This window comes from Lissotriton helveticus, chromosome 7 (genome assembly GCF_964261635.1).
Source record: "Lissotriton helveticus chromosome 7, aLisHel1.1, whole genome shotgun sequence".
NCBI classification, from domain to species: Eukaryota; Metazoa; Chordata; class Amphibia; order Caudata; family Salamandridae; genus Lissotriton; species Lissotriton helveticus.
In genome coordinates this window covers 335243815-335387993 of record NC_136068.1, presented here as the reverse complement: position 1 = coordinate 335387993, position 144179 = coordinate 335243815, and the positions used below count along the sequence as shown (strand labels likewise).

At 46.0% G+C, this 144179-nt stretch overlaps 1 protein-coding gene across 1 annotated transcript; it reads left to right on the top strand.

Moving 5' to 3' along the window:
* The first annotated feature begins 45766 nt into the window (after nucleotides 1-45766).
* On the top strand, nucleotides 45767-119667 carry LOC144766757 (maestro heat-like repeat-containing protein family member 1). Its single transcript, XM_078650505.1, has 17 exons — nucleotides 45767-45881; nucleotides 46639-46785; nucleotides 53420-53512; nucleotides 55033-55111; nucleotides 55529-55642; nucleotides 56287-56348; nucleotides 58148-58267; nucleotides 60628-60735; nucleotides 64662-64782; nucleotides 66911-66951; nucleotides 67269-67410; nucleotides 70301-70353; nucleotides 71503-71610; nucleotides 90692-90811; nucleotides 92161-92259; nucleotides 116280-116346; nucleotides 119003-119667. Exons 1-16 carry the CDS (start codon nucleotides 45768-45770, stop codon nucleotides 116343-116345), a joined length of 1587 nt encoding a protein of 528 aa, XP_078506631.1. The 5' UTR covers nucleotide 45767; the 3' UTR covers nucleotide 116346; nucleotides 119003-119667.
* The last annotated feature ends 24512 nt before the right edge of the window (nucleotides 119668-144179 follow it).

Sequence of the window (144179 nt, the reverse complement as noted above, 5' to 3'; positions counted from 1 at the left end):
AGCTTTCCCGCGCTAATCAGGAATCTTGGGGATCAACCAGGTACTGATCAGCCTGCCAAGCGCTCTCCCCTCTCTGCGCCAACCCCCCCCTGACTGAACTGCGAGCCTTAACCTGAAGTGACTTGGGCCACCTGAGAAGCGCTCTCCCCCCCCCTCAGCGCTAGAACGCTGACCTGCCTGATAGCTGCGACGGCTATTTTGCCTGCATTATCTATCCAGCGCTCGTCAACTGTGCCCCCACTGGAAAGCGCTGTGAGGCCAGAACCCCTGTCTGTCACGAAGCGCTGTGAGGCCAGAGCCCCTTTATTTCACGAGGTGCTGTGAGGCCAGAGCCCCTTTCTGTCACAAAGCGCTAGAGTTGAGACTGCCCCCTCAGCGCTGAAAAGACTGAGCGCACTGCGGAACTCACCATCGCAGCCTGGCACTCCCTGGGCCGGTGCTGCCTTCATCACCCCCTCGGTGGCCCCCGGGACCAGGAGAGGGCCGCCGCCACATTCCACAAGGCCGCTCCAGGCCCGAAACCGTTGCCTCCTCTGTCACATCAATCAATCAATCAATCAATCAAGCATTTGTATAGCGCGCTACTCACCAGGAGGGTCTCAAGGCGATTGGGGAAGGTGGTCCGCTACTGCTCGAACAGCCAGGTCTTGAGTTGTTTCCAGAAGGAGAGGTGGTCTTGGGTCAGGCGGAGGTGGATGGGGAGGGAGTTCCACGTCTTGGCAGCCAGGTAGGAGAAGGATCTTCCTCCCGTGGTGGTTCTTGGGATGCGGAGAATGGTGGCGAGGGCGTGGTTAGTCGAACGTAGCTGGCGGGTGGGAGTGTAGAAGGTCAGGCGGTCGTTGAGGTATCTGGGGCCTTGGTCGTGGAGAGCTTTGTGTGCGTGGGTGAGGATTCGGAACGTGATTCTCTTGCTGACGGGGAGCGAGTGCAGGTCTCTCAGATGTCTGGAGATGTGGCCGTGTCGGGGGATGTCCAGGATGAGTCTTGCTGAGGCGTTCTGAATGCGCTGGAGTCTTTTCTGAAGTTTGGCTGTGGTTCCGGCATAGAGGGAGTTACTGTAGTCCAGTCGGCTGGTGACGAGGGCCTGGGTGACCGTCTTCCTGGTTTCGATGGGGATCCACCGGAAGATCTTACGTAGCATGCGAAGGATGTTGAAGCATGACGAGGAGATGGCGTTGACTTGTCTGGTCATCGAGAGGGAGTAGTCCAGGATGAAGCCCAGGTTGCGTGCGTGGTCTGTTGGTTTGGGTGCGTTGCCCAGGGCAGGGGGCCACCAGGAGTCGTCCCAGGGGGAGGGTGATGATCCCAGGATGAGGACTTCCGTCTTATCTGAGTTCAGTTTTAGGCGGCTGTTCATCATCTACTCGGCTACGTCTTTCATCCCTTCTTGTAAGTTGGTTCTGGAGGTGGCGGGGTCGTTGGTGAGGGAGAGGATCAACTGGGTGTCGTCGGCGTAGGAGATGATGTTGAGGTTGTGTTGGCGTGCGATGGCCGCGAGGGGGCTCATGTAGATGTTGAACAGCGTGGGGCTGAGCGATGATCCTTGTGGTACGCCGCAGATGACTTCGGTGGCCTCGGATCTGAACGGGGGGAGGCGGACTCTCTGTGTTCTTCCAGCGAGGAAGGAGATGATCCAATCCAGTGCCTTCTCCTGGATTCCGATGTTGTTGAGGCGCTGCACTAGGGTGCGGTGGCAGACCGTGTCGAACGCTGCGGAGAGGTCCAGGAGGATGAGGGCCGCTGTTTCCCCATTGTCGATCAGGGCTCGGATGTCGTCGGTGGCTGCGATGAAGGCGGTCTCGGTGCTGTGGTTGGCCCGGAAGCCGGACTGCGAGTGGTCAAGGGATCCATTCGTCTCGAGGTAGGCGGCCAGCTGTCTGTTGACGGTCTTCTCGATGACTTTGGCAAGAAAAGGAAGGAGCGAGATGGGGCGGTAGTTTTTTAGGTCGGTGGGGTCCGCTGATGGTTTCTTCAGTAGGGCGCTGAGTTCGGCGTGCTTCCAGCTCTCTGGGAAGGTGGCGGTGTCGAAGGAGGCGTTACTGATGTCCCGAAGATGGGGTGCGATGACGGAGTCGGCCTTGTTGAAGATGTGGTGAGGGCAGGGGTCGGTTGGTGATCCGGAGTGGATGGAGTTCATCGTGCGGATGGTGTCTTCGGTGTTGACCGGGGTCCCGGCGCAGAGGGTGGTGGTGGGGGACGTAGGTACGGTCGTAGGGTGCGTCGGCTGTGTGCTGAAACTGTTGTGTATGTCTGCGATCTTTCTGTGGAAGAACGAGGCGAGCGAGTTGCAGAGGTCTTGAGAGGGGGTGATGTCGTTGCTTCCGGCGCTAGGGTTCGAGAGCTCTTTGACGATGTTGAAGAGTTCCTTGCTGTTGTGGGCGTTGTCTAGTCGTTCCTTGAATGCGGTTTTCTTGGAGGTGTGGATCAGCTGGTGGTGTTTTCGGGTGGCGTGCTTGAGGGTGGTCATGTTGTCTGTAGTCGGGCTTCTGCGCCATGCTTTCTCGAGGGCCCGGCAGTTCTTCTGGGAGCTCTTGAGTTCGTCGGTGAACCAGGATGCTTTCTTGCTGCCGGGTCTGATGGGGGGGTCTTCAGTGGAGCTAGGTCATCTGCGCAGTTGGTGATCCACCTTGTGAGGTTGTTGGCGGCTTGGTTGGGGTTCGCTGAGCTGGCGGGAGGGTTCTGGCTCAAGGATGTGGTGAGCTGGTCGGTGGTGATCTTGTTCCAGCTTCTGCGGGGAACCTGTAGCCGGTGGTGGTGGGTTGTGGTCCTTCTGAAGCTGAAGTGGACGCAGCTGTGGTCTGTCCAGTGAAGTCCTGTGGTGTGGCTGAAGGAGATGTCCTTGCTGGAGGAGAAGACGGGGTCAAGCGTGTGGCCGGCGTAGTGGGTGGGGGTGGTCACCAGTTGCTTGAGTCCGAGGTTGGCGAGGTTGTCCAGCAGGGTGGTGGTGTTGCTGTCGTTGTTGTTCTCTAGGTGGAAGTTGAGGTCCCCTAGGAGGATGTAGTCAGCTGAGGGGAGGGCGTGCGGGCTGATGAAGTCGGCGATGTCTTCACTGAATTGTGTGCGAGGTCCCGGGGGTCTGTAGATTAGGGTGCCTCTGAGGGTGGTCTTGGGGTCGGTGTTTATCTGGAAGTGCAGGTGTTCGGTGGTTGTGAGGGTGTCATCGGAGTTGGTCGTGATGCGGATGGTGTTCTTGTGGATGATGGCGTTGCCTCCTCCGGTCTGGTTGACGCGGTCCCTCCGGGTGATCTTGTATCCGTCTGGGATGGCAATGGCGATGTCGGGCGCTGAGGAGGCGTTCATCCATGTTTCCGTGAGGAAGGCGACATCTGGGGCTGTGGAGTCGAGGAGGTTCCAGAGTTCGACGGCGTGTCTGTGGACGGAGCGGGTGTTGAGCAGGATGCACTTCAGGTGGTTGCTGCTGGTGCTTGGCTTGGCGGGTGCGGTGCAGGTCTGGAAGCAGGAGAACTTGCAGGATTGGCAGGTGAAGGGTCCGTGGGTGCGTCCTGGGGTGGCTCAGTGGCAGCTCGGGATCCGGCCGGTGTTGAGTGCGTTGAGGGTGGCTGCGTCGTAGGTCCGGCGGATGGTCTGGCATCTGTGGGGGCCAGGGGTTCTGGCGCTGGGCGCGGTCCAGGCGCGGACGGGCGCAGACGGGCTTGCCTTTGGCGCGCCTTCGGCGCACCATCGGCGCGTCAACGCTGCGCGTACGCATGCACTCTGCCATAAATGGAGAGTTGGGGGGGTGGCGAGTGGGGAGGGGAACGGTGATGCTGGAGGGAGCGGGGGTGGGGCCACGGGGGAGCAGCGGCAGGGAGCGGGGAGCAGGGTGGCAGAAACGGTGGTGGAGGCAGAGAAACAATCAGGGGCACAACAGTGGACGATGCAAACAATGAAAATACAATCGCAGGCACAATACTGAGATCACTGGAAGCCAGAGCAGGGGCACAACAGTTGACGCAGTAAACGATAAAAATTCAATCACAGGCACAATACTGAGATCAGGGAGCAGGGGGCAGATACAATATTGGCAGCGGCAGCGGCGGCAGCAAGCGGGTCCCAGGCACACTCAGGATGGGCCACGCAGCGGGAGGAGCGACCGGCACTGACCAGGTCAGGTCAGGTCACAGCTTCCCGCCTCGCGGACACCACCCTTTGTATTCAGTGGGAGGGAGGAGCAGCCGGGAGGCGGGAGCGGGGTGGCGAGTGGGGAGGGGAGCGGTGATGCTGGAGGGAACGGGGGTGGGGCCGCGGGGGAGCAGCGGCAGGGAGCGGGGAGCGGGGTGGCAGAAACGGCGGTGGAGGCAGAGAAACAATCAGGGGCACAACAGTGGACGATGCAAACGATGAAAATACAATCACAGGCACAATACTGAGATCACTGGGAGCGAGAGCAGGGGAACAACAGTTGACGCAGTAAATGATAAAAATACAATCACAGGCACAATACTGAGATCAGGGGGCAGGGGGCAGATACAATACTGGCAGCGTGACCCGTCACATGGTGAAGGGACGTCTGCCGCGTCACCAGCCGCGCCCCATCCACCACTTCCTGCTGTCGAGCGTGAGGCCTACACACCCCCGCAGGCTGCTCTGCAACCGGCAGCTGCGGGTGCGCCTCCTCCCTGTCCCTTACGATTGGTCCTGGGCCCAGTGAGACTCGGTAGGCCTGGGACCCGGGGCAGATCCCGTTGCAGCGCTCGACGAGAGCGAGAGATCCCCTCCTGCTTGCTGCACCCGCGGGGCCATGTGAGCCCGGCTGCACCTCGCGACTGCCACCCACAGTGCCAGACCACCGGAGAGCTCCCGAAGGAGCCCGAGCCTTCCTACACCAGTTGACCCGATGCAAGGGCCCCGGAGGGCTGAAGATAGAAGGTAACCCCCAGGGGAGGAGGGCAGAAGGCCGGAGAAGGCCCCGAATTCGCCCCTCCTCCGGGGAACATCGTGGTTGGGCCCTGTTGGCCTTAGATGACTCTGGGTGGGGGAGTGGTTACTGCGAGACTGCCAGGCCTCTGAACTGGGCCAAGACATTGGTTAACCCCTGCCTGGGGTCCAGACGAATGCCAGCTGGTGTAGGCCCTGATGCTTGGGTAATGGTGGTATAAGGAAGTGCTTTTGCTGAATACAGGGGTATCTGTGCCTTAATGAATGCCCAGTTCTCTCGCCTAATGAGCAGATGTCCAATCTTCACTGTGATGTCCATTAATACAGAATGAAATGTTTTACTCCTACTTAATGGACGGTTTACTCTTGTCCAAAGCAAAGTTTCCTGGATGCTTTTAGTCACTAAATGAGATGGTTACTTACATGAAGAAATGGTTATTGATGCTTGATGCAATGTTATTTGAATGTCTTTATAAAGATTGCCTTGCAGGTGCTGATTAGGAGCAAGGTTGTTGCCAAGCCCACGGTTATCTAATATTTAATATTTATTCATTTAAGTATTTATTGCCGAGTGATGAGACACATGTGCTTTTAAGGGAAACTAATAAGTTATTGCTACTGTGAATTTTTGATTGCCCTGATTCTAATCTTATATAAAAGCTTATTAATTTGAATCAAACTTAACTGGTGTGGTCTATGTCCTTGCGTGCACTTATTGTCTCAGTGGATGCGTGTGATGTGTAGTCACTTAACACCTGAGCTTTCAGGTGCCTACCTGCTCATGCCAGGCTACCCCCGGGGAGCTGGTGACTTCAGTTCCTACATTTGGTGGCGAGCGGTGGGATCCAGGACCTGTGACTATACAGCACCCTCCAGTGGGACAGAGTGCGCTGCAATTAGACTGGACACCTATCGTGCCTACAACCTTTCTCAATTAACCCCCCCACTGTCTAGCCGGAAGATTGTGTAGAGACCTGTGTTGACCCAGTATTGTACCCACGTCCTAATATCTTTCCTTGATTTTATCTGGGTCCCCACCTGGCAAAATGGAGGTCCAGCTAGCCGATCTGGAGGAGTACACAGTGGTGCAGCTTAGGGAATTTTGTCAGGGGATGGGGGTGCCGGTTGGGCGGAGAGCCGCAAAGGAAGAACTCCGTACCGCCTTGAGGGCATGGATAAGGGCCCACCCAGAGGAGAGAGGGGATAGGGAACAGGAGGGACAGGTCACGCAAGGGGAGGCGGGCACTCCAGAAGACCCAGGCTTGCTCAACATTGTTATGTCCGACAATGTGTTGCCAGGAAGGCGTTCCGGGGCAGGGAGTAGTGTATCTGGGGGGAGTGCGTCATCGCAGGAGTATGAGGACAGGAGGGAGGAGAGGTGATTGAAGTGGGAGCTTGCCCAACTAGAGCACGAGAGGGAAAGAGAAAGGGAAGATAAGAAGCTTGCTTTGGAGGAAAAAAAGTTAGCTATGGAAGAAAGGAAGTTGGGGCACGAGCTCCAGCTTAAAGAAATGGAGCTGCGAGCATTGCAATTGGGTGCGCCAGGAAGTCCCAATGGTGGCAGCGTACAAGGGGTTCAACAGGAGCCCAGATTTTGCTTAACCAGGGAGGTGATCACGAGCTACACACAGGGGGATGACATTGCTAGGTGGTTGGAGGCATATGAAGTGGCCTTGACCGCCCATGGGGTGCATGAGAAACACTGGGGAGGTGGCCTGTATCGTTATATACCTCCCAACATCAGGGACACCCTCCTGTACTTGGATAAGGCAGACCAGTTCAGGTATTCCCCCATGAAGGGGGCGCTCATTAAAAAGTTCGGCCTCAACCCTGAAAGGTATCGCCAAAAGTTCTGTGGCAGCCATAAGCTGTCCACTCAGAATTGGGTGGATTTCTTTGACTAAGGCTCTGGATGGTTGGGTGCGTGGCAGCGAGGTGCATGATTATGAGGACCTGTACAATATTCTTTTGAGAGAGCACCTCTTGGATAAATGTTTTCCGGAGCTGCACCAACATCTGGTGGACCGCAAGCTGACTGATCCCTGTGAGCTTGCGGAGGAGGCGGATACTTGGGTCAGCACCCGGGTGTCACACAAGGCCCCCGGGGGAGATGGCCCAAAAGGCGGACAGGGCGGCCCCCAGAAGAAAGAGGGGGGAGATAAAAAGAAGGAGTTCTCACAAGGCCCACAAACTAGACAGTTTGGGAGAGGAGTAGGTGCCCCACATCAGTCCAGTTCCCCAAAGCCCACTTACCTTGACAAGAGTCAGCAGCCAAAAGTTGTCCGGTGCAATGAATACGGGGAGGTTGGACACTACAAGGGAGATGCCCAGTGTCGCAAACAACCCCCAGCCCCCACAGGTGGCAAGAGTCCTGGGGTGGCTAGTGTAGTGCTTGGGATGGAGCTGCCCCTAGATAGGGAGGGGGAGTAGACAGGCCTGACCCTGGTTTCACTTGGGGATAGAGAGATGGTCCCAGTGACGCCCTTACCATGGAATACTGCTAAGTACCAGCAGAGGGTGAAGGTCAATGGGGAGGAGGTGGACGCTCTGAGGAACACAGGTGCCAGCATGACCACCGTAGTGAGGCGGCTGGTGTCCCCTGAACAAGTAGTACCTGATGTGTTCCATCCGGCCGTGTTGGCTGACGGCAGTCTGAACTTCTATCCTGTGGCTCAGGTTTCCTTTGAGTGGGGAGGAGTTCAAGGCCGGTTGAGAGTTGCGATAAGCCCTGCCTTGCCTGTGGACTGTCTGCTAGGAAACGACCTGGAACATACCGCCTGGAAGGAAGTGGAGTTTAAGGCCCACACTGAGATGTTGGGGTTACCAGGGTGGACTTGCGTGGTCACGCGGACCATGGCTGCCCGTCAAGAAACTCAACTCGGGTTGGAGCCTGAGACAATGGCCCAACCCAATGCTGGTCCTGAAGGGGAGAATGGAGTGGAGCACACACCCCGTGTGATGGATGGGGAGCCTGTGGAGGTACCCCCGGAGTCCGTGGAGGTGGATGTTGTTCCCGTGGGGGACTTGCCGACCCTTGCCGAGTGGCATGTGGAAGGAGGGCCTACCCGGGAGGAATTCTGTCGGGCGCAAAAGGAGTGCCCCACGCTTGAAGGCATGCGGCGACAGGCCGAAGCCCAAGCGATTCATCAGGAGACCGGCAGTTTTCACGTGTACTGGGAGAATGGCCTCCTTTACAGTGAGCCTAAGGTTCCGGTGCATGGATCCTCGAGGGCCTTAGTGGTCCCCCAATGCTACCAGGCCTTCTTATTGGAGTTGGCGCATGAGATTCCTTTAGCTGGACACCTGGGCCAGGACAAGACCTTTGCGAGGCTAGTCCCACATTTTTATTGGCCCAGGATGAGAGTTGCCTCTGACACCTACTACAAGACCTGCAAGACTTGCCAGGCAAGTGGCAAGACGGGGACCAAAGTGAAGGCACCTTTGGAACCGCTCCCGGTGGTCGGGACCCCTTTTGAGGGGGCCGGTATCGACATCGTTGGGCCGTTAGACCCTCCGACCTCTGCGGGACACCGGTTCATCTTGGTGTTAGTGGAACACGCCACTCGGTACCCCGAGGCTATTCCTCTGAGGACCATCACTGCACCTGTCGTGGCGCAGGCCCTGATGGGGATATTTACCAGAGTGGGATTCCCCAAGGTCGTGGTGTCAGACAGGGGCACAAACTTCATGTCGGCCTACATGCAGGCCATGTGGAAGGAGTGCGGAGTGACCTATCGGTTCTCTACTCCTTACCACCCCCAGACTAACGGGCTCGTAGAGCGCTTCAACAAGACCTTGAAGGGTATGATCCGGAGCCTGCCAGAGGAATTGAGGACGAAATGGGACATCCTCCTCCCTTGCCTGCTGTTTTCATACCGCGAGGTACCACAGAAGGGAGTCGGGTTCAGCCCCTTCGAACTGCTCTATGGCCACCCTGTTCGGGGGGCCCTCAGCCTTGTTAAGGAGGGGTGGGAGAAGACTTCGAAGAAGCTTCCCAGTGATGTCATCAGCTACATGCTGGCATTCCGCAGCCAGATGGCCAAGCTGTGGAAGGAAGCATCAGACAACTTGGAGGCTAGCCAAGCCGTCATGAAGGAGTGGTATGACCGCAACACTCGGACGGTGGAGTTGGACGCTGGACAGAAGGTGTGGGTCATGGAGCCTGGGGAGCTTAGTGCCCTCAAGGACCGGTGGACTGGTCCGTACGAGATTGTTGAGCGTCGAGACCAGACCACCTATGTCGTGGATTTGAAGACGCCCCGTCAGCCCCATCAGGTGCTCCACGTCAACCGCCTGAAGCCTCACCATGAGCGATCAGAGCATGCTCTCCTCATAGTGACGGATGGGAGCGAGGAGGAGGAGAGTGAGCCTCTTCCTGACCTTCTGGCGGCCCAGGAGAAGGATGGTTCAGTGGAGGGAGTTGTCCTCTCCCCATCCTTGACCCCAGAGCAACAGAGGGACTGCCGCCAGGTATTGGCGCAGCACGCCTCGTTGTTCTCCCTCACGCCTGGAATTACACATATGTGTACCCATGATGTGGACACAGGGGACAGTCCACCAGAAAAAAACAAGTCTTACCGGCTGTCCGAGAAAGTGAAGAACAGCATCCAGGGTGAGGTGGCCAAAATGTTGGAGCTGGGGGTGATCGAACCCTCCAGCAGCCCGTGGGCTAGTCCGGTCGTGTTGGTGCCGAAAGCGGCCCCACCGGACACCACACCAGAACTTCGGTTCTGTGTGGACTATCGGGGATTGAACTCTGTCACCAAGACAGATGCTCACCCGATCCCACGGGCGGATGAGCTGATTGACCGGCTGGGAGCAGCCAAGTACCTCAGCACCATCAAGTTGACATCAGGGTACTGGCAGATTGCCATGGCCGATGGAGCGAAGGAGAAGACAGCGTTCTCCACCCCCGAGGGCCACTTCCAATTCAGAGTGATGCCCTTCGGGCTCAAGAATGCTCCGGCCACCTTCCAGCGGTTGGTGAACCAGGTGGTGTCTGGCCTGGAGTCCTTCTCAGCGGCGTACCTGGATGACATAGCTGTCTTCAGTAGCACCTGGGAAGACCATCTGCAGCATCTCCAGGAGGTGCTGCAGGCTCTGCAACGCGCTGGCCTCACCATCAAGGCTAGCAAGTGCCAGATTGGACAGGGATCTGTCGTGTACCTGGGACACCTGGTGGGTGGGGGTAAGGTGCAACCCCTCCAGGCCAAAATTGAGACCATCATGTCCTGGGAGCCCCCCAAAACCGAAACTGAGGTCAGAGCTTTCCTCTGCCTCACGGGATACTACCGCAGGTTCGTCAAGGGATATGGTACCATCATAGCCCCCTTGACTGAGCTAAAGTCCAAGAAGCAGCCCCGCAAGGTGATCTGGACGGCTGCTTGCCAGGAGGCATTCGAAACACTGAAGCGCGCGATGTGCACAGCTCCGGTGCTGGCCACTCCTGACTTCCAGAAAGAATTCATCTTGCAGACGGATGCCTCGGAGCATCTGTGGCCGAATCAAAAAAAATAAATAAACAAGTACAGTCTGCTGTGCTTGTTTTCTTTAATTCCCTGGGCGGGTAAGTTCCCTTGTTTTTTTTTTTACAGAGTTTTATATAGCGCGAACTTGACCCGAATCGGGTATCAAAGCGCTTTACATAGCACCAGTTGTATTACTTGAGGGAACATTAATTTTTGTATATGTATATAGGTCAGAGGTGTACGTGGCCCACTTCCCAAGGATGAGCCAACCCTGATGTCCCCATTTCCCGGGGCCCAGCTTTATAAAATATTGAGAGGGCAGCACATAGGCCCCTTATCGTTTTCAGCCTCGGACTCCATCTTCTGGGGTACAGATAAAGGTAAGAAGGGTGAGGGGGCACGCAGACCCCCTCCCCGGGCTGATTCAAGCCCTAGGGACCTCGTTCCCAATGGCCCGGCACTGTTACTAATGGGGAGTAACTATACCTTGTGCCCTAAGGCAACTATAACTCGCAAGGTCACCATGCACCTCACATTTTACTTCACTCGTGACATCTTCTCTGATATTATTGATAATATCAGTGCAAATTTTGCTGTCAAATTGTTGATGAGATAACAGTTCATGGCGGGGTTGAGTTATAATTACCTAAGGCACAAGTTATAGTTACTTGAGATAACTCTAGCTATAACTGCTGAATTTCTATGGTTTTGAGTGTGGAAAATCTGAACCTAACTGTAACCTCCCTATAACCTTTGGTTTTTAATGAATATATATACCCAATCTACCTTTACCTAAAGCTCTCCCATTTAGTAATAACTATTACCTGTTTTCCAGCCACTCACTCCCATCCCTCCCACGGGTAGTACAAAATTATAGTTGTATGTGTAGGGCAAAGATCTCGTAGTAAAGAAAAGAAAGGTGGAGGCAGAGGTCTTCAGACAAAGGTTTTGGGATAAGCATTTTGCAGTATGTTGCAGTTTGTGAATAAGTTCCTGATTGACTCTGTTAATCACATGTATGAAATGTACTTTTTCTTCCAGTTAACACTCCAGCAGGAACTAGCCATTGTACATTGTATGTATACTACCATCACTCAAAGGGAGGTGACAATGAGCAACATGTTGGCGACAGCTGACACTCTGGATAGCATCTTGACGGACTCGGTAAGCAACAGGTTCTCACCGACAGATGGTGATCATTCATTCAGGCTTGGAAAACCTCAGAACCTTCAGGGCAAAGCAGAATTACTTCTGATCATTCAGTCAGAACTTTGGTATTCCAGATAGTTCCATCATAGTCTGCAGCAGGTATGGAAACTAGCAGTGTTGCGATTGAATGGTTAACAGGGTTATACAGATGGCTCTCTCAAAGTATCTGAAAAATTTTGCACAGGATGATTAACTTGTCGCCACAATGGATGTGAGTAGAGAGCCTGGCAGAAGTAGTGCATGGGAGACACAATGGGGCACAAAAAAAACCAAGATATTACTGACATGAAAAAGTCTAATCAGTTACCCAAAGGAAATAGAAGGGATTTTGTTGGATTGGGGATATCATGGGAGTGACAAGAAATATAGCAGCTCTTATAATGAGAACACTGTCTTAGTTTTACAGTGGCTGGGAATGTAGAAATCAACAGAACTATATATCAGAATATTACATTTAGAATAGCATTTGACAGAGGCAAGATGGCGGCTGCCAGCTCAGTCGTGTGAGCTGGTAGCTCCTGTCCTCTTACACCAGTGAAGAAGATGTACTGTGGATAGTGAGAGGAAGAGAGGGTGAAAGTGGGTCTGAGCACTTACCGAGGTATGCGAAGCTCAGTCCTGGTACTATTGGCATGTTCAGGTTATCTCAGCAAAATCCGATTTGGATACATTGTAGCCGCAAGGGGCAGGGGGTTGACGCCGAGCCGAGAAGCAGCAACTGTTGCAGGCAAAACTACTAGAGAGTCGAGAACAGGATATCGCAGAACACCGATAATGCCTCCTAAAGGAGCTAGAGGGAAAGCCCAGGCCCTGGCTGATGGTGCTACCGCTGCTGCTACAGTGGCAGCCGTTGGAACTGTCTCCGGAACGGTAGGAAAAACCGCGGAGCCGCTGAGCCGTAAGAAAGCCTCTAATCTCAATGGTAAAACAAATAAAGGCAAGAGCTGTGCCCGTGGTAACTCTACGGGCATGGTCAGTCCCGCAAAATGCACTATCCCGCAAATGTTCTCACAAGGCAAAGGTGGGAAGAGTGGGAAAACGGGGATCCAGGGTGTTCCAAATCCCCAAACAGACAAGCTCCTAGGAACATTGGGTGTTGAAGCTGTTGTTGGTTCCCCCGGTCATCATGAAGGAGAGTTCAGGTGCTCAGCAGATTTCTCTGTATGACGCTGTTGCCGTGGACAATTTAATATCTGGCAGCAATATGGATCTGGCTAACGGCGCTGGTAAAAAGGATGGGCGCAATCCTGCAGGAGTGAACAACAGTGGGGTGAACCCCTGGAACTGGGTTGCCAAGATACTGAACCAGTTGTACCACAGAAGCTTTGGAATGATAATAACATTGTGGTTAGAAGCGAAAATGGCTCGGTTGGCTTGGCTGGGGCTCTTAATGGGGTAACTGCAAACACAACAATGATGGACAGAATGTGGATCAATGTCACACATTCACCCCAGTCCAAAGATCTGGGCCCAAATCCATCGTTTTTCCACTCCACACCACCCTGGGTTAGACAATGGCGATATGCAAATCAGCGCTGACCCTGTGCCCCATGGGAACAGTCCAGTCCGAACTACAAAAGCCATGTCCTTCCCAGAACGGAAACAAGCATCCGAGGACCGGCCCGGTTTCGAGGTAACACCTCTCTTCAGCCCGGCTAGCTTGATTCCAGTGGTGTGGAGTGCCTGGGACTCACGTCTGAGCATCCCCAGTACACTTAGAGCGGTAACTGCAAACACAACAATGATGGACAGAATGTGGATCAATGTCACACATTCACCCCAGTCCAAAGATCTGGGCCCAAATCCATCGTTTTTCCACTCCACACCACCCTGGGTTAGACAATGGCGATATGCAAATCAGCGCTGACCCTGTGCCCCATGGGAACAGTCCAGTCCGAACTACAAAAGCCATGTCCTTCCCAGAACGGAAACAAGCATCCGAGGACCGGCCCGGTTTCGAGGTAACACCTCTCTTCAGCCCGGCTAGCTTGATTCCAGTGGTGTGGAGTGCCTGGGACTCACGTCTGAGCATCCCCAGTACACTTAGAGCGGTAACTGCAAACACAACAATGATGGACAGAATGTGGATCAATGTCACACATTCACCCCAGTCCAAAGATCTGGGCCCAAATCCATCGTTTTTCCACTCCACACCACCCTGGGTTAGACAATGGCGATATGCAAATCAGCGCTGACCCTGTGCCCCATGGGAACAGTCCAGTCCGAACTACAAAAGCCATGTCCTTCCCAGAACGGAAACAAGCATCCGAGGACCGGCCCGGTTTCGAGGTAACACCTCTCTTCAGCCCGGCTAGCTTGATTCCAGTGGTGTGGAGTGCCTGGGACTCACGTCTGAGCATCCCCAGTACACTTAGAGCGGTAACTGCAAACACAACAATGATGGACAGAATGTGGATCAATGTCACACATTCACCCCAGTCCAAAGATCTGGGCCCAAATCCATCGTTTTTCCACTCCACACCACCCTGGGTTAGACAATGGCGATATGCAAATCAGCGCTGACCCTGTGCCCCATGGGAACAGTCCAGTCCGAACTACAAAAGCCATGTCCTTCCCAGAACGGAAACAAGCATCCGAGGACAGGCCCGGTTTCGAGGTAACACCTCTCTTCAGCCCGGCTAGCTTGATTCCAGTGGTGTGGAGTGCCTGGGACTCACGTCTGAGCATCCCCAGTACACTTAGAGCGGTAACTGCAAACACAACAATGATGGACAGAATGTGGATCAATGTCACACATTCACCCCAGTCCAAAGATCTGGGCCCAAATCCATCGTTTTTCCACTCCACACCACCCTGGGTTAGACAATGGCGATATGCAAATCAGCGCTGACCCTGTGCCCCATGGGAACAGTCCAGTCCGAACTACAAAAGCCATGTCCTTCCCAGAACGGAAACAAGCATCCGAGGACCGGCCCGGTTTCGAGGTAACACCTCTCTTCAGCCCGGCTAGCTTGATTCCAGTGGTGTGGAGTGCCTGGGACTCACGTCTGAGCATCCCCAGTACACTTAGAGCGGTAACTGCAAACACAACAATGATGGACAGAATGTGGATCAATGTCACACATTCACCCCAGTCCAAAGATCTGGGCCCAAATCCATCGTTTTTCCACTCCACACCACCCTGGGTTAGACAATGGCGATATGCAAATCAGCGCTGACCCTGTGCCCCATGGGAACAGTCCAGTCCGAACTACAAAAGCCATGTCCTTCCCAGAACGGAAACAAGCATCCGAGGACCGGCCCGGTTTCGAGGTAACACCTCTCTTCAGCCCGGCTAGCTTGATTCCAGTGGTGTGGAGTGCCTGGGACTCACGTCTGAGCATCCCCAGTACACTTAGAGCGGTAACTGCAAACACAACAATGATGGACAGAATGTGGATCAATGTCACACATTCACCCCAGTCCAAAGATCTGGGCCCAAATCCATCGTTTTTCCACTCCACACCACCCTGGGTTAGACAATGGCGATATGCAAATCAGCGCTGACCCTGTGCCCCATGGGAACAGTCCAGTCCGAACTACAAAAGCCATGTCCTTCCCAGAACGGAAACAAGCATCCGAGGACCGGCCCGGTTTCGAGGTAACACCTCTCTTCAGCCCGGCTAGCTTGATTCCAGTGGTGTGGAGTGCCTGGGACTCACGTCTGAGCATCCCCAGTACACTTAGAGCGGTAACTGCAAACACAACAATGATGGACAGAATGTGGATCAATGTCACACATTCACCCCAGTCCAAAGATCTGGGCCCAAATCCATCGTTTTTCCACTCCACACCACCCTGGGTTAGACAATGGCGATATGCAAATCAGCGCTGACCCTGTGCCCCATGGGAACAGTCCAGTCCGAACTACAAAAGCCATGTCCTTCCCAGAACGGAAACAAGCATCCGAGGACCGGCCCGGTTTCGAGGTAACACCTCTCTTCAGCCCGGCTAGCTTGATTCCAGTGGTGTGGAGTGCCTGGGACTCACGTCTGAGCATCCCCAGTACACTTAGAGCGGTAACTGCAAACACAACAATGATGGACAGAATGTGGATCAATGTCACACATTCACCCCAGTCCAAAGATCTGGGCCCAAATCCATCGTTTTTCCACTCCACACCACCCTGGGTTAGACAATGGCGATATGCAAATCAGCGCTGACCCTGTGCCCCATGGGAACAGTCCAGTCCGAACTACAAAAGCCATGTCCTTCCCAGAACGGAAACAAGCATCCGAGGACCGGCCCGGTTTCGAGGTAACACCTCTCTTCAGCCCGGCTAGCTTGATTCCAGTGGTGTGGAGTGCCTGGGACTCACGTCTGAGCATCCCCAGTACACTTAGAGCGGTAACTGCAAACACAACAATGATGGACAGAATGTGGATCAATGTCACACATTCACCCCAGTCCAAAGATCTGGGCCCAAATCCATCGTTTTTCCACTCCACACCACCCTGGGTTAGACAATGGCGATATGCAAATCAGCGCTGACCCTGTGCCCCATGGGAACAGTCCAGTCCGAACTACAAAAGCCATGTCCTTCCCAGAACGGAAACAAGCATCCGAGGACCGGCCCGGTTTCGAGGTAACACCTCTCTTCAGCCCGGCTAGCTTGATTCCAGTGGTGTGGAGTGCCTGGGACTCACGTCTGAGCATCCCCAGTACACTTAGAGCGGTAACTGCAAACACAACAATGATGGACAGAATGTGGATCAATGTCACACATTCACCCCAGTCCAAAGATCTGGGCCCAAATCCATCGTTTTTCCACTCCACACCACCCTGGGTTAGACAATGGCGATATGCAAATCAGCGCTGACCCTGTGCCCCATGGGAACAGTCCAGTCCGAACTACAAAAGCCATGTCCTTCCCAGAACGGAAACAAGCATCCGAGGACCGGCCCGGTTTCGAGGTAACACCTCTCTTCAGCCCGGCTAGCTTGATTCCAGTGGTGTGGAGTGCCTGGGACTCACGTCTGAGCATCCCCAGTACACTTAGAGCGGTAACTGCAAACACAACAATGATGGACAGAATGTGGATCAATGTCACACATTCACCCCAGTCCAAAGATCTGGGCCCAAATCCATCGTTTTTCCATCGGATTCAAGATAGCCTGGCTGATGAGGATTATGAATCCGAAACCGGTCCCAGGATGCTTGTTTCCGGTCCAGGGAAGACATGGCTTGGCAGTTCGGGCTGCACTGTTCCCATGAGGCACAGGGTCAGACTGATTTGCATATAGCCATGTCTGAACTGGGGTGGCTGAGTGAACTAAAGAATGGTGATGGATTAAACCCAGATCTGTTGACTGGGGGTGAGTGCTTGATTTGTTCAAACGCTCCGTCCATCATCCCCTTTTGTATCGCTTTGTTCGCCCTAAGTGTGGCAGGGTATACTCAGACGTGAGTCCCTTGTTCACTTGGCCACTGGATTCAAGATAGCCTGGCTGATGAGGATTATGAATCCGAAACCGGTCCCAGGATGCTTGTTTCCGGTCCAGGGAAGACATGGCTTGGCAGTTCGGGCTGCACTGTTCCCATGAGGCACAGGGTCAGACTGATTTGCATATAGCCATGTCTGAACTGGGGTGGCTGAGTGAACTAAAGAATGGTGATGGATTAAACCCAGATCTGTTGACTGGGGGTGAGTGCTTGATTTGTTCAATCGCTCCGTCCATCATCCCCTTTTGTATCGCTTTGTTCGCCCTAAGTGTGGCAGGGTATACTCAGACGTGAGTCCCTTGTTCACTTGGCCACTGGATTCAAGATAGCCTGGCTGATGAGGATTATGAATCCGAAACCGGTCCCAGGATGCTTGTTTCTGGTCCAGGGAAGACATGGCTTGGCAGTTCGGGCTGCACTGTTCCCATGAGGCACAGGGTCAGACTGATTTGCATATAGCCATGTCTGAACTGGGGTGGCTGAGTGAACTAAAGAATGGTGATGGATTAAACCCAGATCTGTTGACTGGGGGTGAGTGCTTGATTTGTTCAAACGCTCCGTCCATCATCCCCTTTTGTATCGCTTTGTTCGCCCTAAGTGTGGCAGGGTATACTCAGACGTGAGTCCCTTGTTCACTTGGCCACTGGATTCAAGATAGCCTGGCTGATGAGGATTATGAATCCGAAACCGGTCCCAGGATGCTTGTTTCCGGTCCAGGGAAGACATGGCTTGGCAGTTCGGGCTGCACTGTTCCCATGAGGCACAGGGTCAGACTGATTTGCATATAGCCATGTCTGAACTGGGGTGGCTGAGTGAACTAAAGAATGGTGATGGATTAAACCCAGATCTGTTGACTGGGGGTGAGTGCTTGATTTGTTCAATCGCTCCGTCCATCATCCCCTTTTGTATCGCTTTGTTCGCCCTAAGTGTGGCAGGGTATACTCAGACGTGAGTCCCTTGTTCACTTGGCCACTGGATTCAAGATAGCCTGGCTGATGAGGATTATGAATCCGAAACCGGTCCCAGGATGCTTGTTTCCGGTCCAGGGAAGACATGGCTTGGCAGTTCGGGCTGCACTGTTCCCATGAGGCACAGGGTCAGACTGATTTGCATATAGCCATGTCTGAACTGGGGTGGCTGAGTGAACTAAAGAATGGTGATCGATTAAACCCAGATCTGTTGACTGGGGGTGAGTGCTTGATTTGTTCAAACGCTCCGTCCATCATCCCCTTTTGTATCGCTTTGTTCGCCCTAAGTGTGGCAGGGTATACTCAGACGTGAGTCCCTTGTTCACTTGGCCACTGGATTCAAGATAGCCTGGCTGATGAGGATTATGAATCCGAAACCGGTCCCAGGATGCTTGTTTCCGGTCCAGGGAAGACATGGCTTGGCAGTTCGGGCTGCACTGTTCCCATGAGGCACAGGGTCAGACTGATTTGCATATAGCCATGTCTGAACTGGGGTGGCTGAGTGAACTAAAGAATGGTGATGGATTAAACCCAGATCTGTTGACTGGGGGTGAGTGCTTGATTTGTTCAAACGCTCCGTCCATCATCCCCTTTTGTATCGCTTTGTTCGCCCTAAGTGTGGCAGGGTATACTCAGACGTGAGTCCCTTGTTCACTTGGCCACTGGATTCAAGATAGCCTGGCTGATGAGGATTATGAATCCGAAACCGGTCCCAGGATGCTTGTTTCCGGTCCAGGGAAGACATGGCTTGGCAGTTCGGGCTGCACTGTTCCCATGAGGCACAGGGTCAGACTGATTTGCATATAGCCATGTCTGAACTGGGGTGGCTGAGTGAACTAAAGAATGGTGATGGATTAAACCCAGATCTGTTGACTGGGGGTGAGTGCTTGATTTGTTCAAACGCTCCGTCCATCATCCCCTTTTGTATCGCTTTGTTCGCCCTAAGTGTGGCAGGGTATACTCAGACGTGAGTCCCTTGTTCACTTGGCCACTGGATTCAAGATAGCCTGGCTGATGAGGATTATGAATCCGAAACCGGTCCCAGGATGCTTGTTTCCGGTCCAGGGAAGACATGGCTTGGCAGTTCGGGCTGCACTGTTCCCATGAGGCACAGGGTCAGACTGATTTGCATATAGCCATGTCTGAACTGGGGTGGCTGAGTGAACTAAAGAATGGTGATGGATTAAACCCAGATCTGTTGACTGGGGGTGAGTGCTTGATTTGTTCAATCGCTCCGTCCATCATCCCCTTTTGTATCGCTTTGTTCGCCCTAAGTGTGGCAGGGTATACTCAGACGTGAGTCCCTTGTTCACTTGGCCACTGGATTCAAGATAGCCTGGCTGATGAGGATTATGAATCCGAAACCGGTCCCAGGATGCTTGTTTCTGGTCCAGGGAAGACATGGCTTGGCAGTTCGGGCTGCACTGTTCCCATGAGGCACAGGGTCAGACTGATTTGCATATAGCCATGTCTGAACTGGGGTGGCTGAGTGAACTAAAGAATGGTGATGGATTAAACCCAGATCTGTTGACTGGGGGTGAGTGCTTGATTTGTTCAAACGCTCCGTCCATCATCCCCTTTTGTATCGCTTTGTTCGCCCTAAGTGTGGCAGGGTATACTCAGACGTGAGTCCCTTGTTCACTTGGCCACTGGATTCAAGATAGCCTGGCTGATGAGGATTATGAATCCGAAACCGGTCCCAGGATGCTTGTTTCCGGTCCAGGGAAGACATGGCTTGGCAGTTCGGGCTGCACTGTTCCCATGAGGCACAGGGTCAGACTGATTTGCATATAGCCATGTCTGAACTGGGGTGGCTGAGTGAACTAAAGAATGGTGATGGATTAAACCCAGATCTGTTGACTGGGGGTGAGTGCTTGATTTGTTCAAACGCTCCGTCCATCATCCCCTTTTGTATCGCTTTGTTCGCCCTAAGTGTGGCAGGGTATACTCAGACGTGAGTCCCTTGTTCACTTGGCCACTGGATTCAAGATAGCCTGGCTGATGAGGATTATGAATCCGAAACCGGTCCCAGGATGCTTGTTTCCGGTCCAGGGAAGACATGGCTTGGCAGTTCGGGCTGCACTGTTCCCATGAGGCACAGGGTCAGACTGATTTGCATATAGCCATGTCTGAACTGGGGTGGCTGAGTGAACTAAAGAATGGTGATCGATTAAACCCAGATCTGTTGACTGGGGGTGAGTGCTTGATTTGTTCAAACGCTCCGTCCATCATCCCCTTTTGTATCGCTTTGTTCGCCCTAAGTGTGGCAGGGTATACTCAGACGTGAGTCCCTTGTTCACTTGGCCACTGGATTCAAGATAGCCTGGCTGATGAGGATTATGAATCCGAAACCGGTCCCAGGATGCTTGTTTCCGGTCCAGGGAAGACATGGCTTGGCAGTTCGGGCTGCACTGTTCCCATGAGGCACAGGGTCAGACTGATTTGCATATAGCCATGTCTGAACTGGGGTGGCTGAGTGAACTAAAGAATGGTGATGGATTAAACCCAGATCTGTTGACTGGGGGTGAGTGCTTGATTTGTTCAAACGCTCCGTCCATCATCCCCTTTTGTATCGCTTTGTTCGCCCTAAGTGTGGCAGGGTATACTCAGACGTGAGTCCCTTGTTCACTTGGCCACTGGATTCAAGATAGCCTGGCTGATGAGGATTATGAATCCGAAACCGGTCCCAGGATGCTTGTTTCCGGTCCAGGGAAGACATGGCTTGGCAGTTCGGGCTGCACTGTTCCCATGAGGCACAGGGTCAGACTGATTTGCATATAGCCATGTCTGAACTGGGGTGGCTGAGTGAACTAAAGAATGGTGATGGATTAAACCCAGATCTGTTGACTGGGGGTGAGTGCTTGATTTGTTCAAACGCTCCGTCCATCATCCCCTTTTGTATCGCTTTGTTCGCCCTAAGTGTGGCAGGGTATACTCAGACGTGAGTCCCTTGTTCACTTGGCCACTGGATTCAAGATAGCCTGGCTGATGAGGATTATGAATCCGAAACCGGTCCCAGGATGCTTGTTTCCGGTCCAGGGAAGACATGGCTTGGCAGTTCGGGCTGCACTGTTCCCATGAGGCACAGGGTCAGACTGATTTGCATATAGCCATGTCTGAACTGGGGTGGCTGAGTGAACTAAAGAATGGTGATGGATTAAACCCAGATCTGTTGACTGGGGGTGAGTGCTTGATTTGTTCAAACGCTCCGTCCATCATCCCCTTTTGTATCGCTTTGTTCGCCCTAAGTGTGGCAGGGTATACTCAGACGTGAGTCCCTTGTTCACTTGGCCACTGGATTCAAGATAGCCTGGCTGATGAGGATTATGAATCCGAAACCGGTCCCAGGATGCTTGTTTCCGGTCCAGGGAAGACATGGCTTGGCAGTTCGGGCTGCACTGTTCCCATGAGGCACAGGGTCAGACTGATTTGCATATAGCCATGTCTGAACTGGGGTGGCTGAGTGAACTAAAGAATGGTGATGGATTAAACCCAGATCTGTTGACTGGGGGTGAGTGCTTGATTTGTTCAAACGCTCCGTCCATCATCCCCTTTTGTATCGCGGGGCTCTTAATGGGACAAAGTCACTCAGTATAGATTCACTAACGAGGGAGGCGGAGTTGGTGGATCTTGTGGCTAAGTTCTTGTCATTATCAGATCATTCGGATATATCCAGTGAGGAGATGATGAGAAATGGGAAAACGCATATGGCTCAACATTGGGATGAACTGAGTGAGCATAGTACTACACCTCCTGAGGATACGGAAAGGGATTCATCAGAGGGGAGCCCCCCGACAATGCGGAATAAAAGGGCTTTGACATAGGAGTCTTGCTACTTTGTCAATTCCTCTTTACCGGTGCAAAAGTCAATGGTTAGAACCCCGGATAAATCTGATCCCCTCTGTGGTGCGAAGAACACTAGAGCCATCAGAAGAGGTATCCTTGAGTCTTATATATCGAACAGTGATTACTCACAGGGAGGAAACGCGATTAGAAAGCCAAAGGACACAGAATGTCTGTCGTAAATTACAAAATTCAGTACGGCGTATCGCCTAGACTTGCTCAGAGTTTACTGCAAGAATTACCAAGGCAGAAGCCTGTATTTCGTATTTGGAGTATAAACTAGCTTCACAAAAGATGATGAATGAGACTTTACGTGCAGTGAAGGATGATATGCTATAGAAACTTATTAAGTTGGAGAACAAAGCTCGGCGGAACAATCTGCGAGTCTTTCAAATTCCTGAGGGGGTTGAAGGACAGGACCCTCGTAAATGTATTATTGAATTGTTTACTGAGGTGTTTCGAGAATGAACTCAATGGGACTGGCAGACAGAGGATTCAGAGGGCTCACCGTTTTCCCTTTTCTGTCCGGGACCGGCCAGGTCAGTCGTCAGAAGTGGCTAAACCAAGGGCCATACTGATTTAATTTAACAACTTTTTGGCACGAGAAGCAGTTTCCGATCTGGCCCATCCCGATAGGAAAAGAGTTGGCAAGGGGGTTGAATTTTTTGTTAGGCCAGATTACGGCCATCAGACGGTAGCGAAACGCTGGCAATTACCTCAGCTTATTCTACCATTTCAAACTAAGGGGGCCCAAGCTTTCTTACTACAGCCAGCCAAACTTAAAATCATCCAGAAAGGGAATACTAGGTTTTTCACCTCTGAAATTTTGGCGAAAGAGTTTCTGCAAACCCTCAAAGAAGGATAAGGAGGGTTTAGGCTAATGGAATTATTATCAAATTTGCAGCTTCCTTTTGTGCTCTTATGCCTAATTATTTGCATAACTCTTGTTTATGAAGTTGTATACCCCCCAGCTGTTGCAACAGGTTATGTCATGGGGGAAGAGAATGAGTATGCATACTGTGGCCTATTGATCTGTAGGTTAATGTTTTTTTTGTTAGGTTAAATTGTTGGGGGACTTCACGGGTGTGGGAGGGACTTTTGGGTGTAGGGAGCATGTCGCCGCTAGGACTAACAGTCCTAAAGCCTCGAGGTAGTGGGGTTGTGGGGTGTGCTGTTGGGGTGGTGTTGGGGGGAGGGTGGTGGAGAGGGTAAGGAGGAGGGCAAAAGTAAAAGAAAAAGGAAGATTCATAGCAGCAAAGAAAAGTACATAGCGTTAAAAAGATTTGCGTATAGGCCTACAGGTATGGCAACCTTGAATTTATGGCAAATTTAGGCCTTCGAATATGCACACTGAATGTGTGCGGGTTAAATAATTATAATAAAAGGCATAGGGTCTCCAGAGAGCTTCGGGTGATTCAGCCCGATGTGGTGTATCCACATCGGGCAGATTTTGGGCCATTGTGGAATGTAGGACAGGGGGGTTATATTTACCCTCTGTACAATATACGGCTCTAACCTTGATGAAGCCCCAATACTGGAATATTTGAATGGGGAGCTTGCTACATGGCCCATTCTGTTATTCTTGTGTGGGGATCTTAATATAAATTTGACCTCTGAAGCTTTTCAAAATTGGAGGCGAAACTATAAAGGTAGGAAACCCCGGATCATCAAGGCTCTATTTCAATTACTAACTGATCATGGGCTATTGGATGTGTGGAACAGCTTGCATAGGCAAGACCCAGAATATACATTTTATTCACAGCCCCACAACAGGCTTGTACATCTTGATTATTGTTTTGTACCTACATCAGTGTTTACTGGGCTGAAAATCTGTGTATACCCAAGGGTGACCTTGGACCATGCACTTGTGGTAGTTGAAATCCCGGCACTTGCTCGGTGTGTAGCCCCGAGAACGTTTACATTTGACAGGAAGCATTTGATGGATAAAACATTTATTGAACACATGATGGTGTGGATAAAGGAATTTTTGCAAATTAATAGACACTCCGCGTCCTGGGGGACTGTATGGGATACATCCAAAGCTGGATTTAGAGGGGAAACACAGAGCCTTGGGTATTTAAAATGTAAATTAGTGAAACAGGCATTGCAGGTTTTTTATGATGAGCTTAAGATTGCCGAAGAGGAATTAGTTAACGGGTTAGCTGCAGGATATAACACCACACCACTTCAGAATAATCTAGCGAGATGTAAGGCCAAAATTAATCTAGAATGGAGCAAGGAGAGCGCCATAAAATATCAAACATATAGAAAAGAGTGTCATGAGTATGGCGAGGCCACGGGCCGATGTTTAGCCTAGAAATTGCAAATATAAGAGGACGAATAAAGAATGGATGGGGTTATTGTGTCTGATCCCTAGGAAATTCTTATAGTGTTTCATGATTTTTATACAGAATTATATACAGAGAACGATACTGGGGGCCTTTCTCTGACAGATATGGGACTTCCAGCCACTTTATGGGGCCAATTGGCTCAAACGGATGTTGAACCTATTAGGGTGGGGGAATTAGAGCAGGCCATAAATTCTCTTGCAGTTGGGAAAGCTGCGGGACCAGACAGACCCCCCTTGGAAGTATTTAAGATCTTTTTTCAGGAGATAAAAAATGATATGCTTAAAGTTTATCAAACTTCACAAAAAGGGGAGATTCCACGAACCTGGTCCGAGGCCAATATTTGTGTGTTGAAGAAAAAGTGGAAACCATCTGAATTACCGGGGTCTTATCATCCAATCTCTCTTCTTAATGCCAACGGTAAAATCTATGCAAAAATCTTGGCCACACGGTTGGCAAAAATTATACCATCAATAGTATTGTTAAAACAACACAGCTTTATACCTGGGAGAGGGACCGTAGACCATGTGCGTAGAGTAATTACTCTCCAAGATATCGTACAGGTAGAATCTCGAGAACTTGGCCTGATTTTACTCAATGCCGAAAAGGCGCTCGACCGGGTTTTGTGGCATTTCCTCTCATGGGGACTGCAACACATGGGTTTCGGGCAGGGCTATATACGTGCCTTAAACGCCCTTTATCATCTCCCCTCAGTGAAAATTTGCTCAATGGGATATCACTCACAGACCATCACGATTTCTAGAGGCACACGACAAGGCTGTCCTTGTTCACCACTTTTATCTGCGCTGTATATTAACCCTTTTATTCTTAGGCTAGAACAAAGTAGAAAGATTTTGCCTTGTAAAGTACACCAAGAACAGTATTCTGTAATGGTTTATGCCAATGATATAGCGATTGTTACTTGTAATCCCTGTCTCGCTATACCTGGAATAGAATCCCTGGTGGCGACTTTTGGGGCACTTTCTGGGAATAAACTCAATACTGCTAAAACCCAAATTTTATGTACAAGTAAAGCAATGGATGGGGATGCTAGGTGTGTTAATGAAGCTATCTATCTGGGTATTAAAATCCGTACCTCCGTTAAAGAGATCGTTGAGGTTAATTGGGGCGATATTATTTGAGGAGTAAAATGCTCACTTGAAAGGTAGGAGAATCTCCATCTGTCATTAGTGGCAGAGCTAACGTTTTGAAAATGAATGTCTTACCGCGAGTTATGTATTTTTTTAGGGCTGTGCCCCTGGAGGTATCCTATAAGCAAATTCAATATTTACATATATACAACCTCTCTGTACTAAGTTTATGTGGGCCCCTTGGAAACCTCGTAGGGCTGCTCGATATATGACTCCTTCTTGAGAAAGAGGAGGATGGTCTATCCCTGACTTTGCTTTGTATTACTATTCCTGTATTTTGGTTAATGCACGTATTTTACGTACTGGAGAAAAGATTAGTAATCTGGCCAAAGCCCCCTCAATTTACCAGATGATTCTAGGGTCAAAGGTCAAGCATTGCCTATTCAAAAGAGTGGACAGCAGTTATTTTAAAAGAACGCACTTCAAGGTATTAAATGCTGTGTTTAAAGTCTGGAAGACTGTACGGAAAAGCTTCGAGATTCCAGTACTTTCCATGTATACCCCCACTAATGCTACAGGAGGGCTGCCCCCGATCTTCTGGGACCAGGTGGCCTTAGGCTTGAGAAGGAAGGGGATTACCTGACTTGGCGACTTATATCATGATGATGGGAGATTACACTTATTTGCGGAGTTGGCAGATAAATTCCATCTACCCACAACTCAATTTTTTAAATACTTACAAGTAAGGGACTTTCTGGGAAAACCCCCTATTTGCATTATGAAGTTTAAAATTGTAGAATCTATTAGACAGCAGGGAAACATCGAGCTAATTTATAAAACACTGTTAGAGGGCAGAACGGATGATCTAGAAAAATATAATATGAGATGGAGAACATGGTTGGGGAACCCTGAAATCTCATTGGAAAAATCCATTGATTTGACAGGGAGGATCTTCCTGCAGCCAGCCTTAAAAGTCATCATTATAAAATGTTATTCAATTTGTATCATACCCCTCTTAAAATGATGAAGTGGGGGGGGGGGTCAGCATGATGGGAAGTGTTGCCGCTGTGGAAAGGATAGTGCAGACATTGTGCATGTGTTTTTTGCATGTGCGGTATTGGACACTCTGATAGAATCTATAGAGAGGTTTTTGTCAGAAATAACCGGGGACTGTGTTAACATTTCTCAGTCTATGATGTTGCTTGGTATTGGGGAAGATTTCCGCCAGGGGCAGCTACTATATGAACACAGTTATCATGTTTTTATGGCCACGGTGGTTGCTCAGTTGGCAATTGCCTCACTTTAGCTACAGCAAGAGGCTCCGCCCTTTGAGATGTGGCGGGCCAAGTTTCTCAATGAGTACCACATGGAATACAGTTTATATCCTGTTAAAGGATATAGAAAAAGGAGATTAGGGTTAATGATTTGGGGGGTGGTGAGGGAGGGGGAACATCCTTTACGTACGCGGATGTTACCCCGCAGTACCGTTACAACGCGTATTTTAGAACGCAAGTCGTAACCACGACTTGCGCTGGAGGGCTCTAAAGGACAAGGAATAGTAGATTTACTATTCCAACACCTTCCCTACTGTACATAGGCTGGTGTTAGAATAGTAAATTAAACTATTCCTAAGTCCGCACCCCTACAGCGCAAGTCGTGGTAACGACTTGCGTTGTGAAATACGCGTTGTAACGGTACGCGTGGTAATACCACGCGTCGTAACACGTACATCCGTGAGGGAGTATATGACTGGGTAATTAAGTCTATTATGTATCATATAGTTTGTACCTCACGTTAACTTGATGTCGAGGGCATTGGTTAGGATTGGGGCTTAAAATGGGCAATGATGGAAGTCTTGATGTATTTGTTCAGTTATGTATTATTTACTTTGCTGCTATGGAATTCTAATAAAATTAAAAAATAGTCTATCATTTTACATAAAAATCATGTCCTAAATGTGGCAATAATGTTTATGAACAATGTTTAGTACAGAGTATTATGTCAGTCAATATTCTGACCATGCTATTCAGGTACAACACCTTCAATAGAATTTGACAAAGGATGACAGATTTAATAAAATAAGGGCTGTTAGCAGGAAAATGAGCAGCGCTCAGACAGGCTGATGTACCGTATGAAAATCCAGTATGTATGGCCACATGTTGACCTTGCACTTGGGGCCGTTCATTGAAGGCAGAGCAGAAAAACTCTATGTGCAGTACTGCATTGACACCAGCTGCAACTGTGTCATAACATTATGTCAGATGGACCTATATGATAGATTAGGTGCTAGTTCAGCTGTGTCTGCAGCAAGAAGTTATATTTGATTTCACAGAGTTTGAAATTCAGCCATAGTATTTCTATTTCAATTAAACTGCAAACACTTAACGTAACACTGTATCCATACACATTATTTTTACAATGGCCTTATTAACTAAGTAAGTTTAAGTAAGTCCGTTTTATTTGTAAAGTGCATAGTTAATTAAAACCATTGCACAGATAAAAAAGTAATTAACTATAACATATGGCATGTTCCAAACAGTTTTGTTAGGTACCCACCGGTTTCTCATGTATTTCCATTAAGAATTCTTTAGGAAGGAGTAAAATGCAATGTGCTGATCTTTTTAACTACCATCTCTGATACTATTGTGGGTGCAATATTCAATTATTCTCTTTTAAAAGTTTTAGTAAGGAGTTTCTCTGCTATTAGCACTCAAAAGACAACAGTTCATTTTTTGTTATCTAGTGTTTGAATGTTATGTTTTCTATCATTCCAGGTCCTTTAGTTTGGTGTACTAGTACTTTAGAGTTGATAGTGATGAATTATTATATTGATATTAGGGTGTGTCCTGAGGAAGAAAGAAATAGTGTGCCTTAAATGGTCTGCCTGTAGAAAATTAGTGTACTGAACATCATTATGCAATGCACATTAGGGTAAGCATGACACTCATACTTTTGTAGGGAAATCTGACACCACCAGCTAAACTATAACCTGCATCTACACTGCACTTCCATACCACACCTTCACTACCTACATCGTACATGAAACCTACATCCCAATGTTTGCTGTTCTACACTCCTGCATCACAAAAGACATCTGTTATAATTAGCTAGCATATACTTCTTTCCCCATCACATGCAGCCAAGAGTTCAATTACACTCTTTAAATCAGGAGTCTAAAACCTTTCCTGAGCTACTGTCTAATATAGGAATTTTATAAATGCACACAGAGACCAAATAACTTAAACACTGCCCCTAGAGTACCCTTAAGTTCTTCATTCCAGATACAGGGAGCATAAAGTATTAATAGAACAGGTGCTGTAACGCAAAGGTTTACAATTGGGGTCCCTGAGGATCAGTGTTGTCCCTTTGCTCTTGAAACACCTAAATAGAGAGAAAGAGAGATGAGTATAAGAGAGGAAGATAAATAAAACAAAAAGAAAGAATGACAAAATAAAGAAAGAAATCAGGAAAGAAAAACAGAAAGAAAGGAAGAAAGAAAGAAAGAAAGAAAGGAAGAAAGAAAGAAAGAAAGAAAGAGAAATATAGGAAAAGAAATAACAAAATAAAGGAAAAAAACAACGAGGACAAAATACCCAGAGAAAAGAGTCAAATGCAGGAAATGAAGGAAGAAAGCAATTAAGAAGACAGGAAAGACGAAGAAACAAACTAGGAAAAGAATGAATGAAAATACAGGAAGAAAGAAGGCATGGTAAAAAAGAAGTACGCGAAAGAATGAAGAGCACAACAGAGAAAGAATAAAGGAAGAAGGTGAGAGAAAGAAAAAGACAACGAGAAAACAATGGAAGGAAAGAAAGAAAAAAAATAAGAGAAAAAAGTAGAAGAAAAAAGAAGGGAGAAGATCAGGTCAGAGGTGGAATTAAGAAAAGATCCTTGTGGATGAAGAAAGGAGAAAAAGAAAGAAACAGAACAATAAGTAATAACACCAAAAAGAGAAATACAGAAAAAGAATAACAGAGGAGGGAAGATGAAGGCAGAGAAAACAGATAAGACTGAAAAAAAGAAGGGAGAGAAGGAAACAACCAGAGAAAGAATAACATTGAGAAAGATGGAGATAAGACAAAAGAAAAAAGAAGGAGAGAAGGAGGAAAATTAAGTAAGAGTAGAAAAAAAGAATAATAAACGAAGAAAAGAGAAAAACAGAAATTGGAGAAAAAAGAAAAAATGAAAGAAGAAAGGAAAGAATTACTGAGAGACACAAGATTGAAAAAGAGAAGAAAGAAATAGTAAGAAAGATACAAAGAACTGGAAAATGGAGAAAAAATTGAAAAAAAGGTGAAATGAGAAAAAAAGAAAGAAAAATATCAATTAGAATACTAAGCCAATAAGAAAAAAAGAAAGAGAACTGAAAAAGAATGCACAACAAAGGAGGGAAGGAAAGAGATAGTGTAAACAAATAGGGGGGAAGCGGGAAAGAGGGAAAAATAACAAAAGAGGACAGCAAGAAAGAGAGAATAAAATACATTGAGAAATGAAGAGAGACATAAAAGCAAGGAAAACAGAAAGACATGTAAAAAGAGGCTAGAAAGAAGTAGAAAAAGAAGAAATTATTTTCAGAAAAGGGTAGTCTGCATCCTCAAGCACTGTCAGCGTTTGAGTAAATCATAGGAACGGGAGCTGTGTTTTAAATAGCTGTGTTATCAGGTGGGCACCTGTATATTCTCAAGCTTGTTGACAGGCAATTATCATATGTGAGCTACTCAATGGCAGTCTCCGAGCTACTAGTAACATGTGATTGATTAGTTGGAGACCATTGCTTTTAATCCACCAATAGGAAACACGCCACTGCCTACTCATTAAGTCTCTCTTACTTCTGTACCTACATTCCTCCTCCTTCGGTGCCCTACATTAACACCTGCACCAGACATCCTATACGTTTTTTATTTTTTTAAAACATATTTTATTAGGTTTTCATGCAATGCACAAACAATTCACCGATACATGCAACTTCATTACCTTAGTCTCGCAACACTTGACCAATAATTGTATCCCCATCCAGATTTTGTCTCGCCCCGCCAAGTCTATTAGTCCATCCATTTGTTCCACATATAGAATGAGGCCTTTCTAATAGCAAGAGTTATTTCCCAGTGAACCCGAGACACAGTTCTACAGGGCTAAACTGTGTTGCTCTTAGCCTATTCAGGAACTGTCAGCCTCTATGTTTCAGCATGGATAAAAACGAACAAAATCCCCCCCCTTCAACTCAAACTCCCTGCCCTCTACCCCCCGAACCCTACCACCTACCTCCCCTCAGACAAGTCGCTTTCCCTACCCGCGCATGTAATGCTCATAATGTGTTCTGCATACTCCACCCTAGTCCTATGTCAGTAGCCCACCTCTCCGCCGGAGGGACACTCCCACTTCCACGCTCGCTCCTCCCATTCTCTCAACTCACTACCTGTTGTTGCAGTCTCATATAATAAAGAGGGCACCCATAGCCGGCGAGGTCAGTCACATCCTCAGTCGGATTCTTGAGCAAATCCACCAAAGCCACCCAGGCTCTCGCCGACTCCCAGAATTTGTCGTTGTCAGTCCTCCGAGCTAATTGGAGGCGGAGCGTCCCCTCGCAATCCGCACACTTAGTAAAGTCACTTAGCCAGCGCGCAACGCTAGGGGCCGTGGCCGCCTTCCAATGGCTAGTGATTTCACGCTTGGCTAGAACTAACCCCAGGTCTAGGAACTTACTGGTGGTTTTGTTGCGGGAAGTGTGGGGAAACCAGTGCAACAGGCACACCCCTGGAGTATTCTGCAGGTCCCCCTCCGTCACCTCCGTCAGTTTGGCCAGTACCTCTCCCCAGAATCCCCGAAGCAGCGGACAATTCCAGAACATGTGTATGCATACCGCACCCTCCAGTCTGCATCGTGGGCAGGTAGTGTGGGAGCCAAAAAACTCATTAATTTTGTGAGGCGTAAGATATGCCCGATGAAACACATAAAATTGAATAAGTTGGAATCTCGCGTTTCAGGAACATTTCCAGGCCCGTTCCATTAACAATTCCCAAGGTTTCTCCTCTATAGGCGTTCCCAGGTCAGTTTCCCACTTAATATGCAGTCCCTCCAGAGGTGTCCTCAAGCCCTGCGTCAACCTCCAATACAAGCACGTCACCACCTTGATCCTACCTACAGAGGGGACCACATACTGGCAGGGAAGGAAGACCCGTGGTTTCTCTAACCCTTTTTTCCAGTGCTTGCGCACAGCAGCTGTTAATCCCGCGTGCAAGAGAAAGTCCTGAGCAGGAAGTTTGTGCCTCTGCATGAGGTCTTGAAATGGTAAAAGTGCACCATCTTCATACAGATCTTCAATGGAGGAGATCCCCGATTCCTCCCAGTCATGTAGCCGCTGTCAATCTCCTCCATGGGTGAGCTCCTCACAGAACCACACCGGGATCTCAGGGGCATATGCCGAGCTCCCTTTATTGCGTCATATAGCCCTATACCAACATTGCCTCAGGACCCATAGATCCCTGGATACCTCACGTTCCCGCATCGGGAACGGTAGCAAAATCCGACTCAAGTGACGAAGCTCTAGGTCCCTTCTTCTCTGGTTTGTCTCCATTCCCAGCTTCCCTGCCAGCCGTTGTGTGAGCCATTGGAACTAGGCTGCATTGTAGTAAGCCTCAAATCCGGCACTGCAAAGCCTCCCTCCCGACGCGGGCGCATCATGGTCGGCAGAGACACTCTTCTTCGTCCCGTTCCCCACAGGAAGCTCGAAACCATGGAGTTGAATTGGGCAAAGCACTTTCCTATCCAAATCGGCAGGGTAACAAAGTAATAGAGTAAACGGGGGAGGGTTATCATTTTTAATAATGCCTCACGCCCCGCAACCGACAAAGGCATGGAGGCCCAGAAGTCAAGGTTACTTCTGGTTGAGCGCAGAGCCCTCCCTATGTTACCCTCAAATAAATCAACTGCCTCGTTGTAAATTCTAACCCCCAGACCAGACATCCTATAATTTATACCTACATACTGACCAACAAATCCTGCACCACCACTGTCACTCTCAATACCCGGCAAATCATAAGTCTCACAAACTTTACTCTATACAGCTTATCTCAAACATAAACACAACATCCCACACCAATACCCATAAAAAATGCAACAATAAAACTGTTCTGCTTTATCTCTGATTCTATTGCAAAATAATGGTATACTTGGTTGTGATTTTTGTAACTAGTAAATACATTTTTTGCATATTGTGTTCAGAGGTTTTGAATTATGAATACATCTAACACACCTTATACAATAGAAAAACATTAATCTGGTCAAATGGAAAAAGTCATAACATCTCAAATGTTATCCACTCTATTTTTTCTGCACATTGACAGTAAAAGAAAGGGAGGTTTATTTCACAACTAACGACAAAAGAAAGCTGTAAATACATAGATCAATTAAAAAGTAAATGAGCATTCATCAAAGTAAATATTTCTTTGTAACAATATGATGCTCAATATATATCTAGGAGAGAAACTGGTGGATTTCAACGCAGGTCTATGATTGTTTCACCTCTTTATATATTTTGCAGAGCCTTTAATAAGACTATAACAAACATTAGGCCCTTGATTTAGAGGTTGGCGTACAGGTTATGCCATTGCAAATGTGATGGAGTACCCTGCCCTCCAAGCTTTTGTCCACCTGCCTTATTTACAGGTGGGCAGACTACAACTTTTCAATCAGTGGATTTCTTGATGGCTCAGTCGACCAAAGCCTGGAATCATTTTCTTTTGCCAATCACTGCAAAAAAACTTGCCTGTGAGGGACAGGAAAAAACAATAATGATCTCCACACCTTGGGAGAAAACTCCCAGAGTGTGGAAGTCATGAATCTTTTGTTTTTCAGAAACTGCCGCTTCATGGGTTTCTGAAAAAAAAAGTTAAATAGTTGGTGAACGGCTGTCAAACAGAGGATGGCCATCCACCAAACCTTTTGTACCTTGATGGAAACCGCTGTGACAGTGGTTCCTTTCAAAGTACAGAGATGATTGCTGGGCAAGAGTCCAGCTTGAAACATAACAACTCAAATACCATTGGGGTGGCAGACGCAATGTCCTCTGACACCCTGGAGGACACTGCTTTGCCTGTCAAATACAAAACCAGGCCCCAAATTCCATATTTTCACTCCTAAAGAACTTCTGAAATATCTTAACAAAGGTAGCAATATTGTAACACCGAGAATCGGATTCTTCTTTACATTCCACAGGTAGGCAAGGGCTGAGAACACAAAATAGAGTCAATCTGTATATAGCAAACTAATAGATTCAAAGGTAAAGCTCTCTCATAGATCTTGATTTGTATTTTGTAGAATGAATTGCCTATTTTAGTACCAGATTTGCACACAGAAATGTGTGTGCAAATCTGTACTGGTTTGTGTGTGTAGTTGTTTATGTGTGTGAGAAACTGAGAGAAGAGAGAGTAAGAATGGGGATGAGAGTTCGGGGCTGCACTCATTTAAAATCATGGACTAGATTGGCAAAAACCACAGGAGGTAGGTGGTGTTTGTTTTGCAGCAGATTCTGCCAAGGCATGTGCTGGGCCTTTTGTAACAAGCATTGTACTTGCACCCATTTCACCCCCACACTGTGTCAAGATGCATTACACCATTTGCTAGGAGGCTAGGGCCCATATAAACGAGGGAAGACTTTTGTCCAGGTGTTTCTGTCAAATTACTAAGCACTGGCAAAGGCAAACTGGATCGCAGAAGATGTCTAACTCTAAGGGAAGCGGTGCAAAGGTAGCACACCTACCGAGGCACACTTTGGGAGGTGCTACGGAGAGTCTCAGAAACCCAGTCATCCCCATGAAGATGAAGTTAAGTAATAAACCCACCTCCAAATGTGTTCCGATATGCTGGCAGTACAAAACAGAACAGCAGCTTGGAAGTGCCACACATCTTTCACTGTTGCATCCTCTCTGGCCTCTGAGACTTCAGGACTTCACTAGCAAGGTCATGTTTTTATCAAGATATACAAGGAGATGAAACAACTGTAGACCTATTTTGTAACACACCACATTGTTATTAGCATGTAGTTCATGTATTATACCATTACAGTACTGTTGATTTATTGATATTGTGCTTTATCATGTATTTCCATGTATTTTTATCTAAGACAGTCCTTCCTAATTAGAGTGTTTAAAATACATTTGTGTTAGTCTTAAAATAGGTAAAATATTTGTAAATATAATCATTCAGTGTTTTTAAAGCCAGTTTACCTTTTGTTCCGCTCAAAAAGATATTGCAGTCTCTAAGGCCAGTATTGTGTTGAAAAGAGGTTAAATATTTCACAAACTCATACCCCTAGTACAGATATTTTATAAGTAGAAAACACTAAGGTAATCCAGGTCTAGAGAATAGCCAAATAGAATTAATTATTTCTGATGATATATGCCTCATGCCAATAGAGAAAGTGACTAGGTCGAATAGCTCGCACCTCTCAGCCTGTACCAAGCAATACATTTGGTGCACATCCTAAATGGTATCAGTCACTTTTGGATACCTCTGCAGTGCAGAAAGACATTCATTTATAAAAAAGAAAAGCCTTTTTGATGTGAAATTAAGAAAAGACAAGAATTTCTGATATTTTGATGGACTTATTTATTCATTCATTGGGGGTACCAATATATTTATAGTTTTATTATGACCTATTTTTATCCTGTAAACTTTCTTGCTGCTAGGGGTCAAGAAATCTCAGGCTACAGCCTTATTTTCAATCTGTTTTGGCAACTGCTGGTTCTACTTGGTCTATTTCAAGGAGTGATTACATTGTTGTTATTTGCTCCGCTTCTATCTTATTGATAATTGAGTCTTAGGGCCTGATTAGGAGTTTGGAGGACAGGTTTACTCCATAACAAACGTGAGGGATATCCCGACCTCCGTATTACAATTCCATTATATCCTATGGTTGGAACATGTAATATGGCGGACGGGATATCCGTCACGTTTGTGGCGGCGTATCCCATCCGCCAAACTCATAATCAAGCCGTTATTGATTTGTTCAAGAATCTCCTGTTTCACAATATTCCCTCTATACCTGATCCATGGTACTTAATGCTTGTTTTGGATTTGTTTTTCTCCTCTTGTTCGTCACAAATGTTTCAAATTACCAATATTTCCTATTTCTGCATATTTAGGAGAATGCGCCTGAACTTGAAAGGATGGCTTTAATGTGTCAAATTAATCTTACCAAGTGGATACCGCAGTCAATATCTTCTAAGATTGTAAATCTGTTTACGGTGCCTTCTATTCCAGAGGAGATTGTGTTTTGGGCCATTCATCAAATGACAATTCAATACGGTAATTTGAAAAAATGCTATGTTGTTGTCAAACACTGTGCTCTGTGGCAGTCTACCGGATTCTACATTCATTTTAGGTCTGTCTGCAAATAGTTTTATCTGTCTATGGCTCATGTCATCATAACACTCAAATACACAGAGTGGGCTCTGAAGCATGCGGCAACATGTTCTTTCAGTTCCCTTACTCCATTGTTCTTTCAGTTCCCTTACTCCATTGCTTGTTTAAAGTATTTCTACATTTTGTACAAAACCCATAACAGTATGGTGAATTTATGCATTTTACAGTGGTGATTGAGAATGGATCATTCACTAGCATTGCATATACAATGCAAATTGAAAGTGGAAAGAAGCCACAGGGTATATTTAAGTTATTTTCTACATATATTTCAAACTGATTGTGGCATTCAGAATAGAGTCCCAAGCCCGCATAGTTAAAACAATTAATTTTTTAAGGAAGTGACAATTAGTTGGAAGGAAATACAACAGCACCACTATGTGTTGCAACCCCATGTCATAATGGTAATTCAAATAAGCTCTAAAGCGATTACTTTCTGCACAGTGCTAATTAAAGAAACAAGCATCTCCGTGCTTATGCCATCAGAAGGCTTCAAAATATGGAACTCCAGCAAGAGGCCTTAGAAGTGAATGGTTGCATCTTAAATACAGGTCCACTGACAGCCACTTTTGAAAGATGCAAATGTATTGCTGCTATTTTGGTTATTATGTTCAAATGATACATACTGTTTTACATTTGTTTAAATTTTGTAATTTCACATTTTAGATTCACATTTTAGCACCTCATACCAGCACCAGATGTCCCTTACAGGTTTTGTTTCATTATGTCTCTTGAGGAAAAACTGTTAAAAACTGAAACAGCTCTACACCAACCAGCTACTTAACTATTAAGCCTTTATTTGTACAAGTATTTAGAATTTCTGTAAATGCAGCAACTCTGCTATAATGCCGAACTCCTTCATCACCGTCATAAAAAGGTGCGAGTGAATCCTGGGAAAAGACAATGTGAAACGTTCTTTTCCGCTTATTGCATTACGCTTTATGTTCTGCTGGGTGGAAAATATACAAAGCCATGCATCAAGATTTTTTTACAATATGTTTCATGACCAACACACTCATCATCTTAAGTTGGTATTAGTGTTTAGTTTGATTAATATTGTTTATCCTATTTTCTCTTACAGGACCGGAAATGGAACCATATCTAGATCTGATTCTCAGAACGTTCTTTCCTATAATGAAGACTGCTACTACAATCAACCAGAAATATTGGTTTAGCCTTGGTGTGCACCTGCGCTGGTGGAGCGGTCGGGTTCGGTTTGATGGTTGGGAGAGGGTTGGGAGAGGACACCTTTATTAAGTACACTTTTGTAACATTTCCTGAGAGCACCCTTCATGCAAAGAGATGCAATTTCTTATGTCTGATTGGTGCAGAGAATAACAGTCCCTATACATCCCATTGTTTTCAACAACTGATTACTTATCTGCATTAAACTTTCATTTGTGGCACAAATCAGAACTCAACTGCAACAATGGTCTAATGTGTAACTCCACTACTTTCTAGTACATTTGCCAATTGAACTGGCATGCTGAGCTGCTCTGTCAAGTTTGCCATGTAATGACTGGAACACATCTCTAGTCTGTATAGTGCACCTCCGGGAAAAACCCTATTCTTTTAAGTAATAAAAAACGAAGGGCTTGATTTAGAGGTTGGTGGACAAGTTGTATCCTATTGTATGTGTAATAAGAGGGACGGGCTATCCCATCACGTTTGTGATGGGATACCCATCTGCCACAGCCTGAATCAGGCCTTATGTTGTGAACTTACCTCCCTAGGAAGTGGAGCATTAAAACCTGTAGAAATTGTACATCATTTCCCAGGGTAATTGTTCACTTCAATGGCACAGACATCTTGTTGCAACCTAGAGCTCGCACAATTGCAAACTAGTCACCATGTTTTTTTTTTAAAACATATTTTTATTGTAGCGAAAAAAATAAAAAAAGGCACAAAGCATACAGTCATCATTACTGTTAATATGCATCCCATAAAAATATGCAGTTCCAATGACAATACACAGCCATAAATGGCCCACACCCCGGAGGCTGGGCGGCACATGAGTAAAGCATGTATAATAAAAAGGAAATTTGCATTTGTGCTCCAAGGATATAAAGCGTATCAATGCCTTCGCTAACTTTAACCTTTCGGTCTCTTATATTGCGTAACATTTTAACAACAACTAATTACCCCATGAATGGCCTCGCTAGTACTGATCCGAATAAAGTAGGACATGTGTGTGAGGGCCAGCTAAGGCATATTCATTATAATGCATCATGGCCCTATAGGAATCACAGCCATAAATATACATACATGTTAAGGGATATCAGCGTGGCCACGAGGGGCCTCTACACCGTCTCTAGGCATTTCCACACTTATCCCCTCCCCCCCACAGTCAGAGTCCGAGGCGGCAGAAGAAAACAATTCTGCGCTGGTGGCATCCGAATCATCCTCCGTTAGCCCCTCCATGCACAATGTCCTCCAGGCAAGCAAATCATCTTGCAACTTCCCATCTTTACGAGTGCGTTGCATGTGAGTCTCCTCCGCTAAGGCCCATTCCCTTGCGTCCCTCAGCCAAAGAGAAATCTCAGGTGCCCTCTGACCCATCCAAGTAATAGCCACTCGTCTCCTCGCCAAAACTAGTAAGAGTTGCAGGAATTTATAAGATAGTCTTTTTTTTTTAGGTTTGGGCACCAACACAAGCAGACACTGGAGTGGGTCTAAAGGAAGCCTAATTCGCTTGGCTCGAGCAATGTACCCCACCACCCTGCGCCAAAATTCCTGAACTAAAGGACATTCCCACGCTAAATGCAGAAAGCCCGCTTTCCGTACCCCGCACCTAGGACAATTATGGCGTCTATCTGCTGATATACGATGGAGGGCGATAGGTGTCATATAGGTGCGGTGGAAAAAATTAAAGTGGATAAGTTTAAAACGTGCATTGCAGAAGACCCTATGGGTCAACAGCCCAATCCGCTTCCGCTGTGCAGGCTCCAGTTCCATCCCCAGGTCTATCTCCCAAGCCCCCCAGGCTGGTGCTATCGGGGGGGTCGAGTCTCGGCGCATGGCCGTGTAGAGGAGGGAGATCAGGTGCTTACCTCTCCCACCAGACATAATAATATCAAGGGTATTGGTGAGTGGAGGCGCGTCTGGGAATTGGGGCCACGTTGTCCTGCCCACATCTTGAAGACTACCATAGTGGAGGTATTGTCCCTCACCGAGCTCAAAGGACTCCATAGCATTTTCGAAGGACACGAAGGAGTCGTTCGGGTATAAGTCCGCGAGAGTCTCACAACCACCAATTCGCCACTCACGAAAGGACATATTTTCCTCCAGCCTGAGTATCGGGGCCAGGATCCAAACTGGGAGCTCCCTGTGGAACGGCGTGCGTTGTAGCACCTTTTCGACAAACCGCTACCAAATATTAGCTGCATGTCGCACCACATAAGGTAGAGTGTCGTCAGCCCCACGACCTTGCATCAGGGCCTCCTGCAGGGCCTTACCATCTGCCGTACCGTCCAGCAGTGTCAGTTCTCCATTATCATCCTCAGCAAACCACCTGGCGGCCGGGAGGAGCTGCGCCGCGGAATAATACAGATCAAACCTCGGGGCCTCGAGGCCGCCTTCATCCCAGCATCTCGTAACCGTGCGTAAAGCGACTCTACTGCGCCCACCCGCCCAAAGCAGGGAGGTGAGGAGAGAGTTCAACGTGCGGAACACTCGGGGAGGTAGCGGACACAGGGAGTTCTGCAAAACATAGAGGACCCTAGGAAGCATCACCATTTTGGCAATCGCTAATCGCCCCATGAGAGAGAGAGGAAGTGTGTTCCAATAGGCAATAGATTTGCAGAGGGCTGCGAGTATTCTGTCGACATTGTGAGTCAGGAGAGTCTCATCAGATGTGGCCACCTGGATGCCCAAATACCGGAATGCCGTTCGTTCATATCGTAGGCCCAAATGTTGAAGATCCGTGACCGGATCTGGGACCATATTGGTTAGCGGGAAAACCAGAGACTTGGTAAGATTTATACGCAACCCGGAAGCTGCGCCAAATTGGTCTAGGAGCCGCAACAAGGCGGGGAGGGCCTCAACCGGGGAGGTCAGGTAAAAAAGCGCGTAGAGGGAGATCACATTGGTAGTGTCACCCACCACTATCCCCCAGGCCTGTAGCTCCACACGGGCGGAAACGTCGAGGGGCTCAATTGCAAGAGCAAATAGGACAGGGGAGAGAGGACAACCCTGTCGGGTGCCTCTCCCCAGTGACCATTCGGGTGAGCGGGCTGATCCCAGGCGCACCCTGGCTCGGGGCGCCTCATAAAGCACCCGGATCCAATTGCAAAACCTAGGTCCGAACCCCATCTTCTGAAGCACCTGCATTAGATATCCCTAGTGCACTGTATCAAAGGCTTTAGCTAAGTCAACCAAGACCAATACGTGAGGACCCTCTAGTCCTTGCACCTCATGTAGTATGTGATTCAGGCGACGCAAATTCATCGCCGTGTTGTGACCCGGAATAAAGCCGCATTGGTCAGGGTGGACCAGTCGGGTCATGAGCGGGGCAAGGCGAGTGGCCAACAGTTTAGTGAGGATTTTTGCGTCCGTATTTATCAACGTAATAGGACGATATGCCGCGGGATCAGTACTGTCACCGCCTGGCTTCAGGATCATGCATACCTCTCCCTGATTCATGGTGGGCGGAAGGGTGCCAACGCGCAAAGCCTCATTGTAGACCTGCAAAAGGAGGGGGGCTAGGATATGGCCGAAGGTATGATAGAACTCAGCCGGATATCCATCTGCACCAGGGGTCTTAGCACGAGGGAGGGCGGCTATCGCCGCAGTAATCTCACCCAGTGCCAATTTTGAGTCAAGCTCCTTTACCGCAGCCTCCGGGAGGGTCTGGAGATGGAGGCCCTCAAGATACGATTGACCGATATCCTCCAAGACCAATGGGTCCGCCTCATATACAGCCTGCAGATGGCCTCGAAGAACCTCGAGAACATCAGACTCAGAATGGACCATAACTCCATTAGAGTTCCGTAGTGCTACTATCCTCTCAGGTGCGAACTCACGTCGGAGTATCCAGGCCAACAAGCGGCCGGACTTATCCCCTTCGCAGTGGAGACGTTGTCTGTATTGGCCCAGCATAAATTTATCAAGCCGTGTGAGTATGTCATGTATCGACACCAGGGCATCCCTCTCCGTCTGGTGATCTGACTCGTCCGGATCAGCTCGAGATTGGGTGCGGTGAAGCGCCACCTCCGCATCTCGTAGTTCAGACAGTAATTGTTTCCGGACCCCTTACGAGAGGCCCATACATGCTCCACGCACTACTGCCTTTAACGCTTCCCACTTGGTGGAGTAGGATAGTTCATCCCCCCCCAGTTGAGTTCCAAATAATTTGATATTGACGCCGCCACATGTTCTCTGGCCACCTGATCCTGAAGCAGGTAAGCCGGTAGCCTCCACGTGCGCGGACGCGCAGTACGATCAGACCATTGCGCTACACATGTTACTGGGGCGTGGTCCGACAGGTATCGAGCTTGGTGGGTAACTGTCAAAGTAAGAGAGGAGGAGAGGTGAGCCGCTAGAAAGCGATCCAGTCTACTATGCGTACCGTGTGTTGGAGTGTAGCACGTGTAAATCTTCTGGGTGGGGTGGCAAGTACGCCACACATCTATCGCCCCAAGATTGTGCATCACGTCTCGCAGGCGCGCCGTCATACAGGGCTTAGTGCCCGCTCTGGGTGGATGACGGTCCAGCTCATGGTGCAGTATGCAATTGAAATCCCCAAACCAGAGAAGGGGCGCGTCCAGATTTGGAGCTAAAAGATCCTGGATCTGAGAGAAGAAGATCGGGTCATCAGTGTTCGGGGCATATGTATTAAGGAGCAGGAGTTCCTTGTCGTCTAATCTAAGCTTCACTAATAGGTACCTGCATTCTACATCCGCATCAATATACTGAACAGTACAAGGAATCCCCGGGGCCACCCAGATGAGGACCCCCCTAGCATACGTGGAGAAGGAGGAGTGGAAAATCTGACCTCTCCATTTCTTGGACAACCTCTGTGCGCCGTCGTCGTCCAGATGGGTCTCCTGTAGACAAGCAACCGAGACCCCATGACGTTTGAGGAAGGCGAGGACTCTGTGTCTTTTGGTGCAAGTGCCTAGGCCACGCACATTCCATGTTAAAAACTTGAAACCCATGGCCAATGATTACGCCCATGCGGGCAACAGTGGATGTGCAACATGAACCGGTTCCCCTCGGCCCCTACTGTATGTAAATCTGGGGGTGCAGCCCACGGAATGAGCTCCCCATAAATCGGAATCAATGTGTACATGATGTCAGTGCCATTTCCTTCATAAACACCACCCCACCCCCCAACAACCCCAGAACACTGAACTTTAGCAAAATCACCCCTCCCACCCCCACCCACGAGCAATAGGATAGCAACAACCAGAAACGCCACCCCGCCCTTCCCCCGCCAGTGCCAGGACGTGCACAGCCACCCCATACAACACACTCAACACCCTCTCACTCACTCCAAACCAACCCCACCCACCCTTCCTTCCAGCTCCCTGAAAGACCTAATAGTCCCAAGAAGATACCCCGGCATGTCTTTGTAACTCTGTCAGCAGTCTGGCCATAGAATTATTCATAACTATGATCGGTTCCAATCTCCCCCCCACCCACCGGGCCACTAGGCCTCCAGTCTTCCGGCACGGGCCATTGTTCAAGAAAGCCCCATCAACCAGGAGGGGGTGCGGTAGTCCATCAGATTGTTAGTATAGGGTCACCCAAACGGAGGACATCCTTCCAGTAAGGCATAGTCAAGGCAATACAGGAGAACAAAAAGAAAAATCATTCCGACCTTGATTCAGGTAGGGCCGTCTCCGGGACCACCGGTGCCGTAGAGTCTGCGCCCGGCGGCGTCTCCTGGAAGGTGTCCGGTACCAAGATCTCATCAGGAGCGGGAACCCCGGGAGACCCCGAACTCGCTCTCGTCGGGGAGGTTTCCATACGAATAGCTCCATCCGCCCCCACCGTGGGCCGAGTATCCGGAGGTCCACGGGACCCAGAACGGCGCACGCTTCTACCACGGCGCCTCCTCTGCGGTCTGGTCCCCCAAGTTTCACGTGAGCCACCTCGCTCACCCGGGGGCAGGTCATCTCCCCTGATCTCAAGCTACTCCCACACCTCCGCCGGTGTCTCAAAGAAGTGCGCACGGCCTTGAGAGAGTACCTTAAGTTTTGCAGGATATAGAAGCATATACTGAAGCTGCATTTCACTGAGTTTTTGTTTAACTCCTAAGTAGGATTTCCTTTGTTCCTGTACTTGTTGGGTATAGTCAGGGTAGATAGACACGCGACTGTTCTCAATCATGAGGGACTCCGCTTCTCTCGCAGCTCTGAGGATACAGTTGCGGTCTTTGTCATTCAGGATCTTTGCAATGAGGGCTCTGGGAGGCTCACCCGGTCTCGGAGGGGGCACAAGGGCTCTATGCGCCCGCTCCACCACGAAGACGCTGGACAATCCAGTTGGACACAGTTCTGTACGGATCCACGTTTCCAGGAAGCGTTCAGGGTTCCCCGCCTCCAGTCGCTCCGGCACTCCCAGGAACCTTATGTTGCTCCGACGCGCCCTCCCCTCTGCGTCCTCGGCACGTCTTTCCAATGCACAGGTGGTAGAGGTAAGTTGGGCAAGCGATTTCTGCAAAGATGCCACCTTTCCTTGTAACTGAGTGATGTTGCCCTCTGCGTCCGATACCTTGTCTGCCACCTTGCGGAGATCTGTGCGTAGAAGGTTGACATCTAGAGAGACCGTCTCTATCTGGCGCTCCAGGGCTGAATGGGACCCCTGAATAGCCTTTAGGATTTCAGCTCTAGATGGTTCCGCAGACCCCTCACCACCATCATCATCGGGCCCTGTCTGCCGCGTGATCCTCTGTGGCTGCAGGCGCGGGGTAGTGTACTGCACAATTGTGTTCAGCTTGGAGGCCTTCGAGGAACGGCCTGAGCGGCCTGCCATATCGACTATTACAGCGCAAAGACAGCGCGTCCCAGGCCGCCCGCCTCAGGGTCCACCGGGCTGAGAGGAACCACTCGACCAAGCCCGGGTCAGGGACAATAGGTGCCACGTGGACACACCCGGTCTCACAGGTATCGCAGTGCAGGTCTCGCCCGGGGCAGTCCAGCTGACTCAGCAAGCAAGGCAGAATGGAAACGGAGCGTATCCATTTCCCCACACCACTGGGAGCACAGCGGGGGTCCCGGGACCAGCAGCTCCCTGCAGGAGTAAGGATCCGGGCTGGCAGTAGCGCGGGCACATTCACTCCCTCATTGCATGACTCTCCTCACCTGCAGGCAATGGCAGAGGGGCTGTCAGGCCTCGAGGATCGCCTCCCCGGAGGGGCACACAGCCGCAGATTAGGCAGCGAGAGAGGTGCACCCCGCCACGCGCCTCCACAACCCCACTGAGAAGCCGCCTGATGAAACGGCGAAAATGGCGGGTGAGTGGGGGAGGGGGGGGGCGCAGAGCCACCGCTGCTTCAGAGGTGTCGCTCCCTGTGGCCCCCCGAAGGCTGCAAGGTGACCCAGTCCACGAGCGGAATGCAACCTGTAGCCTGGGGGGGGGGGGGGGGTGGAGGGAATCAGGTGCGCAGCTCCTGTGGGGCGCAGTGCAGGGGCCAGGTCGGGCACCCAATAAGTAGGGCCTCTACAGCAAGCACCCGCTTCAGATAAGTATCAGGGCTTTAGTACTCACGCCCTCCGCCATTGGTCGCAAGCTCTCCGGCGGTCATCCAGGCAATCCCCGGCAATGTCAGTGCCTGGGACGGAGCTCCGCCACCGGAGCGCGGTCAAAATGGACGGCACCTCTCTTGCGTCACCGCCACCACCTCCGATCACCGGGGCTCCAAGTCGCTGCCCCGCTACCACAGTCCGTCTCCGGGGGTCGCTGAGAAACACGCCAGAGCCCATCAAGGATTTGCCCAGCCCGAGAGTCTCGGGCGGTCCGCCTGCAGCCCGGCTCCGCAGTGTAGGCCCAGACCGCGGTGTCGCGTGAGCCAGCGCGGCGCCACCAGCTCAGGCAGTGTCTCCACCTCCGCTCACGGGCAATTTCAAGAGCGCTTCTTCGGTTCGGGGGTCTCGATCAGTTGAGGGCAACTTCCGACACACTTTTCAGCTAGTGTGACAGCCCGGGCAGGATTTGATCACAGGAGTTTGTCGGTCCTCGGGACGGAGCTGGTGGAGCTCACGTCCTGTCGGCCATGCTGCTTGCCCACGCCCCCAACTAGTCACCATGTTGCCTGGCCACGCCCCCAACTAGTCACCATGTTAAGTAAAGATTTAGACTGGTGCAAATCATGGAGTAAATATATTTTTACCATTTTTGCCTCTTGAAAAATAAAGAATGCAGGAAGCAAGATTTGCTCCCAACTAAACATTTTCAATATTAGGACAGAAAAAGGGGCAATGTGATTTCACACGTTTTGCTATGCTTAATATAGGAAATTGAATGAATCCTGCCTGATTAGCAGAAGAGTGCAAAATCATTACACCACTTTTTTACTCTGGTGATATCTGAACCAGCACTTCTTTGTTAACCACATAAAATGATTTACAAAATTACTGATAATGAATGCTCGGATGCATCATCTTTTAGATTTTTACATACATTTTTTTATTTTGCCAAGAGGGCAAATATCGTCATACAGTAATAACTTGTGCAAAATCTGATTTCTCCACTCTTATTTCATAAACAACAAAACTGTACAAACTAAATTGCTTTGTTGCTAATTGAATGTAAAAACTACTCTGGTGACACATATTCTGCCTTTCCTTCATTTTAGTTCTATACAATGAGTTGCAGTAATGTGGAATTATTACCATATATTGTCTAGAATGCTTCAAAAGTGCAATAGGAAGCATGATCGAAATGTATACCATTACAGTATCTATGAGAGTCAGAGAATACCTATTTGAATTGAGTCTAATACCAGCTAAAAATCATTTCCTATCACCAGACGCATTGCACTGTTTTTGCTCAGTATGTCCAATGCACTACCAGACAAGGTGGTACATGTGTAGATTAATGCAACACTTAAGCCTTTGAACTTAACTGTAATTTTTTTATTTTTGTGCAGTCATTGAGATGTTATCAGGCCAATTTGCTTCCAGTGTAGACACTCCTCTAGTCACACTTTTCTTTGAAGCCTACTCAACCTGTAAGGTATTTCTTCTTGAAACCATCCCCAGTCTCCAGGAGGTGAGTTGGTAAAGTGGGGAAAGAATAGAGTGCAGTGGATGAAGGTTTAGAGCTGTTACGTTTTGCGAGATAACTGATGCATACACATTGACTGCCCCTTCCTCTGCCTTTGCATATATACTTCATTTGATGAAATACAAAAAAATATGAAATTCATTCTCTTGACCCAGACTTGTGATCTCTATTTATGTAGCTGAATAACATGTGTAAAAACCTTTATTGTACCTGACCAAGTATCAAATTCCTATCAGGTCAGATACATAAAACAAAATCAAAGCTAAACCATGCTATAATACTTAAGTATTAGTGAACAGTAAGTGTAATAAGTATTTTTGAAAAAGAAAGTGACAGAATTAGATTCTAGGGCAATTTAATAAAATCGCAGCTGCAGTAGTGTATTTTCTATGTCTACCACAACCTGTCCATGAATAGGAGGCAGGGGAAATATATTTTTTAAAAGAGCTGGGGAGAGGGAGAAAATAGAGAGAGTGGGTGGGGAACCCTCATCCAAATAAGACAAGAGCGAAACAAATTCATGGATAACATTTCTATTTTAGAGAATCAATTTTGTCTATTGGAATATTCTGCCAGTGACAGAAACCACTACCTTTGCATGACAGAATCACTTCCTAGTGAACAGATGTCAAGTGCAGCTGCCTCTCCAGGGAACCCTCTACTTCCACATGTGGCTCATCTTTTCTTAGTAGTTAATTTCTAGTGTTTGGAACTGAAAACCTGGTGTAATTTATCTTAACAGGTCTGGGGGCAGGTCATCACCACTCTGGGACATTTGGCCTCCATTCTGCCAGAGGAGCAACTAGATAAGGAGCTTCATTGGTTGGTCAATGAAGTTGAAAGGCTCCAGCCCCAGCTGCCTGCTGATATGGCATTTCGTTTGCTCACGGTGAGTGTGACCTTTATTTGCTGTCCATGCTTGCCACTTCAACCAATCCCAAATGATCCACTCATAATGAACACTGTATCTCATAATGAGAGATTAGCTGCAATGAAACACTACATTATTGAGAAATGAGGGTTGAATACAGAACTACAGGATTCCATTGGTGAGTTAGTTACACCACAGGTGGAGTTGTGAGATGGTTCAGGCCTCCATCATGTGTACATTGGGCCAACATATTGGCATTCCGCTCCCAACAGTACCAATGTTGTGGGTATCAGAAATTTTGGGATGTAGGAAAAATGTATGATTCCAAGTTTGCCCCTTAGTTAACCCTGAGAAATAGAACCACCACACCTATTCGGACAGTAATTCCCCACTATTTGACACATTCACGCCTGGTAATTATTTCAGTTTTGAGCTGGTGTATTGTTTTGGGAGATGAAGGGATTATAGTTTTCCAACATTAATTCCAAATACTGAACCAGCTCAATTGTGATTAGTACACAATCCATGAAGGCAACCAGAGAAGCAAAATGCACATTTGTATTTGTTACATATGAAATCGGGATTAATAAAGGAGAAATGTGGACCGAAGCAATTGTGCTAGATTTTAAATAAACATCAACAGTGCTGAAATTTGCTTCACCTGTTGTTGTGATACTGGGTAAGTAAAATTGGTTATGGAAGTGAAATTGAGCATACTGATGCTCCATCTTGATGCGTTAATCATAACAAAACAGCAGATCTTCAGTCACTAGAGCCCTGACATAGGTCCCAAGCAGTAATTGGGCTTACTAAAGCCCTAGTGACCTCTTATAACAAACAGTGTGCCATTGCATTTTCTCTAGTCTGAGAGGCTGCTTACACCCTGTGAAATACAAGTACATTTACAAATGACCTTCACTAAGGAGCCCCATGACTTTGTATTGCACTCCTGGTGACCGAACATACAGGTAAAACAGTGAAGTCTTAAGAGGAGCACTGGACATGTATCATGTTGGTAATCAATAATGTGTTGGAATTATAGAATACTACTTTTAGTTGCTATAAAAACAAATATTAGCAAAGGAAAGAGTCCGTAGTTAGAGACGTGCAAACTGTATTAGCTGAAAAAGCAAGAGTGACGTAGACCTTGGTGGACACAATATTAGAATCATTACGTCTCCAATCTGCCAATTTTCATTTCCACAGAACTATTGTTTTTAAGGCTTGAGAATTGTAGATTAATGTTGAGGCTCTAAGTGTAACAGTTTCTGCTAGGTCTGAGCACTTACAGTTAAAAGGACAGGATGTTCAAATTTCCTTACAAGTCCTTCTTTTGACAGTCTCCACTTGTAATAAAAATTTGAATACCAGCTACAAACATAAAAACATGACAGAATTTTGTTGTATGGCATATTGACCATATACATAATTTGAGGTTGTTCCCCCAATGAGTCTTACAAGCCTTCATTGCAGGTGATCATTCTCCTCATTAGCATCTGTGTAGCTAAATGTGTTCCTAAAACTGCTTTTAGTCGTCACCCATCTTCTGTGTTGCAGCTCCTGCCTCCACGTTGCCTTTGATTTTCATAAGCAAACACTATCCTTTTAAGCTCCTCTGTACTCCCATGGTTCACAGTGTGCAGGGGTGCAAGAGGGACATTGAGCAATCCTGGTCCACAACTGTTAATAGTGAAACAGATGTAGCGGCGCATACATGGATCCAGGTTTTAGAGGAGCACCCCAATTATGTCTGTATTTTACTATCTAACAGCAAAAAAGGGGAAAATGTATTTCCAATAGTGTTCATCCACCCATGCTACATCTAAGTGTGCCCTTTGGCTTGAGGGTGTATTATGTTGACTTTGGATGAGACTACATGAGTGGAGTGTGGATCACTTGGAAAATCAGGCAGATAACTAGAGGACCTGTAGGATGAACAGGGAGAAACAGGAGGGTGACAGGGAGGTCAAAGAGGAGGCGGACAAGGGAACAAGACTCTCCAAAAAGTTCAGTACAACTGAATGGAGGAGGAGGAGGACCAAGATCACTAGCAGGATTAGGAACACACGGAACTGGCTTTCCAAGATAATGAAGAGAAAGCAATAGCAGGAGGACCATGGCAAAAACCTGGAGGATCAGGCAGCCAAAAACCACAGTCGACCAGGATGACTGAGACCCCAAGGACATAAGGCCCAGCATGCCCAAGACAAATAGGAGGATCAGTAAAACCAGGAGAATAAGTAGAATGAAGTAGACCAGAAGGACCTGAACCAGGAGGCCAAAGAGGAGAAGAAGTACAAGTAGCCACTTTATTAAGCGCCATAGAAGCCAGAAACTAGCTCACTCCAAACCCTTTCGGTGATATAACAATGAATGTAGACAAGCAAGAATTGCCCTTGGCAATGCTATCAGGGTTGGGGAAATGGGTACTGTCCGTACTGCAAGATATGAATATAAAAAAGCTATCCATAAAGCCAAGTGCCTATGGGATGAGCTTAGATGGCAGGACCTAAAAGAAGCTAGTTTGCAGAATAATACCAAATTAGTCTGGAATATCATTAAGTGAGGCAGAGGGGGTCAACCTGATCAGCCCCTAATTCATGTCTCTCATGAAGGATGGGTTAATTACTTTAGGCCCCAATATGGGCGTAACCCATTAGATGATCAAATGGAAGAAGTTAGTTATGTTTTTTATACTGATGAGGCTTTTAATGACAAAGAAGTTTTAGCAGCTCTTAGTGCAGTTGCTGGAGGCAGAGCGCCAGGACCCGATGGTGTCCCTGCAGATGTGTTCCTCTACGACAAAATACGATGGGGTAGATACATCTTGTTGATGGCAAATGCAACGGCCCAGGGTGCCCCGATCCCGGTTTCCTGGAAAGGGGCCATGATAATTCCAGTATATACAAAAGGAGATAAAACTCAACCGGGGAACTACAGACCTATCAGCTTGATGGATACAATTCAGAAGGTAGTTGGGAGGTTGATCCTAAACAAAATCTTAGATTGGATTGAAGAGAATAGTATATTGCCCCCTTTCCAAGAGGGTTTCCTTGAATACACTAGCACCATTGATCAAGTCATTCATTGTATTCTTTTATAGTGGAAGACTGTTACATTGGGCAAGGGCAGCCTTTATGCTGCCCTTGTCGATCTACGTTCAGCTTTTGACCTTGTCCCCCGTTCCCGGTTATGGGTGACGTTGAGGGAATTAGGCCTTTCGGACGAGATCCTAACCTTCTTAATGAGGCTGCACGAGGGCAATTATTCTAGAATCCACTGGGGAGGGCAGGGTAGGGTCACCACCCAGTTTCCGGTTGAAAGAGGGGTACGGCAAGGCTGTGCCATGGCACCAACGTTATTCTCTTTGTATATTAATGAAATAGTGGACCGTTTGTTGCCAGTGAATACAGATGCCCCTTCTCTAGCAGGTGTAAAAATTCCGATTTTAATGTTTGCAGATGACACATTAATTATTTCCAAGACTCCTAATGGCCTCCAGTGAGCTCTATCAATTTTTGAAGATTTTTGTGCTGCTCGAGGCCTGGAAGTTATTGTGTCAAGAGCGAAATTCATGGCTTTTAATCCGCATCAAAGTTTTAAGGGGAGGGTTTTAATGAATAAACAACCACTTGAACTGGTCAGGGCTTTTACCTATTTGGGTATACAGTTAGAGAAGAAACTTAAGTGGGACTGCCATATAGATTTAACAGCCCTGAAACATCGACAAGTTACGGGAGCTTTAAGTCTGGAGCATAAAAGGTCTCTAAAAAAGAACAATTAGACCAGTCCTCCAAGTTTATGAATCTAAAGCTTTTAGCTCCGCTCTTTATGGTGCCGAATTATGGGGGTTTGAGAAAGCAGCACCTTTAACTCTTTCTGAAAATAAGTTCCTCCGTAGCATTACCAATCTCTCAAAAAGCACCCCTCTTAAGCCACTTAGATATGATTTGGGTAGAAAAGCTATTATTGATGTCGCCAAGTTGTGTCCGATTTTATATTGGCGCAGGTTATGAACAACACATGAAGTCTCATCATATGCCTCAGGTTTTCTGGATGTAATAAAATCTGATGCCTTCCATAAAATCGGTTGGTTAAGAGGTGTTAGGAATAGCCTGATTGGCCTGGGAATGAGAATGCTATGGGAGAACCCATTAGAGGCTGCTTTTCCCTCTAAACATCCTAAAAGAGAAGTATTGGGAGTGGGCTGCTTTTAATGCTTGGAGTAACTCTGACTCATCTTCTATGGTGGGAATCTTCTTAGAAACAAAACTCACACCCAGATTAGAATCCTATTGGGATAATATCACCAGGCCGAGAGATAGGAAGCTTTCCTTCCAACTCAGGGCAAGCTCCTTACCTTTAAAGTCCCTTATGTCCAGGTGGACTCTCACAAGTGATAACATCTGTCCTGCCTGTGGGAGTCATAGCGAAACAGTTGCCCACCTGCTTTTTGCCTGTCCCGCCTATGCACTCCCTAGGCGAGTTTGGCTGGCTCCAGCGTGCAAACTACTTTGCACATTTAGGAGCGCCGAAGCGGAAAGGCTTATGCGCACCAGCACTTTACCATTTATCACAATAGCGGTAGCCAAATACCTAGGATGGGCGTGGGCTATAAGGCTGAAACCTAAATCTGGGTAATTCTTTGGTGAGCATTAATTTTACCTTCCCTTGCCTGGCCTTTGAATGTGATTGATTATTTTAAATTGTTTTTGTCTGCTGTATTGTATTTCATAATGCAAAGAAAATTGTATTAATGTAACTTTTATCTCGTCCATTTGCTCTGAGATCTACGTTTTATCACACATTTTTAACTATCCAGCCAAGGCATTTTTAACTGTATCTAAATGTTGTTTGTTTTGTGCTTTTATGAGTATACTTCGAATAAAGCTACTTTGGAATGGAATGGATTGGAGAAGAAGGATGTGCAAGCGTAAAGGGAGGGTCATCAGGAGGACCAGGATCACCAGAACAAGAAGGAAGAAGATGGGCAGGTCAACACGGAGAACCTACACCACTGTGAAGACCCTACACAGAATGAGGTGGAGGAAGCTGGCCATGAGGATGCGTAGAAGGGGAGGTGGGGTTGCAGGACAGACAAGAAGCTTAGCAACTCCAGGACCACCAGAAGGATTTGGAAAACTTGAACCAACAGGGGACCAATACCATGTCCAAGAACTAGGAAAACCAAGACCAGGAATAATAGGAAAAGGATTTCTAAGAGGACTAGGAGAATAAGGAGGAAAACCAGGAGGAGGGAGACCAGTAAGAGGAAGAAGACCATGAAGAGAAAGCACAGGCTAGGAGGTCCAGAACAGCAGTCACCACCATGACCACCATGAAAAACCTGAGGGCCAACACCAGGATTGCTAGGAGTAACAGCACCAGAGGATCCAGAGGACCAGGAAGAGGATGACCAAGATTAGCTGGACCATGAACATAAGGACAATGAAGATCATGAGGACCAGCAGGACTGGGACCAGAAGAATGAAAAGATTGAAGAACACCAGGGCAAGAGCACCAGAAGAACAACTAGGAGAGACACAGCAATAAGCACCATGGTAAAGATAATCCTTTTAACAGGAGTAGGATCTCGGGAGGATAAGGGCTACTTATGGCCAATGGCCAATACCTAGAAGACCAGGACCATGAATATGTAGATGAAGACCAGGAGGAGGATTTTGAGGAAAATATGAGTTGACAGAGAGGAAAGAAGAATAAGAGGATGATCAGGAGGAAGAGACCTAGAAAAAGGAGAACATGAAAATCAATATGAAGATTAAGAGAACTATTAAAAGGAAGACCTGGTAAACCAGGAGCATGCAGAGGAAAACCTATAGGTAGAAGACCTGGAAGAGGAGAATGACCAAGAGGAGTAGAGGGACTAGGGCAACCAGGAAGTCAAGGAGCACTAGGATTACCAGGTCCACCAAGAGAACACAACCATCAAGGGAATCACAACGGGACACGCATCAGGAGAACTAGGGACAGGAAAAGCAAAGGCTGTATGATGATATGAAAAGGAAAGAGAGCTCAACAAAACTGATGGGTACCATTAAGACCAAGACCAGCAGGAAGACCAGGAGCAGGAAGACCAAGGCCAGGAAAGAAAGGACTAAGATGGCCAAGAGGATCTAGACAGTGCCGTAAGAAGAAGGAGTATCAGACAGCCAAGAGAACTAGAACCACCAAGAGAACTAGGACAGCCAAGGCAAGGGCCATCATCAACAGTGGCTAAGAATACAGGGCCTAGGATGACAAGTGAGTCTAGGCTACATGTGTTAGGGCATGCCCCTGTTAAATGCTGAACATGTTCTCTTCTGGTTCCTTGATGGACTAAAATCCAACATCTGACTCCAACAGATAACCTCTACAGAAATCACTACGTGGATCTGAGAGATCTTAAGGCACTGTGAGTCAAGAAAACAGAGCAACCAGGAAAGAAAAAATTAGACATAAGCACGGTCATCTGTCAAAATCTACTTGTGGTCATATGTATTTAGAATTAGTACACAAGAGAGCTCATTCGCACACCAACTCACTCTTGCATTCAGACAGAATTTACACTTTGAAGTTTGTAATTCACCACTGACCATCATCATTTGCACAAACTGCCCTTTGGCCTCATCTCAATTTTCTTATCTCTTTGCAGACCCTTGAGTTATGCATCAAGGCAGCTGTTACTAAGAGTTGCAGAGCGCTGAATGGAACTGTGCCAACCGTGCTTGCCGTCCTGCATCACCTGGTAAGTATATACATGAGGACAAACAAAGTATTTCGGTGGGAGGCGACAGACATTTCCTGTGTAACATATTCTAACAAATAAAGTTTCTCCTTAATCCAATTTATAGTAGGAGTGTTTTTAAAGGGCAACATTTGGGAACTCTCTTGCATAAAATATTAAATTATAATCCATAGAAATCCTATATGAACCAATTTGCTTCTAGGATCCTAAGAAAGAAGACAATGGATATAAATCTGCCAGTGTTGAGAGCTCCTCTGCAAGAACCACCCATAAGTCTGCCTCCCGGCAGCTCTGGCTCTGATAATAGGTAACAGAGGAACCGAGTGACAGGGAAAGGGAAGGGACCCAGGGGTAACACCAAGGATGGAGACCTGAAAGAAAAAAGCTGTACCCAATAACAATGGTTTACAACAGATACATAATACTAACAAAGCTTATCTCGGAGGTTCAATTGTCCAGTTAGACTTTACTATATAACATATACTGGACTCTTCATGACATTCCCAACAACAGTACACCCAATCTTAAAGCTATATATTTAATAATAATAAGGCTATATCATATACATTTGATTAATGCCATCAATCAAGGAAATTCAGTATTTATCCCACTAAGGTACCTAAAGTCAATATGTGCAGAAACTACCCCACAATTTAGTTCAAATGATCCAAATACACAACATTTCTGGAATATCCTTACAATCCAAACTTGAAGCATTCAAGACCCCAGTCCACATATAAGAAGGCCCTCTGAAAACAGGTGCACAACTTGACGGCCATAAGCATGAAATTCCAAATAGCAATGCTGGCACGTGGAATCTGGAATGAATGGGAAACAAAAGACAAGCATCTCTGATGAGGACCAAAGTGCGAGAACTGAATGCCGGTAAAGAAAAAAAAATGAAGGGGTACAGCAGAAACAGCAAGTGGCGGCGAGAACAGAAAAAGGCCCTAATGAAGCCACTGACAGAAGCACTCGCTCCCCACTCTGCTGACTAGAGACCTGGGACGCAAAATGGGCAAAAAGTGAAGCAAAAAAGGCCTGCTCTGAAAAGCATGCAACCCACTATGCTGGCCAGACACCGTAGGACGTAAAAGGGGAACAGCTTTACCGTCCCCAGAGATAAACCAAGATGAAGTGTAACAACAGCCTTCGTCTTGATTACGTTGAATAGCCGCCACTAGTGCCAGCTTTGTTAAAAGCATTAAGTACCACTACCTTCTGCAATCTCGCCAGACTTCTAAGTCTACAAACTATCCTAAAACCATAGGAAACTAAGGCATCCATCTTAGAGTGGTATCTGAGAATTTGCACTTCCACCAATATCGGGCACCCTGAATATGCTGTATTCCACACAATTAATTTTACTGTAGCGTGGTATGGATCATGGCCCCACAAATCCTGACAAACTCCTATGCTATCATTCCCCCACTGGAAGTTATTTGCTGTCTGGATGTATGGGATTGGCTTTCAGATAGCCTAGCTTCCATTATTATTTATTATGGCTTTGTTATTGGCAGATCTGCACACCCTCAAGTGGGGTTTCCGATGAAACAGAAGAGCCACTCAAGTTGTCCACGGCTATTATCCTGTCACTGGGTGAGTTGGTCATAAATGTATGTATGTATATATTTGTGATACTGCAAGTATATATTGGCCTTTGCTAGGGATCAGGTCCTCTGTAACATTAATTTCTGTACACTGCCCTGCACGTAACTTGATCGTCTTAAAAGCTACTATTGCTTCAGTATTTATCTCCCTACCCAGTACATTGGTTGGCTTGCTACTGGAATATGGTGCCCAGTTTACTATATACAGCTATAGTAGTCACATGAGTACCATGTGCTCGTAAGATCATAATTAAATGTTGCAGACCATTAATAACATACCTCCTGGACATGCGTTGAAGAATGGCCTTGATGGGCTGCTCCCCGGCGTTGAGTTCCTTCTTGCATAATTTTATGTTGTGTTATTTTTCAATTATGTCTATTTTTTCTTTTCACTTTACTCTTGCAGCCCATTCTCACTCTAGTGAGGTCCATAAATATTTCGAAAGTAGCTTGATGCAGATAGGTGCAGAGTCCCGTGCCACAACATTACAGCTGCTCTGCAAGCTCCTTTCGGAAACTGGTAAGACTGTCAGTAGGTGGGTGGCAGTGTGTGATTTAGGCAGGGAAAATAGTTAAAGGGATATAATGCTTGTCATAGAATCCGGAGCCCTAAGTTTTATTCCCAACTTACTCCCTTACTTGTCCAACATGGTGCAGCTATAAGCAAATACTTCAATTTTATATTCTTCAGCTACATTAACTGCCAACTTTTCCTGGTAGAGCACTGCAATTTACGAATAAAGTCTTGCTTACATCAACTTCAATTATGTGAATCATGGTGAAGAAATAAAGGAGTGCCACTGTTTTCTTTTCGGTTAATTGTTCCCATTGTAAGCCATTAATGGGACAGGGACACTGTGAAAACCGATCCTGACATAGACACTGGACAGGAACAAAAAGGAAAATAAAATATGGAGCAGGTCGACACAGACATGCTCAGTGGTACATGATGACACAGACATGCACGGCGAAACAGGAAGGCATTGATAGCCCCATGGGGCTCACAGTCACAGACTCACAAACCAAAACTGAAAGACAGGACCCTCAGGGTGGTAATCACAGTTGATAGTTGAAACTTCACTACTTATGTTTTAATCTTGATCTTAATAGACAAAGTCAATATCTATGTGTTATGAACATTTGGTGTATGGCTTTATTTAATAGATTCAGAAGGTGCCTTTTATCTGGATGCTGTCCGTCACGTGCTTGAGGATGACAATCGCAAGGTACCATCAAGCTATTATACGTGTGTTAAAGCACTTTCATAATTAGCAACTCAATCTTATTAAGTTGTGCAGTTTTTGCATAGTGCAGTAGTCCTACTTACATGGACTCAGAGCTGTGGTTTGCACACCACAATCTGTTGACTTTCTCCAAGGCAAGTCTTCAGTGGAGGTGTTGGGTCATGCAACCTCCAGCCATTTCTGTCAGTTCAGTGTGTCTTGTGTTCCATTATCTCCCTGTCCAAGTGGACATATCCCAGTTTTCCTGCCCTAGTCTGTGTCAATGCGTTATTTTCAGACCCAATCCCAGAGGTTGCTGATCCCTAATTGTTTAATAAATGTGTGTTAAAAGAAAGTTTGTGTATGCTGTTAACATATTTGGTCTATATTTCACATTGAGTTGATCTGTAATACCCCTCACTGAGGAGGAGAATGTTGATGATCAAATAAGGAGTTTTGTAGTTCAGAATATTAATATCTCCTCAAATCTTTAACAACCGTGGTGTAAAGTATTTCAAATGTCTCTACCAAGAATAATATTTGGGCTATGTCTCAGCGAAATCTCACCAAACGTGAATCGATAATACAGGATAATATTCAATGTGCACGTTTGAAAATTCTGATTGTGATATAAAAGATGTATTTTATGTAGAAATTGGAATATATGTGACTTTCTTGATGCCATGTATGTCCACAATGTGCCTAACTTCAGTGCCATGGAGAGAGCTAGTAACTCAGTATCAGAATCACCATGTTCAGCATGTTAGCAAGCACAGGACATAGGCACAAAGGAAAATCAACAAAGCTGTTTTCTTTCAATAACGAACAAAAGGCTGTATTGCTATAACTTTGTCTCTATTGGATTCTCTTTGAGAGGTGTATTGGGTTTGTCATTTTGAACATCAGGGCACGATATAAACCAAGTTATTCTTAGATATTTTTCAGATTAAACCAGGAACATCAGAGACAGGACTCTGCTAGGAATGTTAGAATCACAGAAATCAAGCATGGATGTATTCTATGGCAGTTGAAGCCATTGTGGCCAGATTGTGCAAGTATACAGCGTACAGAACCATGTTAGGGATGTGAATTTTAACTCAATGCTGGATACAGGAGACTGTGACAATTTACGGTCTTGAGCCAAAACGACTTCTTGAAAGTGATATGGATCAACCAAACAACAAGGTGTGGGACAATGAACTCTAAGTACTGCAACCCATTTGTTATCTGCTGTCTGTGTTGGGATGTCTGCTCAATCTTACAGGTGGAGTTAGACAGCGGCCATTATTCTTCCCACAGACAACTCTAGTTTTTTTTAATTCCCTCAGCAGTGGAATCCACAGCCTATTGAATTCTCATTTGCATTTTTGTAATCAATATCAGGTCCTGAGAGCTTTCTTGTTGGTTGTAACCTACCTAGGCATATTTTGCAATTTTTGTTAATCTTATATCAAATCTCAGGCACCTATAGAAGGTGTAGCCCACCTGGAATATTTGAATATTCCCTCAATCACACTTCAGTCAGACACTCTGTAAAAACAGTTTAATTAAATTGACTCTAGTTTCATTCTCAGAGTGTCATAATAGCCTTTTTTGCAACATACTTTAAAAGGTTGTATCCAGGTACTGGCTTTCCACACATAAAAATGTATATCTGTCTACTCTGTGGACAAAAGGAAGGAGAGAATGCATGGTTTTCTCACACTCCTTTGCTACTTTCTCACTGGAATGTGTGATTTTCTCCTATTCATACACCAAAAGGGTTTCTCACTAACCATGCTTACCTTTTTTCTCAATTACAGGTTATTCTTGCCACTTTAAGTTTAATGTCCAGTTTAACAGCCAAAGGTTTTTATGATGTGAACAGAAGAGCTGTGATGGATTATGTGCTTAAAAAAACCAGTCTCCTTATCAAAGAGCAGGTAAGTGGCAGATGCACATATTTGGGTAGGTGAATGTGTTAGGGAACAGAAACAGTAGTCAGCACACAAGAAATAAGTGGACCTTTTAGCCCCCTTGTGTCCCAACGTAGTTACTTTGCCATATAATATACATCAGCAGTGTCACATATTTGCCCCTGATGGTGGAATATAGACCTCATGTCCCTCTCGTTAGTTCCCATAGTCTCACCTTGACATTCTATGTTCTTCATTTGAGCTTGATGTTCCCTACTTCCACTCCAGTGCTTCGTTCTCCCTCCGTCACTTTTATGGGTGTCCCTTATCCATTTGTCTGCTTAAATTTGCACCTGAAATTCAGCAGCTGCCCATCAGTGCCAACACTTTACATGCCTTTTCTTCATGTCTTGCTATTCCAGGGTGCCCATGATGTGAACCAAACCACTCAAGTGAATTTACTTATAGCTTTCACTTCAAGAGTCATTCTTCCAGTATACCCAATCTATGGGTTTTCCATTATTGTGAAAAGTTTAACCTAGTGTACCCTTACTATTGTAGGGTCTGAGTTAGTGATGTCAACTGCAAGTGGAGTTGTTGTCCCGAAGTTCAACTATTGCAGCTGGTTTGATTCGTACTGTGGCACTTCTGGCAATTTTATAACTTTTATCCTGCTCTTATGTTGTGCAAAATCGTCCACTGTTGTGAAGAACAAGTTTCAGAAAGTGGTCTGATAATATCCTTTAGTTATTCTCTTTCTCCTTCATTGCCCTCCTCTTCCACGGGCCTCATGTATGATTTTGTATTGGGTACTTCTTCTGTTTCTTCTCTTTTCTTGGACCATCTCAAGTCCTTTGGGCACTTACACGTTGATCCTATCTCAAGTAGCTGGAGGAAACACCTGTCATCTGACTAGGGGCCAGGAATGGGTGTTGGATCAGTTATCTTGACTGGTGCTTGTGGGGCTGCAGGTGATATGTGGCAGCATGGGCAATGGCAGGTGGCATGGTGTCTGAAAACTGCAGTATTCTTGGCTTTGTCAGTGTCTCTGGGAGAGTAGGCCACAGTGGTTTATGGTCTCACCAATTCCTCCATAACAGCAGAGGTGCCATGACCTTCTTGATCACTGTGAACCAGGTAGGACTTCCTCAAGCTTGGCCAATGCATCCATGTTACAGAGTAGTTGTACCAAGATTCACAACTCAAGTCCATGCTCAGTAATATGTGTGGGGATTGGGCACTACTGATGACGTCTGGTATCCATCTCCTTGGGGCCTGACCATAATCCAGAGTGTCTGCAGTCCATGCTTAGTCTTACTCTTGGGTTCCCATTAAGCTCAACTAATAGATGAGCCAGACACTGTCCATAGTTTTCTTTACCACAGGCCAGAGGCATCATGCCAGGAACAATTCAGATGCCTCTCCTTATGTTGCATCGCATTGTAACAATGGTGCTTGAATACCTAGATCCCATTTTAGTAACCAGATGCACATGTTGACCGGCATGAGTGCAAAGAAATAAGATGCTCAGACACTGTGAGAATGGGACTCGCTCCATACACGTCTCAACAGAAGTGCTCCCATGCAGTATATAGGCCTACCACACAATCCAGCCTATGTGAGACAACTGGCCCTTAGACTTTGCCGGGGCTAACTGGGAAATTTCTTGGGTAATTGGGCAAGGCACATGGGCATTCAGCAAATGCACTGATAAGCTGTGTTTTTCACTGATAATACATTATCTAGTGGGCTCCTTCCTGTTACATACCCCGCTTTATCGTTAAAATGCCTAACAGGGCAAACTACCCAATCCTACACAAAGTAGTACAAACATACTTCAAATCAGTATTTCATATCAGCACTGCCTCCCAAAAATGCAGTTCCCGGTTTTGTCTTATTGAGTGTAAGAAGTACCATAATTTAGCACATACTTCCCCATCAAGCAGCAAGGGGAGGCCTCATGGGGCATCACAATCTTTGTAGTGAGCAAGAGAGGCTACCTTGTGGTGCCAGAGGTGCAATGTGTCAGATGTAGTGCCCAGTGCATCAGAAACGTACATATTATAAGTGAGTCCACCGGTATTTTGACTGTATATGAATGATATACACTTCTCTGCCAAATGACCATATACTTTTATTCTCTGTAGAGCGGAGCATGGGTGTATAACCTCATTAATACATTTTTATTTACATGTTTGCGGCTAGTGGTTTTAATTTCACATTTGAATATAAGCCAAGAGGTTCTCTCTGTGCTTACAACCTTGATTTGAAAATTGTGATGTTTTCACTCTCAAATCTCTTGACCCTCCATGAGGAGAGAAAACACAGTGAAAATGATGTGAAAATATATGTTACTTTACTTCTCTTGCTTTTCCACATTTTCACAGGGCATTAGTCACATGGATCCTGAATCTGATGTTGAAGAAGAGACCATCCACATCCAAATCTTTCAGCTCCTCAATAAAATTGCATTACGCCATAAAAATACTGACGAGGTAAGTGAGAAGGATGTGAAATAAGGTGGGTCAATAAACTAGAAGTGTACAAAATATAAATTGCAGAATGTCCAAAGACTCCTCAATTCCCAGGTTATCTTCATTATCCTCTAACTCACATAATAGCATGTTTTAGTAAAGCTCTCTCTGCTGCATGTTTGTATGTGGGAAATATGCACATAGTGATCTGAACCATGAATGCATGTTTAAAATGCATTCCTTTTTCACCCAAGTCGTTACCATGATTTGCCTTCGGGAAAGCACTGGACTTTGGATTAGTATTTACTATTCCAACTCCAGTCTGTGCAACTGTAGGGAAAGAGTTGGACTTAAAGTACAACATTAGTCCAACAACGCTTTCCTTCAGGGAAGTGGTTGTATTGGCTTGCTTGATAAAGGAATGCATTGAAAAGACACATTGGGGCACGTACAGCAATTACGAGTCTTGCAGGGCAATGTTTTGGGATCTTAAATACCTTAAAAACATCTTGTCTTCCTGCCAGAAGCTGCCAGAAAGACAGTGGTCCAGTCTTTAATCATGATGAGACTGTATTACTGCATTGTTCTGTATCTCGGAGTGTCACAGACATGATGAAGAAGACGACAGTGGGTGCAGAATACGGCAGCTTGGCTGCTATTTCATCTGCCTAGACACTCACCATCAGCCCCAGCTTTACCAATGCTGCTCTGGCTTCCATTAAGGCATTGGGTATATTTCAAAGCCATGTGCTATTGTCACAAGATTCTCAGTCATAAAGGCCCTAAATATCTTTACCTCTGATCACACCTTATCTTCCTAAAAGAAATCTGAGATCAGCTGATGCCTTTCTTGCATCTATCCCCAGAATCAAAAGTGCTCACATTGGAGGCCATTCCTTCAACTACTTGGCAGGCAAGATGTGGAACTCCCTACCACTTTGGCTTAGGCAGCAAAAATCAGAAATACGATATCGCAAGAATTTAAAAACATGTTTTTTCACGCTAACTTAGATTAGGGGAATTCATATTCTTACTCTGTATAATAGGACTGATACCCCAGTGCTGGGACACGCAGCTGACGCAGCTATGTGCTTTATAAATCTCATTATTATTATTATTATTACTAGTGGTTAGGACCAAGTTGTTAAGGCACAGCATGATTTGAGACGCGATGTAAAGTCTGTTTCCTCTGCTGCAGGGATAGAGGTCTGCTGTCCCATGCAGTCCTCATTCCCAGTATTTCCGGCATTCATAGAAGATTGTCGAATCCTACCTCATTTTTTTTAATTAAGCAGGAGGTTTTCCAAATTATTCTAAATAGCCACTTTGAAACGAGATTGAATGGCACATCAGTCACATTGCAAAACATAGCTACTCAATCTGCATCTCCTATTTGCTACTTTCCGATGATATATCAAGAACCAATATTTCATATCAACTGGGTCGTTCATTCCCAGCCATAGCTTTGCACACTCTGGCAGATTTATAAAGATAGTTCTGTTTTGTGATTGTTATGAGGATAACAGCAGATAATGAGATCATTTACAAAGCAGCTCACTCACAGGGTTTTTGGAGAATAAATATTGCACTCATTCTCTGCAAATAATTGCTCGAATATAGAATCACGGATTGTAGCATTGAACAGGGTTGGTGCTACATCAGTGTAATACCAGCAATCTGTCTTGGACCCCATCAGCAAGGAATGTGTTAGACCTGTCTGGCTTTTTGCGTAGTCCCTCCAATTTATTATTTATTTTGTCCCCTTTTTGCCCTCATACCTTTAATAATTTTTGTCCACTAACTTTTTCTAGGTGTTGGTCAAGGGGATAGGTGTTCTTTCCCCCCCTCATAGTTTTTCACCTCGGGCCTAGAGGCCTGTTCTGACAGGAATAGTTGGAGTCACAAAATGGTGGCTACCAACTGCCCTAACTGATACACCTGGAACCTGTCCCATAGAGAAGTATAGGGCGTTCCAGAACCTTCTGGTCCCTTCTGGACTCCTGAGGGTCAGCCTATAAAAGGCGGAATGCTGGACAGCCATTTTGTCTGTCAGTGAGGAGCAGCTAGAGTGAAGGCTGAGGGCTGGTAGGGGTAGGATCCTGAAGGGTGGATTGCTCTACAAGGGTAGCCCTCTGTCAAGGCTTTTCCACCTCCCATTTCCTGTTGTCCTAGCCAAGCTAGTTCATCCTGCTGACCCTGGACAGTTAGGTGAAGGGGTTAATTCCGGTAGTCTTTGGAGCTGAGAAGGACCCTGCCCTGGGAGCTGAAGTAAGAGTTCCCCTGTGCCCCTAAGTCTGTGCAGTAAGGAGGGATAGGGGATTAGTGCTGAAGAAGAGCTCTGTGGCTCTACTCTGAAGGAGCCCCTTTTACCCCCCTCTTCTCTATAGTGTGGAAAGGAAGCACTTCCTCGGTATAACAACAGGATTTCCTTACTACTGGCTGGTCCTGTGGTGTGTGGCAAGCCTTTCAGCCTGCTAGGTGGAAAGTGAGGGGCTAGGAACTCGTTCCCTTCATTGAATTGGGAGCAGGACCCCTGGGGCACCGATCGCACTCTGTGGCAGCGCCTCCCCAGGAGTGAGAGGAGTCGGTGTATTGACTGGCTTTCGAGCGCTACCGCGCATGATCCCAGCTGAGCCGTGGCTGGCACAGGAGGGGCCTAGGATCGAGCAGGCCTGGGAGTGAAGCATCCTTCCTGTAAGCGGGCGCAGTGGGAGGCGGCACCAACGCGAGCGCTACCGCACATGACAGCTAGTGTAGTGGCCCCGCCGATCGACGCTGAGGAGGAGCGCCGGGTGCCACAGCAGCCAGAGCGAGTGTCCCGCCTTTTCCCTCTGCTCGCGCGCCACACGGAGGAGCTGGCCCGAGCAGGGAGGGAGAGCTGAAGGGCCCGGTAGCGGCCTGGGGGCATTGTTTTAACGGCCTTTTCCTTCCACTCGAGCGCCCCACAAAGGAGCTGGACCGAGTGGGGAGGGAGAGCTGAGGAGCCTCCAGAGGCGAGAGAGCCTTTCCCACACTCGGTTTCATGGCTGTATCGGCTGTGAATTCTCCCTTGCTTCTGGTGCAGGAAGATTTCAGCATCGTTGTAATCACAAGTAAGGAGATAAACACGAGGGGGAAGTGACTCCTACAAGAGTAAAACTGGTGCCAGAGATTGAGACCTAACAAATGAATTAACAGTGAATCTGTCCCCAGGAGTACAGTGTCCTTGAGGAATCCCTGACAGGGCTTCAATGTATGCTGGTTTAATCTGTTATAGCCAGAACTTCTGTGGTCAGTAGTGAATGGGAAAGAAACGTGTAACCTTCCCTAGAGGAGTATAGGCTTTTCTGCAGGGAAACTCTTGTCCTTTGATGGGGAGGTAACAAGCTAAGCAGGGGCAGTGTAAGGTTAACAATGAAATGGTTATTGCTTGCCTGACTAAATATAAAGTGCTGACACTGCCTCTTCTAAAGTGATGTTGTGATGAAAGTTATAGAAAGTCAAAATAGTAGAGTTTAAATGTAATGTACTGTAAATGCTGGTTGATAATATGTTTTAGCAGCTTAAAAGTATAGTTATTGCTTCCAAGACAAACTGAAATGCCTAAGTTGTAAATTTTGAAACAAAAGAGCAGAGATACTATTTTTATAAACCAGCACATATTTTTCTAACAATTTGGTGTAGTGTCCTTTTTAAGTGTTATTGCGTGGAATTACTGTTGGGTGGTTTGCAACCTTCACACTTGTGCCTCTAGAATTGCATGTCTTACCCTAGGCCAGGCTACCCTAGGTGACCTGACATCCCAGGTTCCAACAGAATGGTATCAGGAAGGGGATAATTCAAATGTAGCCCCATCTCCAGAAGACCCACCAAAAACCCTCCCACCGGCTATGACTGTTTATCTGTGGGAATGCAGCCTTATTAAATGCTAATGATACTAATAACAGATTCGCTGCTCTTTCTTGCAGGGATTTTGGAAAGAGATTTTGAGCTACATGCTGGAAGATGACTATACTTCATCTGTGCCAGCAATGTGCCAGATGCTACTTGTTGTAGATAAGAAAGCAAGCATCAACTTTCATGAATGTGGTGAGTCTTAAGCATCCTACTCATTGACACAGTGGGATCTACCATTGAAGGTGGTTAATGCTTCCTCCTCCACTCCCCAGATCCCCTCTTACTTTGTCATGATCAGGCATGAGTTGAAGAACCAGTCCATTAGCTCAGGATGTTATGGTTGAGTTACTATAGAATGTGGGTGTCAATATTTCAAATAACATTTATTGCTCTCCTTTTAGAGATATATGTGTCTGTGCGGATGTTGCTGCTCGCTGTGAGCCTTATTCACAAGGCATTAACTAATTGCTGTGCCTCAAGCCACTTGGCTGTGCCACGCTGCGTTAATTCCGAAGCACCGGGATGCTTCATATCTACAATGATATAATGGATCCCTTTGCTCTCCCAGTGCTGGTGCATAATTAGCTGCCATGCACCTATGAAGACACCCTTTTACCATGGTGCAAGGTTGGCTGCGTCACAGGGATGATTGTTTTTGTGCAGTAAGGCATATCTTTGTTTTTATGCAGTTAGGCATACCTTTGTGCACAAAAACAATCACAATAGGTAATTTCCTCTTCCTAAATGTGCTGCAGTAGGCAGTACGCGTATAAAGAGGTAAACAACAAGGAGAAATAAAAATATTTGTTCTTGTTGCACCTCCCTATACCTCCCCCTGGGGAGGTGTAGCATTCTGACACATTTCCAGGTGTACTATTTCTTGTAAATCTGGAAATGCGGCAGAAGCCTTGGGTGTTGCGCAGGAAATCTCACAGCAAAACCCATGGCACAACTGTTCCACACAAAGTGTTGCATGCAAAGGGGCCATATTTACAAGGGCATTAAAAGCCACGCAGGGTGGCTTTACCTGTCCTTGTAAATATGGAGCAGCAGGTTGCACTGCTGGTGTGTCTCAAAAAGTGATGCACAGGTGGCACAAGGGGCTTATAAATAATCCCTACATACTTTTTGTAGTTTGCCAGACATAAAGTGACTTTCCTGTTTGTTTCAGCTCTTAGTCTGGTTAATGCACCTACCACCTAAATGCAATGTACTAACTGACCCAGGTTTCCACACACCATGAGGCTATTCAGGGCTCTAATGCTCCTCTTCAAACCTTGGAGTATTCTTGCTCTCCATGATGTTACTTCTGTCTAGTATGTTGATCATGCCCTGGTGGGTATGGTACCTATTTATGTGTTGTTACTTTTGCCGACCGCAACAGGGATGTATTTTATTTCTCCATGGAGTTACTTTTAGTTATGATATTTGTCTCTGCAATAGTTCTGGTTCAACATTTTGGACTTCAGCTCCATACTAAAATGCTAGTTATTGGCCCTCATTTGTAAGCAGGGATGCATGCTCACTGATGGTAAGTGAAAATAAATATTTTGACTGACTCCAAGGTTACGAAGGAGATTCACATCTGGTGGTGAATACCTGTAATTGCTATAATTCCAGGGATCCAATTAGCTCTCCCCGCTCAACTTTCCAGTGGATATGTTGATAAAGTGCAAGTGACCTGGGCAGATGGTATCATAGTCTATTTATTTGTCACTCATGTTAGGAGTCCTGAGCAGAATCGAACAGGCAAAATATGTGCTTGTTCTTGCTTGCCCCAGGTCGTTAACCTTATTAGAAAATAGATATGCAAGAACATGCTCTGGAGTCCTCTTTTCTTCTGGGGTATCCGCTGTCAGAAAATGGCTCCCATTTTTCCATGGTCCTTCAGGATGTAAAGCACGTCCACGGCTCATGACGCATCCTCTCTTATATCACTGGAGTCTTCTAACCCTCAATGAAAGCTGTAGCAGGAACCTGTGCATGGCAGCATAGGTAGCTCCTCCTCCAGCTTTCATTCCTTGACAGCAACCACTAAGGGAGGGAGGAAGAGAATTGCAGCATAGGCTGTCAAGGTACTGTACACCCCTGGGCACTCCTTAGTGGTAAGGGTGCCTTTGCCAGTATTTGCAGGAATTTCAAAGCATCCTTATGACCGCTAGAGGCTCATTGAAATGCCACCCATCACCCATCATCTTCTTTACAGGTACTACTGGGTGTCTTAAGTGTGTGTGTCAGCCATGTGTCTTCCTTTGGCAAGTATTGCTCAGTAATTTATGGATTGAGTATGACATATCTTCGTTCTTTTGTACCTAAACAGCTAAAGAAATTCCAATACACAGACTCTTCATAAGATTGCTGGTGAGTGAGTATCACATTCCACCCCCATCATATTCCACCAGATCCCTCTTCCCAAGTTGTTTGCTGCCATTTCTATGCAACCTGCTAATAGAGATCTTAAATTCAACTCAGCTTTTTTCCTTTTGAATTTGATGGTTTTATTTCCAGTAAATTGGTTATCAGTATGACATGCTACTTACATTGTACAGAAACAGCCAAAATGTGGTTGGTACTAAGTACTGCGTAGAGAACAAGGTAGCATTTCCAGAAGTTTTAGGCTAGAGAATAGGAACTCATGACAGAATCACTTTTCTGAATTCTTTGTTGTGGGTTTCCAGGTAATTTCTTCATATCCTCGCTGGGATGTCGAAAGGGGAACTTCAGTCTTGGATCTTCTCGCGCGGCTGATTCCTGCAAATTACCCATTTCTAGCAAAACTCTTCAGAAAGAAGATCCCCCCGCTGATAACATATTTAGAAGGTGAGACCCCAAAGCATGAACCAGTGAGCACACAATTTAAACAAGTATTAATGGCATTTCAAACAACCATTGACCAATGACAAAGCCATTAAGTCTGGTGTTAGCTGCTAGCTTTTAGACCTTGTCCACTCATGTTTTTTTCACGTTTTTATAAACTTGTATTGTGGTGGGAGGTGATGCCAGGTTCATACCAAGATAAAAAATACTGTTTTGGTATCAAAAGGTCACATTCTTATTAAATGAAAATAATTTGTGTGTGGATGTACTCCTTGTGAAAAAACAGAACGCCATTGTTCACAGTGAAGTTAGCCAAAGTCAGAATTGGCCCATGATGTATGCTGTGGAGGACAGAAGAGAATGTGAATGATAGGACACGTTAGACCAGCAGATGAGGAGGTCTGGCTGAGGGCTTGAATAACTAAGCAAAAAAAGAAATAGTCACAGTCTTTCTTTGTAGCTGGCCGATGCCATACTCCAAACCGTATGAGGCAATAACAGAAATGGAGTCAGGTATCTTCTTGCAAGTTCTGGGTTACTTCCGCATATAACAGAAAGGCAGTTGACAGATTGGTTTGCCGAAAAAATTAGCTTAATACAAAGCTTCTGCCATGAAGCGCTTCATCTGTCAGACGCAGCCTTGATCACATAAGAATGCGGGATCTTGATTCAGTGTTTTAAAGTACATATGTGCCAAAAAATTCCATAAACATAGAAAAAAATATTTCTTCAGCATATCCAAGGTCAACATTATTTTAGAGCACTACCTGTTTTGGCACCTTTTCTTTTATTTCAATTGTGACTTATTGTAACAACTCAGTAGCACCAACTCTTCTAATGACTAAACTTGAAACAAAAACTCCTGGTGGCCTCAATACAGAAGAGATTTTGCACACACATTTATAAACATCAAACGCTCTCTCTGCGTTTGTATTAGAAGTAGGTATTAGTCAGGGTACATGGTAGGTTAGATTAGTCTACTCGGGCATAACATTGTTTGTGTGATGACTAAGGATGAACAGGGTATTTCACAGCAATTAATATGAAAGAAAATGTTAGAACTCTGGTACAACCATATGTTGCAGTTAAAAGTAATGTTTAAAATGATGCATAATTGAATCCTACTATGTGAGAAGTTCACATGGAGGAACATTTAGAAAAGTTGGTGATATTATGTTGTTAATAAATTGATTGATACATATTTCTGTAAGGTTAGTCACCCTTCTTTTCTTAAAAACAAGATTTATATTTCAGCCTGTGTAGCAGATATCATGCGTAAGTGTTTTATTGTGTTTTTAAGGTAGAATTAATTGCAAATTATAATGTCACTTATGTGAATTAGTCGGGTAGTTCCTACAAATCTATAAAGGATCTCCATGTTTTAGACAGCCTAAACTAAGAGATTGGTGTCCAGACTGATTCCAGACACCCCCAAAGGATATGTTAGTTTGTAGACCAGCTAGCTCACAGTGCCACTATAAGCCCCACAACCTTACCAAGGAGAGAATAGTTTCTGGCAACTATCGAACATGAGAACCCTGACCCCTCAGGGATCATGGAAACAGTACAATACTTTTTGCTTGGTCACTTGTGCTCACTTTATCTCAGAGAGATACACAGACTAAATGGTGGGGGTGTTTTCAATAAGTATTTATTGAACCAGAGTCATTCTAGCATAAAATACATGTGCTGCAACAACCATGAGACAGAAACAGATATAGACGATTACAAGCACCAATATAGTAAATAAAAAGTAGAATTCTACCATGGTGCTAAAATAGTGAATATATGCAGACATATAAATACATGAAGTTAATAGTGCGTACTCCTACGATGCAAACCCTAACTAGATGTACCTAAGTGTACCTAGCATGTATGTTGGTGTATAGCCAAGAGCCTCCTAGGAAAGAGAAAACCCCAATACCTAATGTGAGAAAGCAATGACCCCATCTTGGTCTCGAGTGGACAACCCACAAGTAATGTCAGACGAATGCTAACTGGAGTGTCTGCATGCAGGGACTTCAGCGTCTCGTGTCAGCATGTCAGCATAGAATCTTTTTCTCCTCCGGCTTGCCCAGCAAAGATGTGGTACTTATATACATGAAAGGTACCATCAGGGGTTCTACCTAGATGTGCCATGGTACTGTGGGCATGTAAGCCAAGGATGACGATAGTGGTGACCCTTATACAGAGTTATTATGCACAAGATTGTAATCCTGCTGTGATACTAAGAATCCTCATGCATAATAAATTAGGCTAGTTTTTTTAGAAAAATACACAACATTTATGCAGCACCTAACTAGGTAAAAGGTCGGGCCAGAACTGTTATGTAGAGCAAGGTAGGACAAATGTCGGTAAAAGCTTGTGCGACTACCTAGGACTATATTGGAGTACGTTGGATATTATAGCAAATTAAGAAGTGTTACAAAATATTTTGGTCTTTGATATAATAAAGGAGTATTTTTCTATGTGTATGTAATTTTAGAGCACATATGCACTTTTTTACTCTGAACCACAACGGCGATCCCCTATGTGATCAAGGCTTAATCTGACAGCTGAAATGCTTATTGGCAGTAGCTCTGTAATAAGCTGATTTTCTGCAAACAAGTGGTGTGGTGACCTTTCTGTTATATAAGAAAGGAAACCAGAATATATAAACCTAAAATTACAACCAGATATAAGGAGCTAAGAGTGACATCAAGGGCACATGAACAACGAATGACCTTGAACTCAAGTCCCAGGACAGGCTGAGCCAACAAACACATTTTGCACACTTTGAATTGTGTGAATCTACTTCTGCTAGTGCTTGGTATGTAAGCACATTGCCTTTGAAATGTTGCTAGCTATCCACTTGTACTTACATATATTTCTTTTTTACCAACTACTATTTCAGCTTCCACGGAAAGAACCTTTGACTTGGCAAAGTGGAAATGCACGCTTGTTTCAGTAAGGATGAATTGCTAATGAATGTCACACATGACGCTTGTCTCTCTGTTTTCCAAAGCCACTCATTCAGCGTGAATATATGCAGATATTAAATTCACCCCATCATAGAGCTGTTCTGCTATGAGGTTGCAATATTCTCACCATATCCCTATTATTTCTATGGATTATGATCGTTACTATGATGTTGATTATGATTGGGCACAGAGGGGGAGCAGCTGTACTCGGTACATAACATTTCCCTAATATGTAATGTTTACCAGAGGCATTAAAAACCTTATTGGCCCAAGTTGACATTCATAAAACTGGAAATTGCATGCTTACGACACCTAGTCCTACATGTATCAGAGTTTATCTGCATGTTTTACCCAGGTAAATTACAGGCTCCACAGTGATCATTGCATTACTCATAGATCTGACTGTTGTTGCACAGGGCTACAAATGTAGCCCCTTACTGGTAATTGTTTCCTCCGACTCTTTTTTATCCCCCAGGATAGTCACACTAGCACAACGTTCTTCTTTCCCTGGATTGTCACACTATCACTCTTCCCACTGCATTCCACATTATCTGTAAATTCATATTCTGCAATCGGATAGGCACATGATCCATGCTCCCTATCTTCATTTGAATTGTCACTCTGTCACTGTATGTTTTGCCAGGCCATCACACTCCACTGAGCTTCTATTGTGCTCCTGAGATGCAATTTTATGTTCCTTGTGTTCAGCCTTCACCCTTGTTAACACTAAATTTACATTCTGCTCCCTTGCTGGATACCCAAATTGTATTTGCATTCTGCTTCTAAGTATGTGATATTGTTGCATAGTCCCAATGTGTTTTCTGTCTGCATGGCTGCACTGTTGCTCTTTTCACAATAATTTGTGGGCAGCATGGTTTTGTTGCATGTGTTTCTGTGTAAATCACGGACACTGTCAAGGCCTCCTGTTTCTTCTGAGCACTGATATCACACCACACTATTTAAGCACTGCTGTATGTGTTCTCTGGTTCTTATGTCCAAATATAATTTCATTACAGAGGTTGTTAGCTGAAGTTTGTTTAAACTTATCTTCTCTAAATCACTGCAGACGTCAGCAGTGGATACTGCATTTACGTTTCTATTACTGCATTAAAGTCTCTCACTGTTTTTCTTGCAGTTCCTGGGGACTATCCTAAAACAAGCCCCATACAGAGAATGGCATGTCTCTTTTATGGAAGAACTCACCGAACAGATTGACAGTTTTGCCCATCATGTGAATGAGGAGGTTAGTGCTCTCAAGGGTCAGTATTGAACCATTGGAGAAGTCAATTTAACACAAAGTCGGAAGAAGGGTAGAACTGTGTATTCCATTAGTAAAGGTAATTTTTATAATATGGGTACACAGCATTGGGCTTAGCCTGTTGGGAAAATCAGGTATGGTTCTCCCACTCCCTGGAAGGACTGACCTACTAAGAAGCAGATGGAGATGAACTCCCTGAGGTAATCCTCTCCACTTGAATCAATAAAAGCCACAACATTTCAGGGCTATACTCATTTCCCTAATGGATCTCCTTTAGCCAATAGGTAGTCTTCATGTTAGAGCCAATCCCCATTCAGGGGATGTGAGGCCATATTCATGCAAAAAGCAGTGGAGGTATTGTTCCAATCAAAAAGCAAAGAAGAAAGGAAGGCGGGCAAAGAAGGGGGAATCTTAAGGATTATTTCTTGGTGCCCTCACACATCACTGAGGATGTAATGCTTCATAGTGGGCTTGCTTCTCATAGGTCCAGCGCTATAATGCCCTACGGGCCCCAAGAAGGGTCACTTTAGGGGAGATCTTTTTATTTTTGATGTCTGATGAGAAGTGCTTGTGTAAGGGCATTTTGTATGTGAGGGGTGATGTAAATGTAGGTACACAGTCAAAATATCGAGTTGAAAATTACGACCTACCAAAATATCGTGTTTAAAATTTCGAAGGTACAGAATATCGATGTCAAGAATATCGTAGGACAGAATATCGACCCTGAGGTAAGTAATATCGAATTCATTTATATCGATGTAAGTAATATCGAAGTTAGTAATATCGATAGCATATATATCGATGTAACTGATTTCGATGTTATTAATATCGATATTTGTATTATTTTTTTGATTTTTATTATGTATGTGTTATATGTTTTTGTTAAGTATTTAAATTAATTTTTATTATATGTGTATTATTTTTATATATTAATAAATTTATTTTTAAGTAAATTATATGTTTTAGTACCGGAGCGGGTTGTGGGTTGATAGGGGAATAGGGTGGGAAGTAATTTAATTGTAATAATTAATTGGCAATTAATTATTTTAATTGATAAATTAATTATTTAAGTGGTAATTAATGTTAATTTTTATTAAATGTTATGTTTTAGTACCAGAGCGGGTTGTGGGTTTATAAGGGAATAGGGTGGGAAGTAATTTAATTGTAATTAATTAATTTTTTATTTAATTATTAATTGGCAATTAATTATTTTAATTGGTAAAATATTTATTTAATTGGTAATTAATGTTAATTATTATTAAATGTTATGTTTTAGTACCAGAGTGGGTTGTGGGTTTATAGGGGAATAGGGTGGGAAGTAATTTAATTGTAATTAATTACATTTTTTTATGTGTAATATATTTTGTAAATATTTATTAATTGGCATTCCATACTGTTGCACCCTTTGGAGTTGGAATAGTAATTTTTCTCCCTACGCTATCCAACGCTTTCCCTACTGTTGCACTCTCTGGAGTGGGAATAGTAATTTTTCCCCCAACGCTATCCAAAGTTGTCCGTACTGTTGCAACCTCTGGAGTTGGAATAGTAAGTTTCCCACCTACGCTATCCAATGCTTTCAATACTGTTGCACCCTTTGGAGTTGGAATATTAATTTTTACCCATACGCTATCCAACGCTTTCCCTACTGTTCCACTCACTGGAGTGGGAATAGTCATTTTTACATACCCGCTATCCAATGCTTTCCCTACTGTTCCACTCACTGGAGTTGGAATAGTAATTTTTACCCACCCGCTATCCAACGTTTTCCCTACTGTTGCACTCTCTGGAGTGGGAATAGTAATTTTTACTTTTACGCTATCCAACGCTTTCCCTAATGTTGCACTCTCTGGAGTGGGAATAGTAATTTTTCCCCCTACGCTATCCAACGTTTTCCCTACTGTTGCACCCTCTGGAGTTGGAATAGTAATTTGCCAATCTATGCTATCCAACGCTTTCCATACTGTTGCACTCTTTGGAGTTGGAATATTAAATATTATTTTTACGCTATCCAACGCTTTTCTTACTGTTGCACCCTTTGGAGTTGGCATAGTAATTTTTACCCACCCGTTATCCAACGTTTTCCCTACTGTTGCACTCTCTGGAGTGGGAATAGTAATTTTTACTCTTACGCTATCCAACGCTTTCCCTAATGTTGCACTAATTGGAGTGGGAATAGTCATTTTTACATACCTGCTATCCAGCACTTTCCCTATTGTTCCACTCACTGGAGTTGGAATAGTAATTTTTACCCACCTGCTATCCAACGTTTTCCCTACTGTTGCACTCTCTGGAGTGGGAATAGTAATTTTTACTCTTACGCTATCCAACGCTTTCCCTAATGTTGCACTCATTGGAGTGGGAATAGTCATTTTTACATATCCGCTATCCAATGCTTTCCCTACTGTTCCATTCACTGGAGTTGGAATAGTAATTTTTACCCACTTGCTATCCAATGCTTTCCCTACTGTTGCACTCTCTGGAGTGGGAATAGTAATATTTACTCTTACGCTATCCAACGCTTTCCCTAATGTTGTACTCATTGGAGTGGGAATAGTCATTTTTACATACCCGCGATCCAACGCTTTCCCTACTGTTGCACTCACTGATGTTTGAATAGTAATTTTTACCCTTACGCTATCCAACGCTTTATCTACTGTTGCACCCTCTGGAGTTTGAATAGTAATTTTTACCCTTATGCTATTCAATATTATTTATATTTATTTATGTATTTAAGATGTTACATAATGTTGTATTTAATTAATTTTAAAAATATTGAAAGTATATTTAATTGTTGTTACTTATTAAATATAATTATTTATTATTATTTATGTTATTATTTTATGAGTGTTGATGTATTTTTAATTTTTAGTATTTGTTAATATTTTATAATTATTTAAAAAATTATGTATATATTATAATTAATTAAGTATATATTATATATTTTATTATTAATTTTAATTAAATGTTTAATAGTAAATATGTATTATTTATTCATTTGAAACATTATAACACATTTTAACATAAGTTTAAAATATATATAAGTACTATTCTGATAGATACATCTGCCGTGTGGATTCCTCACCTTGTGAATATCCCCTTGCGTCAGCAACATTCGGAAATTCTTTTTGTAGCCTCGCGCCGACGTGGACTTGGACGTCATAGAGACACGACATCGCTCGCGACTCCGCTGACGTCACCGACGCCAACAATAGGCCCACGCCGGCGTGATGACATCAGTTCCCTTTTTTCCGCGTCGTCGACGCTAACGGTTTCGGGATACTCTGTAGCTTCTAGTAACTTTGTTACTATATTTCTTCGATTCTCCATTCTCTGACCTTTTTACTCGGTTGTCATGTCGACAAGGAAAACGGGTTTTAAACCCTGTAGAGAATGTGGAAAGATGATGTCTGTTACGGACCCACACCAAGACTGTATTTGGTGTCTGAGCTCTGACCACGACGTTGATGGATGTTCATCGTGTCAAAAGATGAATCCGAAGGCTCTGCGAGAAAGAGAGTCTAAGCTTCTTGTGGCTAAGCTGAAGGCAGATAAAGTTAGAAGATCTTCAAAACACTCGAAGAGGTCGAAGTCGAGATCCAGATCGAGGTCTCGAGAGGCGTCGGCTTCGAAGTCTTCGTCTGATCACGCTTCCAGCTCTCGTAAAAAACATGAGAAGAGGAGGCATGAGTCCCGACGTCATTCGGATGATAAGTCTGGCTCAAGGTCGAAATCTCCCAAGAGGATGAAGTCGAAGATAATTCCTCCACAGGTATCGGATCAGGAAGGTGAGGCCTCACCTTCGGAGTCGCTAGTTCATTCTCCGACTCCGGTTCCCGATCCGACTCCGGCTCCGGCTCCATCTCCGACTCCAGAAGACGCCGGTGGAGTTCCTGTTGAGGAAGAGACTTCGACTCCTGTTATTGAAACAGATTCGAATCTACCTCGAGGTCAACCTGAGCATCCACCTTTTCCGGCTCCAGGTCAGGACCCTTCTGCGTTTCTAAACGCTATGTATGGTGTTTTCTCAAGATCATGGTACCCCTCTGGAGAGCCTTCGGGTCCCATGGGTCCAATGGCATTTAATTTGGGTGTACCTCACTCATATGCCCCGGCACCTTTCATGCCGTATATGCCAGCCCCGACCCCGCTGTGGCAGTATCAGGCTCCACCGAGGTCGACGCCGATATCGACGCCGGCTCGACCAAAGTCGACGACTCCGGCTCCGGCATCGCCTGCTCCAAGCAAGTCTATGGAACATCCTTCTAAGACTTCGGATTCGATTCCGACGTCGGCTCCGGCGCCGTCGGATTCGGCAGTGGATCCGGCTGCACTCCGCGTTAGGCAGAGGTCTAGGAGAGAGGCTCAACGTCTCCTAGAAGAACAGAGGTATTGTGAGTCTCATTCCGACTTAGAAGAAGGTGAGCTGGATGGGAGTTATTTCGAGGACCTGGCAGAGGCGAGTGGTCTTGAATTTTCTCCAGAGTGGGCTTTACCATCAGGCCCTGATGCACCCTCTGAGGATGTTCAGCCATATCATGTGGTTATGAGAAAGGCAGCGGGACTTTTAGGTTTGACTTTGCCTACTGTCGAATTTAAGTCAAATTTACTAACTGAGGTTCTTCATTCTCCGAACTCTGCTGTGGAACCTTTGCTCCCGTTTAATGATGCTTTAACTGAGCCCATTATGGAAGTATGGAAGAAACCTTTTTCTGCTCCTGCAGTTTCGAAAGGTGTGGCTAGGAGGTATAGAGTGGCTCCTGAAGATCCTGCCTTTTTGTCATCTCACCCTTCTCCTGAGAGTTTGGTGATTCAGGCAGCATGTTCTAAGAAGTCGGTTGGTGCTTTTCCGCAGGTGCCTGGCAAAAAAGAAGCTAGAAAGCAGGATCAAGTGGCCAAAAATACTTTTTCTTCTGCTAGTATGGCATTCAAATCAACTAATGCCAATTGCCTTATGGGTAGATATGTACATGCACTTATGGACTCTATGCGTTCATTGATCCCTAAGGTTCCAGAAGATAGCAGAAATGACTTTGAGGAAGTTTTATCTGACACTCAAGCGGCAGCTCGTCAGGTCATCCAAAGCGGCCTCGATACTGCGGATTCTGTGGCAAGAATCATGGGCACGGCGGTTGCCACAAGGCGTTCAGCTTGGTTGAAATCATCTGATTTTTCGGCTGATGTACAGTCTGCTTTGTTGGATCTGCCTTTCGATGGTGAAGGACTCTTTGGTAAAAAGGCAGACACGGCCTTGGAGAGGTTCAAGGATAGCAGGGCAACTGCTAGATCTCTTGGTCTTCAAGTCAGAGGTTCTACAACCAGGAAATTCAGAGGTTTTGGTTGCTCTTCCTTTCGTACATTTAGACAAGGTCAGCAGCAGCAACAACAACAGCAGCAGCAGCAGAATACCTTGTATAGGTCGTACAGGGGAAAGCAAAGGGCATGTCCTCGAGGGCGTCAAGCCTCTTCCTCCTCCACCTCCTCCAACCCCCCAGCCACGGAAAAGCAGCCCTAGATCCATTCAGGATCATGTGGGTCCGGTGGGGGGCCGGCTTACTCACTTTCTACGGGATTGGGAATCGGTTACATCAGATCTTTGGGTTCTCAATCTCGTAGAAAATGGGTATGCCCTTCCCTTTCGGGAGTTCCCTCCCAATTACCCTCCTTGCCAAGGATATTGCTCAGAGGAACATCTGTTGCTTCTTCAGGAGGAAGTTCTTACTCTATTGAAGAAGGGTGCGATAGAGGTGGTCCCAGAGCAGGAAAGGGGTCAGGGATGCTACTCCCGGTATTTCCTGATACCCAAGAAGGATGGCAGGCTTCGTCCAATCCTGGATCTCAGGATCTTGAATTTTTATCTGAAGCAGGAGAAATTCAAGATGCTCACCCTTGCTCAGGTTCTTCAGGCTCTGCTGGAAGAAGACTGGATGGTGTTGCTCGACTTACAGGATGCGTATTTTCATATCCCAATCCTGAAGTCGCACAAGAAGTATCTCCGTTTTACGGTGGGATCGCAGCACTATCAGTTTGCGGTCCTTCCGTTTGGTCTTACTACTGCGCCTCGAGTCTTCACCAAGGTGATGGCAGTGGTGGCGGCGCATCAGAAGATTAGGGATTCCTGTATTCCCTTATTTGGACGACTGGCTGATCAAAGCAGAGTCATCAGAGAGAGTGCTCCATCATCTGCAGGAGACAGGAGACAACCCAGTTGTTGTACAGGTTGGGTTTTTCGATAAACGTACCCAAGTCTCACCTGGTGCCCTTCCAGCGCAACCTGTTCATTGGTGCTGTACTGGACACAACTGTATGTCGTGCATTCCCTCCCCCTCAAAGGATTCGCGACATAAAGGAGATGATTCCTTTATTTTACAATGGAGCGGTCGTTCCAGTCCTGAAGGAATGTGGTATCAGCACAACGGAGATCTCAGGGAGTCAGTGAGGATCTCCAGAGAAGCTACGGCGGATCTGTCTTGGTGGGGCGTGGATGGCAACCTGTCTCAGGGGAAGCCTTTTCAGTTGCCTCCCCCGGTGGCCACAGTGATAACGGATGCATCCACTCTAGGGTGGGGTGCTCATCTGGGGGATCTGGAGGTCAAGGGTCTTTGGTCTCCAGAGGAAAGGTTGCTTCACATCAACCTTCTAGAATTGCGGGCGATACGTTTGGCGCTCAAGGCCTTCCTCCCTTCCCTTCGCGGTCGTTCGATCCAGGTCCTGACATACAACACGACCGCGATGTGGTACATCAACAAACAGGGAGGAGTGGGGTCGCAGTGTCTCTGCAGAGAGGCTCTGCGTCTCTGGTCCTGGGTTCAGGACCATCAGATTTGTCTGATGGCAAATCATCTGGCCGGGGTTCTGAACATTCGTGCAGACAGTCTCAGTCGGCAGTTCTCTGCCGACCACGAGTGGAGGCTTCACCCGGAGGTGGTTCACGACATCTTTCGGATGTGGGGGACTCCTCGGGTGGACCTGTTCGCCACTCGCGAGAATGCTCACTGCCTGTCGTTCTGCAGTCTCCAGTTTCCGATGCAAGGAGCCTTGGGGGACGCGTTTCAGTTGAGTTGGGGAAATCAACTCCTTTACGCGTTTCCTCCCATACCTTTGATTCCTCGGGTTTTGAGGAAGATTCGCCAAGACCGGGCCCAAGTCATATTGGTCGCCCCGGACTGGCCAAGAAGGGTGTGTTATACAGATGTTCTCCACCTCTCCTCTCACCCGCCGCTCCGTCTCCCTCTCAGGGCAGACCTCCTCTCTCAGATGGAGGGGCAGGTTCTACACCCCCACCTCCAGACATTACACCTTCATGCCTGGAGATTGAGCGTGGCAACCTGAATTCCTTTTCCCTCCCGCCTGACGTTGTGGATGTCATTTTATCCGCCAGGCGTGACTCCACTAAGTCTATCTATTCTTATAGATGGTCGAAATTTGTCACGTGGTGTGGGGAAAAGTCTATTGACCCTTTGAGAGCCCATTTGTCTGATGTTCTCCAGTTTGCTCTTTTTCTGGCGCAACAGGGACTTGCGGTTGCCACAGTGAAGGGCTATCTTTCTGCGCTGTCGGCTTTTCTCTGCTTGCCTGACCAGCCATCTCTTTTTAAGTCTCCTGTGGTTTTAAGATTTTTGAAGGGCCTCACAAATAAGTTCCCTCCTTCTCCTTTTATTGTGCCCCAGTGGGACTTAAATCTTGTATTGACTTTTTTGATGGGTGCTCCCTTGAGCCTCTTCACAAATGTCCCATGAGATTTCTTACTCTTAAAACAGTCTTCCTCGTTGCAATAACCTCAGCAAGCAGGGTAAGTGAGCTTCAAGCTCTTAGTTTCAAGCCCCCTTTCTTGACCATTCATGCTGATCGAATGGTTCTTAGGACCAGGGCTGCTTTTCTGCCTAAGGTGGTAACTCCCTTCCATCTAGGACAGTCCATTACCCTACCTACCTTCTATCCTCCCCCTCACCCTTCTAATGAGGAAGAGAGACTGCACCGTCTGGACCCCAAAAGGGCGGTGTCTTTTTACTTGGACAGATCTAGAGACTTTCGTTTGGATGACCAGCTCTTCATTGGGTTTGCTGGCTGCAAGAAAGGAAGAGCGGTCCATAAAAGAACCTTGTCGAGATGGATTGTCCTCTGCATTAAGATCTGCTACTCTTTGGCCGGTAAGGAACCACCAGAGGGTATAAGGGCTCATTCTACAAGAGCTAAGTCTTCGTCCTCAGCTTTGGCTAGAGGGGTACCAGTTGAGGACATTTGCAGAGCCGCAACTTGGGCCTCCCTCCACACTTTCGCGAAGCATTACTGCTTGGATTCCGAGGTGAGGAGGGACGGCCATTTTGCGCGCTCTGTCCTTCAGGATTTCCTGGTTTAGAAGAGTGGACACCCTCCTCCGGGAGTGGGGACTGCTGTGGGACTCTATTCACAAGGTGAGGAATCCACACGGCAGATGTATCTATCAGAAGAACAAGTTACTTACCTTCGGTAACCCTTTTTCTGGTAGATACAATATCTGCCTGCGGATTCCTCACTGACCCACCCGCCTCCCCGTTGTCCACTCTTCTATACCAGAGTTACTGTAATGTAATGTATATATATTTTGTTGTCAGGGAAATGTTTCAACTGCTTTCCTGCATTTGCTTTACACGCTGTCGATATACTTGCCTTCGATATTCCAGCGTCGATATTTTGTCTGTCGATATTTTCAGCCTCGATATTCTGTCAGAGATTCGTAAATGTGTACAGTGAAGTAAAGGGAGACTAAAACTATCTAAGAGATACCGAACTGAACTGTAATGTGATGGTTCCCTTGGTAGGATTAAAAAAATATAATTTGGTTGGGGCTAAGACAGGGGTGTGATGTACCCAAGTAGACTAAATCTGTGAGTGTGGTCATGTTTCGATGGCCTAAAAAGGTTCCACAATGATTCGTCAGGACCAAAAATATGGGAGATAGTCCGACCCCACACCTAAGACATGATATGCTGCTATGGTATTCCTTTAGAAGAAAATACCTGGTTGAAAATGTTTAGAATTGATCATCTAACCTAGAAAATAAATGAAAAAATAAAGCAAACACTCAGTAAACAAATGTTTTGTATGTTTGGTTCAATGTGTCACCAGAATCGATTTTCCAACTCACTGTATCATAGTGCCTCTAAAGGTAGACATGTGCATGCTATTTTTGGTGCTGACCAGTCACCACAACGTGAAAGAAGTGAAAAACACACAAGTACATATAATATAACAGAATAAGCAAGTGAACATACATGGAACAGACAAAATAAACCAATCTGTGTTCGTGTTACTCAGCGTATCATAAGTGATTGGTTGTCCTCCATTGTGAGTGACGGGTCTTATCCTTTGGATCAATTATTTATGCCCTATAGGTCAAAAGCAGAGGGTAGTGCTCAGCTGCTGACAGTGGAAAGAGCTATGTTGGTCAGTAAAAAGAAACAGTAAATCAAGTGGACCCAAATGACTTAGTGTTAAAAGAAAAAGAAAACGTTTTCAAGAGAAACAACCATACTCACATGGTTTCTGCATGGAGAGCACAAGAGACCTACCCTCCTCTGCTCGCCTGGCTCGAGACTGAGCAGAGGAGAAGACCTCTCATTGAAGGTACGGGCAATTGGAGCGATTGTCCTCAGGTGTGGTGTGGGCAGCAGCTGGAAGGAGTGATGACCTAGTGGACCATGAGGAGAGGAGGGGAGGGGCGAGTTTGAGCCAAAAGGAGTGAGCTTCTCACGTGCTGATGTAACAGAGGTATCATGCCTCAGTGGCGCCTATCTCAGAGTGTGCAGTGGTTAAAAGCTGGGCATCCCAAAGTCATCCATGGTTTTTGTAAGGTGGCCTCTAAGTAGTAAACTAAGACAGTTGAATGTTTTGTTAATCAAGGGTAATGGTCAGAGAAAAGTATAGTAAACCTAAGTACTCTTGCATATACAGTGATGGAGAGCAAATCAGGTGCACATAACTTCTATTGATCCCTCATGGTGGAATCTAGGCATATTGGCATCTGTGTTCATGTTGGAAATCTAGGCCACCTCATGTAATAAGTAACACGAGGCGGCCAAGTGGTCTATTCCCAATGGATTAGGATGCTTGGTGAGCACTATTGGGAATTGTCAAATGAGGAGAAGAGGAAAGAGAAGAGGTAGGCTGGAGCCAATAGGAGCAAGCCCCTCATGTGCTTGTGTAGCAAAAGTATCATCCCTCTGTGGTGGACATCTTGGAGTGTGTAGCGGTCAAATGCAGGCCGACCAAAGTTGTCAATGGCATTAGTAAGGCGGCTTCTGATGGATACAACTGCCAGTGGATTCCTCACCTTGTGAATATCCCCCTGCGTCAGCAACGTTCGGAAAATTCTTTGTAGCTCGCCGGCGTGGACGACGTTACAGGAACGCACGCATCGCGCGCGGCTCCGCTGACGTCACCGACTCCATAATATGCCTACGCCGGCGTGATGACATCAGTTCCCTTTTTTCCACGTCGTCGACGCTAACGGTTTCGGAGAACCTCTGTAGCTGTTAGGAACTTTGTTACTGTTTTTCTCTGTTTGGTGTCTTCTTGCTTCTTTGTTTCTCGCTGAAGAAGTCGTCTAAGAAGACCGGGTTCAAGCCATGTGGGGAGTGCGGCAGGATGATGTCGATTACGGACCCGCGCGAGGATTGTATCTGGTGCCTGAGTTCGGACCACGATGTCAAAGGCTGTTCTTCGTGTAAGAAGTTGAACCCGAAGGCTCTTTGAGAGAGGGAAGCAAAACTTCTGGTGGTGAAGTTGAAAGGTTGAAAGGGGAAGAAGACTTTGAGATCGCGTTCGAGTAGGGCGAGGTCGAAGTTGAGGTCGAGGTCCCGCACAGCGTCGCCTTCGAGGTCGTCATCTGGTCATGCTTCGAGGTCAACGAAGAAGACGCATAAGAAGCGAAGGCATGGATCTCGACATCACTCCGGTAAGGACTCGGAGTCGAGACCGAAGTTGCCTAAGAGGAGGCATAGAAAAGATGAGGTGCCTCCTTCACCTGGTGTTCCAGAAGGTGAGGCTTCGCCCTTGGAGTTGCCAGTGCGTTCTCCGGCTCCGGTATCGGATCCCTCTCCACGCCATCCCCGGCTCGAGAGAAAGAAGAGGCTCCATTACCTGAGGCCTCCATGACTCCAGTCCATCCGCCTGTGGAAGAGGAGGCGAATCTGGAACCTCCGAGAGAGCATCCTGTGGGTCCTTACCCGCCCTTCCCAGCTCCAGGTCAAGACCCTACTTCGTTTTTAAACGCAATGTATGGAGTCTACTCGAGAGCTTTGTACCCCTCTGGTGCACCTTCGGGTCCCATGGGTCCATTGGCATATAATTTAGTAGTTCCCCACTCCTATGCTCCAGCTCCTTTTATGCCATTTATGCCGGTGCCGGCTCCGCCTTGGTATTTCTCGGCGCCTCCGAGGTCATCGACGCCGATTCCATCGTCGCCGGCTCCGACTTGACCTCATGAGCAGCGACCTGGGCTTCCAGATCCGATCTCGACGCCGGCACCGGCTCCGTCGGAGTCGGTCACGGATCCGATGGCGCGACTCTTGAAGGAGAGATCGAGGCGAGAAGCTCAGCGCCTTATTGAGGAGCAAAGATTTAGAGAGGCTGAGGCTGAGGTGGAAGAAGGTGAGCTTCAGGAGGACTATTTTGATGATTTGAGGGATGCTAGTGGTTTGGAGCTTTCCCCTGAATGGGAGCTGTCCTCTGTATCTGATGCCCCTTCAAAGGACATTGCACCATACCATGTGGTCATCAAAAAAGCTGCGGATCTTTTAAATTTGACTTTGCCTACAGCTGAATACAAGTCTAATCTTTTGACTTAGGTCCTCCATTCCCCATCTTCAATTGTGGAACCATTGCTTCCTTTTAATGAGGCTTTGACTGAGCCTATATTGGAGGTTTGGAACAGGCCTCTTACAGCTCCTGCAGTGGCTATTGGTGTTGCAAGGAGGTATAGGGTAGCACCTGGTGATCCTGAGTTTCTATCCTCACATCCTTTGCCTGGAAGTCTGGTTATACAAGCAGCCTGTTCGAAGAAGACTGTTGGTGCTTTCCCTCAAGTGCCTGGGATAAGGAGTCCAAGAAACAGGATCAGACTGCGAAGAAGATTTTCTCTTCGGCAAGTATGGCTCTAAAATCGACCAATGCCACATGTCTCTTGGGGAGATATATACATGCCCTGATGGACTCTGTACAGCAGTTGGCTCCTAAAATTCCTGAGGACAGCAGGAAGGATTTTAATGAGGTGTTGGCCGATACACAGGCGGCTGCACGTCAAGTGATTCAAAGTGGTCTTGACACTGCTGATTCAGTTGCTCGCATTATGGTAACTTCTGTTGCCTCTAGCAAGCCTATAGCTTGCTTAATCTCCACTACGGCCCCTCGCGACGGGTTGCCTGGCTTTCACCTTGTCGATACCCTTCCGGGGTATCTCACAGGGGAATACCAGGATGGGTTCCCTAAGCAAGCGCTTAGATACCGGGTCGGTGATTTGCGCTATATAAATACATGTAGAAGGGCTGCCTGGCTGAAGTCATCTGACTTTTCTGCGGACATTCAGGCAGCCTTGTTGGATTTCCCATTTGATGGTGCTGGACTATTTGGCAAACAATCTGATGCAGCTTTGGAAACATTTAAGGACAGTAGGGCTAGTGCCAGATCTTTGGGGCTGCAGTCCACAGGCTCTGCGACTAAGAGGTATAGAGGTTTTGGACGTTCGTCCTTTCGTCCCTACCGTCAAACTCAACAGCAGCAGCAAAATCAAAATCCACTATATAAATCCTACAGGGGCAAACAAAGAGCTTGTCCTTGAGGACGTCAAGCCTCCTCCTCCTCTTCCCAACCCCCTTCACCATCAGCAAAGCAGCTCTAGATCCGCCATTCCGGATCATGCGGGTCCTGTAGGGGGTCGGCTTACCCATTTTCTACGGGATTGGGAATCGGTTACATCAGATCTTTGGGTTTTCAATCTTGTAGTGAATGGGTATGCTCTTCCCTTTCGGGAATTTCCTCCAGATTACCCTCCTTGCCAAGGATTTTGCTCAGAGGACCGCCTACTTCTCCTGCAGGAGGAAGTCCTGTCACTGTTACGAAAGGGTGCGATAGAGCTGGTTCCGGAGCAGGAAAGGGGTCAGGGATGCTACTCCCGGTATTTCCTAATTCCCAAGAAGGGTGGCAGACTTCGTCCAATCCTGGATCTTAGGATCTTGAACCTTTGCCTGAAACAGGAGGAGTTCAAGATGCTCACCCTTGCTCAGGTTCTTCAGGCGCTGCTGGAAGAGGACTGAATGGTGTCGATCGACTTGCAGGATACTTATTTCCATATTCCTATCCTGAAGTCGCACAGAAAGTATCTCCGTTTCACGGTGGGATCGCAACATTACCAGTTTGCGGTCCTTCCGTTTGGTCTTACTACTGCACCTCGAGTGTTCACCAAGGTGATGGCTGTGGTGGCAGCACATCTCAGAAGGTCGGGGATACCTGTATTCCCGTATCTGGGCGATTGGTTGATCAAAGCAGAATCTTCAGAGACAGTGCTCCATCATCTGCAAGTCACAACTCAGTTGTTGTACAGGTTGGGTTTTTCAATAAATGCACCCAAATCTCACCTGGTGCCCTCCCAGCGCAACCTGTTCATAGGTGCGGTACTGGACATAACTGTATGTCGAGCATTCCCTCCACCTCAAAGGATTCTCGACATACAGGGAATGATTCCTTTATTTCACAATGGAGCGGTCGTTCCAGTCCTGAAGGTCCTTCGCCTGCTCGGTCTGATGCCTTCCTGCATTCTGTTGGTCAACCATGCACGCTGGCACATGAGGGCACTCCAGTGGTGTCTCCGCAGGCAGTGGTATCAACACAACAGGGATCTCAGTGAGTCTGTGAGGATTTCCAGAGAAGCTGCAGCGGATGTATCTTGGTAGAGCGTGGAAGGCAATCTGTCTCAAGGAAAGCCTTTCCATCTACCTCCATCGGTTGCCACGGTGATAACGGATGCATCCACTCTAGGGTGGGGTGCTCATCTGGGGGATCTGGAGATCAAGAGGAAAGGTTGCTTCACATCAACCTTCTAGAGTTGTGGGTGATACGTCTAGCACTCAAGGCCCAAAACACAATGTTATCCCGGTGCACTCACTTTTTTCTGAGTAGTATCAGATTTATTTTAGGGTGGTGCTCAAAGTCGTCGCACGTAGTCTACACGTGCCTTAAAATATCAACGAATGTTGAGGATAGAACACACTATCCTCTGGGCTGAGCACTCATTAACAAAGAAAACTTGTTTCTACTCCGATTTTTACAGTTCATCAAATTTATTTGCATAGTTCAAATCATGACGATGATTATGTGTTCATGAGTCAAAGTCCAAAATGAACATAATCCAATGTTTATATCATCGTTAACAGATTCTCATGGAAACTTCCATTCACCCAATGCATTTCGGGTCCATAACACAAATGACCCTTCGTCAGGGGTCTGAAAATAAAGCGCAAACAGGAAAGGAAAGAGGAAAGGTTGCTTCACATCAACCTTCTAGAGTTGTGGGTGATACGTCTAGCACTCAAGGCCTTTCTCCCTTCCCTTTGCGGGTGGTCGGTTCAAGTCCTGACAGACAACACCACCGCGATGTGGTATGTCAACAAACAGGGAGGAGTGGGGTCGCAGTGTCTCTGCAGAGAGGCTCTGCGTCTCTGGGTTCAGGACCATCAGATTTGTCTGATGGCAAATCATCTGGCCGGAGTTCTGAACGTGCGTGCAGACAGTCTCAGTCGGCAGTTCTTGGCCGACCACGAGTGGAGGCTTCATCCAGAGGTAGTTTTCACGTCTTTCGGACGTGGGGAACTCCTCAGGTGGACCTGTTCGCCGCTCACGAGAATGCTCACTGCCCGTCATTCTGCAGTCTTCAGTATCCGATGCTGGGAGCTTTGGGGGACGCGTTTCAGTTGAGTTGGGGCTCACAACTCTTTTACGCGTTTCCTCCCATACCATTGATTCCTCGGGTTCTGAGAAAGATTCGCCAAGACCGGGCCCAAGTCATATTGATCGACCCGGATTGGCCAAGAAGGGTGTGGTACACAGATCTTCTCCACCTCTCCTCGTGCCCGCCGCTCTGTCTCCCTCTCAGGGCAGATCTCCTCTCTCAGATGGAGGGGCAGGTTCTACACCCCCACCTCCAGACCTTACACCTTCATGCCTGGAGATTGAAAGGGGCAACCTGAATTCCTTTTCTCTCCCACATGATGTGGTGGATGTCATTCTATCGGCCAGACGTGACTCCACCAAGTCTATCTATTCTTATAGGTGGTCTCGGTTTGGTTCCTGGTGTGGGGAGAAATCCATCGATCCTTTGAGGGCTCGTTTATCAGCTATACTTCAATTTGCTCTTTCTTTAGCGCAGCAAGGGCTTGCTGTTCCTACAGTCAAAGGTTATCTTTCGGCTTTGTCGGCATTTCTCTGCCTGCCGGATCAGCCGTCCTTATTTAAGTCTCCTGTTGTTTTAGGATTTCTAAAGGGCCTTAGAATACATTTCCTCCTACTCCCTTTATTGTACCTCAATGGGACTTGAATCTGGTGCTTACTGGGTTCTCCTTTCGAACCTTTGCACAAGTGTCCCTTGAGACTCTTGTCTTTTAAGACGGTCTTCCTGGTTGCTATTACCTCGGCAAGGAGGGTAAGTGAGCTTCAAGCTCTTAGTTCGAAGCCCCCATTCTTGACCATTCATGCTGAACGAATGGTTCTTAGGACCAGGGCTGCTTTTCTGCCTAAGGTGGTAACTCCCTTCCATCTAGGACAGTCTATTACCTTTCCTACCTTCTATCCTCATCCTCACCCTTCCAAGGAGGAGGAACGGCTTCACCGTCTGGACCCTAAGAGGGCGGTGAACTTTTATCTTGAGACAAAGGACTATCGAGTGGATGACCAGTTGTTTGTTGGATTTGCTGGCAGTAGAAAAGGAAGAGCTGTGCACAAGCGCACACTTTCGAGATGGATTATTCTATGCATCAAGATCTGCTACGCCCTGGCTGGTAAGGAACCTCCAGAGGGTATAAGAGCTCATTCTACTAGAGCAAAGTCATCAACATCTGCTTTGTCTAGGGGTGTTCCTATAGAGGACATTTGTAGAGAGGCAACTTGGGCCTCCCTCCACACTTTCGCGAAGCATTACTGCTTGGATACCGAAGTGAGGAGGGACGGCCACTTTGCGCATTCTGTCCTTCAGGACTTTCTTGTATAGAGGAGTAGACACCCTCCTCCAGGAGTGGGGACTGCTGTGGGAATCTATTCACAAGGTGAGGAATCCTCTGGCAGATGTATTCATCAGAAGAACAAATTACTTACCTTCGGTAACGCTTTTTCTGGTGGATACAGTATCTGCCTGTGGATTCCTCACATGCCCACCCGCCTCCCCGTTGTCCACTCTTCTATACCTGAATTTCTGGTAATGTTTTTTTAATGTATACATGTTATCCTCAAAGGAAGTGTGTTCTTGTACATGATTTACTATGTTATATTCACACTATGTGTGTTAACTTGACTAGTTTGTACTGTGTATACTGTGTATATATCTATTGTTGTTGGTCCGTCCGTGTGCCTCGAAGGCACGGAAAAAAGGGCGGAACTGATGTCATCACGCCGGCGTAGGCCTATTATGGAGTCGGTGACGTCAGCGCAGCCGCGCGCGATGTCGTGCGTTCCTGTGACGTCGTCCACACCGGCGAGCTACAAAGAATTTTCCGAATGTTGCTGACTCAGGGGATATTCACAAGGTGAGGAATCCACAGGCAGATACTGTATCCACCAGAAAAAGCATTACCGAAGGTAAGTAACTTGTTCATCTCAAACAGTAGACCAAGACAGTTACATGGTTTCTTATTGGAGGGTACCACCTCATTGGTATCAACAGAATCATTTGTGTTACTGAAGAAGAGACCAATGCCAAGTCGCAAAATGCTTATCATAAGCACTGCTTAGTGTGGTGTCTGGGACTCCATAGCCGGGCATTCCATATGTGACATGGTGTCAATGGTGATATGGTTTATCAGGTCCCATGTATGAAGAAAATGTCAATCCAGCCATAGTAAGAGAGTATCTGATTTCACAGGGGCCTGAATTACACCTCGCACTAGAGGATTTCATCTTTCAAACCTTTGCTGTTGGTGGAGAGGCATAAAATCCACCCTTGCTCCATTCTGAAAAGGTTTAAAGGGCTCCATGAATTAATAGCTTCCCAAATGATCTGCCGGAGGTCATCTGGAGAGTGGTTGGAGTTGGAAAAGTGATGGCACATTTTTGTAGTGCTGTGTCTGCAGCATATGTTGCTCCAGTGCTCCATTATTCTTGGTTCGATAGCGCTCGTGGTCATTCCCGCGTAATGAAGGCCACAAAGGCAGGTGATCAGGTAAACACAGTTTTTTGTACTGCAGTTACTGTGACTTTTCTGTTTTCAGGCGAATTGGGGACCCAACCAGACCTATTAGGAATGTTTAGTCAGTGGGCACACCCCGTACGACCCACAGGGATAGTGCCCTGTGACAGGTGGTAAGGCCCACAAGGTGTTCTGCATGTGGGACTGTTGAATATGAGGTCTGGTGTTTACCAGGAGGTCCTTCAGTTTCTGGGTACACTTAAAAGCAAATCATGGCTCTGGAATCTCAAGGGGCCCGGTGCATCATCACTCCTTCCCACGGTCGCATGCACCCCACCCAAGGACAATCACTACAATTACCTGCACCTTAAAATACAGGTCTTCTCCCCTGCTCAGTCTCAATCCAGATGAACAGAGGATGGTAGGTCTCCTGTGCTCTCTGCACAGAAACCACATGAGTATGGTTGCATCTCTTAAACTCTGTTTTTCTTTTTTTTCTCACCCCAAGGCAATATGGGTCCCCTTGACTTGCTGTTTCTTTATGTTGACTATCATTGTTCTTTTTACAGTTAGCAGCTGAGTGCTACACTCTGCTTTTGACCTATGGGTCACTGATCCAAAGGGTAAGACACTTCACTCACTCCTGAGGACAACTTGTGATAAACTGTGTAACAGCAACACAGATTGGTTTTATGTTGTCTGTTGCCTGTATGTCCACTTGCCTGTTCTGTTATATTGCATGTACTAGTGTGTTTTTTACTTCCTTCACATTGTGGCGACTGATCAGCCATAACAATAGCATGCACATACAGTGTCCCGGAAAAGCGATCCTGGAGACACATTGGCCCATACATGCAAAACATTTGTTTACTGTGTGTTTTCTTCAATTTCTCATTTTTTTTCTAAGTTGGACGATCAATTTTAAACTTTTTGAACAAAGGTATATTTTTTTAGGGGATTACCTACACTTTATATCACATCTTAGATGTGGGGTAGGGTTAGCTCTCCCTTTTTTAGGTCCTGAAGAAGTGGTACAGATACTTTTTGGGCCAACAGGCAAGAAACACGTTGACCTGACCACATTCACAGATTTAGGCTACTTGGATACATTACCTCCCTGTAGTCGCCCGTACCAAATTATGTTTTTTTTAAACCTGCCAAGGAAACCATCAGTTTAAAGTCCAGTTGAATACCTCTTTTTAGTCTCTCTTCATTTCACTATACACATTCACTCAACCTCACACATTCAAAACGCCCTCACACTGGCACTTTCATCAGATGGCAAAAATAAAAAGATCTCTGCTAAAGCGACCCTTCGTGGGGCCCATAGGGCATTGCATTGCCAGCCCTATAAAGAACACCCTTGATGATGAGACTTTACATGCTCATGGATTTGTGAAGGCACCAAGAAAAAATCCTTAGGATTCCCCTTTCTTTGTCCGCCTTTCTTTCTACTTTGCTTTCTGAAAGGAGCAGTATTTCCACTGGTTTCTGCATTAGCACTTTCAGAGCCTTGGTACTGGACCTTCATTGGCTCACATTACCACTCAACTTATTAAGTGCTATTTGAAAGTGGGAGACAAATATGTGCGTAGAGTTAATCAAAGAAGAATACTCCAATATAAGTAAGACTTTCATACAGTGAGCAGGAGATGCTGTTTATTCTTAACTCAGACTGTCTTTAATTCACTCCCATATTAGGGTTTTATTTTCCAGTGCCTTGGTAAGTGCATGGCCAGCTGTGATGATACTGCACTGATCTTACCCTTCCTTCGAAGCATGTTCGAATCTACTAGGTTCATCGCTACGCCTTACCATGCAGTAAGTATCAAGTGCATTTCTTACAATTATCATAGATTTATTTCCCTAGGGTATTTCACCCTGTACGACCACAACAAAAACAAGTTGAGAAGGTAGTCATATGGGCTGTGGAACATCTGGATGTACATTGTGTAGGTTTGTAACTTTATTCATAGAGCTTGATGGTAAATTATTGATGACCGGTGAAACATTCCATACTCAGTACTTCCTCTCACCCAAAAGTGTGATTTTGTACTCCGTGCATAGCCAAATTATAGTAGAGTGAAACCCCTCTACAGAGTAGATGAGGACTAAGTTAGCAGAAACTAAATGTAGAGCTCCTTTTTTCAGGTGACTAATAATGCATTTCATCAGGGATAGTTAGGAGCCTCTTTAGGTGATCTCTCTTGATAGAAGCCAGTGTTTGAACAAGATAAATCAAGTTTAATCAATGTTGCAGATAAAGTGGTGAAAGACATAAAGCTATGTGAAGGCTTTGAAATGACTCTCTCAAAAAGGCCTTCAAAATAGACAACAGTAGACATGAGGAAAAAAGGATAAGCACCGCTTCTAAAGAAATCGCACTCCTTTGTTGTAAAGAAAGCTTGTGTATTGAACTGTCCTTGCAGTTCCTTTATGTGAAACACCAGAGAGAACAAAGTGACAGAAAACAAATAGTGACGAAACTCTCATCTTATTGTCCAAAGATTCTTTTTAAGTAGCATGGTTAAGGCCCTCCAGCATAGCTGTATAAAGGGTATCCTTAAATCATGCTTTCAGGCCACTGAATATATTTGCTTTACGGTTGTATGTTCTTACAACGCATTCCGTTGCAACGCATGACTTTACCATGCATGCGTTACAACGGAATGGTTTTTCAACGCATAACCCTTTCCTCTAATTCTTGCGTGGTGACGTTGTACGTCGTTAAGAGGAAGCGGAAGTTTCTTTCCGTTTCCTCTTAAACGACGCCGATTTCCTGCACTTTCTTACGTGATTTCAGGTGAGGTTTTTGTTTGGGGGGAAACCCCCCCAAGCCCCCCTTTTTTATTTTGAACCTTTACCACATATGCCTTTACTACTTACCTCTTAGTAAAGGTATGCGTGGTAAAGGCTTTCGTGTTAACCGCGCATGCGTTGTAATGCATGCGTGGTTAATGCATTCGTGGAAACGGCCGCGTTGTAGTGGCCTTTTCCCTTGCTTTACTATTTGACCATCATTCACCAATACCAGTTGTAAACACTGAATGTGAAATCAAGAACCAGCTTTATCCTTTCTTTCAAATATGAAATCTCTTGTACTAAATGTCTGTGTTTGGTTAATGTCTATTGTCTCCCTGAGGCTGTGAGTTGTCTTTCCTTATTTGCAGGGCATAGTAATTGGTTTCCAAACATGTGCCAAGGTTCATCCTTTCGCATGCCGGCAGGTACTTGAAGCGTACAAGGGTTGTCTTTCTGATATTGAGCTGGTAAGAACCATGCATCTCTTTCTGTCTCATATTTCAAACTTTCCTCAGCAGCGGCGGTTCACATTTATTAAATGTATTTTACAATTAGATAAAAGTTTACGAGAAAGAAAAGCTAAAATATGTCTAAAGGCGTAGGCAGTCTACAATTCCGAAAACAAAACTGTATCAAATAAATGGCCAGTGCAGCTTCCATTCCTCATGTGTATATAACATTTATTGAAGAAATTTAGAAATTTGTTTAGAAAATTTATTTTGAAGGGGCTTATGATACCAAATGCAACACTTTCTTAAATTTACCATAAAAACAAGTCATTGAAGCTTTACTTTCTCCTTTGATTTACTCATGACTTCAGAAGTAATAGAGCACCAACGGAAATGCCACCCTCCAAGACAACTTACATTTAGGAATGTGGGTGTTCAATACAAGACCAGGTCTAAGACCAGGCCCTGGACTCAAGGGGGGAGTGGTACTCGATATCAAACAACAGGCCTGGGTAAAGGCTGGGCTCTGTATCTACAGAATACAGTTACATTGAGGAAAGGTATGCGGCTGAGTCCATATTCTATAGCACACAGCTTACTGTGCTCTAAACTCCTACTGAAATGGTGACTGGCCCGGGCCAGGAGGCAACCGGCACCAGCACTGGTGTGTTGTGTTAAAGGACTACCTCTCCTGTCTGAGGATGGGCCTTCATGAGGCCAACGTGAAGAACCCACCCTGACACATGGGTAAGGCAGTGTGATTGCGTTGTAGGGGCAGAGAACCACACATATCCCCTATGCCTAGGACAAGGCCAGGGAGGATCATTGTATTTGGGGGCTGGGTAACACTGAGGCCAGGGTTGATTTAGGCAGCCGGGTAAGGCAATATTCACTGGATCATTGGTTTTGCAGGGCATTTTCTTCGTGGCGTTCCTGCCGCCTTTGAGGTGTTGTGTGTGTGTGTGTGTGTGTGTGTGTGTGTGCGTGTGTGTGAATAAGAGTTAGGGTAAGGGTAATGGTATACATTAAAGTTAGGTGTAGAGTTAATGTAAGCATGGAGAAGCGTGGCTCAGTGGTTAGAGGCGGCAGACCCAGAAGCTGAGATCGGCTGTGGACCAGGGTTCGATTCCCCGCCTCGGTGGGTCTCGGGCTCAAAAATTCCACAGACTCGACAATTCTCGCTCTGGTGCCTACTCGACTCACGGGGTCACACTCTGCGACTCTGGGCAATAGCTTGCTTAATCTCCACTACGGCCCCTCGCGGCGGGATGCCTGGCTTTCACCTTGTGGATACCCGGCCGGGATATCTCACAGGGGAATACCAGGACGGGTTCCCTAAGCAAGCGCCTTGAGACCCCTGGGTGATTCGTGCGCTATATAAATCGAAATACATTTACATTTACATTTACATAAAGGATAGATATTGACTTCAGGTTGCGTATATTGTGCCAGTTACAGAAGAGTTCTTGATTAATGTTAGTCTTAGGGATAACTTTATGGCTAGAGATGAAGTATGGGCATGATACAGGGTTAGGGTAAAGAATTTTGTTCAGCATACTTTGCTAGAATGAACTAGGTTCAGGTCTGTGAAAAGTGGTGGGTATATTATCCTTCTAGTGTTAGGGGGTTTGGGTTTCGGTTATAGTACATAATAGTAATGGGCAAGTGATAGTGATAGCATTATGGTTAGACATAGGATTTTGGATTTGTGTACCTTACAACAAGAATATCAGTTTCTCACTTTTCTTTTTGTATTTTTTTCCTCTATATTTAATTTCTAAATTTTAACCTAAATACCACTGTCAGGGGACAAGTGTCTTTTGAGCAGACAGGTGCACGAGGTAGTGCTGCCCAAAAGTTCTTTGACACCATAATTCAACTTTGAGTGAATAATTTATGTTGCCTGTGCCACCACAATTGTATAGCACAGAAAAAGAATTGTGTTTGAACTTTATCATAACCAACAGCCATTACACATCCCTCACTTATTTCACAGTACATTGCGTACCAGGGCAAGTGGAAGCTGCACTCCAATAAATGCGCCAATAGCTATGACAAAATATGTGTTTGTTAAGGCATGAAACCTATGAGCTGCACCCTTTAAATGAAATACAAATAAGCTGTATAAGTTTATAAATTATATTAAGTGTGATGGATCGATATCTGAAATTTAGGTTTTCGTTTGAAGTTTAGCAGTGCCCAGAAGCTGAATGAAGTCGTCACTAGATGGATGAAATTACTTTTTCCGACAGGTTAAAGATCCGCTTTCTGGCAAAGCTCTTAACTTACAAAAGTGGTTACTTCATATGTCTTTGCTCTAGACAGCGCGTGTGCGCTGCTCTAACCAGCCTTCCCATAGGCTTCCCTTTAGCTGCCCCAATCGTCACTCCATTCGTCCGTGGCATGAATACATCATGCCTCTTCCTGTATTGAACCCCCCCCTAAAAGCACCAGCCAATTACTTATCTGTTAACACAGTGGCCATTTTAGGTACTCATTTTGGGAATACTTTTTCCATTGGTTAGAACTACTGTGCACGGTGGTTACAGGCGCACTCTCTCGTTGATCTTGGAAATACTTGTTTTTTTATTGCTATCTTGTGCTTTTATCTCAACACATTATTGGCTCAGGTTTGTTTTCCATTTGTGGTGTTTCCGTTGTTCAGCAGGTGCCCCTTTATGGCAGCTGCTTCATTGATCTAAGGGGTATCGCAAAGAAATTGGAATTTCAACAGCACAATGCCAGTCGTCTAAAAAGCTGTTTTTCTGTAGTGAGAGCATAATTCTGACAATGCCCAATGCTGTGTTGGCTAAAACACCGCTTCTAAGTTGTGAAAATCAAATAGGAGCGCTCAGTCAGATCACATTGGAAGCAAGCCTGCCTATAGGACCTGGCAGTAAGATCATAGATGGGACCAAGCAAGATGTGAAAACATGGGGTACACGCTGCATAGGGCTGCAGTCTTCTCTGCAGGTTTCGTTCTCACCCAGCAGAAACATTCAGTTTATTCGTATACTTTCTTTCTGCTCTCCTCCTTCGGACTCTGCACACATGTTCATGTTTAACAGCCTGAACACCGTAATAATAATAATGTATGTTTTCATTTATAGCTCCTGTAACTGCATTTTTGTAGTTTCATAGCATTACCGCACATCTTGCAGATAATGTTTTTAACAACCCAGGCACAAATAGATATCACATAGGCCGAGGGCTTTAAGTGGGCTGGTTCTTGCTGGTGCACCAGCAGTTCTAAAAAGCAAGTGCTGGGACGGGTCCTTAACGGGGTCTCCATTTTTGCCCGCACCCTCCAGGCAGAAACCTCAGTTTTTTCTGATTCCTATTTTTTGCTGGAATGTCTGCTCTGATCCCGCTGCTTAGGGGAAGTTCCTTGCTACAGGGAAGCATGGGTCTTTTACCATTGCAACATACTCTGCAGAACAGCAATATAATGCAGAGTACATTATTACAGTGTTCACTACAAATGACATTAACTGTCATTGTCCTCTACTAGGGAAGGTTTCTGCCCTTCATGTGCTTGTATACTTCTGCAATTAAGGCAACGATTATGCTTACATGCTGTTGTTGTATTGTAAGGGGTGCTTGTAGAGCGCACTGACACCATGGGTTTCCTGGCGCTGGTAGGAAGTGGGAGGGACAGAGGGACTAACCAGATTGGGGGAAGAGCCAAGTTTTTAAAGATTTACGGAAGAGAGTCAAAGAATTAGAAGTTCTGAGAGGGAAAGGAAAAGAGTTCCAAAGCTTGGGGGCCAGGTATGCAAATCTCCGTCCTCCAGATCTACAGAGCTTGTAAGAGGGGACAGTCAAAAGATGAAGATGAGAGGATCTCAAGTCGCGAGATGGGCAGTAAGATCTAATGAGAGATTTCACAAAGGCGGGCAAGGCCCAGCTAACGCCTTGAAGATGAGGCAGCCGATCTTGAAGGCCGCCCTGGAGGCGACAGGGAGCCAGTGAAGTTTGGCAAGAGGGGCCTGGCAGATTGCCACTTCGGGATCCCTAAGGCCAGTCTCGCCGCTTGATTTTGGACCACTTGCAGTCTAGCCACCGATGTTTTAGACAGGCCATGATAGATCGCGTTGGAAAAATCTAAGCGGGAGAGGACGAGGGCCATGATGACCTGCAGGAGGGCATCAGGTGTAAGGAGGTATGCCACTTTCCTGATCCTGCGCAGTTGGTAGATACAGGATGAGACCACCGTGCCCACCTGCGGCCCAAGGGATAGACCGGAGTCAATTGTGACCCCCAAACTCTTCACCGAGGCCACAGGAGTGGGAGAAGGACCAAGTTCCGCCGGCCAAAATTGTGGCCCCCAGAAGGTGGCGCTCCTACCAGGAAGGAGGAGCTCCGTCTTCCCGGGGTTCAACTTTAGCTGGTTGTGGCCCATCCACTGGAGAATGTGGGACATGACTGCCTGAAAGTTGGGGATAGCAGAAGGGGAGTTGAGAGAAAAGATGAGTTGCAGGTCGTCCGCGTAATTAAACACGGTGACATCCCACTGCCTCAAAGAAAAAAGAAGGGGGCGAAGATAAAGATTGAAGAGAAGAGGGGATAAAGAAGAGCCCTGGGGGACCCCGCAAGGCAAGTGCTCCCCAGGAGCCCTGAAAGTGCCCAGACTGAGGGTCTGAGACCTGCCGGTCAGAAAAGATTTGACCCAGGCCAAAGCCAGGCCCTGGATGCCAGCCTGCTCGACACGGTGGAGGAGGATGTTATGATCCACCGTGTCGAAGGCGGCTGACAGATCTAATAATACCAAGGCTTGGGGGGTACCTTTGTCGACACCGTCTCTCAGGGCATCCAGCACGGCCAAGATCACTGTCTCCGTAGAGTGGCCGGGTCTGAAGCCGGCCTGGTTAGCCTCGAGAAAGTTGGAACTCTCGATAAACTGTGAGAGACAGGTAGTGACGTGGGCTTCCAGGATTTTAGAAAAGAAAGGTAGGAGGGAGATAGGTCGGTAGTTCGCCGGGACGGCGGGATCAGCCCCTGGCTTCTTCAAAAGGGGCACCAGCACGGCCTCCTTGAAGGAGCCAGACACCGTACCGGAAGAAAGAGAAGAGTTTAGCAGAGAGAGGATGCAGTCGGGTAGAGAACGGCAGATGTCCCGGAGTATGGACGGGGGACAGCAATCATTTGGGGATCCAGACTTAATGCGGGTGGCAAGAGTGGTCAGAGAGGTAGGATCTAAAAGATGGAAATGTGTAAGTGAAGAAGTGTTATGAGGGGGGGAGACAGAACCAGCACCAGGAGAAGTAATTGGAATGGTGTCCTTAATCAATACAATTTTTTCAATAAAAAAAGTGCTAAGATTGTTGCAGGTTTCCTGAGTGGGGGCCTGAGTTGGGAGCGTCCTGGGATCAGAGGTGAATTCATTAAGAACTTTGAAGATTTCTTTAGACTGGCAGGGGGCAGATAAAATTTTTCCTGAAGCGTAGGCTTTTTTTGCTGCGAGGATGGCGAGTTTGTACCTGTTGCGGGCGGCTACATAGGCATCTCTGCTTAAAGGACAATAATCTCTCCTCCACTTGCGCTCAAGTTGACGAAGTTCTAGGTGGAGGGTTTTAAGATGGGGAGTAAACCATTTGTGGGAGTTACTGTGCCGAGATCGGGGGAATTTAGTAAGGGGAGCAAAGATGTCACTGGCTGTCGTAAGCCAGTCTGTCACCAGCCCATAAAGCTCGTCGGTGCCGGCGTCATTGAGTAACAATGGACGAGTTTGGGACAGGTGAGCCATCAATTTAGGGGAGTCGACCGCCTTCCACTTACGGGCAGTGCCACCCTCCCGCGGGGGGACCCTGAACTGGCCAACCGCCGAAATTGTGGTGTCGATCAGAAAGTGATCCGACCACACAAGGTGTTATTAATGGGCGAGAGGACTTGACCCCATGGGACCAAATATGATCGAGGATGTGGCCACCCTTGTGGGTGGCAGACCTGACTAGCTGAATGAAATTCAGGCTCGAAAGACCCTCGAACAGTTCGGAAGCATGCGGGCCGGCATCCTCGTGCTGGAACCAGTAATTAAAGTCACCAATGATGACAATACGGGGGGAGGAGGTAGCGATGTTGGTCAGCTGATCGATGAAAGATGAAGGGAAAGACGGCATAGAGTGAGGGGGACGGTAGAGTACCATGAGAGTGACTGCACCTACCCCAGTGCCAAGGCTCAGGACCAGGGTGTCCACTTCCGGTAGAGTCATGGTCGTGGAGGCAATGATCTTGAAATCCTTGCGTATTACCGCCGCCACCCCTCCCCCGGTGCGGCCCCCTGATCGGTTGGAGTTTAACAAAAAGTAGTCTGGGGGTAGTGCAGCCAAGATGTCGGGGAGTGAGTCGTCAGTGAGCCAGGTCTATGATAACAGTAGGACGTCGGGACTTTCCGTCATGAGTAAGTGCAAAATGTCAGCTTGGTGCTTGACTAAGGAGCGGGTGTTTAGATATAAAACCCGAATTTGTGACTCGGTAGAAGCCGGAGTGATAGGTGCTGGTGTCGACACAAGATGGGGGGATGATGTGCCTGAAATGCCGAGTGATAAGATGCGAGTCCAGGTATCGGGAGAAAGAGGACTGGCAGAGGCATGTAGGCACTTCAGAGCAGAAGGAGAATAGTATATAGGAGAGGCAGCATCCCTAGCCCCTGGGCCCGTCCGGCCGCGGACGGGCGCAGACGGGCTGGACTTGGGCGCGACTTCGGCGAGCTGACGGCGTGCCCGCTGCGCCCGTCCGCTGCGCTCCCTGTAGAAGGGCGCCATTTTATGGGCTGAGGTCGTGAGGGGCCGAGCACTGCACCGCTCGCCTGCTCAGTGTCCTCACCCAATATGGCGGCCAAACAGCACAAAAGGACATATGACTTGCCAGGCCACACCAAGGTCACGTTATGCTTTTTTCTTTCTTTTTTTTTTGGCAGTTTATGTAGTGTAAACTTGGCCCTAGGGCACTAAAGGGCTTTACATGTAAACCATATATTTTTACATGACAACTGTTCTGCAGGAAGAAATGCTTTGAGTGTGTAATCGAGGTATTGAAGCATATATTTTGTTAAACACCAAGGTTGTTAAAAATAAGTTGTGCAGGAAAAAAAGTTTTGAGAGAAAGGCAAGGGCTTTACTTGGATATCCTGCGTTAAACTCAGGAAAAACAGAAGATGGCCTATTTAAACTAACTTTTTCAAATTCTCCCTTTGATAACCAGCCCCCATTGAGAGAGAAGTGACTTAAAAGGAAACAAATTATTTGAAAAGGGCATGGAAATGTTCACCCTCAGATATAGCCAATGGAAATACACACCATTGACAAAGCTGACAACCTGGGCTTGTTGTATCAGCCATGTAACTTGCTGTATTATCTAATGACAGCAGCTCCAAACTACTAGTGGGGAGGCACACTATACAGAAGCACATATTATTAGCTTACATGTTTTAAGCCACATCCGTAATCTTCTTGCCACACCCCTTTGAGGGACCCACCAGTTTTTTCATACCACTTGAAGCTCTGCATAGGCCTTTTGTCGTAGCCCAGGGTTTATTTAATGAAGCATGCTACAAACAGTAACTTGCTACATTTCATTTTTTTCCTTTCTGAGCATGATGAGCTGCCAACTGTGGTAGACTTTTATGTGTATGGTAATTCAGCATTAGTCGTATCATGTTGGAAATTTGTTTAACACGCCCTGGCAGCCGGGGCTGCCGCAAATTGCTGGAATCTTTGTTTCAATTCTTTTGAAGCTAGTCTTGTTCATTATTCTATGATTCTAACGCCTGTGGCCTTGCACCCCTAACACTGCAGTGGAATTGAAAGTGTGAGCATTTAATTATCCCTTTCCATCGCCCACCTGGGCTCTGCAGGTAGGGCCTTTTCCTGCAAAGTGTGGCCCGCACTGAAGTGGCCTCCCACTTAGTGCACTGCCTTGTCAATAAAACATGAACATTGCCTATTTTTCTCAGAAAGTAAATGTAGGTCAAACGGTTAGTATGTGTATGGAAATGAGTGGCAAACTGTAAGGTACTACACAATAAACATTTTGGTAACTGTCAAAGTCATTTTACACTCATTATCTGATCCAATGAAACCTGTTACATATGTTTCTGTTATTATATTGATTATACCGTAATTGCATGTACATGAGATTTTTCTAGGATTACCTTCGTGGGCATTCTTCCAATGGCAGGATGACATATTGAACATTTAGTGACACCCATATTTTCTGCATCTACAAATCTGTCAACTGCCCCCACACCGTGGTCAAAACACACACAGCCATTTTGTTTGTCGGGAATGCTGCTACCACCAATTCATAAACTACAATGTCTGCTTGCTCATTCAATCTTGCTCTCTGTCTCACTCTGAGAACATGGAAGAGAACACATATGCCCTTGTACAGGCAAAGCATTGCATCGCTATTTGGTATCTCTCTGATGGTAAACCACGCAGCTGGACAAAGTCATGCTTTTTAGGCCTCAGCTCTAGACGGAGCATATGGGCTCTCTCAAACTGAGACATACTGCATCTACTGGATGGCTTTAGCCTGCCCATGGGCATCCCATTTGCTGCCACCATCATCACTCTTCAGTTATATCCACATATTCCAGAGCACACCATGCCACATATTTCCTCTACACAGCTTCACACCATGCCATACAATTCCACAACAAACAATTCCAATCTAACACATCACTCACTCCCTTGCACTATCATCAACCCTGTCATCACTTCCCTACACACCCACTGTCTCTCTCATCTCTCTCTCAGACTCCCAGTACCCCTCTCATCTTACAATACCGCTGATCTCTCCCTCCCTCACGCTCCCTGTCTTCTCTCTATACTGCCTGCTCACATCCGCTACCTTCCTGTACCTCCTCACGCTCTTCACTGGTCCACCTCTCGCCTCCCCCCCTATTATTGGTGCCCTTCCACTTGTACCTCTATCTCTCTTTCTCTTACTCTCTCTCGCTCTATCATGCACTCTTCCCGCCTCTCTCATACGGTTCACTTGAGTTCTCAAGCACAGTTTCCATACCATGCCTTTTCACAAATTTCTGTCACTCAAACCCATACTCTCCTCTTATTCTTTAAGTGTTTTACTTTCCTGCATACATATGTGCCCCCACTTTATGCATCTATGGCCTCCTCTCCCCTTCTTTCTCACATACACTTTCTGCTCCTCTATCTCAAATTTCTGTCCCTCAAACCCACACTCTCCTCTTATTCTTCAGGTGTTTTCTGCATACACATGTGCTCCCTTTTATGCATCTGTGGCCTGCTCTCCCCTTCTTTCTCACATACTCTTTCTGCTCTTCTATCTCAAATTCAATCACCATTTCCTGCACAAAGTACCTATCCCTCTCTATCATCCATTTCTATCTATTTTGTGCAGCTCTCACCCCTATCTATTCACAATGCACCGCAATTCCACTACACAAATACACCACACACTTCCACCCCACACAATTTCAAAACTAACAACTTGAATACAACCAACATAATTCCACTGGACACCACATCCATCCACTACACTCCAAACCAAAAAACATAAGTAAAAGACATAGGGCCATATGTATCAACATTCCGTTTTGCGATTCCTAAATAGCGATTTATTAAGGAATCGCTATTTAGAAATCGCAAAATGGTATGTATGTAGGAAATCGCTTATTTTTAGTGATTCCTTAAAATTCCTTAATTGCGATTAGCAAATTGCAAATCGCAATTAAGGAATAATTTCCCATTCATTTCTATGGGCCAGGAGTCCCATAGGAATGAAGGGGAAATTTGCGAATCGTAATTTGCTAATCGCAAATTGTGAATATTTTCAAGGGTGCAGGGGTGTCTCAAGAACACCCTGCTGCACCCCTGAAAATTATATGTGTGCGCATATGGCGCACATACATGCCCTAAGGGCATGTATGAGCATCACATGGCACCTTTTGATAAAAAAAAATGCTTTTTTTAAAGAATTCGCAACTTATCACCAACTAGAAGTTGGTGGTAATTTGCGATTCCTTAATGGCATTTTGGAATGTTTTTCTCCTTGATACATTGCATTTAAGGAATCGCAAAATTTGCAATTCCTTAAATGCAATCGCAAAATAAGGAATGGCAAATTTAGCGATTCCTTATTTTGCACCAAAAATGTTTCATACATACCATTTAGAGAAAATGGATTCGCAAACGCCGGAATTCTGCGAATTTCAGCGTTTGCGAACCCATTTTGCCTTGATACATATGGCCCATTGTCATTTACATCTATAGCTCTAACCGTGCAAATTCGAGACCTATTGTAAAATCATGCAAGCTAATATATGTGAAGGTCTCTGCTCATTGGCTGGGGTTATGACAATGGTGATTAAGTTGATCAGTGCCTAACAAAAGCAAGACAATGAAAGGCTCAGATTAGATGAATAGTTTAGAGAAATGCAACAGCACCAAAAAAGAGGGAAGAAAGGTGTCTTAGAATATGTCAGTCACAACAGCAGTCCCAGCACTAGCTAGTTACTCTAACACTTTACACTGGTATTGCATGTATGTATGCATAGATATTTCTCAAATCTGAACTTCAGAAATATTGGAGTAACGATATATGGGCCAGCCCATCAAATAATGAACTCCATTTGGGCAGGGCAGTGGAAGCATGTACTCCACTGACCTGGTAGCCATACAGCTCACCGTATTGAGGGATTTCTGACAGCATGAAAATCCCATGATAGGTTGTAGGACTTCAGTCAATAATATTAAAAGTTGGGGAAAAGTCCAGCTGGCACAACTACAGGGTCAGCTTTGACAGCGAAGTGAACAGATTGGTTGAGTTTCATTGCTGCAATTTCACCCTGATTCAAGAGCAGTTATTGCGCAAGAGGAAATTCTTGTTGAGTTTTCCTGTAGCTGGATAGTAATTTCTTCATTTTTTGCAAATTCTTTTTATTGAGTTTTCAACACATTTAAGATCACACTACTGTATCACTGCATAGCACTCCATCCCATGCCCCCATTGCACAACATCCCATTTAGTTCTGGAATACCATGAAGTAGACGTCAGTTAAGTCTGCTGCTACCAATCCGGTTCACTATAGATGGATATGTGCCATGGAGAACTGTGCACTTTCCACCAAGAACTTCCTATGTGTGGCCAGCTCTGTCTGTTTTGTGCTGTACTTTCCACTGTCCCCAGATTCTATCATACTTTTGTGGTTACCCTCCGGATCTGTACTCTGCTTCCGCAGCTAAAGAGCAGTTATACCATCCCTCTGGCTACTTTGAGATTGTTGGGGGGCCTGCATCTCCAATGGCCTGCTTTGTGACGTTTAGCAAAAACACAACCGGTCCCAATCATCTGTTTTTGTCCCCTTACCCATCCCATCCCAGAAATACTTCCATGATAGCCAACGTGGGATTGTGTTCTATCAGAAGTCGGCATACCCTTTGTAGGTTAGGGTATAGCAGGATCCAATACACCTGAATCACCTGGCATTTCCATACCACATGCATGAAGGAGCTTCTGGCCTGTCCATAACGAAAATATTCAGGGCAGCAGTCTCTCCCCATCCTTCATAGCCTCTCAGGGGTTTAATATATTCTTTAACCTGGTCTAATCTCAGGTGAGGCAATATTACCCATTTTCGGCTGCCATTGTTTACCTTAATCCATTTGTCATCATCCAAGGGCTGCAGGTCTGACTCATATCTTTCCTGCAATTTGTTTAGCCGGTCTGGGACATTTAGCACCAGAATTCTGTATAAGCAAGATCTGCCTTTCCTGCCAATAGCTAACATCATGAGTCAGATTTCTAATGGACTGTACTCTTGTGAGCGCTGTTATGTGGCCCGTGTGCCTAACCAGTGCATGTCCGCACAGTAGGTAAATAAACAACTGGGATCTCTGTAAATCCTCTTTAGCTTCAAGTTGGTCGTAGAACATCACATGGTATGTCTGCCAGATGTCTCCCTATTTACAGATCCCAAACTTATCTCAGTGCCCTGCAGCCCTACCGTTTCCGTTGGGCATGTACCCATGCACAACAGCTTCTTCCTAGTAGGCAACCTCCAGTTAATCAATGGAATGGCTGGAACGGCTAAAATGGCTGGAATAGTGGGCAGGAGAAACTCCCCATATAGCCAAAACCCTGGTGCTTACCCGGTAAAGGGAGTCTGCTTAAGTTTCGTGGCTGGGTCCCCCCGGTCCCCAAAGATCCAGTCATTAACCGCCAGCAGCTGAGCTGAGCTGCCCAGTATTATAGTCTGATGTCTACTGCCCCTAGTCCGCCATCACAAAGGATTGAATGCACTCCTTATGAGAGATTCATGGCACCGGTCCTCCCTACTTGTAGCTATTGATGTTGAACTGTAGGGTTGTAAACCAAAGGGTAAGGATTTTCTGGAGGTAGTGCGGCAAAACATGCAACAGCTGTGGCAATGCCACCATTTTAAAGAGGGCTATACAACCTCATCATGGAAGGAAGCAACAGTGGTCTCAATCTTTAAAGAAAGGTGCAAAACGTGTCCTGGCATGCCAAAGGCCCATTTAGTTAATAGATGCCACATATAAGGTTTTGGGCAGAGTCCTCCTTGCACGCTTGAAGGATTGGGCATCAGAAAATTGGATTCTGTCCAATACTCAATATGGTTTTAGGAGAGGGCGGGGTACAACTGAACAATATCTTAATTCATCTTTAATCATTAATAAGCACAGAAGGTCCTTGAAGAGTTCTATCCATATGGCCTTCAGGGACCTATCTGGTGCTTTCGACACTGTCAACCGAGATAAATTATGGGCTATGTTGGAAGGTATGGGTGTGGAAAAAGCGTTAGTAACCCTACTCCCCAGTCATCACTCCAGTACCACAGCCATAGTAAGATATGGCAGTAAAAGGGAAAAAACACATACTTAGATGCCTGTCAGATTTTAGCACATTACACAGAAAAGGTCAGTAACTTCTCATACTTGGGCAATCTTTTTAGCAAACTGTTGAGATGGGCACCTCTTTTAACCATAAGAGCACAGCAGACAAGTAGGGTGATGGATGCACTATTCCGTTTTGCTTCTAAATTGGGGACAACTTTTTGTCTTTATTGCATTGTCCCTAGGGAGCTGGGGGTCTTGTCCTTTTTCCTGTTTGAAAATTAATAAAAGATTTAAACCATACATTGGGGCACAAGCCTGTGAAGGAACTAATTACCCTTTATAGCCAAATGTTTCTCTATTGCCAGGTATGGAGCTGGGGTATGGGACTACGCTAAAAACCAACAGTTTGTAGGAATCGAAAATAAATTCATGAAAAGATTACTGATGCTCCCAAAAAGTGTTCCTACCTCTTTTGCCATACAGAACTTAACTAGAATTTATGGAAGACCGTATAGGCAGTGCCCCTTTTCTTCTATAGGCCAAGATAGGGACCTCTGAGGATTTAATATTTTCATGTGATGGTATTAAAGATTCCCACAAATCAAACAATGTCTTAAAGGTTCCATGGTTTTAATATTTAGAGCGGATTTACCATGAGATTGGTCTGGAATACTTTATTGAAAACCCTGAAGGAATTCCCCGAAATGCCAAAGGAGTTTTCAAGAAGGCATACTGTTCCAGGGGCAATAGGCTTATTAGTTACCAGCATGACAATATTGGAGTCCCCTGTTTGCTTCCTGCCCCTGCACAATGTTATCTATTTATTTCTACTAAGTTACAGTTCTGATTTTATCTAACCAGGTTCTGTTTATGTACTGTGCACTTTGTTGCCGGCATTTCCTCGCCAAGGAGGGAGGTCAAACAAGGTTATGCTCTGCCCATGTTATAATGTCTCAGTTTAAAGAACTATGGACTTTGTATTATTTTGCATATTGTATAAATCAGAGAGAACTAGATTTCTGGTCCCATTACTAAGACATACTCACTCTTGCTCGTATTGATGGTTCTTACCGTCTTTGGCTACGGCTGAAATCTGTATTGCAGTAGCTAATTACATAAGAGACTCCATTGCGATCAGATAGCCTTAGGAGTAAAATCTGTACAGAGATTTTACCTTTTTATGATGAATTGTGTATGTATTGTATTATAATCATATTAATGTGTAAATCTTTTCATGGTTCTCTGAGCTGAAATAAAGTTATTCTTGACTTGACTGGCTCTATACTCTATCATGATCGGGGGGAGATCTATCCCACCATATTTCCCTTAATTTTGCGTGTCAACGGGGTCATATTCCTGTCCCAGCTTTCCTATGGGTCTCATGTGTTAGAAATTGGGTTTCTGGTTGGCAAAAGAATGCAGCCTGTCCAAGCAGAAGCGGTAATCCTAGTCAGGGTAAGCTAGATCCACACTAAAAGATAACCTGTGTTCACCCTCTGGTAGCTTGGCACAGAGCAGTGAGGCTTATATAAAGAGACTCCATACAGGTTTAGAAATACTAACACTATTATAAACAAAACAAGACCACAATGACAAAAATCCAATGTATAGAAGTTGAGATATTAAATGTTAAAGGAATACATGCAGTGAAGCGCTTAGAAGCAAGTAGCATTAAAAAAGTTACTTTACATCTTGCTGGACCGGGTCAAAGTCAACGTTCAGGCTGACCGCATGGAAGGGCAGGCCAGCTACAGGACCCATGCAGGACCAAGTGATCAAAGTACCTTTCCTGGTCACAAACAGTGAGATGGGTCGATCTGTTCCACGTAGTGATGGCGATGTGTCAGTTCGGAAGATGAGTGCTTGAGTCGAGAGGTGTTGAGTGATGTGCCGCACCAGATTCTGACACACAGTCGAGGGGATGCCTCGATCTCACCAAGCTGCAGTGGCAGAGATGCGCTGTCCGATGCATTAATCTCTAGAGGCAAAGTGCTGGTTCAAATGTGATGTGGCAATTAAACTCCAGCAACAGTGTTGATCACCGGTTCTATTACACACAGACAGGAGATGCGCTAAATTCCATGTTGTAAGTATCTGGGCCACTTCCAGTAAGCTTCAAACAACGAAAGAGTGTAAATCAATAAATGTATAGAAGCACAAAAGGAGAGAAGATGAGTATGCAAGTCTTATTAGATTTGTATAGGAAGCCCTCACTCACCACCCTGGATGGTGACATGCTTCATCATCGGCCCCACCGGGAGAAGCCGAATGCCTCCCCGGTGTGCTACAACGCCAGGATTACTGCGGAGCTGGTTAGTTGTGAAGATTATGTAAATGTGAAAAGGGTTTAAAAATGTCCAGATTGTGTCTCACATAAAAACTTTATTCTGTGTCCAATCTGACATATTAAAAGCAATGTGTTTAGGAATCTACCAAGTTAATTGTTTGGCTATTTCCACTTAAAGTGTGGTCAACATGTTTCTGCCCTTGATGTGTGATTTACTGGGCATTCGTCAGGACCATGGGGAGTGTACCTCGGCGGTATGGGCACGCTAAGGCCCACCCTGACCAGAGGACCTGAAAGTTAAAAATCAGTGTAAAAAAAGGTGCAAAATGAACAATAAATAAAAGATCCACTAGGTCTTTGGAGGGGGGTGGAGGCGAAAATGGCACACCGCCCGCAACGCCTGGCACCCGTTCGATACCTGCGTGTAGCCTCTAACCGGACCACTTCCAGTAAGTTCAGGCACAGGAGCAGGGGTAAGGACTTTGAAATCCCTGAGTCTCAAGCAACAGGAGGCAAGCCACAAGCCCCTGGAGATCACTTGGCGGTAAGGCAGAGTCAAGCTCTCCTTCAGCAGAGTCCGAGAGCAGCAGACAGCAGGGCAACGCAAGATAGAAGCAGGCCTTTCAAGCTTGCAGTCTAAAAATGAGTCATTTCAGCACCACAACAGTCCTTCTGATAGATTCAGTTCAAGATCTAGAAGTGTCTGATTTTCGGGGTGGGGGTCAGAGACCCAGTACTTATACCCAAAAGTGCCTTTTCATGTGAGGGTGTGACTTCAAAGCAGCCCTCTGAAGTGCATAGGTTCTCCTTTCAACTCAGTCCTGTCCATCAGGGATAATCTGTCCTTTTTGTGAGGACAGGACACTGCCTATTCAAGTGACGTGTTAGACCCTCCCTTCCACCCTGCCCAAGCAAGGCCATCAGAATGCAGATATATTCTGATAGATACATCTGCCGTGTGGATTCCTCACCTTGTGAATATCCCCTTGCGTCAGCAACATTCGGAAATTCTTTTCGTAGCCTCGCGCCGACGTGGACTTCTACGTCATAGAGACACGGCATCGCACAAACTCCGCTGACGTCACCGACGCCTATAATAGGCCCACGCTGGCGTGATGACATCAGTTCCCTTTTTTCCGCGTCGTCGACGCTAGCGGTTTCGGGAATCTTAGTAGCCAACTGGTACTTTGTTGCCTTATTGTTACAGCTTTCTGCTTCTTTGTATCTTGTCTCTTCACGATGTCGACAAAGAAGACCGGCTTCAAGCCCTGCAGGGAGTGCGGGAAAATGATGTTCATAACTGACCCGCAAGAGGACTGCATTTTGTGTTTGAGCTCTGATCACGATGTGGATGGATGTTCATCTTGTCGGAAGATGAACCCGAAGGCCTTGAGGGAAAGAGAGACCAAACTCCTGGTAGCAAAGCTGAAGGCTGGGAAAGGAAAATCTTCGAGGTCTCGTTCTCGAAGGGCGAGGTCGAGGTCGAAGTCAAGATCCAGATCTCGAGAGGAGTCGTCTTCGAGGTCCGCTTCAGACCAGGCTTCGAAGTCGAAGAAGAAGCATAAGAAGAAGAGGCATGAGTCCCGACGTCGTTCCGGTAAGGAGTCGGGCTCGAGGTCGAGGTCACCGAAAAGGTACGTTCTAAGGTGGTTACGCTGGATGTCTCGGATCCTGAAGGTGAGGCCTCGCCTTCGGAGTCGCGGGTACAATCGCCGACTCCAGCTTCGAATCCGTCTCCGGCGCCGTCCCCGGCCCGAGATGAGGAAGAGGTTCAGGTGGATGTGGATTCTGCGCCTGCCGAAGAGCCAAATCCGAACCCTCCACAAGACCAGCCTGGGGGTTTCCAGCCACCCTTTCCAGCCCCAGGCCAGGACCCATCAGCGTTTTTGAACGCTATGTGTGGCGTCTTTTCAAGGGCGTGGTACCCCTCTGGTAAGGAGTCGGGCTCGAGGTCGAGGTCACCGAAGAAGGTACGTTCTAAGGTGGTTACGCTGGATGTCTCGGATCCTGAAGGTGAGGCCTCGCCTTCGGAGTCGCGGGTACAGTCGCCGACTCCAGCTTCGAATCCGTCTCCGGCGCCGTCCCCGGCCCGAGATGAGGAAGAGGTTCAGGTGGATGTGGATTCTGCGCCTGCCGAAGAGCCAAATCCGAACCCTCCACAAGACCAGCCTGGGGGTTTCCAGCCACCCTTTCCAGCCCCAGGCCAGGACCCATCAGCGTTTTTGAACGCTATGTGTGGCGTCTTTTCAAGGGCGTGGTACCCCTCTGGCGCACCTTCGGGTCCCATGGGTCCTCTGGCCTTCAATCTAGGAGTCCCTCACTCCTATCCACCTGCTCCCTTCATGCCCTATATGCCGGCTCCGACGCCGCCATGGCAATATCTGGCTCTGCCGAGGTCGTCGACGCCGGTTCCGGCGTCGCCCGCTCCAGATCGACCTCGAGAGCATCCCACTGGGCCATCGGATTCGATACCGACGTCGATCCCGGCTCCGTCGGAGCCGTTGGTGGATCCGGCTGCGAGGCATGTAAAGGAGAAGTCCAGAAGGGAAGCACAACGCCTTTTGGAAGAGCGAAGGTATATAGAGTCGCATCCTGATATGGAGGAAGGTGAATTGGAGGAGGACTGTTTTGAGGAACTGGCTGATGCTGGTAGCCTGGATTTCTCTCCGGAGTGGGAGTTGCCATCAGGCTCTGATACACCTTCTAAGGACGTCCAGCCTTATCATGTAGTGATGAGGAAGGCAGCGGAACTTCTTCAATTGACATTGCCAACAGTGGAGTTTAAATCCAATCTTCTCACAGAGGTTTTGCATTCGCCTAGTTCTGTGGTAGAACCATTGCTTCCGTTTAATGATGCCTTAACGGAACCCATTTTGGAGATGTGGAAAAAACCACTGTCAGCTCCTGCAGTATCCAAGAGTGTGGCGAGAAGGTACAGGGTTGCACCTGAAGACCCTGCTTTTTTGACATCTCATCCATCATCAGAGAGTCTAGTCATACAAGCAGCCTGTTCCAAAAAGAATGTGAGCGCCTTTCCTCAGGTCCCCGGTGAAAAAGAGGCAAAGAAACAGGATCAGGTGGCTAAAAAGACCTTCTCCTCTGCAAGCATGGTGTTGAAGTCGACTAATGCCACTTGTCTGATGGGGAGGTATGTGCATGCCCTTATGGATACTATGTGTACTTTAGCTCCTAAGATTCCTGATGCCAACAGGAAGGATTTTGAGGAGGTAATTTCGGATGCACATGCAGCGGCTCGCCAAGTGATACAGAGTGGTCTGGACACTGCGGACTCGGTGGACGTATCATGGGCACTGCGGTTGCCACTAGAAGATCAGCTTGGCTGAAATCCTCAGACTTTTCGGCAGATGTTCAGGCGACTTTGCTGGATCTGCGGTTTGATGGATCTGGGCCCCGATGTAGGTGGCCTATTACCGGTCGGTAACGGACGATTTCGGCCGTTACCGACCGGTATTTGTGATTTGGCATGTAGGGGGCATTTTATTTACAGAATCGGTATATTTACCGATTCGGTAAATTTACAGATTCGGTAAAATACCGAATCAGTAAATTTACCGATTCTGTAAATCAAGATGTAGGTGGCACTGTAATCAGTGCCACAGGCCCTTACCTAGTGTACATGCACATCTGTGCATGTACACCTGTCCCATGTGGCACACAGACATGCCCTAAGGGCATGTCTGTGTGTCATATGGCACACAAGCCTGAAACAGGGGTGCAACAGGGTGTCAAAGTGACACCCTGTCCCCCTTGTAAATTCGGTAATTTTACCGATTCTGTAATTACCGAATCGGTATTTGCTATTGAATCCTACGGGCTTTAAGGCCCATAGGAATCAATGGTAAATACCGATTCTGTAATTACAGAATCGGTAATTACCGAATTTTACAGATTCGGTATTTTTACAGATTTTTTTACCTACATAGCAATTACCGAATAGTGAATACCGAATCGGTAAAATTCGGTATTTACCATTCGGTAATTTGCTATTACCTACATCTGAGCCCTGGTCTCTTTGGAAAAAAGCTGATACGGCCTTGGAGAGATTTAAAGACAGTAGGGCGACTGCTAAATCTTTAGGTCTCCAGATCAGAGGTTCTTCGGCCAGGAGATTCAGGGGTTTTGGTCGCTCTTCCTTTCGGAATTACCGACAAGGTCAGCAGCAGCAACAACAACAGCAGCAGCAGCAACATTCAATGTACAGATCTTACAGGGGAAAGCAAAGAGCGCGTCCTCGTGGACGTCAGGCCTCTTCCTCCTCCACCTCCTCCAACCCTCCAGCCACAGAAAAGCAGCCCTAGATCCGCCATTCAGGATCATGTGGGTCCGGTGGGGGGTCGGCTTATCCATTTTCTACGGGATTGGGAATCGGTTACATCAGATCTTTGGGTTCTCGATCTTGTAGAAAATGGGTATGCCCTTCCCTTTCGGGAATTCCCTCCCAATTACCCTCCTTGCCAAGGTTTTTGCACGGAGGAACACCTGTTACTCCTGCAGGAGGAGGTTCAGACTCTATTAAGAAAGGGTGCGATAGAGGTGGTCCCAGAGCAGGAAAGGGGTCAGGGATGCTACTCCCGGTATTTCCTGATTCCCAAGAAGGATGGCAGAGTTCGTCCAATTCTGGATCTCAGGATCTTGAATCTCTATCTAAAACAAGAGAAATTCAAGATGCTCACCCATGCTCAGGTTCTTCAGGCGCTGCTAGAAGAAGACTGAATGGTGTCGCTCGACTTGCAGGATGCGTACTTTCACATCCCAATCCTGAAGTCGCACAGGAAGAATCTCCGTTTTACGGTGGGATCGCAACACTATCAGTTTGCGGTCCTTCCTTTTGGAATTACTACTGCGCCTCGAGTCTTTACCAAGGTGATGGCGGTGGTGGCAGCGCATCTCAGAAGGTCGGGAATTCCTGTATTCCACTATTTGGACGACTGGCTGATCAAAGCAGAGTCGTCAGAGAGAGTGCTCCAACATCTGCAAGAGACAACCCAGTTGTTGTACAGGTTGGGTTTTTCGATAAATGTACCCAAGTCTCACCTGGTGCCCTCCCAGCGCATCCTGTTCATAGGTGCTGTACTGGACACAACTGTATGTCGTGCATTCCCTCCTCCTCAAAGGATTCGCGACATACAGGAGATGATTCCTTTATTTTACAATGGAGCGGTTGTTCCAGTCCTGAAGGTCCTTCGTCTGCTAGGTCTGATGGCTTCCTGCATTCTGTTGGTCAACCATGCATGCTGACACATGAGGGCGCTCCAGTGGTGCCTCCGCAGGCAGTGGTATCAACACAACGGAGATCTCAGGGAGTCAGTGAGGATCTTCAGAGAAGCTGTGGCGGATCTGTCTTGGTGGGGTGTGGAAGGCAACCTGTCTCAGGGGAAGCCTTTTCAGCTGCCTCCTCCGGTGGCCACAGTAATAACGGATGCATCCACACTAGGGTGGGGTGCTCATCTGGGGGATCTGGAGGTCAAGGGTCTTTGGTCTCCAGAGAAAAGGTTGCTTCATATTAACCTTCTAGAATTGCGAGCGATACGTTTGGCGCTCAAGGCCTTCCTCCCTTCCCTTCACGGTCGGTCGGTCCAAGTCCTGACGGACAACACGACCGCGATGTGGTATATCAACAAGCAGGGAGGAGTGGGGTCACAGTGTCTCTGCAGAGAGGCTCTGCATCTCTGGTCCTGGGTTCAGGACCATCAGATTTGTCTGATGGCGAATCATCTGGCCGGAGTTCTGAACGTGCGTGCAGACAGTCTCAGTCGGCAGTTTTCGGCCGACCACGAGTGGAAGCTTCACCCGGAGGTGGTTCGTCACGTCTTTCGGACTTGGGGGACTCCTCAGGTGGACCTGTTCGCCACTCGCGAGAATGCTCACTGCCTGTCATTCTGCAGTCTCCAGTATTCGATGCAAGGAGCCTTGGGGGACGCGTTTCAGTTGAGTTGGGGAAGACAACTCCTTTACGCGTTTCCTCCCATACCTTTGATTCCTCCGGTTCTGAGGAAGATTCGCCAAGACCGGGCCCAAGTCATATTGCTCGCCCCGGATTGGCCAAGAAGGGTGTGGTATACAGATCTTCTCCACCTCTCCTCTCACCCGCCGCTCCGTCTCCCTCACAGGGCAGACCTCCTCTCTCAGATGGAGGGGCAGGTTCTACACCCCCACCTCCAGACATTACACCTTCATGCCTGTAGATTGAACGGCGCAACCTGAATTCCTTTTCTCTCCCACGAGATGTGGTGGATGTCATTCTTTCAGCTAGACGTGACTCCACTAAGTCCATCTATTCATATAGATGGTCTAGATTTGTCACCTGCTGTGGAGAGAAATCTGTTGACCCTTTGAAAGCCCACTTATCTGATGTTCTCCAGTTTGCTCTCTTTTTGGCGCAGCAAGGACTTGTTGTTGCCACAGTCAAGGGTTATCTCTCGGCTTTGTCCGCGTTTCTATGTTTGCCGGACCAGCCGTTTTTTTTTCAATTCTCCTGTAGTTTTAAGATTTTTGAAGGGTCTCATTAATAAATTCCCTCCTACTCCCTTTATTGTGCCTCAATGGGACTTAAATCTTGTCTTAACATACTTGATGGGTGCTCCCTTTGAGCCCTTACACAAGTGTCCTATGAGGCTTTTGACTTTTAAAACAGTCTTCCTGGTTGCCATCACCTCGGCAAGGAGGGTAAGTGAGCTTCAGGCTCTTAGTTCCAAGCCCCCTTTCTTGACCATTCATGCTGATCGAATGGTTCTTAGGACCAGGGCTGCTTTTCTCCCTAAGGTGGTGACTCCTTTCCACCTTGGTCAATCTATTACCCTACCTACCTTTTATCCTCCAACACACCCTTCCAAGGAGGAGGAGAGGTTACACCGTCTGGACCCTAGAAGGGCGGTGAGCTTTTACCTGGACATATCTAAAGACTGTCGTGTGGATGACCAGCTCTTCGTTGGTTTTGCTGGCTGCAAAAAAGGAAGAGCGGTTCATAAAAGAACTATTTCAAGATGGATCATTCTCTGTATAAAGATCTGCTACTCTTTGGCTGGTAAGGATCCTCCAGAGGGAATAAGGGCTCATTCTACAAGAGCTAAGTCTTCAACCTCGGCTTTGTCTAGAGGTGTTCCTGTAGAGGATATTTGTAAGGCCGCAACTTGGTCCTCCCTCCACACTTTTGCGAGGCATTACTGCCTGGATACCGAGGTGAGGAGGGACGGCCATTTTGCGCGTTCTATCCTCCAGGATTTCCGGGTGTAGCAGGGTGCACACCCTCCTCCGGGAGTGAAGACTGCTGTGGGACTCTATTCACAAGGTGAGGAATCCACACGGCAGATGTATCTATCAGAAGAACAAGTTACTTACCTTCGGTAACGCTTTTTCTGGTAGATACAGTATCTGCCTGTGGATTCCTCACTGACCCACCCGCCTCCCCGTTGTCCACTCTTCTATACCAGAATATCTGCATTGTATTTATTTTATGGTCGAAGAAAATTTGTTATTTCAAATGTTTGCTTACTTTGGCTTCACACTGTGTGTGTTACTTTGACTATCATGTACTGTGTATACTATGTACGTTTCTACTGTCATTGGTCCGTCCGTGTGCCTCGAAGACACGGAAAAAAGGGCGGAACTGATGTCATCACGCCGGCGTGGGCCTATTATAGGCGTCGGTGACGTCAGCGGAGTCGCGTGCGATGCCGTGTCTCTATGACATCCAAGTCCACGTCAGCGCGAGGCTACGAAAAGAATTTCCGAATGTTGCTGACGCAAGGGGATATTCACAAGGTGAGGAATCCACAGGCAGATACTGTATCTACCAGAAAAAGCGTTACCATCTCCCCTTTTTTTAAATCTAATGACTTTGATCATTAATTGGGCATTAGATTCAATGATATAGGATATATATATTTTTTTGTTTGTGTAAAGGAATGGATGTTTAGGAAGAATGTATGTGTTGTGTGCGTGCGGCTCTTTACCTGTTTTGTGCATCATTTATTGAGCTAGTGTTAATATGAATCTGATTAATTACAGATATATTTGCACTGTTTCATTGTGGTGAAATCATATCTTTCAAAAAAAAGTTTTTATATGGAAAAGTATATAAATGTTTTTATAAATGTTATAAGTGTAAAATGATGTTAAAAAAAGGAAAAAAAGAATTTCTCTATTGTGAAATAAAGTAAAATGAGAAAAAAAATTACAATTTGTGTAGATATTGTCAGTATATGCCCTGTGGTGGAGAGACTATTCTTACGATAAAAGTACCTATAGGTCAGGAGGGAGTAATTTTCTATTGGTTTGTTTTCTTTCCCCTCTACTCCCTGACTTGAATGTAACTTCCAGAGGGGGTCCCCTTCACTTCATTATTCACCATGGAAACTATACTCCATTCTCAGAAACACAAGGAATTCTTTACGTTATTAACAAGGAATGAATGGTGTAGCAACTCAATCCGTCTCTCATCCACTGGTTCCCTTAGAGAGCTAGAGCTGATTTCTTAACTTCAAAGCTGGTTTTAGTGCACAGTGTAAATGTACAGAGGTGGAATTTATCTCCTGAAGGAAAAAGAGATTATTTAAAACAATTACCCTTCTGACTACTAGACTAACCTCTTCTGCGAAACAAAATACACTGGGGTTGATCCAATTTGTGGGCGAGCAAGGATCTATGGGCTAAAAATTCCCTTTCACAATAGGAGCAAATTTAGCTTTTTCTATCCTCACTTCTAGACTAGACAAAGAATTTGGCTGGCCTTGGCTTTAATCAATGGAGAAAAAAGCTCCTATTCCTTGGGGTCAACCATTTACTGGCAATGCCCACAATTTGGTTTTTTTTAAAAAAAAATAAGTCAAAGGTTATACATGTTGTCATGTCTAAATAGCCTTCTTGTTTCCATTCTCTCTATCGACCAGCTTGACGACATGATCAAAATGATGAAAAGCACTCTCCGGTTGTGCGAGTTCATACTTTCTAAGTAGGGTGAGTTAAGATTTTGATTCTGTTTTCCTGTCAATTTGAGTGAGAGTGTGAGTACTATCAGACTAAAAGGATCACACAACAAACCATCACTTATCGATGGGGGTCACTGGAATGTAATGTAAATGTAGGGTGGATTTGTAGAGAGCTGCTTGTCACCCGTGAGGGTCTCCAGGCACTTTTTCCATACAATAATGGGTTTACTATACTTGCCAAACAATCCACCCTATGCTACATAGTTTACAGTTTTTTTACAAATAAATGTTTTGCTAGTTTAGAAGAATCAAAAATTACACATGGTGTTGCTCTGTGGCAAACGTTAACAACTCACCTGAATTTATCGCCCATGTGTTATACTGGTACTAGAGAGGCAAAACATTTTGCGAGAACAGCATTAATATTTTATAAAACAGCAAAATAGTATTGTCACAGAATGTACTACATTATGCTGCATAATGTGCACTGTGTTCCATAATTTGGCCTTCCTATGTGTCTCATGAATAACAATATTGTGGGACACTAATATCATTGATAAAAAAATCAAGAGACAAAATATCAAAAGGTAAGTATGTAAAGATTTTCTGTACCTAATTCAACATATGTGTACCAAAATACATATACATATATCTTTATTTATTTGGAGTTAAGAATGGCAAATGTATATGTCCCTTTGTGCATTTACCCTTTAATATTTTGTTCCTCGATATTTTGTCCACAGTATTACTGTGCCACGATATCCTTGTACTAGACGTTCAAGAGTACAATCGGCCCTTTTTAGTCTCATAATTCCAGAGCCACTTATAATATATGGCCTTTGGTTACTGTTTTAAATTACATTACAGTTATGAGGGTTGAAAAGGAACGAAATACATAGGTTTTCAAGAGCCTAGGGAAATATGTAACCAACAATGGAACTAGCGAGACTGAGCGATCACATCCCATTGGTGCTGGAGGAGGAGAGATTTCGGGGTAGGGTTGTCCAAAGCACTCATCATCATAAAAGAAACACCTCTATTTTGGGGAAGATTGGGTGTAAAACCTTTTAGAAGAGAACTACTTTACCAATTCAGAGATTCATCATGTGAGAATAGAGCCACCAAGAGCTTGGCTGTAATTCCTCCATGGATGCTTTGTGATTGCACAGAAGAGCAAAATAATTCTGCAAATTTGGTACAGATGCAAAGGGGGGGTCCATGAGTAAGCATCGTTATCTGCCCCCTTGAGTCCGCCCAACACTGTCATGGAAACATGGACCGACTGACCTCTAGTTGGCAGTCCCGACCGCCTAATTATGATGCAACCACACATGGTGCGGTCACATACTTACATTTCCCTATGGGAGCATGTGTTGTGGCTATAAATCAGCTGTAGCACAAGCTCCCATAGAGAAATGGGAGGCCGTGTTGCTCCCTGCACCACGTGGCAGGCACCTCAAGGTGCCTGCCACACAGTGCTGGGATCAACGTGCCCCATTGGACCCCAACCGGAGTCCGCAACAGAAGGGGCCCTGCTAGAGGCCCCCAAACACGCTTTCCAACAGGCTTTCCATGTCGGAAGCCGGCATGGAAAGTCTGCCCCGGAAACCGTGCATCATAATTAGGTCTCACGGTTTTATGGTATTTATTATTTGAACATTTCCGTCTGTATTTGTCCATATTTATTTTTTGGCCAGCTTATTGGTATTTATCCATATTTAATTTGTGTTGTTTAAATAGATGAGGTGATAACTCGTGTATTTCTGCATTTATTTAACAGATAAATGTGGACTCATACTTAAATGCCTGTCAGGTTTTAGCACATTACACAGTAAAAAATAAAAACATAATAAACCCACATTAAAGAAATAGTGTAATAACACATATACATGTTGAGATATGCAGTAATTTAAGGACATATCATTGAGTTTTGTAGCTCCCCTTGCTGTCATTATGTACAGCTACTGGCCTGAAAGTGATTAATCTCAGCATGATGAATCACTCAAAAGTAGCTAAATTATCTGTATTTTTCCACTTTCAAAAATAAATACAGACAGGGGAGACAGTGTTTTCTGTCTGTGTTTATCTGTAAAAATCAGACAAACGGAAATCAGGGAACCCTAATCATAATATGGACGGTATAAAAATGCGTCCATATGAATTACGGGCCACACTCCGACAGGCCGACGGGCTCCTTGAGCCTGTTGGAAGCCAGCTGGAATGACTATCCAGTTTCATTTCCGACAACCGAAATTGTATTTAGGGGGTCAATAGTGAAACCAACCATCTCGGTCGGAAAGCTTCCGTTTCGACCGAGATCGTAATCGACCCCTAGGACTGACATTTATCAGGCCTGTTTCACATTGTTAAAAATAATCTGTATGATTCCAAAACAACAGGGTGTGACACTGGAGAAGACAAGAGGCACCTGCTGGAGTACAATATTGTATGGCAGCACATTTTCATAAACTGCCTCACCTCTTGTCGTATTTGAAGAGTCACAATCTCTTCAGTGCTGACTCCCCCGTCACCTTGGTTAACGTTATTCAAATTCTTTGCAAGCCAAAGTTGAACACAGAGCAAAATATATTTTATGAGCTCCTGGTGCCTCTATTGCTTGCTGGACTGTGAGGATGGGCAATTGCTTACTTGACCTATCTGACCTTGTACTTTTCAACTTTCAGGTTTCAACCTACTTACCATTTCTTTGGCCTTGGATCCCTAACCATCTCCCTTTCTCATAAACATTCATTGCTGAAACACAATATCCCACCAGAGGACATCCAGAGAACCATTAGAAATCCTTGAACAGTAAAGCTGCACCAGCCATAGAGAAACATGAAGATTTGACTTTTGTGATTTGGCGAAGGATGACAACCGCATCTCAGGAGTATGGCTGAGGATCACTTCGAATGATAACGAAGGACTACTTCCCCGTGGTCTGATGCTCCTACATCAAATCATTCACCAATATCATCCATGACATGTTAGTTCATAATAACTTGAGCAATATTAAGCAGTTGTTCAATAGTCACTGTACAGCCATGGTGAATTTTAAATTGCTTACTATTTGTAATGTAAATCTTACTGTTTAACATGTTTGTATTGCAAATGCTCTTGTGCAAACTCTCGGAATGTCAACATTGTACATTATTTTATGTAATTTAATTTAATTTAAGGGCCCTTGGCAGTAAACAAAAATGTTTTAAAAATTAAATCACTCTTGTCTTTAATGATGACTCTCATATATTCTTGGCTACATGACTGGCATAATCCTTCAAGACAGAGTTTCAAAACTAAGAAGGTGTGGGGTATGTTGCATCACAATGCGTCACTCTTGAAAAATCACTCTCAGCAATGTTTTTCTATGCAGAATTTAGGATTTGGATGGAACATGCTTCTCCAATCACATTCAAAAGTCTGAAACACAGAAACACACTGGTCTTTGTCTATTAGTTCGCTTGGCTCAGATCTGTGCAAGGGAAACAATATGAAAAAAACAATTCTGTTCATTAGACTAATTTGTAGGCCTGGGCGGTAAACTCTGCTACCCTTGAGGAGTTTGTGGACTTTTTCTAACTCTGCACTCCGCATGGACCGCAGAGCTTCTAAAAACTCAGCATATTGGTGTGCAGCAGATTCTTTCCTCTCTCATGGCTCGCCAATATTGAGTTAGCAAGAGCGAGCTAGGAAAATCCAATGCTAGACTATCTCCCGGCGAGATTTCTCATTGCAAGGGGTCGCGGTAGGTCATTACTGCTCATGTTGGGAAACCTGCCACTTGCATTGAGGAAGCTGCCACTCGAGTATAACATCTCAAGTGGCAGAAGGATGCACCCTTTTGAGCTAAAAATCAGCAGTGCAACTTACCTCACTCCATCGCTTGCGGAACTCCATGGAGAGTTTTTTGGTCACTCCGCAAACTCTGGCCAGGCCTCCTACTTTGTCCCTTGTTTACGAAAACGCTTAGACCAGCCATTAAGAATTTAGAAAACCGCATTTACGGAAACCACTATAAAAATAAATTCCATGTTGATCACATTTAGGAATCTTCTTTGGCTATTCTCAACGATCATCGTAATTTGGGGTGTTCAACGGACAAAAATAATCTTACTGTTTAAACATACATCTTTCTTAAGGAAATAAATAAAGGACAAAACTAAAAAAAGTGCACCTGTGCAAAAGCCCCTAACTTGCATGAGAACTTTACCCCAAATTATTTTGTCTACTCCTGACTCATTCTAAGAAGGAAGATATATACCTCAGGGTCACATGACTTCTCTGTCACAGGTCAGAGACGAGATAATTAGAAAACAAACGCCTGCCACTGTGTGTCTCTAAATGTCCTTTGTGAGAGAGAATTTGCTTGTTGTTTAGCAAAAGTGGGAGGGATGGGATCAGATAAGCAGGATGAGGGTTTGGTGCTTTTTATGGCAGGCTTAATACTGCAATCTCTGGAGGGATTTCTTTCTTCATGATGCCTCTCATTACTTCGTCTTTACTTGATACATGAAAACTCATGTCATATGGTATAGTGCCTCACTAAAGGCCTTTACTAACTGACTCTTGGGGTACAAGTCTTGACGGCTTAAGGAGATTTGATTGTGTGAAAATTGTCATAACAATATGATAGTGCTACTTTTATTCACTTAATCTCCCTGTGCCTTAAAAAATGAATGTGTCCCTCTGTAATGTAACTGGTGTTCATGTGAGGAGCTCTGATACCTTTGAGTCAAGTGTGCCCTATATAAAACTGAAAAGAAAGTGCTTCACCCAACAACAGGTTGCCAGGCTCACTCACCAAACAATGGGTTTTCATGCCGTTCAAATAGGAAACAGCCATAACCAGGCGAAAGTACAATATAACCCTTTCTCTCCTAAGGAGAGGGAGAAAGGCTTTCTAGAGAACTGGGAGCAGTACTTGTTCAAAGGACATCCCATCTGATGAGGTAGAGGCCATTCTTGAGTCGTAAAAAGGAGTGCAGGTGGTTTTACATAGCTTTGCTGACCTGACAACAATGGTCGGCTTGAATTCACTAACAATATATAATATTTAGTATTTTTATTCTTTTATCCCAAATTTATTGTGACATTGTTAGTACTGATCTTGTTGAGATGACTGTTGTAATATTTAGATAATACTAGAGGATAGGATTTAATAAAAACCCATTATATTAATTATCTATTGCCTGTATAATGAATTGAGTAGACACAATTGGGGTAGGCACATCATGGTTCCTCCAACTACGCTGTTAAGTGTGCTCACAAATGGGCTTTCTTCTAATGTGTATGGTCCTCGGGGACGGGTATGAGATGACTGTGTGCTTTCCCTTACCTGCAGTAACGCACACATATTCCTACAGCTCTGGGAACTAGCAAAACCTAGCCAGGTATGCCTTTAGAAAGGAGTGATATGAACCATGGTACCCTATATTCGCCAGTTCACTGGTTGCTACAAATTTCAAATTTGAGTGACATACTAATGTGTTTGGAAGACCCATGTGTACTTATAAATCTTCCATAGAATCAACTTCCCTTATCCTTTAGGGCTTTTTAAGTGTAACAGATACAAAAGAAACCTGAGATAAGAACCAGTACCTGAATGTTACTAAATTGTGGCTGATGAAGTAAATATTCCACAGAAAATGCATCCTGTGGTTACTATCTACTTGACAGGGAATAGAGATCCTGCTGACAGAAGAAGAGGTCTCATTCATTATGGGGACATCTTCACTCGTTAAATCTATCATTAATGAGTAGCTGTAGCTGCAGCTGACAGTAACACCTGATGAAAAAAAATCACTTGCTATTACACCTACCCAAAATCATCCTTACTAATGCAAAGAGCTTCTCTTAGCATATTCAGAGCTCACAAAGTAATACCAGGGAGGGTTACCACATATCATGGAGCCAGGGTGGGTGAGTCTATTAATGCTAGCAGTCAGCAATGACCAGCTTTAGTGGAATACACCTCTCACCCAGCAAGAGACCAACAGTAATTAGTGGTCAGCAAGAACATTCTACAAGAGGTTATAAATGTTTACTGACAGCTGAGACCATATGTATTCATGAACTAAGACTGCAGCAGGCCTCCTTCACTTGTTACTCCTACCCCGATTAATTCATTGACTATAACGGTTACAGGGTACAATGAGATTTTCAGGAGTCACAAATTCAATTACAAAGAGTACCTGGGGCATCGGCATGCACCAGTTTACAGCTGCACTGCATACAGACAATCAATCGTCTCAGTAAAAAATCCAGTAATCTTATGAGTAATCCTTTTCATCTATTTTTATCTGTCTTCAATTTAAAGTTCAGACAGAGAGAATGTGATTTAAAATCTTTCAATGCTCCAAGAATGCCCGTCTGGGCTTTGACCAACAGCTCCGTGTATCACATTTCAATTTGAGTAATCAGATTTAAAGTCCACCCAATGCATTTTGGGCTACAGGCCATTCATCAGGGGTAACTGGAAATTTAGAACAACCCATCAGGAACCATGTATAAATTGTTAGACTCTTCAAAATTAATGTAAAATGTTATGCATATTGTACTCAATCATATATTTTATCAAAATATGTGTGACTATTATCAATTACTTAAAATTGAAAAATAGTGAAAAATTACCCATGCTGTTCATATATGCATATGTGCCTTTACACCGAAAAATGAATAAAGCACCAAAAAGTGAATGAAACAAAAAGTGAATAAACCCTGTGTTAAAATCAAACACTATTTATAAAAAACCTAACCCAAACACCCAGCTCAAGAATTCTATGAAGGTTGATTTTAGTCATCTCTGACTCAGCCTTACAACCTTCAGTGGAGCCGCTTGTTAAATAGTACATGCCTGTAACGCATTGAAAGAATAACCTTTGGGCCACAAGCGCAGAACGGACCACAGTCAACTCTCAAGCTGTGTGAAAAAGGCTGCTTTATTGAAAACAGGTGTATCTTACAAAAAACATAACCTTGGCCTTTGCCTCCCAAAACTAAACCTCTCTATACATGCTTCATCTACGTATCCCCCTCGACCACCCCTAAGGTTTCCACTCCCTTCTCCTGTCTTTGCAACTATTTAGCAACCCCAACTCAGTCAATAACGGTTGTCCCTTTAAACCCTGTAACCTCCTCTCTACCTGTCAAAAGATCTACCTAACTAAGTATCTCCTATCCTACTCTTATTACCTGCTCCTGGAGCAACTTGTTCCCAACTATAAAGTGAACTGTAAAATTGAACAGAACTAGCTTCCAGACGCCATGAACCTGCTTCAAGTGACAACCAATTACAATGCATTTTCACTCCCCCGATGCACCTGTACCCAACAAATTCGGCCATCCATCCCATAATAACCAAAATAACCCCCCCATTTTACCTTTTAAAGGGTCGGTAGGAGGGGATCGGACACTGTCCCTAACTGCCGACTGCCATGTCACCTTACAAAAGGGTAACACAGCCTCTAAAATTTCCAGCTAAAACACCCAAGCACATAGCCCAAGTGCAGCCCATAGAGAGCCTAATTTGTCGCAGGCTGCACCAACGGCCCAAAAACCCTGGGGGTGCGAGCCTCCCCAAAGCCCCATTGGGCCACCCGCCCAGAATGGACCACAATCAAATCTCAAGATGTGTGAAAAAGGACACTTTATTGAAAGCAGGTGCATCTTACAAAAAACATAACCTTGTCCTATGCCTCACAAGACTAAACCCCGCTAGAAATCTTTCATCTACATATCCTCCACCCCCACCCCTAAAGTTTCCCCACCATTCTCCTTTCTTTGCAACTATTTACCAACCCCAACTCAGTCAATAACTGGTGACCCTTTAAATCCTGTAACATCTTCTCTACCTGTCTAAATATCTACCTAACTATCTCCTATTCTACCCTTATTATCTGCTGGAGTAACCTGTTCCCAACCATACAGTGATCAGGAAAACTGTACAGAACCAGCTACCAGACGCCACTCAGAAACAGTCCCTATAACTTTTCTGACCACCCCCCCCCACCATCACCTAGGCTATTCTTGGGTATCTTCGTTTGCATAGTGCTTTGTCTAAAACTTCCTTTATTTGTATATCAGGTAAATCTCCATCCCGTAGTGAGTCAAATGAACGCCATCAAACCTGAAAAAGTACACTGCATTATATCTTAGTTCTGGTTGCTCCACTATACCGAAACCTGACTCACCACAAAAGACCCTCATGTCCCTGTTTATCTTGCTCCGGGCTTTATCAATGGCGGCACCCTCCATTGTCTTCCAGGGATGAATTCAGTCCAAACGACAAAGCATCCCGACCACTGCTGCCTAATCTCCCTCAAGTCCCTTTTCATTTGCTTTAGTAGGACCAAACCCTTGTAAACCACTAAATCATTCTCCCCGAAATTAATTATTAGAACATTCGGGCATCAATTTATTCAAACTGGGATTGAGCTTGTGCCAGCGCAAACCCCCTTTCCCATGCCGACTTATTTTAAACAAGGCAGGTTCCAATCCTAAGTTAACACCTTTCCCTTTTTGAAGCTAGTGTCTCTCTGCCAACTTGACAAAAGAATGCCCGACTATGCAAATGGCTAGCGCCTACGACTCTGGACCTGCTACTGCACCTGAAAATACACATGTCCATGTTTGTAATACGTACCCCCATCAAATGGGACATATCAAAGCCTCTTCATTGGCCCCTAGTAATACTGTCTTCTACACACCCCTTTGGTCCGTCCTCGAGTGCGTGAGGAGGATCATGACCGCTTCACTCCGTGTACTTCCCTCAATGAAGGCCTGCAATCCATTTCCTCCCCAACAACTCTGATACTCTGAATGCTCTGAAATACATTAGGCAGCAAATAAATCTGCTTCCTGTAAGCTAATGCATATCCTGGGTAGCTCCTCTATCATCCTGCCTAATAATGCTTTTGACACCGGCATCCTGGCCCGCTGTCCTTTCCCTGCTTGCCTGGCCCAACCTTCCAGCACACACTTTCCTAATTCACCTGCCGAAGGGGCATATCCCCACCACAACTTGTCCATGAGTGCTATCCCCGCTAGCTTGGCAGCAACAGTGAACTTCACCAAACCCCTATCAGAGACATAATGACTGTATGACTCCGGCCCAAGTCCCTGTCCTCCTCCTTGCCCTTCCTGTTATAAAGGCCTGCCAGATCCTGGCCATATGCCCATCTCGTAGAAACTCCTAATGACCCTACCACCAGTTGCAGCATCCTTTGCCTCCTACGGACCACATCCCCGCAGGTACCAGCGTCTTCTGAAACTCCCTCTCCGTGGCCAGTCCATGGAACCTCCCCGACTGCGAAGGAGACAAAGCATCTGCAATGTCATTGTCCACTCCCGGGATGTGCTTCGGCTGCAACTGTATATCACACTTCAGACAACTTAGAATGAATACTCTCATCAACTTCAGGACCTGCTCATCTCTTGCTGACTGCTTGTTGACCACCTGCACCACCGCCATGTTAACTGCCCCGAAAATGACCTTCCTATACGCTAGGCTCTGCATCCACACTGTGACCGCTATGACTAAAGGAAACATCTCCAGGAAAGCAATACTCCTGTCCCCATTCTTCCATTGTTGCGGGTGTACCTCTGGGCACCACCTGCCCTGCCAGTACATTCCAAACCGGCATGCTCTTACAGCGTCGGAAAATATCTGCACGTCCCATTTGCACTCCTCTGGTGCGGACATGGGAATCCCATTGAATTCTTCTAAGAACTTGCCTCACATGTGTAAATCCTCCTTCGTCCCTGCGGACAGTCACATGTGATGGTGTTGCAACATGAGTCCCGCTAATGACCTACTCAATCTCCTTCAAAATGCCATTCCTGACCTAACTACCCTGCATGTAAAGTTCAGATACCCTAGCAGCACCTGTACCATCCTCGCCATCCCTTTTGTCTTGGCCAACATGTCATCAATAAACAATCTCACATGCATTTTCTTATTCGCCGGCAACCTCACTTCCATGGCCACCGAATCCAACTCAATACCTAGAAATGACAACACCGTGCTTGGATCCTGCGTCTTCTCTGGTGCCAGGAGCACACCTAGTGCCCCATTGAGCTCTTGGAAATATGCCAACTGTTGCCGACAGCCCAACGAACCAGGCCATCCCACCAGGAAGAAGTCATCAAGTAGTGTGTCACCGTCTCTTTGCCCGTTTTCCAAGGAAAGACCCATTGCAAGAAGGAACTAAACTTCTCGAACAAGGCACATGATATTGAACAACACATGAGAAACTCCTTATCCACAAAGATGTTCCCATCCACTTGGATGCCCAGCAGCTGAAAATCCTCTGGGTATACTGGCATCAGGTGGAAGGCAGCCTTAATGTCACATTTTGCCTTCTAGGCACCCCTGCCAACGTCTTCCCCTCTAGGTCCTTCGATTTGTCCCCTGATGAATAGGAAACTAATGTCAGGTCCTCAATATGAAATCATTCACTAACCCTCCATGTGGCCATGACAATTTCTGAATCAACCAATACTAGCCTGGTTCTTTCTTTGGCACCACTACCACCGGAGAAATAATCAAATCCGTTATCGGGCTAACAGCGAATGAGCCCTCCATGCGCCCTGCTTCAACTTCCTTTTTCAATTTTCCCCAAACCACTGATGTATGAGCCACCACTGACTTCAGATTCTCTGCCCATCTTGCTGTCCGAGGGGCCTCATACCCCAATTTAAAACCTTCCCTGAAACCCTTACTCAGTAACTATGCATCCTGCTCCCGTGGGTAGAATGTCAGCCAGGCATCCATGCAGTCATTTTTAATGGATGTATGAGCATTTGCCCATGTAACCCTGTGCCCCTCTTCCTCCCCTGCCTCTCAGCCCCCTGTTGTCCCTGCTGTCCACTATAAGCATTCTATTGTTGGAAACCTTGCCCCCCTTGCTGTCCCCTTCCTGAATATCCTGCCCAAAGCATTGCACCAATTGGTGCCTTCATGCGCATTTTGAGCATTCATGATGAAATCTATAATATACCCGCGTACAGGTTCCTTTATTGTAATCCCAACATACCCCCGGACTCCCCACCTCCTTCGGTGTGTATCCTACCCCTCCCCTGGTGGGGCGATTTTGAAAAGGGCGGTAAACTAAATGTAGCCCACTGGCCGTATACGTTGTCTTCCCAAAGTTGACTGCCCCCATCATCTGGTGATACAATACCTTCCCAATTTGCCCCGGGATCCCAAACTAGTCTGGCTCGGAACTCTTTGTAGTAGTGCGACCATGCATAACCCCGTATGTCAACTGTGCCCTCCTAACCACGTCCATGTATTTAAACAAGGACACACACCTGTCTGGGTATTTCTCATAATATACACTCAGAAAAGCTGCTGTCCAGTTTTCTATGGTCCTCTTTCGATCTCTCTTCGGTGCGCAATTCCCTATGCAGGAGCTTCAACATATCCACATATTCTCCCTTCCAAATATTTTCTTTTGTGGCTAACATGATGTATGCTCCCAAACGTTTAGTTGGTTTCATTGGTTTAGTTGATTTTAGGCAATCAGACCTCTTTGCTCTCTTTGGCCCCCATCGCTTGGCTTTTTCCTCTATCTGATTTGCCATCTCCTGTGTCATCCATCTCTGTCACTGCTGTCTGAGCTTTCCCGCCTATCGTCCTCATCTTTCCACTAGACCCTGTCTCCCCCTCTGTCTTTCGCCCTTCCGTACCTACCCCTGTGTCCTGCACACATTATCCTTTGCGCAGATTGATCTCCCCGTCCTCCCCTCATGCATCAGTTCCTGTGGACACCTTCCACCTTGGACTAACTACCCAGCCATACCCCCACTTTCTTAACAGGCTTCAAGGTTGTCATCCTCACTGGTTCCCGCTGCCTAACCAGTCCTGCAGAGAGTTGAGTTGCATGTGGCTTGGCCGGGACAACCGCTTCCTGCTCTGTGTCCTGCATTATACTAGGCACAAAATTACTTGTCCCCTCCTTTCTTCATCTACTATCTCCCCCTCCTCTATGCTATCTTCTTCATAATCCCATGGAATTTCTTCCCATAGCCCCCATCTTGCTCTATTTGCTCCCCCAAATGTGCCTCTGCACACTGTCGCATACGCTGAATAAATTGCTCCAAATTGTGCTCCACATATGGCGGGAGCTTTCGCTGCCGTTCTGCCTCCTCTTGCTGTCCCTGCATTGACCATGTCACCGCGGAGCTAGAGGCCGCATCGGCCTAACTGGGCTGTCACCCCAACGTGACCATATCAAACCTCCACTTATCACTGAGTCTGTAGTCCCTGGCCGTGGTCCGGCTGGCCTTCCAAGACCCTGCCATCGCTTCCACTTGGTACTGCGGAGCAGCATCTGGCTCACCCGTGGTGTGTGCCTCTCGCAACCGTTATTCCTACAATGAAAGGACAAGGTCTGGCGGGCAGGTTCTAGTATCCCTATCCGTCCCTGTCTCCCATTGGGCCGGGCACAACTGCTAATACCCCCTGGACCTGCACTGCTCTTCAAGTAACTGTCAGTGCCCCCTCACACCCCTGCCCCCCCAAACCGTCTGCCTAAAACCTCCTCTACTCGTTCCCGCAGAGTACCCCCTCCTGTTTGCCTGGGGCTCCTACTTTTGACCAATACGCTCATATAACCTTACCAGAAACTCTTGATTTCACTCTGCCTCACTACCATAAAACTAAACGGTAGATCTCAACGTTTGGAAACTGTGATCAAAAACTGTCCCTAACTGCTGGCTGCAGTGTCAGCTTACAAAATGGTAACACAGCCCCTAATATGTCTGGCCTAAAACCCAAGCCTGAAGCCCAAATGCAGCCCAAAGAGAGCAAAATTGGGCCCGGGCTGCACCCATGGCAAAGAAAAACAAGGATGTGAGCCTCCCTACTGGACAGCCACCCCCCCAAAGCCCCATTGTGAACACCACACGTGCAACCTTTTCAAACCTGCCGTGCAACTATCCTAACGTGTGAGAAGCATGTGACTTAAGTAATCCTTCTTAAACTAACTTAGAAAAAATAGATCTGCTAATGAAAACAAAATGAAAATAAATCATGCTGTTTACACCAACAAAGAAGTAATGCAAATCAAGCAATAAACCAAAACAAATTTGTGATAAACACATCAAGGAATAAACCGAAACAATTTTGTGAAAAACACATTTTTGTTTTTCAATAAAACACAATGTTTGTTATCTTAATATGTCTGCTTGGTTATCTCAAATAGCCTCTGAGAGGGTGCCTTTTCCTTTAAAACATATTGGGTGCAAACATTGTTCATAGGTGAGAGGTGGATCCTCTGGGTTCTTTTTGTGAAGAAGGAGATGATCCATCTGAGCAGGTCCCCTTAGATGCCGGTAAGTTAGATCCTTTCGATCAGAGTGTGGTGTGATACGGTGTAGAAGGCTGCTGAGAGGTCGAGGAGGATCAAAGCAGCTGTTTCTCCATAGTTGAGGAGGGTTCGTATGTCATCAGTGCTTGCGATTGTGCTGTGATTGCTGCGGAAGCCAGATTGGGAGGAGTCGAGTAGCAGGTGTGTCAAGAGTTGATTGTTGATAATCCTTTCCAGTATCTTCACTGGGAATGGGATGGGAGAGATTGTCCAGAGGTTTTTGAGTTTGCTGGGGTCAGCGGAGGGTTTTTTGAGTAGTGGTCTGACATCTGTGTGTTTCCAGGTGTCTGGAAATGTTGCGGAAGTGATAGAGGTATTGAGTAAGATGGTGAGTTCCTGGCTAAACCTTTGGTTTATGAGGTTGAAGGTTTGGTGCAGGCATGGGTCTGTAGGAGCTCCTGAGTGGATGGATTTCATGGTGGAGGTGGTGTCATGGGTTGAGAGGATATTCCAGATGGTCAGTGTGTGGTTTGTGTCAGTTACGGTGGTGTTGTATCTGTCAAGGAAGTCCGTAGGTGTAGGTTGGGGTTTGAAGTTCCTGTATAAGGTTGCGATCTTGTCAATGAAGAAGTGGTTGAGGTTGTTGCACAGCTCCTGTGATGGTGTGATGTTGTTTTTGCTGGCAGACAGGTAAGAGAATTCCTTAATAATGTTGAAAGTTTCCTTGGTGTTGTTGATGCTGGTTTCCATGTGTGCGGCAAGAGCTGTCTCCTTTGTTGCCCCCAGCAGGTGGTGGTAGAGGTTGAGGGAGGGCTTGAAGGCTGCCCTGTCCGAGGTGTCCTTGAACCATCTTCTCTCCAACTGTTTGCTGTCTCATTTCACTGTCCTGACTTCTTGGATGTACCATCTGGCTTTTTTGAGGATTTCCTCTGGATGTTGCTCTTGAGAGGGATGATTCTGTCTGTGGAATTTGTGATCCATGCATTAAAGTTTTTCACTCACTGTGCGAGGTTGGTGTCGATAGTACGCTTGGAGGTGTTGAGGGCATTTGCACAGCTGGTCTCAGAGATTTTGTTCTACCTCCAGTGGGTGGTGTTGGTCATCTTGGGGGTGATGGTGCGGGGGCTGGAGATGCTGAAGTGGATGATGGAGTGAGCGGTCCATGTGAATTCTATGACATGGCTGTATTTGATACGTTTGCTGAAGGTGAAAATTGGGTCCAGTGTGTGTCCAGCAGCGTGTGTAGGGTGGTGGACAATCTGGGTCAATCTGAGGCTGCTTATATTTCAGGGGGTGCAGTGTTTTTGTCATTGGAGTCGTGGAAATTTAGGTCGCCGAAGAAGAGGGGTTCATTGTAGTCGGCGATGGTGCTGCAGAAACTGGAGGCAGGGCCATGGGTCAGAATGTGAGGGTACCTCTGATAGTTGTCTTGTCATCCATGTGGAGCATGAAATTGAGATGTTGCATAGGAGTGGTGGTGTTGCCGGTGGTCCTAGTACACTGTATGGTTTTGTTGTGGATAATGGATGCCCAGTGTGAGGGTGGTGATGAGGTCCCATAATTCAAAAAAATGCTTGCATAGTAAGCATGGGTTGAGAAGGGCACATGCGAGTTGGTGTTTTGTACAGGTGGTGTCTGTGATGTGTTCGGGGTAGGGCTGGTTGGTGTGCTGGTCCTTGTGCCGTGGCTGGTAAAGTAGCAGTGGGTGCACATGAAAAGTTCTAGTTCTAACATAGAAATCTAAACAGTTCATACAATTGAGAGCAAACAAATAATACAAAGTTGTGAAAGCAATAATCGCTGTGAAAGCAATAATCGCTGTGTGCTGAGACTCATAGAAGTAATCTATGCCGCTCCTCTGAGAAAGGTATAACATAGTTCTAAAATAAAAGTTAGGGCATTAGCCCTCCTTGAATAAGTGGTGGGTACAATTCTTATTTGTACTCTTTTAAGTCTATCTGTTCGTCCTCAAGTAACTGTGGTAAGGTGGATCATGGATAGTACCCAATGAAATTCTCCCTGGGTGACATTAAATTTATATCTTTGTTGTTCCTGAGGGAGACCAAGGCTGTAAGTGCCAGTAGAACATGAGACCTTATTGAATGTTGTGTTTCCTACCAACCCAACAAGTGAGATCACAGTTGCTCTGCCTCAGCCCAGTTGATGTTGCCTCAGACAAAGCCTTCTGCATGTGGTGCACCTGCCCCTTCCTGACGAAGACAGGCAGCACCACCATCAACGATGAGGAGTTTGCACTCTGCTCTCTGGTTGTGTTCCATTGAATTTTCACTGGGGCAATCTTTCTCGGACCCAAACACAACCCAGTCACCCAAACAACCAGCCCACCATATGTCGCAGCAGTGACCAGGAGATAGAGACTGAGGCCACCACTGATTATGGAGAGTGGTCTGACCTAGTGCTAAGCTGCCTAGGGCACTAACAGATAAGGCTGTCAAATGTGATCACGATTTTCTCAGTCCAATTAATCACAGGCTCTATGTCTTCATGGGAGGGATACCACAAAATACATTTGTGGTATCCCTGGGCATGTCTCAGCTACAGGAGATACTTTCATGGACACAAAGCAGTAATGCTGGGGTCTCGAAACCTCTCCACACAGCCTGAGGTGCAGATACTTCTCTGTTTAGCAGCACACATCTCCAAGTTGTTCCACTCCCAGTTCCTCGCAGTTCACTCCTTATAGGTATGATCTTCTTCAGGCAAGAGTACCTCTAGCACTCTTCCTCAGCAGTCAGCCAGTTGCATTCTTCAAGGCAGATTCCAGCATCTCTTTTCCTGACAGATCACAGAGCACCAATTTCCATATTTCCACACATGACAAAGGGTAGCTGGCATTCAGTAGCTCCAACCTTCAAGTAAAAAATAATTTTTGGGGTGCGGAAAAGATGTGCATACCCATGCGGCCTGGGTTTCAAGAAAGTGGTCCAATCAGGCGTAAGACTTATGAGCTATCGAGTAATGTGTATAGTCTCTATCACTGGGGTGGTGGCTCCGCCATACGTCCCTGATCCCACAATCCTCCTACCACTCCCTACCACTCCCTGACATAGATCCTGCCCCCCCAGTCCTCGGGTTAGAGCGGTCCATCCTTGCATCCATGACCAAATTTAAATTGCCACCCACCACAACCATGGAGTCGGGCGTGTGGAGAACCTCGGCCAGGGCCTCAGTCAGAAACTTCTCCTGATGTTTGTTTGGGGATTAGATTGAGGCTATTGTGAGGTTGTAGGTGATGATTTGTATCCTCATCGCAAAGAGATGCCCCTTAATCTCTGCCACTGAGCCCTCTATGGAACCTATGAAGCGTTTGAAAAACAGGATAGCCACCCCACCCTTCTTACTCTTCCCTGAAGACCAGAACTGCAAGGGTAACCCCCTGGATTGCATACGTGTCTATCTTTGTGAAGCAGGTGGGTTTCTTGAAGTAAAAATATATCCTCCTCTGAATGCTCGAGTAAGGAGAGCACTGACCTCCGCTTGGTAGGATTGATAAGGCCTCCGACATTATAGCTGACTACCTTAACTTCCATCAGGTTGTAAAGAACCATGGGGATATATGTCTTATGCTAAGGAGCCGAGAAAGGGGGACAGACCATGGAAGGGACCACACAGACAGATGTGACTGGATGGACCCTCCCAAAAGGGCCACAAGTAAAAAGCTCACCGGAGAGAGGACCCCCATCCAATAAAAATATAAACAAACCAGAAAACAATAAACCACCAGCAAAGGCAAACACAAAAAGTCCATCTCAACTTTGCTGCCACTTGATGATCGGCAGGCTTTGGCAAACAGTATTTCCTTGTGCTGGCAGGTCACATCCTATATTTAGGGTTGCTATATTTACTGCAGAATATATTAGGTTACTTGATAGGCATCTTGAGTAACACTTCACTTTCTTTGCTCACTGATTAACCAGTTCTATTTTGATGGGGCAGTGGCTAGAGAGGCTACCATGTAAGCAGCACCCACCTCTGATAATTCAAGAGAATGCTCTAGAGTGAGCATAGCCAGTAGTGTCATTTTCACTTGGTGTAGAATTCTCTCCTTAGTTTTTGTGATTAGCAGACCTGGATTATTTCAGATCGAATTTCTTCATCTGTGTGGTCTAGCTCAGGTGTGCTGGCAGGATTGCACAGGCGAGCATAGAATGAGATTATAGTTTTGTCCAGACCTTGTTTAGTTTGACAATGAACCTCTCGCAGTCAGATTTTGACTGTGTGCTGTGCTGCCCATTTATGACTGCTATTGTGGCATTATAATTATTACCCCAGCGTTTGTTTGGAAGAGTGAAGAACATTTGTGCATTTCTTCCCCACCAGGTGAAGTAGAATAGGCCTTTTGGTGGTAGAATAGACCTATTGGATAGATCTTTCGCTTTATTAGCCGACAGGTAATTTTTAAAATGAGCTATCCGGATGTTCCAGCAAGAGAGTATGTCAAAATGCTGGATCATCATATCTGCACTGTTCAACATGATTTCAATTCTGGAGTGCCAATTGTTGGCTGAAGTACGTGAGAAGACAATAGAAATGCTCCCTCTTTGGTCTTGGGTGTCATGACTGAGACTCGCCCCTCGAGAATGTCTCTCAGGCTTGTTTTACTAGCTTTGAGCAAGTCACGTCAGTTGTAAAACAAGCAAAAACTCAAACAGTAGCAAGAAACACAGCCAAAAACAAGTATTAGATTCTCCATGTTTGCATCTGTTCCCAGTGTTACTTCCGGTTCTATGATCGGAGAACAATTGGCCCAGCTGCAGTCTCACCTAGGGAAAACAGATATTCATCACATATCAGATAGTGAGATGAATAGAGGAGAAAAGCCAAGTATAGCTGAGAATCACTGTGGCATCCAGTACCTCCTCTCCCCTTATAGGGAAAATCAGACATGACTGCAGTTTGTGCCTTGGCACTTCGGATGTGTTAGCCGCATCCCCTTTGCTTTGATTGCTGCTATCATTCACCAATGGCGTTTTCCATCTTCACAGGAAAGCCCGGTCCAACCATGTAATCTGAGTGGGACTCCCAATCCAAGTACATAAAATTAGCAAATGGTGGTGTTCTGCGCCTAGAATGAGCGAGCACCCACAAGGTCAATTTGGTATCCTTGTCAACAGCTTTGGGTTCTAATACTTTTCCATGGTCATGGGTTTCATAGATTGAAGCATATCACAGCCCAAGATCATACAGGTTCTTAGTCTCAGCTTGCACATGCAGAATTCCACACATGCCCATAAATTTGTTTTAAACATATGTTGTTGCACAGAGACCTTTTTGAGTGTGCCCGTATCCTTGTACGTAAGACCCCTCTCAACTGTAGACGTATGTACCTAATAGTTGTCCAACAATGGGCAGACCTCTACAGACCTACGACAAACAGAAGAAGGTGGTACGAGCTCTCTTTTCTTTGGGAGGTATGCAGAGGGATGCCCAGAGGGAAGTTGAGACGGCAGACAAGATGTCAGGTAGTGGTTTAGTAAATCTGATGGACCCCACATTTTGTTTAATAAATTGGAACTGAAAGTGGTCAGATGAGCTGATCCTCTCCCTTCCCTTGTAAGAATGCATTATTACTGCTAACTGCCACTGAAAAGCTTTTACCATACTATGTATGTACACTTGCACGACCTTAAAAGAGACGTTTCTGATGCTCCATCACCTCAGGATAGTAGTATAAGAAGTGGATTATTATTTGAGGAGGGCAGCTGCCCATTTCAAGGAATAATGACTGTAACTAGCTAGGGTAAACCATAAAGTCCCTAAATAAACCTGAACTCAACACCCTGGTAGTTGTGGCACAGAGCAGGCAGGCATACCTTAGGGTAATGTGTAAAGTACTTATGCAGTGCCAAAACAGGAGAACCAGAAGAGGTCACGAAACCTCGCTGTGACCACAGACATCCTAAGTCATAGACACTCTGAACCCATAGTAACTGTCAGAGTAAATGGTGACTCGTGAACCTTCTGAATTACAGCAAGCTCTTGTCAGGGCAATCAGTTTGGCTACTTGTGGAGAAGTTACATGGCACAGGTTGGACGCTTCCAAGACTCCACTCAGAGTACATACACCATAAGCGGCTCTTAAGATACTATGTCGGTCTCTTAGGCAGGACCCATCAACAAAAAGAGTGCGGTTAGATTTGGGAAGAGGTACATCTAGTTTGTCAGGTCTCGGTTTTGTGCAAAAACTTGGTAATGCTAGCACAGTTGTGGTAAAATTTGCCCTCATCATCTCCCTCTGGATTCGGCAAAAGATAAGATGGGTTTAGTGTGTTACATCTCTTGATGGAAACATTTTCTGCTGCCAAAATGATTCTCTCATAGTGAGTTAAGAGGCAATTTGTCAAATGCTATGTGTGGGAATGGGTCATGATGTTCTCGATTGAGGTTCACCGCTACAACCACTTTGAGACAACTGTTGTGGAAAATGTGAAATATGAAAACATAGCGAAACAACAAACACCAGCAGAAAACATTGCACAGTCATACATAGTGAGAGAACAATGTGGGCCAAAATGTCGTACAGACAAGAGAGAGGCGAAGAGTTTGGGAAACAGACATAACAACGCATGCCTTACATCGCATTCCTTTACAATGCGGTTGTTACAACAACCGTGCTGTTACAACGTGAACCATTACATCGCAAGTTGTTTCAACGACTTGCTGTAGGGGGTGCACTGGTGTTGGATTTAGAATTCAACACCTTCCCTGCTATTGCACAAACTGAAGTAGGAATAGTAAATTATACTATTCCTAAGTCCAGCCCGCCCCCACAGCAAGTCGTTGAAATGACCAGTGATGTAATAGTTGGTGTTGTAACAACGCGGTTGTTGTAACGACCGCGTTGTAAAGGCATGTGATGTAACGCATGCGAAGTAATATATTCGAAGAGTTCACTTGAGGACATAATATAATAAATAACTTGAAAGCGATGCAGTTAAAAGGCAACTCGTGTTTAACAAGCTTAAAGAACTGTATGGCTTTAGCACATTGGTTTATTGGCACTTATTTTGTGTTTCCAAATAGATTGAAGCGTGACTAGACAGTAAGAGCAGGAGATAAAATTACTTAAAAAAATATACTACGGTCTTAGGGGCACGATGATAAAGCACACATACCACTAAAATTGTATTTACCACAAATATACATGCATTCAAGAATGAAGACTGGTTAGTTTGTTAAGAATTGTTGGAAACTGCAATAAAGACTGGGTAGAGGATTAGTTTTGAGTTTGAGGTTACGGGGCCACGTGCATTTCAATGCTTTCTACTTTCAATCTTTAACTACTAAGTCAATTATTATTTGCTGGTCTGTAATAAAGTACTTTCTTATTTTGTATATAACAAGCTGACTGTGAAACAGCAAATTGAGAACGGCTGCCTGCCTGTGTGAGGAGGGTCGATTTCCAGGTCACAACAGTAAAAAGCTGTCTTTACATTGCAAAAGAGGAGTCTGTCTTTTTTAATTTTGTTAAGTTTTAAAGTCACCCTGCAACAGTTAGCAAGCCAGCCTGGAAGTCCCTCTTGCCCTCACCTGACTGCTAAAGCCGTAAGACCACCTACCCCTGCTGCATAGATTATTGCACACCTTTTGATAAGGAAAGCAGCCACTGTGTTCTCTGAATTTCTGGCTGTACATGGGGGACTGGTAGGATCCAGAGATTGCCATCTTTTTAAGGTGAGGACAATGCAGACAATGGTCCTTGTTTTTGTATATATTGTGTCAGTTGTTTCCCTTGGCAATAGTAAACACAGATGTAGATATACGAGATATAAGGTTATAAGAGACATAAGGGTATTGCATGCAAGATTGTGTACATGTGTTGCACAATGTCAGGAAAGGTGCTACATAACTGGTTACCTTGTTAGTCCCAATATAAAGTTGGAATTGGTCAATATGGGAAATTTGAAATTGGAAGGTGCCAATATTTGTTCCAATGTTTGACATACAGGGACAGATGCAAAGCTAATGTAGCCACACTTTACCTCCAGGTACGATCTGAACACCAAATTACTGCCCTGGACCTTATGTCCAGAAGTCATTCGAAAGAGATACATGGTTTGAAAAGATTATCCTCTCTGAGCGCAGAGGCAAATGACCGGTGGTTGCCAGGTGTATTTATCATTTAGAGTACAATAATGCTGATTAACATTTAGAAGTAGTTGAAGTGTTCATATTTCTTATGCTGATGGTGAGTGCGTGTGTGTGTATATAAATAAAATGTGACCTCAGTATGATGTTGTGTAATGTTGCATAATGTTATTTTCATGTGTATTGCATGATTGATAAAGGCAAAGTTGACGAATGTTCTTGTTTTTAAAAAACGTGTGTAAGTTTTAAAGTAAGAGTAATATTTGACCAGAAAGATAAAAAAATTACATTGTAGAAGAATTTGAAATACGAATAATCATGGAGACTCCCTTAGTGCCTATAGAAAAGATATTTCCAAATGATCAGAGAAAATTGCAAAAATAATATTTAGAACGGTTTAAAGCCTCCCAGAAACATACAAATCCCAGGCCAAAAGAAGGGAGACTTGACGACAAAATACTAGAGCATATTGGTACACATCTCAGAAGTAAATATGCAGGAGCCAAATTACAGAAGCGAGAAGCCACTTTAGCTTTATGGCAAGATTTTTGTGAGAAGCCTAAGAACCCCTCGAAAGTTGATATCCATAGTACCCCGTCTATTCCCCCACCCCTATATGATCCTATGAACACCTCTCCCAAGGTACCTGCTATTTATTCACTGGTGCAGCTCCAGGAAACCTCAGTGGTATTTGAGAACCCCGACATTGAGACCCCTTTACAATCTCTAAAAGTTATCTCTAATGTTACTCTACAAATGCCAAAGCAAAAACATGCAAGTATATCTAGGCAGCAAGTAAGGGTAGGTGACTACCAGTTTTCAGGACACCTAGAAACACTGTTAACACTACATTTAGATCCAGCTTCTCCCCAGAAAGACAGAAGCGAACAGAAAAGACCATGAGATAGTTATGACCAGTTACATGTTTCATCAGCAACATTGCTTTTGTTGCACAGAAGAGACACAAAAGGAAGGGCAGTTAGGAAGCAGATGTCCACCCACAGCAAAGAGATGGAGATGATGTTCGATATAGTGACTAGTGTATAGAGCTGTAGGTAAGGTGCAATGGGCAGTATCCCAAGAAAGGAATAGGACTGAAGGTAGTCTACTTACTTGGCAGAAGGGGAACATAATAGTTTCACCATAAAGTGTTTAAGAATGGATATCACGAAGTGAGAGTAGAAGAGAGGCAAGGGAAGTGAGGAGAGAGGGATGTCACAATCATTTTTCAGGACAGATTCAGGGAAGACTTGGGCGAATAACAAATGGAAGAGTATATACATAAGCGTGTGGATAGTATGGATGAAATGCTTCAGCCACCTAAGGCTAGGCACCTTACCTATGATGTTAATATTCAAGAAAAAACCCTTATCGATTTGGATCACACAAAGAGTGCAAGGCCATTGCCTAATCATCTTGATATTAAAGAAGGAGTGCAGAAAATGCTTTCTAGAGTTAGGAAAACTTGAGCAACAGAGCTCGAGCAATTGCAGTTTCAGGGAACACATGGCCACCCAGACCTCAGGATGGAATCTTGTGAGGCCATTGCAGGATTGACACTACATGATAGACCAGTACAGCAAATTAATTTTCAATCAGTTTTGCACAGCACAGATCTCACCCCTAGTGAGATAGTCGCTGAAGGAGAAGAAAATAGCTGGCACAGTGGTGTGCCATATGGGGATAATTTAGTAGATGGGACTGAAAGGTTAGCCTCACAGATGAATCCCTGACCACAGAAGGGAAGGCTTGTTTGATCCATATGATATGGCGAATGCTGAGGATTGCATTCTTTTTAGTGAGGGAGATCTAGAATGGGATTATCCCTACATGCTGAAATGTTCCTTTGTATGTCAGAAATATGCTAGACAGCACTATCTCCAGCGTTCTACCACTCCCTTACAGATGCGCCCTGATAAGCAGGGGACCTGGGGCACCTCGTTCTGTTCCTTGACCCAAGAAATGACTACCGCTGCTTACAGAGGGGGCAGGGAAATGGATTTGAGCTTTCGAACAGCAAACTGGAGGTATCACCTTGGCAGTAGGGTGCATAAAGTGTCTTCTTAGATCGCTTATAGAAGATGAAACATACATTGATTTTCGAAAAGCTGGAGTGGGAAACGTTGCCCTCACTGACACCAGATATGATTGGTCTCCATTTGATTTGGTTAGAACAGTGGTTTAGGATCAGCTGAGGAAAGTGTATCCTGATAGGCCAGACATTATATCTCTCATGGCTCAATCAATGTAGCAAAATGAGGATCCCGCACAGTTCCTTGATAGGATGAAAGAAAAATGGACAAACAAGAGGTGACATAAAAACCAGCAGCTAAATCAGTGCAGCAAAAGTTGGCAAAGAAAGGAGCAATAAAAGGAGCTTAAGTGGCAGTCACGACTCGGATGACTGCAATATCTGTGGGATTGGTCCCAGTGACTACTCGACAACAGTACCCTCAACAACAGGATAATGTAAGGATAAAGGGAAGTATTAGAGGAGGACAAGGAGGAATAGGAAGAGGTAGGCTACGGCATCAAAGGATGGATCAAGTAGGTCATTATTGTCAGAGGTATGGACATTTCATTAGAGACTTCAGAACTAAGAGAAGGGATGAGCAAAATGGAAGAGCAGGAGTTTACAATCAGCCAGGAACCACAATAGTACAGCCACAGCCAAATCTGCCAATCATATATGTGCCTCAGAGGCCATCACAAAATATGCAGCCACCAGTAATTCCTCAAGCACAACAGGTGCCGCCTTAGCAAAACTACCAAACACTCCCAATGGTGACTCCACCTCAACGTGAACAAGGAGGTGTCATTATGAGAGGAGGGAAGCCTTTCCAGATTAATTCTGTGTGAGGAAATACACAAGGAAGGTAACCACAGAGTATTTATATGTGTCCATTATTGTCAGTGACATACAGGCCAGATGGGGAACCCACTGTGACAGTAGCTCTCAATGACAAAAGGTATGTATTACTCACAGATACAGGAGCAACAAGATCCTGTATTAGAGAAGGAGACCCTCTGATTTCCAACAGCTCATTGGACACTCAAGAACTCTCTGGGGAAGTATTGAGGGTTCCTTTACTAAACCAGTTGCGGTGGAAGTAGGAGGGAGGTACATCAATGGCTGTTTACTGTTATCGCCAGCTGCTCTAGCCAATTTGTTAGGGAGAAATCTTAAGGCCAAGTTAAATATGACTATTCATTTTGAATCTGATGGTACCATGAATTGTTCTACCCCTGGAGTGCTACCTTCCAGGATCATAAAACAGTAGGGTCCTACTGGTACGTGAGCAATGACAAATGCAACATTTAATTAGCACTTAAGGCGAACACCTACCACTCTTGAAAATTGCTAGGGGAGAATGTACATTGATTCTACACCTCCCGCATCACATGGAGCACTTGCACCATTGTGCGGTTGCCCTACATTTCATCACACTTCTCTCTGTCCTGATGAAGACCGGTATGCTAGGATCTAAGTCACCTTAGGCAACAGTCGGGTCTAACCGTTGACTTTTTTAGACTAACAAGCCGGGACTGATTATTGAACAAGGAGAAATAAGAGACCGTACTAAATCCTGTAGACAGGCTACCTTTGTATTAATCCTTTCTTCACCTTCTCCATATCACTGCGCACTTGAGCACCATCTGAAACACATCTTTTCTTTTTGGAGCAACCGTAATACAATAAATTTGATGTATTCCTTTTCTGAATTATAACTAATGAATCTTGACACAAAAACTGAATCCCATTGTTTGACTCTTCATTAAGTGCATTTCATTTATGTTGTTGCCTTTTGTGTTTGAATTTGTTTTGTGCTCACCTAAAGCTCAAATTAAATGTTGTATTTGTCATTGATCATGTACCAGTAGGACCATACGGTTTTACATACCACATGTTACCCAGGTCCTATGAGTTTTGTATGGGTTAGCCCAGTATCTTGTAATAGTACCTTCCAGGATCATGGCATTAACAGTAGATTCCTCTACCGAAGGTCAGATCAGAGCATGACCTGCATATATGGATGCATTTACTATGGCAGTATATACAATCATAGCAGAGACACAAGAGTTACCTAAAGAATTTCTATTTTGGCAACACTGGCAAGACTCTTAGATGCCTATTGCTGAATTATTACTGCAAATAGAGGCTTTAGAGGTGATACCAACTTATGGAGCTCTAACAGCCAGTGACCATAATCCTGTCTTATGGGTATGTGTTATCTTCATTGAAGCAGTGAAAATGGATGACCAACTGTTTTGTGTTGATTCCATGAAAACAGTTGTCGTCTTTCAAAATGACATACTATTGAGGACAGTATTAGAAGTAAGGATGCCCACACCAGGTAGAGTTTTTGGTTCTGTTCGGGAAGCCGATCTGTCCCATGTACCAGACACCTTGTGGACTAATAGTCCAGATGATGTAGTCTTATTCGTACTGCTTCACCATTCAGAATTACATTAAGGGAATGTGCTACCTTACCTAGCGTGAGGAAGTATACTTTTTCTAAGGAGGCAAATGGGGGGCGTGGCCAAGATGGCATTGTGAGCATAAGTGCTTTGTAACCGTTCCGCTCCGGCCCTGGATTTTTGCACCTACATCGCTGAACCCCGGGGTCCCTGGGGGGCCCATCTGCTGCAGCTGCGGCACTGGATATTCTCTGCCACATTGGACGGCCCGGAGGGGTTTTTGGAGGCCGTTGTGGGGGCTCGGACGAAGCACCAGCTCTAATGAGCCGGCTTGCCTGGACCTGAGTGAGCGGGTGGCTGTACCCTCCGCTGTGGCTCGGTGGGATGCGAATGGCGTGGGGCTAGGGAGCTGAGGCCCAGCCGACTGAGTGTGAAGCCTCCACGACGTCCAGGCCTGCTAGCTGGCCCCCATCCATATCTCACGCGGCGGCCCGCGGAGGATGGGTCGTCGTCGGAACAACCACCTGCATCTGCATTGCCACTGACCTTCTCCTGCAGGGCCTAGAGGCATCGGAGAGGCGGCGGCACCTGGCCTTCCTTGCCGGTCTTTGAAGGTATGGCGGATCCTCCTGGAGGTAGCGGTCCCCCCCTCTCATTACCGCACATCTGGCATTTGGCTCCAGGGCCCCCAGGGTGGCGGCGCTGTGCTCCCCCTAAAGACACTCCCAAGTCCATCAGCAGTGGGAGGCCCGACCGGAGGCCGGCCCCCCTCATTCACGAAGGCTCTTTACTTCGCTGTGACTACACCAGGCGGCCTGGGGGTTATAACAGGACTGTGGCTCTACCCCTCCCCCTTTTGTCTCGGCCCTTACTGCCAGAGAATGGTGCTAGTTAGTGAATCGTGCTGAGGGCCTGGGAGGCTTGACTTAGTGGCCTCCAGTATTCAGCGGCAATGTGTGGCAGGATGGCATGAGGCCGAGCTTGGAAGTGCCCCGGCGGTGGGACCGGACTCTGAGGGGACCTAATGCATCACTGGCTCCTAACGCCTTATCTGAGGTCCAGGCTGTTGCACTCTCCCACTGCCTGTGGTGACTCAGGGGGTTCTCCCTTTGGGGCTCCCCTTGGAAACAGATGCTTTGCGGGTCCCTGCTGGTGAGCTCTGTGCTGGCGATTTCTTCTGGTGCCTCACAGGTTGGAACGCTCCATGCTCCCTTTGGACTAATTACCTGTCCGTCGCCCTTGCGCCCTCGGAACTCACCTCAGCCTCCAAGATGACCACTGCCTGGGCTAAGAAGGAGTGTACGATCAAGGACATGCTTGCTAAACCCCCACCCCAAGAGCGCTCTCTGTGGAAGCTTCGGCCCCGGAGGGAGGCTTAGATGGGGAATCCCCCATCACTCGCTCCTGTATGGATGCACTTTTTCTGTCGCTGAAGGAGGACCACCAGCAGATCAAGAACGACCTGGCTAAGGACTTGCAGGCCGTCCCGCAGGATGGCTCAGAGATTGGGGACTGAGTAGACTCCTTGGAATCCAACGACACTGCTAGGGGTGAAGAAATTGAGTTCTCCGCCAAGAAATAATTTGCTTTTCTGATAGACAGATTGATTTACAGGCACATGCTGAAGACCTGGAGAACAGGTTAGACGCAACAATGTGAGGATTCAGAATGTGCTGATCTCAGTGGAGGCAGGAAATGTTGAGGAGTTTGTCTAGGCCCTCTACGCACAGATCTTGGAGGATGTACCCGTCTCTGAGATACGCCTTGATGGTGTGCACCGGGTCGGACTCCCCCGTGCCTCCAACAGGCCCCCGCCGGACATCCTGGCCTGTGTCCACAGCTTCCCCATGAAGGAACATATCCTGCGAACTGTCCGGGGGTCCAATTCCATTAGCTTTCGGGGTCACTCCCTCCAACTGTTTCAGGACCTCTCTGGTGTAACCCTCCAGAAGCGGCGACAATTCCGCCCAGTGACATTGCATCTTCGCAGCCTTGGCATCCCCTATTCTTGGGGCTACCCTTT

What these genes read in the sequence shown, in the direction of transcription:
- LOC144766757 (XM_078650505.1), top strand. Translation starts at nt 45,768, where the DNA reads ATGTTATCAGGCCAATTTGCTTCCAGTGTAGACACTCCTCTAGTCACA. An exon ending in GCTGATAACATATTTAGAAG is followed by an intron (nt 67,411 to 70,300) that starts GTGAGACCCCAA and finishes CTACTATTTCAG; the next exon opens with CTTCCACGGAAAGAACCTTT. An exon ending in GGAAATGCACGCTTGTTTCA is followed by an intron (nt 70,354 to 71,502) that starts GTAAGGATGAAT and finishes TTTTTCTTGCAG; the next exon opens with TTCCTGGGGACTATCCTAAA.